The 134777-nt window shown below is 37.8% G+C and overlaps 6 protein-coding genes across 13 annotated transcripts in view; 1 reads left to right on the forward strand and 5 right to left on the reverse strand.

Moving 5' to 3' along the window:
• LOC108677020 overlaps positions 1–13459 on the forward strand; it is a 14494-nt gene extending 1035 nt beyond the window's left edge. For both annotated transcript variants that reach the window (XM_018165170.2, XM_018165169.2), the window contains exons 2-6: positions 6808–6975; positions 10463–10693; positions 11181–11290; positions 11445–11590; positions 11854–13459. In XM_018165170.2, the coding sequence (XP_018020659.1) occupies positions 6925–6975; positions 10463–10693; positions 11181–11290; positions 11445–11590; positions 11854–12749 (1434 nt within the window). In that variant the 5' untranslated portion in view covers positions 6808–6924 and the 3' untranslated portion in view covers positions 12750–13459. The remainder of the gene's footprint in view (positions 1–6807; positions 6976–10462; positions 10694–11180; positions 11291–11444; positions 11591–11853) is intronic.
• Positions 13460–16715: 3256 nt separating this feature from the next.
• Positions 16716–20620, reverse strand: LOC108677024. Its single transcript, XM_018165173.2, has 6 exons — positions 20460–20620; positions 18761–19989; positions 18403–18567; positions 17814–18017; positions 17418–17549; positions 16716–16893 (listed from the first exon to the last, which is right to left on the reverse strand). The coding sequence occupies exons 1-6, from the start codon at positions 20512–20514 to the stop codon at positions 16750–16752; spliced, it is 1929 nt and encodes a 642-aa protein (XP_018020662.1). The 5' UTR covers positions 20515–20620; the 3' UTR covers positions 16716–16749.
• A 1014-nt stretch (positions 20621–21634) lies between these two features.
• Positions 21635–25510, reverse strand: LOC108677022 (high mobility group protein I). Its single transcript, XM_018165171.2, has 3 exons — positions 25374–25510; positions 23099–23346; positions 21635–22500 (listed from the first exon to the last, which is right to left on the reverse strand). Exons 1-3 carry the CDS (start codon positions 25394–25396, stop codon positions 22370–22372), a joined length of 402 nt encoding a protein of 133 aa, XP_018020660.1. The 5' UTR covers positions 25397–25510; the 3' UTR covers positions 21635–22369.
• A 13048-nt stretch (positions 25511–38558) lies between these two features.
• LOC108677016 (HEAT repeat-containing protein 3) lies at positions 38559–66396 on the reverse strand. The gene is made up of 12 exons (XM_018165164.2): positions 66088–66396; positions 45172–45374; positions 44673–44861; positions 44294–44465; positions 43851–43980; positions 43149–43616; positions 42769–42878; positions 41572–41699; positions 41132–41280; positions 40227–40336; positions 39748–39926; positions 38559–38859 (listed from the first exon to the last, which is right to left on the reverse strand). The coding sequence occupies exons 1-12, from the start codon at positions 66202–66204 to the stop codon at positions 38559–38561; spliced, it is 2256 nt and encodes a 751-aa protein (XP_018020653.1). The 5' UTR covers positions 66205–66396.
• A 217-nt stretch (positions 66397–66613) lies between these two features.
• On the reverse strand, positions 66614–121632 carry LOC108677017 (spectrin beta chain). Of its 7 annotated transcripts, none has more exons than XR_001931219.2 (19): positions 120860–121632; positions 100161–100325; positions 96577–96728; positions 91145–95871; positions 90270–90474; positions 89378–89565; positions 88748–88934; positions 88300–88544; positions 87735–87958; positions 87238–87329; positions 85968–86072; positions 81887–82029; positions 81427–81485; positions 79417–79545; positions 77101–77268; positions 72625–72715; positions 71786–71965; positions 68690–71404; positions 66614–67269 (listed from the first exon to the last, which is right to left on the reverse strand). XR_001931219.2 is itself a non-coding variant. In XM_018165167.2 (18 exons), the coding sequence occupies exons 2-18, from the start codon at positions 100285–100287 to the stop codon at positions 71209–71211; spliced, it is 7218 nt and encodes a 2405-aa protein (XP_018020656.1). In that variant the 5' UTR covers positions 100288–100325; positions 120860–121632; the 3' UTR covers positions 67592–71208. The 7 variants fall into 7 exon arrangements, 5 of the variants coding, with proteins under 5 accessions (XP_018020656.1, XP_047735799.1, XP_047735798.1 ...); XR_001931220.2 differs by having other exon boundaries at positions 66614–67272; XM_018165167.2 differs by lacking the exon at positions 66614–67269 and having other exon boundaries at positions 67592–71404.
• A 2773-nt stretch (positions 121633–124405) lies between these two features.
• Positions 124406–130638, reverse strand: LOC108677023 (mannosyl-oligosaccharide glucosidase-like). The gene is made up of 6 exons (XM_018165172.2): positions 130393–130638; positions 129844–130052; positions 128993–129150; positions 128390–128567; positions 127481–127629; positions 124406–126799 (listed from the first exon to the last, which is right to left on the reverse strand). Exons 1-6 carry the CDS (start codon positions 130445–130447, stop codon positions 125074–125076), a joined length of 2475 nt encoding a protein of 824 aa, XP_018020661.1. The 5' UTR covers positions 130448–130638; the 3' UTR covers positions 124406–125073.
• Between the last annotated feature and the right edge of the window lie 4139 nt (positions 130639–134777).

Here is a 134777-nt window from a genome sequence, read left to right on the forward strand (position 1 = left end):
GGTGGGCGTAAAAATATTTTGTGTGTGCCACTGATCATTTTTCCTGACATGTTCGATGTTTTCGAGGGCAATGTTCACTGTGGTGTTGGCTTGACAAGTTCGATATTCTCGAGGTCAATGTTCTCTATAGTCTTGGCTTGACAAGTTCGATGTTCTCGAAGTCAATGTTCTCTATATAGTCTTGGCTTGACAAGTTCGATGTTCTCGAGGTCAATGTTCTCTGTAGCCTTGGCTTGACAAGTTCGATGTTCTCGAGGTCAATGGTCTCTGTAGCCTTGGCTTGACAAGTTCGATGTTCTCGAGGTCAATTTTTTCTATAGTCTTGGCTTGACAAGTTTGATGTTCTCGAGGTCAATGTTTTCTATAGTCTTGGCTTGACAAGTTTGATGTTCTCGAGGTCAATGTTTTCTATAGTCTTGGCTTGACAAGTTCGATGTTCTCGAGGTCAATGTTCTCTATAGTCTTGTTCGATGAAGAGTTATGACATTTTTAGACAGTGTCAGATAGTCATTTCATGAGACAAAAAAAAATGTTCCAAAAAAGTCTTAATTAGCTGTAATAAAGTAAGTTATACCAATTCTTATTGTAACTAGCCAACTGAATGGTTCACATACAACGCATTTTCAGCAAAGTTATTTTCAAGCTTGATCATCAAAATGAGCATAACCACGAAAGACTAGCTTTATTTATTTATAGAAACAACATTCAAACCATGATTAGCCTTGAAACATGTTATTGAGGCATTATTAGTTCACAAAAATTGTCCTACAAAATTATTCAAAAAATCAAACGTAATTTACAGCAATCATTAATATTCAAAATTAATTAAGAACAATTATTACTTTTTTCGTCGTAACTGCTCTTGTTGTTGGCAAGGATCACTGCCCTCAGAGATTACTTCACTTCATTGACCTCTTCGGTGACCCAAGGCCGACTGGTTGTAAGGAGACCATGACCAGACAGCCAACGTCACCCATGCAAGCACGCACGTCTTTTACGCAACTGCGGTGAAGAACAACTTTGATAATTCACGCGTTAACACTCAGACAAATGAGTGAGACGAGTGTAGTCCAAATAATAATGCACTTTTTGCGCTGTGTAAATCACTCAGAGCCAGATTGTCCGTGGCAAAAGAGCCTATATCAAGTGCTACGTGCGGAACATGTGTCACTATTTGGATAACATAAGCCATTCATTTTTCTGGATGTTCAATTATCGTTGTTAATTATCACAAGTAAAATTTCGTCCGTTCACACCACTAGAGAACAAGAGTAGTTCTGGCCATATTGATATTACGACATCATTTCCTCTTCTAAATGAGGGTAAATGCGCATAATTGAAGTGAAAAATAAAGCACAATTTTGACAGTTTTAGTTTGGGTGTCGTTTTAACGATTGCTAAAAAACTTGAAAATCCGAATTTTTAAAAGCATTACAGTCAGACCAAAAGTAAGAAAACGATTGTCCACAAGCACTACCATATGAGAGCATAATAAATAAACATATCCCATATTAGAAATTAAAGTTTGATGAAAGTCACAAGCAAGTGACTTTTGACAAGGTTGCTTTTTGTATATAAATACATGTTCGCTAAGAAGAGTTTGCTCTCTACAGCCATCGAGGAAGGAAGCTTTGTCTTACTCTCCTTCTTCAACGCTCTTTTAATAATTATCGTTGTGAACTATATATATATTTTTTAAATGTACTCACATTAAAACGTGTGAAATAATCTAGAATAATTGTTTGAAAGAAAATTGTCACAAAGTTTTCCCCCTTCTCGGAATTAATTGCTGAAATTATCAGACCCGATCATGGCAATTTTTGACTTGATTTATTAATTTTACTACAAAATTTTTATTTTCATCCAAATTATTCGAATTAAAGTTATTCATAGAGTGCACACATTTACTCAGTCAAACATTGAAATCAGTTTTTGCAATTCAATATTTAATATGAGATTTTATAAACCGAAACAAACATTATTCAGTGATGCCTGATATCAGGCTGAACCATCATCAAATAAAATCATCGACAACCCAATTAATTCGTGCGCGAACTTCAGCTTAATGCTTGGTTGTTGTCATTGAGCAAATTATGAAATTGCTCAATATCAGGGAATGTAAATTTTTGTCTTTATCATTGTTAAGCATTACGTTCTACTGGATGCGCAGCAAACAAAACTGGCATGATAGCAATCGCAATCGCATCAAAGTTGCCTTTCCAAAAGTTGACTTTCTCATGCATAACTCACGTGCAAATTTCGTCGAAAATCATAACCGTGCTACGTTTTTGGAGTCAATTTTACAAGACTTCTCTTTAACTTCACTTCTTGTTTGTTTGTCTGTCTGCTACAAATTTTATAATCGATATTTAACACACTTCTACCTGTCCAATCGATCTGAAATTTTGCACACTCGCGTAAAGTTGGAGACAATGCATGAATCAATTTACAGAATAAATAATTTTATAAATTAAATTTTTTTTTCATTATTAAAAAATTAAAAAATAATTTCGTCTGCTACCAATCTTATAATCCATATATGACACAATTTAACCTATCCAATTAGTCTGAAATTTTGCATAATTGCATAAAGTCAGAGACAATGCATGAATCAATTGACAGAATAAACAATTTTGAAAATTTATAAAATTTTGATATCTTGAAAAATTGTTGAAAAATAATTTTCTTTCCAATATTTGAAAATAAAATTAGAAATTCATTGTGCATGTGTAATATCCAAGACACTGGATTGTTCAGAAGAGTTGTCTTTAAAAAGTAATTTTTAAACGCATATTATTTTATATTCTAAGGTATAATATATTTAAGTCTGCTATCACTTGATCGTGTTGAGAAGCAGAAATTGCTTGTGTTCAGTTCAAGACTATAGTAATATGCCCAGTAATTTTTTATTTATTCTAGGGTATATTATATTTAAGTCTCCTATCGTTTGATCGCGTTAAATAGAAAACATCGCTTGTGTTCAGTTTAAGATTATAGTAATAAGCCCAATAACTTTTTTGTAGATTCTAAAGTATAATATGAATAAGTCTCCTAACGTTTGATCGTGTTCACAAGCAGAAATTGCTTGTGTTCTGTTGAAGAGTATAGTAATATGCCTAGTAATTTTTTGTTTATTCTAGGGTATATATTTAAATCTCCTATCGTTTGATCACGTTAACTAGAAAACATCCTTTGTGTTCAGTTTAAGATTATATCAATAAGCTCAGTAACTTTTTTTAAATTCTAAGGTATAATATATTTAAGTTTCCCATCGTTTGATCGTGTTGACAAGCAGAAATTGCTTGTGTTCAGTTGAAGACTATAGTAATATGCCCGGTAATTTTTAATTTATTGTAGAGAATAATATATTTAAGTCTCCTATTGTTTAATCGCGTCAACTAGAAGATATCGCTAGCGTTCAGTTTAAGATTATAGTAATAAGCTCAGTAACTTTTATAAATTCTAAGGTATAATATATTTAAGTTTCCCATCGTTTGATCGTGTTGACAAGCAGAAATTGCTCGTGTTCAGTAGAAGACTATAGTAATATGCCCAGTAATTTTTTATTTATTCTAGGGTATAATATATTTGTCTCCTATCGTTTGATCGCGTTAAGTAGAAGATATCGCTTGTGTTCAGTTTGAGATTATAGTAATAAGCTCAGTAACTTTTTTATATTGTAAGGTATAATATATTTAAGTCTCCTATCGTTAGATCGTGTTCACAATCAGAAATTGCTTGTGTTCAGTTGAAGACTATAGTAATATGCCCAGTCATTTTTTATTTATTCTAGGGTATAATATATTTAAGTCTCCTATCGTTTGATCGCGTTAACTAGAAGAAATCGTTTGTGTTCAGTTTAAGATTATAGTAATAAGCTCAGTAACTTTCTTACAAGACTCCTCTTTAACTTCACTTCTTGTTTGTTTGTCTGTCTGTCTGCTACAAATCTTATAATAGATATTTAACACACTTCTACCTGTCCAATCGATCTGAAATTTGGCACACTTGCGTAAAGTTGGAGACAATGCATGATTCAATTGACAGAATAAATAATTTTATAAATTAAAAAACAATTTTTTTCATTATTAAAAAATAATTTCGTCTCCTACAAATCTTATAATCCATATACGACACATTTTGACCTGTCCAATTGATCTGAAATTTTGCACAATTGCAAAGTCAGAGACAATGCATGAATCAATTGACAGAATAAATAGTTTTGAAAATTTACAAAATTTTGATATCTTAAAAATTTTTTGAAAAATAATTTTTCTTTTCAATATTTGAAAATAAAATTAGAAATTCATTGTACATGTGTAATATCCAAGACACTGGATTGTTCAGAAGTGTTGTCTTTAAAAAGTAATTTTTAAACGCATATTATTTAGAATACGTTTATAGAAGGCATTGCAAAATTTGGTGTACTGGGCAACATAGCCAATGCCTTGCCAATTTCTGAACAACTTTTTTTAGTAGCTCAGGAATGCATGTATAATTTCAAATATCAAACGAAAATTCAGGAAGAAAGTTGACAAATGTTTACTATAACAGTAAACAGTATATAGTTTACTATAACTATACTATATACTATAGTTTACTATAACTATACTATAACAAATGTTTACTATAACTTGCAAATGCATTAGATGATTCAGCCTATCAAGTTATTCATTAATGGTAATTATGCAATATTAATATGGTATTATATATTGTTATACTTTATGGTGCGTCTGAGGAAACGCTTCTGTATATATACTTTCAAAAATACAAAACACATTCTCTTCACATAATTACACTGCAATTTAGAGCTATTACCAGCATCGTTCCTCCGCAGATCTATTGTTTGAACTCTTAAATTGGATCATGATTTCTTGTGGAAGTAATGATGCGTGATCGAAATATTCCATTTGATTTACCCGGAACGTTTCGTTGGCGCACAACACAAGTGACATTATAATTACGCAAAAGTTCTGAAGCGCACGACTACAGTTTGGCAATATGGGGGAACTATATGAGAATATATTAAAGTTTTTCAATGTTTACCCGGAATTGTACTCTAAACAATCAACGATACATTTGCTTTTGTCGTGTATACGTAAGGTCATGCTAGCAAGGGTCGATAATAATATCAGGAAATAACACATGTGCAATTAAAAGGCGTGGACAATTACGCCGCAATGGCAATTAAAACATACAGGATAAGTGGCACCGCCCGCGTGATTTTAAGCACTTGAGTCCCTGCAGGTATAAGTTTATTACTGCAAATGATAGCTATAATTTAGCTCTGGCAATTGTAAACGTACTATTCGACGTCGTTTGCACTTCCTGTGCAAAATTGTACGTCCGGGCGGTTCACTTTACGTCAAATTATTGCAGAGACACCGGCCCAACCGTGACAAAAATCGGTTGGAAAGTCAATAAATTGACTAAAGTCATCAAATAGAAATTTGTAAATTTAATTAATTGAATAGACTTAAGTAAGAGTAAGTTTTTATGTTGTATTAAATTGAAATTAAAGTTCAATAATTATTTAATTCTTCTCTAAAAGTTAAAATGTACGTATCATTTCTGTGAGGTAGCCTGAGACTTGGTATCTTAAAATTTCGACACTCTATACAAATATAAAAATGTATATAATATTAAAAATAAGGCATTATAAAATAAGGCATTATTCCCACTTTCGCGTGAGAGTTCACAAAGAGTGATAGCATTGAGCGTGAGGCGAGCGCACTCTACTCAAGATTTATGTGGCGACCACGATAATTTTGCGGCAATTACGGAACATTGAAGGCCGAATGAGACGGTGGTCTATTCCTTGACTTTATTCGACCTCAGCGACATGTTTAAGCAATGCGCTGGGAATCACAGTCTAGTGAAAACAAACAATGTAAAAAATCGCAGGACGTTCTCAACTATGAGCATTTCAGTCGCACAAAATTTTTCAACGAACTGTAAACACAGATTTGATTCCCGGTTAATTAAAGAGCCTGCAAATAATTATTTAAAATACAATTCAAGATAATAACTGTCATTACAACATAATGCTTCTTAAATTTGTGTCCATTCACTTAAGAAATCATGGTTTGACGTTTTGAAAATTTAACCTCTCATTTTGGTCTAAAAGTTATGGCTGCCATAATCACAGGAGTCAAGCATGCTTGACCTCTATGCATTGCCACGCGTGGGGGTGGTTGTAGCTCGAGGCTTACTGGCTACGTCATTACTTAATAAGAAGTTAACAGCCATTACAACTTTCTTATCTAAACAAGACCGCGAAATGCTTGCTCAAACCCGCGCCATTGCGAACAAGCTTCATGCTCAGATTATATGTATACACACGAACTGAAACGCCTTTGTATATATAAGATTGATCTAGTTATAGTTTAGTGAAAAAATAATTGTTAGTGGGAGGTATTCATCAGCCATATTAGAACATCGAACTTAATATAAAAAGATATCATAATAATTTTTAGTTGTAGGATTGGTATTTTTGGGCGTTTAAGTCCCTTGATTTCATGCAAATCTTCTTCGTTCAAGTGCGGCAATAAACTGCTGCACATTTTTCGCCCTTCTAAAGTCTGCTTGTAGTTTGCGCCTAAAATAGCTAATAATTAAAAAAACTACCGCAATTAAGAGAAACTTTTGAGTACGTTACTCATAGACAAAAAATTTAAGGGAAATTTTTTTTTTTTATTGCGGTTAATATAGATAGATATAGTTTTCAAAAGATTTAGTTTTCACGGTGACTGTATCTCTAATGAGTATCATATGCCATGTTTTAACATTTGAAATGTCATTTTTCAGAAACGAAACGACAATTTTACGAACGAATCACACGTCGCAACCTCTTCAACAGCGTCGTGAGACCATCCCATGAATTGGGCTCAACTTTTTGGATTCGACCCAAAGAGAAAATAAAATATGAAAGGCCTAAAACTTGCTTTAATTACGCTGCTGTCGACTTTCGCTGTGGTAAGTGATGTAATTTCGTAATGCATGATCAATTTTTTTAATCATTATTATATAACGGTTAACAACTTTAAGAAGTCGCAGCAGTCAAGAATGTACTTGTAAAAAATAATGCGAGTTTGAGTACTAATCAACGTGTTTCTCGGTATACGGCGAACCACAAAAGAGAGGACTTGAAAACATCTTTAACCGTAAATTTTCTGTAATTTTAATAATGAGTAATGTAAATATATTACATCATACATTTTTCCTATGTTGACTAAGTCAATCTGGCATACCTGCACTATAAAAATGATCGAGGCATTGTCCAAATAGCGATGCACTCTTCGCCCTTGTGAGGATAATCCTGACCAAGTTAGGCTCAGTAAAAGATCGGATTTTTGCTGCTTGCATGTAGTGCGTCATTATATTCGAGCAACATGACGAGGTAATTTTTCTGAGTGTGAGGACGTCTAGAGGTCGTCAGCATGCAAAAAAAAAGTTTGCAATCTTAATTGACATTCCTGCTCCAGTCTGAACAATTACTAGCGATAGTGGAACTTGCAGCACAAGATATATAGACACGCCGTACATGAAAAGGGATCCTCAACTCAGACAAACCGGGGTTTGTTTGGTCTTATTAAGTATCTGAGATTATTAAGTATCAAAGAGATATGTATATTATACTGTGCACATTCAAATCCAATGAACGGAAAAACTATTAATAAATCTTTCAAACTGATGTTATTGAACCTAATGGGCATAATTTTTGCCTAATTTTTATGATAGGAAAGCAAAATCTCAAAGCTGAACATTCGCTTTGATGAATATGCAAGTCAGCGATCGAAAGCCTCTCTAGAACGACTTCCTCCTTGTCGCTAAAGTTGCAAATCATGATTTTCAAAACTATCTCATGAGAATTTATGTTTAAATAGAGTTCGCTTAACAATATTTTCCAGAAGTTACAATTGTTGAATGAAAAAAACTATATTGTATTTGTTCATAATAAACTCAATTGCAAGGCCCTTTGTTCCTAGTTCATCCGTCACGTGCTCACTCGTCCACCATCTTCACTATTTTTTTCACTGGAACCTTTCACTTTCACTATCACGGTCCATCATAAACTGGATCCGTCTGCTCAGGAAAGTTCAGTGATCAAAGTTCATTGAATTTTTGTTGTATCAAAATATGAATTTAAAAAATTGGAAAATGAACTGTTAACAATATCATGGAAAATCAAAGTTATCGCTTTGATTAGCATTTAAATCGAGGAGGCATTGTAGCGAGAACTATGAACCCACGTTCCCGAGGTCGATGGGACATGAAATTATTTTGGCACGCATGTCAAGAAAGCTTTTTTCTTTTATACCCACTGAGGTCAGTGAAACCTGTTATCACAATGCAGAAAAAAAAACTCCGAGACCCCTGACAAATTCAAATGTATACATAGCGAATTAGTTCCTGTATTAAATTTTGCTCCTAGACAAAGCTTCTGATCCTTGTAGTGGCTGAGGTCAACGAACTATGGGGCTGTCATAACCAATATGACTAACAAACTCTGGCTGAGGTTAAGGTCATAATGTAAATGCCTGGGAGTCGAAAGTCAACGCGGACTTTTCGAGGTGGTCATATCCATCACGTTATTGCCTGAACTCAGTATTTAAAGTTTGTCTACCTCAGATGAACACGTTTCTTAGCATTCAATTACAAAAGGAATGATGTTATCTCTATTAGATCGAAAAATACATTCAAGCTATTCACTGAAACTCTAATCTTACAGTTCACTCCACGTCCTTCGTAACACACAACGTCTTGAAGCGCAACTTCTCTGAACACAGTCAAAGCTGCAATCAGTGAAATGAGTGAGAATTTTTCTAAATATAGACGCACTTTTCGCTCATGTGTGGGACACCCTGACCCAGTTTAGCCCAGCAAATTAAGGAGCGTAGCAGCGATACGTCCGCTAACAGTTCGAGTTGTGGACAAGAAAGTGTGTCACTATTTGGACAATATGACCGATTCGTTTTCTGAGTGTGGTCGGGATCATTGACCGTTAAAAATGATCAGGTTTAGCATCAAGTGCTCCCCGAAATGTGCAAGTCACTTGACCTGCATGCACTTTTACATCCTTCAGTTCAGAGGGTACAGCGATTGCACAATACACTGCAAGCTGCCATGCAGGCACGGGCGTGCGTGGTTAATATCACGTTGAATATCACGCATGTTACGAGCGTTACGAGTGACTATTATCATTATTATTATTATTTTATTGTTATTAGTATTATTATTATTATTATTATTATTATTATTATTATTATTATTATTATTATTATTATTATTATTATTATTATTATTATTACCGTGAGACTAGAGTTGTAGCGAGTTCTTGTGTCGTGCTCGAGCGTCATAGAACGAAACTATTACTAATATGTCAGGAAATGCCTTTTCACTCTCATATGTGGTGGTAGTTAAATTTTTTTTAGTGCAATGTGTTACTGGATCTTATTATTTTTATTTACTGACACTTGTATTTGATGACAATTTTATATCTCTGTACTGAATATTATGCGCAGCTCATTTAAAAGATCGACATCAATGGCTTTGAACCGAACTAACTGATCATTTGGCTTACTCGAATTCCACGTTGAACGTAAGTTAGATATAACAATAGAACTCGACTCCAACTTTTTATGGGCTGTGATGTAAAAACGTATGCAAGTTTTTCTTAAATTTGTCTCCTTGATACTGACTGTTGTTGAACGTGATGATGCAAAAGACATAATTACGGCTCGTTTAGTTTTTACAAGCAATTGTCTGGAGTTTCACTCGCTTAAATGTGCATTTCACACTCTCGGGCGAACGCGGAATGGATTATCAAGCTCAGATGCAAAGTAAATGCTTACAAAATTAATTTAAACAAAAAAACTCTGACAATTACTAATTATGGTTGAGATAAATGCCATGTAAATTTAAAGTTTAGTCAGTCAGAAAATTTGTACCTATCTTGGATCAGAATGCCGTACAAATCGAACCTATTCGACCGCAGATCGGTGCCTATATAGTTTATTATTATTATATTATTACTTATTAGCAGACAATGTGTCATACCACTCCTTATTTCATGGTTGAACATTCAATCTTATGGAAGATTAATTGAAACCAGAAAATGTATTTTAGTAACAAGTATTATCATTTAATATTCAAGTATTGTATATTATTCGTAGTATATTGAATGTCTTTTGGATATCTTCTTTTCGATCTCACAATACCAACGATTAAGGTACATTGTTCGACTAATTGAGAAAAAAAAACAATAAATTATCAAGAAAAGGCATTCTCTGCGTTTTAATCATATTTGCATAAAGGAACAACTTCGGTCCAATTATACTTATAATAATATTCTACTAAATACAAACCCACAGTCGCGACTGAGATGAGGTCGTGTTTTGCCTGATGACCTAAGCATTACGAAACCAAGTCGCTTGAACCGACCTTTCTAATCGACCCACAGGGATGGAGTCACGTCGCTCTCATGGAGCCGCCAGCAAGAAATGTTTTATGGCGGGCCGGCTACCCTAACTTACCTAAGCACGAAGACGACGATTATCTTTATTGTATTGAGAAGGAGGAGAAGAACTGCCCTCCATGCGGCGACACCATCGACTCCCCCCAACCGTATGCTCACCAGGCTGGGGGCAAGTGGGCGCTGGGTATCATCGGCCGCAACTATTCTGCTGGAGAGGTTAAAATTGATGATATATGATCTAAATATAGATGATGATGAGGTAGTATCAATTATATTTGTCCTTTATTTGCAGATATATTAACCGTCTTCAGTGTTTTTATACCAATATTTTGTACCCGACAGCCCGAGTTACCATCAAAGGGTAAATCATTTGTCTACAGAATCATTAATTGTTTCCAATTTTCTTCGTGAATAAAGTCCTGGTCACTAGATTTAAACTTATATCGGTAGAAGTGGGTTAAATTTATGAATTACCAAATAAAATTTGGTAATTCATAATCAATTTAAAAATTTATGAATTACCAAATAAATTTAGAAAATTTATTACTTACAAAATTTCGAATACGCACACAAATGCACTTCCCCGTGCGTTCACAATGGACAATTAATAAGTCGGGTGGAAACGGTAACGGGAAGAAGCTCGTAAGAATAAAACCTCAATGGTTATTCGATCAGAAGAAAAGTTCCCTCTAAAATTTTCCAGACTATTTCAGTAGGCGTGAACGTGACTAACAGTCATGGCGGCCACATGGTCTTCAAACTTTGCCCCAACAACGACGTCACAAAACCAGTTACTCAGGAGTGCCTTGACAGGTAAGGTTGATAATCAAGTTCAATTTTTTCAAATTAATTTTTCCGATGAAAATAAACCAAGGAACTGGAAAACTTGATAAAGTTGCGCGCAAAACAAAATCATTTAATTTTTATTTTCCAAGCTATAAAATAACTCGATTCTTCAATTCCTCAGATACCCTTTGTCCGCATCTGGGTATCCTGATGGTAAAGTACCAGTCACTTCCCCGTATCAGGAGACGCAAGAATTCAACCTCAAGATAAAGTTACCACAAGATGTCGTATGCTCTCAGTGTGTTCTGCAAATGACACAGTATACAGGTGGGAAATTTACATGAAATTTTTTAACTATTATCATAATTCTAATTATAAGTTCCACAAATGCATTGACACTAAAAATTGATAACGATGTGTGAATACATAATAACCCAGAGATTAAATTTGGCTGATCCAATAATTGAGCAGAACAATTATACGGAAAATTTTCGGAACAGTTCAAATGTTCGGAAATCGTTTACCATTGAAATTATCATAATTATCATCATCTTAATTATTTTTTAAACTTATGCACATTGTGTTTTCAGAGCAATTCAAGCCTGCAAAAGTCATGTTCCGCAACTGCGCCGACATCGGCATTATTGACCCGAGATCCGCGTCTTCACACGCCAGGCAAAACCGTTTTGCTAGCACATCCAAATCTTTAACGAACGGATTCACCCAGCAAGGATTTCTGGACCAGTCCGCTGGTTTTGGACTCGCCGGACAACAACAATTCCGAACAGCTCTTCAGGAACCGTCGTCCTTCCTTACAATCGCTGATCAGTTGTCGGCCTACGGAGGTTCGCCTCAGTTTGGCCAGCTGGCCTTTGATAATCATTCGCCCCAGGTTCAATCATCTTCTGTGCATTCCCAGACCCCGACATTTGCATACGAACCTGACTTCATGAATGGGCAGTTTGATTTCAAATCCGCACTTGAATTCAACAATCAACAGTCTCTTCAGCAAGTAGGAGACGGCAACAACAGGGAAAACTTCCAGCTGCCAAGTCGGCCTGAATTTGATATCATAAATTCAGGCAATCCGCAAGTTGCGGCTGCAAATAAGCAAGACCAAAAATTTAAAACTGCAAAATTTTTATCGGCCTCAGCTCCTCAACAATTCTCATCCCTTTCGCCACTTTCTCCTCAGGTGCCGTTCACGCGAACAATTCAAGGCACCGAAAATTTTTCCAAATTTCAAAATTCAAAACAAATCTCGCATCAGATTGGTGCACCATTCGTCCAACAAAAACCTCAAGCTGTAGAGATCTATGGTTTCGGTAATGTCGGGAAGAAACAGAAAAATAATGCGAAAAGGGACAGTGATGCTAATTTTGCACCATCAAGCTCAGACTCCCAATTCCGTAGCCGAAGTAAGGCTATGTTTCCGGAACAGGGATCACAACAAAGTCCTGGGTACATACTGGCTCATATTTACTAACCTCGATAGGTGTGTTCAGAATGCTTTGTTAGAGTTATATCAGAAGTAGCTAGGTGTGTTCGCTATATTAGTTATTTACTTGTTTAAGTGACATGCGAAACTTCTACTGCAGCGTATGAACCGGTGAAATTTATAAAAACCGGTGTATTATAAGCATTGGTGATATTTATTTTTCTGCTCTATGGCTGTTAAATTTCACAGGTTTGCATTAAATTTTCATTGATATGATACGACAGATCCATGGTTTGCTATAGCGGACCCATGTGAGAAATTGTTGGTTACCTCATTCCAAGAATAATTAGAGGAAAACGTCAGTCTTTTTTGTTTCTATCACAAATTTCTCTGCGCCTACGAATAATAATTTGAAGCTCAAGTTTAAGCAATCACACAGAGTTTAGTTCCTCTGCTCTGAGAGTTATGGTACATTAATAACTTAATAAGCTTGTTCGATTAAAATTATTACATAACTAGAATTATTTGTACCAGAATATAAAAAGACGAAGAGGCTACTTGGCTATCTTGATTTAAATAGTTTTCCTTTAGTCCGGGCTGAGAACTAAAACGCATCTTAATTCTTCTGAGGACATTAGCGAAATCAAATAACGACACAGGAGACAAATTTATTATAACCGTAATGTGATTTATAAAACAGATGGTTCACTGGACCATTCTTCCATATATACAGTACGCATAATGTACATTCCTGGACCGTGACTTGCCTCTAACCTAAATGTCGAACTTTGGGCTGAACAATTGCACTTACCAAATCACCTTTCTGTCTTAGCCGTCTGGAATTTCTCAAAAATATAATCAAATATAAAGTAATGATCAAATGAGAATGATTTCGATAAATTGAATGATTATGGAAAAGTACAACTTTGTGAATGAGTTTGAAAAATCTTATTATCATGAAAGATTAAACTTTGCAACTGCTTCTGAAAAATTAAATGAAAAGATTGAAAATTGCGAAACATTTTTAGTTGATTAGTTTTAGGTGAAATATATCTTTCTAATTCATATTTGAAAACTGACATTGTGCATGTTGCGTGGGTGTGCTTTTGCGGATAAAGTACAATTTGAACTAATAACTAAAATTGAGCCAATTAATAAAAATGAACAAATTAGTAAATTGAACCAATTATTAAAATTGAAGCGATTAATAAAATTGAAGCGATTAATAAAATTGAAGCGATTAATAAAATTGAACCAATTAATAAAATTAAAGCAATTAATAAAATTGAGCCCAATTAATAAAATTAAACCAATTGTTAAAATTGAACCATTAATATAAACTGGGCACATAATAAAAATTGAATCAATTAATCAAATAACTAGAAGCATTTTCATCAAACAGCGAACAAAATAGTAATGATTAGTAAATGAAAAACTAGAAAAAATCAACATTCTCGACTTCAACTGACAGTAAGGTACGAAACTCAAAATTCATCTTCTCTTAAAAAATTCACAAGAAATCACTAATTTTAAGTCTTCAAGAAACGAATCCAAATAAGAAGAATAATGCGAGAAAAAAAAAAAAAAAACAGAACAAACCCTATCATCAGATGCACTCTGTACCGACAAGCACTGAAAATGTGCGTCTAGCGAGAAGTTAGATTTGCCATACTATTGGTTTTTAACGAACTAAACTTATTATATACCGCCTGAATGTTACATGGTCGAGGTATGAAATGTTCATTTGTGCAAATTACCCCAGTATGAATTTAAAATGGTAGGCTATTGCGACTGAATTCCATAACATAAGCAGTATCGTGAAGCGCAATACATATATCTTGTCTTGTAAAGTTGTAAGTACATACATCTTGTAAGTACATACGTCTTGTAAGTACATCTATCTTGTACGGTTTTCCTCTTCGAAGATCACAAGCGAGGTTGGACCATAAGACACTGAAAATGTTACAAAGCCTTTTCTCGTCAATTCCAGTAAAAAGCACATAAAGATAGATGAAAATTTATATATTCGTTGCTACACGTGACGATTACCGTTTGAGGAAATATTTTAAGAGTATTTGTAGAAATCAATTGTGAGTTTATTGCATATTTCTGTTAGGCATGATTATAAATATCTTAGTTGCGTTTCAATGATAGAAATGAAGTCAGTGCAACAACAAAATATAATCCTTAACAATTAGATGTATTTCATAGATACACTTCATAGAAGAGCTGTTTCAAATTGACGACAGTAACTAGTATTTAAAAATATTGTTTAGTATTTATAGAAGTTAAAAGTTTGATTATTTGCGAAGAATTGTGATTAAATTTTCCTCGTATAAATACTTAGCAGAAGCTAGTAAAATCTTGGCGAATATTGCCGTAGTAACATTGAAGAAGTAATGTCAAGGGAGAATCTCTCTTAAGAACTGGAAAAACATTAATAAATACTCATCAACAATATAAAGTTAAATAGCAAGGATATAAGAACAGCATAAATTAAGTGTTTCATTCGTAATTACTGGCTAAAATTCCATATTAATAATGCATGTCAAATACTGTTATTTACTTTAAAATTGAAATACGTGTATGAAGCTGTAGTGCTTCAAAATACAATGTATAATTGGCTCGGTTCAACCGGCAACTACCATCACTGGGAGATCAAACACTAAAATGTGCATGGCGACAGCATTTAACAATCTCTAACAAACAAAACATTTAACAAAAATGTATTCCGAACTTATGATAAAATTATAATTTTATTCTGATACATTTTGAAAGGCAATGTCAGATATACATTTTTTAATTACCAATATATCCATTATATGGAATAAAAATTCTATTTCTTAGATAAATAATTACATAAATAACGGATTGCACGTATAATTTCAATAATTCATTAAATTCAAAATTAATTACCAATCTTATTTTATTATGTAAAGAGCTTTCACGATTTTCAACCGTCTAATTTTAATCACAAGCATTACAAGTTCAGCGTAAACGCAACCCATGAAAAATATGCTTCTGGAAACATGCTTTTTCATACGCACGATAACCTCCTTACAAACATACAATAGAATATCTAACGTCAGGTCAATCCAAAATAGCGTCAAAAAATGCACAAGCCACTCAACTTGACACAAAACTCGCAGCGATCTGAGCACTGAGATATCAAGAGACCAATTACTTAACTAATATCATCAATATTTTTAGCTCTTATCATCCATACAACGAATATTGTCAATTTTAATTATTATGTAAGTCTATCGAATAAAGAAATCTTGAAGTGGCGGAGATGAAGAATAAATGACAAGTATTGTGAGCAAATAGAATGTCACATAGCAGTAATACATTAATTAATAAGATTGAGATTTCAAATTAACAAATTTTTCCTAAACGCTTGTTGTTCTTCATTGGGACTTTGATTATCATAGTATAGTGAAGTACTGTGTATCATAGCATCGTATATTATGATGGGGTTGAGTTGAATATTTAAATAAATCCGAACTATCGCCGATTCTAGAGCGCAAATTTATCACACATGGCTGGGGTTCGGACCCGCATCTCAATTCTTAACTCGTTTCGCTCTTCACCACTTGGCCACCTTGCTGTAATTTCAATAAACGCAGCGTTAAGAAGTGAAAGTCGTGAATGAGGCAACATTCACTGTGCAGTTCTGGAGGAATAACATCAAAACACATTAAATGCTTTAAAATAGAAATAGAATACTCTGCATTTTCCCCCTCAATTAATGCCCCAATGTATAGATTGTATTTGTTGAAGACGAAGTGCGTTAAAAGAGATATCGCTGTACTACAACTCGATATGATGGTGAGCATTGGTCCCGTTACAATCGTAAGATTCAATGTTGAAACCGCCATTTGAAAAATTTATAGAATAAGCTATGATAACAACAATCAAATTATTTTTAAAACTGCAAGATTAGTCTTGAACATTGATCGAATTCAACGATTTAATAATATTTCAAAAAATTTCTCGGTAATATTACTAATTAAATTGTAAAATGGTAGTTTTGGTACCGCATGAAATATTACATTATTTTAAACATGTATAAAATGATTGCAGTACAAATGGTCTGCCAGATAATACGTTGTTGTCTGAGAGGAGCTGTTGCTGCTACAGCGTGCAAGCGGTTGCAGTGGTTGGTTCTGCAGCAAGTTCTGTTGGAAGTGATCTGCAAGACAAGAGGTCTCAATTACAACTTATTTGCGAAAAATGCTGTAACCAATTAACTGCAAAATAAAAACTGGTTAGCAAGTTATCTGTACAAGGTAATGCCAAATGTTGGTGAAGTTTATTCGGGAGTAAATGGATGCTAATAAAAAATGCCCGTTCAAACTCGAATTTCACATGGCAGATTGAACTCACATTTGATTCTCGTTTCAAATAATGAAAACAATATACTAAGTCTTATAAATTTAATTCATGCATGGCAATTTTGAAGATTATTACAATTTTCGAACCAATCCTTTCCTATTCTCCTACTAGGAATGAAATTTCAGGTCCAGGTAATATCCCGACACGATAAGTCAAATAATATACTATAACAATATCCCGGCACGGCAATAATACAAATAATATCCCGATACGGCCCAACAACCCCTGTATATTTGTAGCATCAGGCTTACAACGCACACACACAAACAAACTTAGGGAAAATATACAATATATTAATAGGGAATTATATAAGAAGCTCACCTCGAGTTTAGTTTTGTCTCCCATCATGATGAAGAAATCTTCGCACTCTGTAGCACAGCCGCGCTCGATGCTGAATTGGTGATGAGTTCGGTTCTGTGTCGCTCCATTCTCCACATACCATACTTGCACAGCCTTGAAATTAATAACATCATATAATATTATAACATTAATATATTATATCATCATGAGTTCGAAAATTAACTTGTAAAGTGGACTTATAAAATAATTGTATTTCTAATAAGGCTAATTTTGAAAGCCTATCAGAATCATATGTTCGGATAGGCCTTCAAAAACTTAGGGATCAAATATCGTATAAATAAATTAAATATCGTCGTCTAATTTTCAAAACAATTTCAATTCCACAGGAACAATAGGCCAAATATTCGCACGTCTCACCATGCAGAATCGTTCGCCTGACGCGCATTCTTGACTGAGTTCTTCCCAGTCGAAATCGTCGTCTGTTTCGTTGGTGAGGTGAAGGTTGTAGCAATGGTTCAGGTTGGTGGTTGATGAGCAAGTGATGCATCGCAACGTCTGGCGGTTGGTGGAACCTTCCACGTACAAACTTGTTCTTGTTTCTGCTAAACTGTAGTTGGTACCCTGCAAAAAACGGCAAAATGTTATCTCTTCATATCTTACTTTTACTCATATTTATACGAATAATATATTCTATAAAAGAGTATTAATACTCAAGTCTATCTCCGAGTCTAGCTTCTTCTTTTACTGTTTCATTCAAATAATAGCTTTGAGGGATATTTCAGAATTAGAGCCATCTGAAGTGTCAAAGAATCAAATACAGATGATGAATGAGCAAGCATCTAAAAAATATTTAGAGTAAACTGATATTTCGATAATTTTCAAAACAAATAAAAACATTTAAGTTCTATCCTGGTAAGGGCGCAAGAAAAAATTACAATTAACAATGTTAAAAAGTTGATACCTTAATTAATGTTAATTGGACACATTTCTAAAAAATCAATTTCACCTGTGATTTGTTAATTGTAAAATTTGGATCGTCAGGCAAACTTCTGTTCCGTGGCGCCTCTTCATCACCTTCCCTCAGATCCTCCGAGGGGACGTCAGATGAGGGAGGATCAAACTCGAGGGAATACGCCAGGCTGTCGTTAGAGTCTCGACTCCACATCTCCAACTTTTGGCCAAGTGAGTCAATTACAGATCATTAATGTGCAAGTATGCCAACAATGTTTCAAGTTGAGCTGATATTGCAACGATTCATTAAACAAATAAACACTTCTGGGTTTTAACCTGAAGGGGGTGAAAAATTATCTAATTTTAAATATATATAATACATTGATTTAACAATATTTTACTTTGAAATTTACCTGTGATTTGTCGATGGGGAAATATGGACGTTTTGGATCGCCAGGCAAACTTCTGTTCCGTGGCGCCTCTTGATCGCCTGCCTTCAGATCCTCCAAGGGGACGACGTCAGATGAAGGTGGATCGAACTCCACGGAGTGCGCCAGGCTGTCGTTAGAGCCTGGACTTAGACTCAACATTTCAGGCTTTTCCAGGAAGACTCCAGGATATCCTGCGAGACGCGGTGCTCCAATCAAGCGCCTTCTGGATATTTTGACGTCCTTGTCTGCAGACTTTTCATAAGGTCGACGACTTTTAGCTAAATTTTTAACGAGTGAATCAGATTCTGATCTTTCCACTAGTCCTATGTTGTTACTAGAATCCTTAATATCAACTCTAGTGCTACCAGCAACAAAAATTCCAAACCTATCACTACTGGAGTGCCTTTGCAGGCTCGTAAGGCTCTCGTGACGCTCTTTGTATCTTTTCCTTCTCAATTTAGACTTGCGTTCGATGCATTGCCCGTCAAGATCACTTGATCGAACGCCACGATTGAAGCGTGAAGATTTCTTAGAAGAAGGGTATCTTGCTAAGCTTTGTAACGTGGATCCCGCTTTTCGACCGCTGTGTAATATTTTTAAATTTATTGGAACATGTGTTGAATCATGAGGACTAACTGCCATCTTTAACGATGATGCTAAGTATTGTTTGGAATTATTAAATAAGTCGGTTTTTATAGAGGAGATTTCGTTCCAATCATAAGCTAAATTGTCAAGTTGTTTGTACCGGACATTTTTTCTTCGATCACTCAATATTTGGTCTTGAATGGAGCCCTTTCTCTGAGTTCGGCCTTGTTCTGAAAATGAATCTCGAAAATTACTTGAATTCGTATTGATTGATCGACGCGTTACGTCAAAAAATTGCTCACGTTTGTTATTTTGTGAATATTTACTGGATTCTGTATCTCCCCTTGAGCTCAGTCCTATCAGAATATTAAACTCAACAACATCGTTGTTTGAATTATTGCTTGTGTTTTGCTGATCAATAGTTTCTTTGATAAAATATGATGGACTGCAGTTGTTATCGTTTGCTCGTAAATTCTCATTTAAAGCTTCTTTAATCATCTGTTGGTCACCACTGTATGGTATGTGTTCATTGTCAGATCCATTCTCATTTTCATCAAATTCTTCATTGTAGACGAGGGAGCTGAGCAGCAGTAATTCCCTGTTCTTCTTCGCTTCTTCTCCATGACCTGCAAAGTGCAAAGTAATTACTATTTAATCGTCATGCTTTACATCAATAAGTCCATGTTTCCTGTGGTTTTTCTATTGGTTACACTTCATTCAGTTTCTAATAGTTATACTTCAGTTTTCATTTTGATAATATCAACTTGCAAGTTAGAGTTTCCTTCTGCAGAGCTACAAATACTGAAACGATGTACCTACTGCAATACTGAATATACTAGTAGTAAGTTGCAAGATAGCTAATATCAAAATTTAAAAATAAATACCAATGTGTATATATTAAAAATATAATTGAAATAAATAAGCACTTATCAAATTATTCAACTGCCACATTTATCTGAGGTCATTTCTGCTATAAAAGCAAACAATGAAAAGGAAGTGACAGCAGTCAATAACATTCTAATTACAAATTATATTTTCTTGTTTATTCAGATCCAAGCTACCCAGTATATATACATGAGTGACATAGCAGCCTTACCGTTATTAGTGAAGAGAAAAATGGTTGCTAATAAAAACTGAAGTATTCTGAGCATTTTAGGTCATACTGAGCAAGCCGGTTCTGGCCGGATCTTGTCGTAGTGCATTTCTTAATGTAAAAAATATACTATTCGAAATTCGTTGGGGAAGGGAAAGGGATCTGAAAAAAAATCACCATTATTGGTGGTTTACGATTATTGCTATGCAGTAAAAAAATTTTTAGCCTGTCGCCAAGGTATACTTTTTCGTGTACAAAATAAAGAATATATAAAAGAACACAATAAAGAAATTCTGAAGTCCTCAGGATCTTCACACACTCGCAAATTTATAACACTGAGCAATAATAACTGTTTCGACTCGAGATCAACGCAGTCTTATTTAAATTCCAAGTCCACACGATCTGCTGGTTCATGACAATTCCTCTTTTGTTTATACTAGATAGCGAAATTTGTCACGGGTTGTGTAAACAATGATAAGACATTTCTATTCTGCACTCGTACCGGATATAATGTGTAATTATTTACCAAAATATTAAGCTTATAAAGCTTACTGCGATATTTTACTGGAAAAAAACGTTTTATATTTACTGACATTTGCGTCAATTGCTAAATTTACAGCAACAATAAGCTGCATCAAGCTCGGCGCCCCTCTGGCAACAACTGTGCTGCAGCAGACTTATTCTGCTCAGTCCTGTATTGATCGAGAAATTTGTGGAAGAAAAGTGGACGGTTGACAAATACAAAAAAAAAAAAAAAAACATCGTTTCAGAAAAAAACTGACCATTATTCAACTAAGCAAATCAAATATTGGTTGCAATACCCAGGGACTTTCCAAGCGTCAACATTTACCGACTGATGCCACCTAATCGCTATATCAGATGCAAGAGATTAAAATTTGCATATACCATGGCTCACAGACCGAGATTTCACAGAGATTATTGACAATTTAACAAAACGAGGGCAAATTTTTATAGCTACTGAACAACCTAAAGTAGATTCTCGCATTCCAGGCTTACCTCGACGGGCTGTAAAAGTTGAGAGATGGTACTGCACAAAAGCGACTGGCCTAACTATTCATGAAACCCCTCCCTACTTCCATCTCGCTCTTGTATACAACTTGTGCAGGAAATTCAACTAAAAAAAAACACACACACACCGGAATAATAAAAGGCAGTTGTCATCGATGGAACATCATTTATTCAAAAATAATAGTTCCCGTTCGTTTGTAATCGAGTTACATAGTAACTCCGTCATTAACCGTTCAATAAACAAAAAATTTTACCCGTGACGAGATAGGACGATTTTTAGCCAGCAGTTACGCTGAAATATAAGAGTAGACAGCCGAAAGTTTATATGAAAGTATTTCATCTCAAATTTATCCAAAAATAAATTTAACAACATCGAGAAAGCAATAGTTTCTTCGTACTTCTGATTGACACCGTGGAAATGTGTAACAAGATCATTTAGCTAAAGCACCGAGGACTATACTAGAGGTCTAAATAAAACAAAAAAATTCTAGGAATAATCCATTCCTAAGGCTAGAACAGAACAACTAGCTCACGACGGTTTTAGATTTCTTCGACGTAGAAGGATGGAATGAAAAGAAGTATGATGATACCAAAAAAAATATGCACAATGGATGACAGATGATATGAAGGTGATGAGCCCATGAGATGATCAAGAAACGATGAGAAGTGATGCGAGGAATGAAGCTAGCCCCGATTTGGGTGGAAGAAATCAGTCGATGAAGAACAGGTCAGTTGCAGTGTTGCTAACAAGAGTGGTTAACGCAGTTAACTCTACTAGTGCTACTCACACAAACTAACCTAACAGTACAGCAGAGAAAGAACGAGACACTGAAACGGTAGCCACTTATTCGGATTAGTTAATTCCATGAATGAAGATGGATTAATTAGGCAGAAGCTTCTTCAGCTGCTACGGCTTCAGCTTCTTCTGCAACCTTCTTGGCTGGCGATGCTTCTTCACTCACTTTCGCCTTCTTCGCAGGAGAGCTCTCAACTGACTCCTCAGCGGGGCGTTTTTCTGTAGAAAAACCAATAAATTTTAGTAACAGTCATGGTTTTAACAAAAAATTTAAAACAATTTTTGTGGATAGTTAAAATATATCATTTATTTTTTTTACGGGTGCTCAACGAATGAAATCATTTGTTAAGTCAACGGGGAGTTATAAACTTCATAAAATAAAAGGTATAATAAATAGCAATGCAACCAACTAGTTGAGCACAATTTTATACTAACGCGATAAGCTACAAATCGAGATTATTTAACCCTCCAGTAGTCCACTTCCGGTATATGCCCTATGCCCTCTGTGCATAGGGTAGGAAATTGGGTCATTTTACCCGAAGATTACAGGAAAGTTAAGGAAGATAACACAACATAAATTAGTAATCAATTTGAGCACTCCTCAGTTGTGATGTATTGGTATAGGAGATACGAGTAATAGCACACGAAATTATCGAAAATAGGATTCACGATAATTCCTAGAAAAGCCTGTTCTTTCGAAATGTGCTTCATAAGGACAATTTAATACAAGCAAATTCATAAAGCAACTCTCAAACATTTTTCTTTCAAAATGCAAACTCGTAAATAACACAAAAACATTACTATCAATATCACTCACCAGCCTCGGTGTCGGCCTCAGCAGAATGACCATTGACATCATCCTCGGAATGTCCGTTGGTTTCAGCAGCCTCTCCGCCGTTAGACTCTTCTTTGCTGTCAGATTCCTCATTGCTGTTGGAGTTTTCAGTGCCGTTGGATTCTTCAGCAGCCTCCTTGACAGGCGATGCCTTGGTGGGAGAGTCCTTAGCGGCCGACTCCTTCACAGGAGACTCGGCAGCGGCGACCTCTTCAACGACGGGGGCAGCACTGTCAACAAAGAAAGGAAGGCGTCACTACTTTGATTGGTGCAGTCACAAGACACAAACCAAGTTTATCGATTTGAGGGACTTTTATTCAGAATGAAAATAATTTACAATGATTTCAAAAAAGTTCAATTCGATATAATCATTGGTATTGAGAACTGAAAAAAGGGTGAATGATAATTATTTGATTAATATACACGTACGTGAAAATACTTCGGTATATATCAACTTCTTAATTGTGAGATCTTGCAGACATATTAGCCGTTTGCCGCTGGTTCACTCAAGTAGCTAGCTATCTGATACATTCCAGCGACAAAGACGAATTGCACATAATAGAATTGAATACATAGTCAACAATTAGCCTGAAAAGTGGACCAAACTAAACAAATTGTACTTGTCGGCATTCGAATTCATACATTCAGACAAATTACTCTCAATCTATAATGTACATTTCTGTGCTTTCAAACCGTACCTAAAACCCTTGATCAAGCAATTCAATTCATGTCGCACTCTTTCCCACAAACGCCCTACCGAGAAATGAAAACATGAAAAGAAATGGGATGGCAAATAATAATTCACAAAGCTAAAATATGGCCTGTGAGAGGTTGTGACCATATAAGTTGATGAAAATCATAGGTTTCATAGCCCACGCCCCCAGTTTCAGCTAGAAAAACTGACGGTAGTTAGAAAATCATGCACTTCACTAACAATTAAATAGCGCTCACAATCTGATATTTATTTCCCCTCTTGAATTATGTTTTCTTACATGTATAGTTTGCCCTTTAATTAATTTTGGATACTTCAGTAATACAAGCCGTGGTCATTAGCGACGCAGAAGCTCAACTTTCAAAGTTTATGTTAACCAAGATCAGTTGACCACCGTCAAATACAGGACACGATGAACAATTTTTTTAGACCTCTACCCGATAGAAGTAATGTATAGCAAAATATATTTAATAGTATTGTAAAAAAATTCTCTAGCATCAAACTCGGCATAACTCCAGTTAGTCCAGTAACCACTACCATTGATCCTAATCAAATGAGTCAATACAGCACAATAGCGACTACAGCTTTAGTGACGCTGAATGACACAATATTGACCACCGTCCCCCATCCTACAGGTGCTGCTCTATGTTAGTCGTCTAACACAACAAATGCCGCAACGGTATTATTCGCAACCTCGACCAACATGAGCTACCTTCGTTTACTTGGAACTTTTATACTATGCACTATTAAGTATTGACTTGCGTGAAACTTTACTTTGAATATTGAAATAGATTCTAATACGATTAAATTTTTTATATCCGACGCATAATAAGTCGACGCTCAATTAATTTAAGCAGTTAATCTATAATCAAGAAATATAAGGGTAAGACCGAGAAAAGGTCAGTTCTTTATTCCTGGTAAGGAAAACGCAAGTGATGGAGGGGCGGGTGAGGGGTGACGAGTAATCGACTACCTGCGCGGGAGAGCGGGAGGCATGGGTGATATGGGGGTAAGGGGTCAGAGGGGGTAAGCGGATGCCGGGCAGAACTCGTGCATCTGGCACCAAGCAATCAAACCACTTACCTAGGTAATTCAATAACTCAACAATTTCAGAATTTGCACAATGCATTAAGCTCACGAATAAACCGTGAAGCATAAAAATGTACATGCGAGAAAAACTTGCTTTGAAAACGGATATAAGAAACTATTTGCAATAGGTATACTCCTGATTCCTGATATAAGACAACGTGGTACAAGAAACGTTAGGTATCTCTGATGTAACTGTTATGATCACAATTTTAGTGATCAATAGCTAATGGCACATATTTTTCTCGCACACAAAATATACCGCTCATACTTAACAAAGAATTCCATTCTATCCAAATGAACACGATTCTTGCACATGCACTCGGGAGTTCTAGAAGATTCCTGCCGCCACCGGCCAGCGCGTCACGCTGCATCATAAACTGAGTCATTGCAGACATTTCAACATTATTCATAACGATCAACTCTCGCATAATAGATACGGATCAACATTATACTTACACTTCAGCAACGCTATCAGCCATTATGGATATTTGTTTTGAGATCAACACTGAATAATTGAATATTATCACTCAGAGAGTCGCGGCAGCTAACCTCACACGAACACAATTCTCACGTAAAGAGACGGAGGCGGTTCGTACAGCCGCCCACAGGACTAAAATGTCCCTGAAATATATTTAGATACCCTAGACATTTTATCTCATGTCTGTTAAATGTTTATATATTCATCTATACATATTGTAATTTATACATGATGCCCTGCTACTGAAATCATTCCATATATGAATTAGACTCAACTATTCAGGCATGTCTCACAGAAAACAAAAAATAAATTGGTGTCATCTTGATGTTTTTATCGATATCTCTTGAATTGAAAAACTATAATCACAAGTTATTGTATTTCATCAACTCAGCACCGAAAAAAACTTTACATAATGGACTCTCCAGAAAGGTCAAAACGGACAAATGCAACATTTCTTTTGCAACTTACCCTGAATCCAAGCAATTTCCCGTTGTACATGCTTTTGGAGTGATGTGTCGGGTTCCCGCGCGTGGTAGCGTTCGCGCTGACAAAAGCGCATCGTCGTCATGGCAACTCAATTAAACTCCTCCTCCTGAAAACGCATGCCAAGTTGTTAGTCAAATGAAGAAATAATTCTCAATTTGAAATAATGAAAGGTGAAGTAGCTACATTTTCCAATAAAATATTATTATTCTCGAATTAATCGTGTTAATTGTGACTCATTTGATAGTAAGTTAACAGTTAGGCGTTCACAAAAAATGACGTGGCAACAAGAACGTCATTGCCCGCGCGAAAAGATTTCCAAGCGAGCGAGGGAGAGAGTTGGCGGCTGCAGTGGCGCTGTTCAGGGAGCTCTTATTCTAATGCTAAGAGAATGGAACTAGACGCTATCGATTTTCTGCCGTTTACTTTAGACTCTCAACGTGAATGAAATTAACTGTTTCATAAGGGACTTATACTCAGAGTGAGAACTAGAACATGTGATAAGCAACCTGTTGCATAGAATTAGGTATGGAATCTTGATGCCGGCATCCCGACTTGAACTAAACTTATCAAAGTTTTTTTCAAACTGCAAAGAAAAATCTATAAAGCTTCGAATAAAACAATATAATGGTCGATATATCATATGAATACTTCAATCTATCATTGCTGAATTGAACTGGATGCATTTTCCCAGAGACTGCAAATGAAACATTTATTTAAATTTGGATCTCATGTTTAAACAATTACGGCCACTTGCACAACTAATTGAAGTTGTCTAGCAAATTATAAATTTTCAATTTTTTATAATTTCACAGTCTGTGTGAAATGTGAAACCTTGTATTCCTCAAAATACAAGTGCATTTTTATGGTATTTGTTAATTCTCTCAGTCGAGCAGTATCTGGCATTACAATTTGTTGGGGGTTGGGGGAAATGAGGAAGGAAGCGTTGTAGACAAAACAGGTTCCGCGCTCGTCTTTCAGCATTATTCATTCCGTTAACGTCCTCGTTCCGTAGATGAATATGAAACTTCATATAGCTGCAAGTGATTTTATTATCCGGGTTAATCACGGATAAGAATATGCTGAGATAGAGCATGCTGGCACTTAACAATATGTTACTTGAACGGGCTTTAAAACGATTCTGCAAACGTTGAACGTTGTCAGGATATAGCCTATAGGGCAGCCTCTGCCAAAAGTTCTCGTCAAACCAACTAGTTGTCCAATGCGGGAAATTTGTTTTTTATCAATTAACGTTCGACTAATGTTTCTCACTGTTATAAAGGTCGAAAAAGAATCAATTCCGGGAAAGAGTCCAGCTTACGCACTTAAAACAAAACCGTGGTTAAACAGAAATAAAACGATATTTCAAAGACCTTAGACTGGGTGCAAAAAGAATTTAGAATGGACAACGTGATCAAATTAACTAATCCTTGCACGAACAAAACGGTCTGTAAACAAAAAAAAAACACTGTAGTTCCTTGTAAGTTTGAAAATAATTGTTGCCCTCTGCTCTTAGAATGAATATTTAATTCTTATCTCTAATTGCACGAAGTACGGTAACTTATCGCGTCGGGATATTTCCTGGACCTGAAATGTTATTCTTGCTAGAAGAATAATGGACATAGCAACACAATAAGAATTGGGCTGGATACAAAAATTCACAGTTAATTTTTTTCCATTCCTGTATATGAATTCAATATCGCTAAGAAATTAAAAAGTTTTCCTCATTTTTCATTGTGATTCAATTTTGTAGTAGTTCCTGATCCATGATACTTGTGAAATGAGAATTGAACATGCCTCTCTTTACATAGCAAATATTTTTTTTAATTGCTTCTCGGAACGACGGGAACTTCAACTCAACTAAGCATACGAAGTCTAAGCATTTACGCAAACGTAGTTCCTCAAAGTAGATAGCTGAAAGCCACTAGTAATGAAAATTGAAACTATAATACTGCAGTATTCCACCTAATCTCTTAAAACTGACTTCCGTTCACCTGCCGCGCATGAGGCATCAACACTGACGAATTTGACACCCGGGTATCGACCTGGAACTTCGACGACTCTTGCTAAACACCTGCCTGTTATCGCGTTCGGTTTTCCCTCTTCTCGGTTCTAATGTATGAATGATAATATTGCAATTTCTTAACCATTGATGAAGTACATGCTGTCTAAGTTTTGATGAGTTGATCGAACGGGAGAAATATAATGCGCCCAAAAAAAATCAAATTTAAGAGAATTTATTAAACAAATTTATGCCGTTTACATACATGAGCGCTGTGGACCTTCAAGGTTGCATCACGAGTATTTTCGTAGCAATAAAAACATGATTATGTTCATGTACTGGAACAATAATTCATTTAATGATTTAGCTGTGGTGGGATAACAGTCTCGACGCCAAGCGTAGCACTAGGAAAAGTTCTGCAGCTGGAGTTCACTGACCGACACCGTTCTTCTCCCTCGGCAAGCGACACGCCCGAGCTAAACATGGATCGGTCTTTGATCAGTTGTTGCAAGTACACGATTAGCAGCAATTCTTAACTTAAAAGTGGCGGTATGTGCACGCCTAAAATAATTTTTTGCCTTTATACTAATTGCCTTTAACTCTCATTGTCTGACCTTTAGTTACATACATGAGTTACACCGGTAACGACTGGTAACCATTTCCGTATAGTCATGGACAGGGTTAATGTACGCATGATTCTACTGATGAATGTAATTCGGTTGACACATCTAATATTTAGAATTCATCTCTATTCGAAGCGAAAATATGTCCCTCATGATAAATTCAAGCACATATTTTAACGTTCAAAAACTCGTTTCCAGCAAAATCCAGCGTTTCCATCAAAATCCATCGCCAAAACCTTGGAACTAGTAGTACTCTGTATTCTGTAAAATATTTTTCTGTCAATAGACCATTATTTATTTCTTCATTTGTACCTCCAAAGGTCAAATATAACATCAAATGTTAGATAATCGTTGGTGTGTGGGATCTTGCTAGTAAAATATGACGGCGGGATATAGAATCGGTTATGAATCTATTCTACATACAGTAGGTCCCGAAGGCGAAAGTAAGCCAGCAACTCAGTTCTTCGAAGAATACCGAAGTCAGCGAACCTTAAGTATCTGACTTAATTTAATGGCTAGTAGGTTCAGAGGCAAATTTTCATTTTAGTTTCATCGTTGGTAATACATAGAACGGACATTCTACAATAGGTTCCGGTTTTTGCTGCACCCTGGGCTCATGTATTCCATTCAGGTGATTCAGCCATCTCGCTGTATGGCAGTTGAGCTTCCGTTACGCGAGGCTCCTCCTATGGCGTCCGAAGCTCGGAATGAGTATACCACTCATCAGAACGATAAGGTTGATCAAATAGAATGCAGGAATAAATAGCCAAGTTGACTAAGTGAAAACGAATTATTTTGAAATATCGTACTTCAAATTAGAAGCGAGAGCTATTTAGAACACGACCTGGATGAAAAGTACGCTCGAAAATTAAATAATTAAAGTTTTGGTTCATTTGAATTTCAAAGTCTGATAACGTCGTACACTTGATTTCGGTAATTATTTTTTTCCGAATTAACGCGCTTATAAGCTTTATTCTGCTCAGAAGTGAAGCTTGAATATGCTTTCTCAAAACGAATCTATATGAATAATTTTCTGACTGTCCAACAGGAAAATTTTGCAAAAAATAACAAACATAGTTCTTTTAACAATGCGTGTCGTTCTGAATTAGAATTCTTGATTAGTTCCAATGCCGAATTGAGTATTGAATGAATACGAAAATTTGCACAGGATCAGGAATTAATTACTAATGATTTACAGATTCAGTATTGTGTCGAGATCAGCAATGAACTACCATATGTATAAGGTAACTCAATTCTGTATTCGGCATCTTCATACCGTTTTTGGATCAGTTCAATACATTAAGCTCGATTTTCTGGCAATTAGTGATCTTAGTGTAGGAGAGGCAATCGAGGGTGATCAAATCCGCGTTTTTAGAAGCCGGGTGTTAATATTGTCTTTAAAATACGTAAAAATATATCAAGAGTACATACACCGGAAAAATTCGATGCTGTAGCTAATTAGTCGTAAATTTTGTAGAGAATTTCACGTCTCGGACAAAATTTCACGTCTCGGACAAAAACGCGGCCTCTCTCACGGCCGGTCTCGCGGCCGGACTGCAAATTCAGTGAGCGTGGAATATCTCGCGAAATACTGAACGTAGCTCGATGAAACTTGGTACACATAATCATTAGAGCCTAACGGTGATGTTTAGCTCGTAACAATTTTTCGAATTTCGCCTTCATTCCTGAGTTATATGAATATACGGGGTGAAAATTGCAGTGAGCGTGACATTTCTTCTAAAGTACTGTACAGATTTGAATTAAATTTTGAATATAAATTTCTCAATACCCGACGGTGATGAACTTTAGAAGAAATGTCACGCTCACTGCAATTTTCACCACGTATATTCATATAACTCAGGAATGAAGGCGAATTTTGAAAAATTGTCACGAGCTAAACATCACCGTTAGGCTCTAATGATTATGTGTACCAAGTTTCATCAAGCTACGTTCTGTATTTTGCGAGATATTCCACGCTCACTGAATTTGGAATCACGGCCGCGAGACCGGCCGTGAGAGAGGCCGCGTTTTTGTCCGAGACGTGAGAATTTCAGCGCAAGCGAAGGCTTTGATCAGCTTAGTAAAAATATGGAATCAGGTCTACTCACTCCCGAGAAAGATCGCTGTATAGAAAAAAGAAAAAAATTGTTCTCTATTGTGCGAGACTATGCGTGACTGAGGATTGCAGTTATACTTCTTGGTGGTTGTAATAGAACTCAGGCAATACCCTTTTTTCAGCAACACGTGGCGAGGCTGCAGTTCAATGGCGCCTAGCATTTTCCCGCCAAGTTTTAAGTGGGAAAACAACTTTACCTCCCAGTTTAGCATGCCTGCATATCGGATCACTATTTGCATCTACTTGAAGAAGAGGTAAATTTTTATGCAGGATATCTAGTAAAACAAAGGTTTGTGAATCGTATATAAATATCCAGGTAATAATACAGATTGTGATTCATAGTCAACTACGTATACAGTGCTGCGTTTGAGTTCTCACCTTCAGAGGGCTTAGTTAGAAATTGTGCATTGCATATAATTCATTGGTATTAGACTGACAAAAATAATCCATAATTATGTTGCCCAGGCATTCAATGCCCTAAATTTCTATCATCCAGTGACGCAGTAGAGTTCCATTTGGTAAACGTCACTAATTAAATTAGTGAGACAGCTTATTTAGTGACGTTATTACCAAAGAACGTCACTAAATAAGACACTAATATTAATTAGTGCCTTATTATATATTATTAATTATAATATATATTAATAATATATATTATATAGTAATATATATAATAATTATACCTATAATATATAATTTCGGGATCTAATATAATATATTATTAATAAATTATATTAGTGCCCGAATCAGGCACTAATATTAATTAGTGACAGCTAATAGCGTCACTAATTAAAATTAGTGAGACGGCTTATTTCGAGCAATTTTTTGTTCACTACCCTAGTTGTAGGTGTTCATGTACGTTACTGAATCTAAATTTCACTACCCTGTAGGTGTTCATGTACTTTACTGAATCTAAATTTTATCATAAAAATAAAATTAAATTCCAACCTTTTTCTAATTTTGATTAAGAATTTATCTCAATTTTTAATATCGCACATTATTGTTGTGACCATATTTTCATGCATCAATATTTGTACCAAGCAAAAGAATGTATATAAAAAATATGGCTAAATCCAACGGTTCCTCGCAGTACCAATAAACGGTGGTGATAAATGTAGCAGCCTCAGTAAGTGTCTGGACACCACCAACTATCTAGTTTGTTGTGTAAAATGTTAAAGCTCGTAGAAGCTTCTGGCAATGGTTTTGAAATTAGCGCTAACCATTCATACCATTGCCAGACGACATAATTTTTCACATTCGCAAGTGACCTGGATCGTTTAGTTACAATTTACATCATAGTATAGACTTCGCATGCGTCGGTGTAGAAAATTCATTCCTGCATGTTCTGCAATCTGCACATCGAAAAAAAATGAGCCTCAAGGCTAAATTTTACGTGAAAATGTATATATTTTCCTTTCTTTCCAACCGAGAACACAGACTTTTCCGTCATCTGTCTTTAAACTTCACATGATTAGGTTTCAATAGTGCGTCTTAAAAGAGAACGATTTCAAGGCAAGCATATCTTGTAGTTGTGCATGATTAGCACACAGCAGACTTACATAATAAGTCCATTTTACCGGCGTGTTTCGATTAGGCTAAGGAACATGTAATTTGTTTTACAAGAGTTTGTGTTATTTGTACAGCTTTCATTCAGTTATCGACGTCTAACTTCGTCAGCTGGAGACGTGATTGCGAAAGATCGGGGAGAAGTTCACGCTACCTCGGCATACTAACCTATTTACGCGTATCATTTCAGAAGGCAAAGCGTTCTGAGCAAACATGTGACATATTTTTATCATCTATATTTATGATCGAGAAGTAAGCATCATTTAGAACCGTCGTCTGCTGTCACGTTTTCATGACGAAAGGGGAAGACAATGCTTATGTAACTAGAGTCAAACAATGGCCGATTGACTCTCTAATCAAGAGAAATAGTATCACGAGAAGAATCCTCATTATTGATTATAATTACTATCACGAATAATAAAGATATTTACAATCTTTAAATAAATTTAAGGACAAGATCAATTTATGACCTTATATATTGTGAAAACTTAATTTAAGTCAATTAGACATTAAGTCTATTACTTAATGAATCTTCTAATAAAACTAAATCAAATTTCTTAGAATAGGGTTTTAGAATAACGTAATACTAATAATATGAATGATATTCCTTCGATAAATCCTTCAACGCAAATGAGATTTCTTCAAATTAACTTTATATTATTGTTTGTTGTTTTAATGAATGGCACAATGAATGTAACATGAAGATTGACACTCTGTAAACTATCTCACAGACTGATTGGCCGAAAGGGCAGAATATTGCCCTTTTAAAAAACTGCGCTATTAACCTATGGAATGCCAACTTTCGATTTGTAATTTTGCAGCTGTGAATTAAGTTTCTTAACCCTACGCACAGCTTTATGGCGAGGGAGCGCTTGCGTCATGCTTGTTAACCGCGCCTTGGTAGCCTCGGTAAGTCGGTAAGTACACTCGCTGCTTTGCTTCTTTCTGGTGCATGTTGCAGTAAAATACGTAGAGCTTAGGAAAAATTTCAACGTTCAGCATAACCTGTGATGCAACGAAGCAGTTCTAACTAATTCATGCTACGCGCTAATTCATTGAAATTACTTCAGCCAATATCCGCTTTTGGCGTGCACGAACAAATTCGTGCTACATCTCAGCCGATATTAAACTTTGCATTGAAAATTTTTCGTACGGTATTTGCTTCTATGGTAAATAGTAATGAAAAGACGCTATTTTAATAAATTAATGCTATAAGCTGATTGTTTCGGCATTTCGCCTAGCAATATTTGTGGGATCATTAGTCTACGTAGTTATTATGGCTCATTTAATGGGATCAGCTCGAATGCAGCGCGGTTGGCATCTTGCCGAAAATGTAGTTTACCATCTGGGAAGATTCTCGTTTCCTTCAAGCAGATGGTTTGTTGGTTGCTGGTTCTATTTTTAAAAAGTGATGACACCTGTTAATTTTTTATATCCTGTGATCAATAAAACAAGAAAAAGTGAAGGAGGAAATCCCGAGAACGGGTCCACGTCACGTTTTTTTTTACGTGGTGAAATATATTTTTCATCAATATTTTTTTAACAATTGTGCTAAAACTGATAATGACATCTCTGCATATGAATTATAAAAAAATAGCCTTAAATGCGAGTTGTGCTGGTGAGTTACCAGTCAAGTCGTCGATATCTAGCTTGGCCGTGCCATTCCTGACCCTTAGCGCTTATTAAAGCAAAATTATATTAATTGTCTGCGCAACCACAACCGCATCGGACACACCACTTGAACTTTTGATCAAGATATCGATATGTCTTTGAAAACACGAAATTTTTGTCCTGACGTTTAAGTGTTTATGGACTATGGAGTAATGAAAGAAATTTGGAGTGCAACCCAGAACTTGTTTCGAAGCAAATTCAGTTATTAAGATCTACAAACTTTTTTCAGCAACGTGTTTATGATTAAAAATATTTGAATTTTTAAAAGGATCTCGAATAATATTAAAGTTGAACACCAGCACTAGGTTACGGCACTTTTATACACAAAATATTTTAAAGTAAACCACATGTTGCAAACTCTGCTGAAAACTCAGTAAAGTTAAATAATTTCATCGCCACGGACGGCCTCATTGGAAGCTTGTTTTTTTAAGGGCCTTGTAAATATTCTGTGCATTCAAATTTAATTTACAGCTTTAGGAAATCTGAAAAAAATATAACTCAGATGAATATGACGTTCGATGAAAACAGAATGAGAATGTTGCTTCTTTAAATGATGAACTGACTCCTGGCTAGAATTCAAAAGTATATTGAAAACGTTAGACAAATAAAATGTTACTGAACTATTGAGAACTGCATTAAATCGTTACGTGTAAATGTATTTAGGAAGCAAAATATGTTCTACGGTAACTGACCGCATGCGTAGCTAGCCCACACTAGCCCACATCTGCCATAGCAGACGACAAACAACTTGCTACGATTACTATTAGTAATTAATAATTATGTAATGCGAGTAACTTCCATGATGGTAACATGTTGGCGTGATTTTCCGAAGGCGAATTTTCGAATCATGCCGTGTTCCTGAGCACGTTCTTTACGCGCTATAAATTGAGCAAAAATTATGAAAATGTAGCTACAAATGCAAATGTGCTGCACCGGCCGCATCTTTTCTAGTATGGATATTTTCTAATGCACATCTGGAAATCATGCGATAACATCATTACACAAAAAAATCTATATTTATATCATATTCCAAATTACTGTAATGGCATACCTCAATTAAAAATTCAAATTGACGGCATTCCACTAGTTTTCATTAGTAGCATGTTTGCTAAGTTTTCAGTATGAGTTGCGATCATTTGATTTTGGTTGAAGCCAAATTGTGGGCACTCTTTTTCTGATGTTGGCACGACAGATGTTACTTTTATGAAGCATACCGAGCATCGGAGCACTTTTGCAAGTGTCAGCAATCAACTGCACTGCTTTAGCGAGAAACTATTTTTGAACACCGGTTTTACAATTATTTTTATAAATATCTTGTAAACACTTGTATAATTGGCTTCATATGTGATTTATTTCGAACACCTAGGTAACTATTAAATGGAAGAAGAAAAAAAAGCGTATCGACGTTTTTATTATTACTTTATTATTTCATTCTGAACATCTGTATGCTGAATTTTCTCTCTTGTCCATTCTATCTCAAAGCATTTGTAAAACTCGGCTCAATTTTTCACATTTTGATTGCTTGTATAAATAAAAAGACAATTAAAAAACTTATTTTAAATGCAAGTACGACGGACGGTAATGCTTGGTTGCCCTGGAAATTGAAAGTTCTCAATTTGGTAGATCCGTTTTCTGCTGTTGGTAACCGTCTGAATAAGGATCGATGAATATTGTTTCACGCAGTGGACAAAAAATGTAAGATATCGAAGAAAAGTGAATTTATCGAGGAATTATCGATTTGATAGACACCAAAGCTGCCGACACACTGCGTATACCGACCTCCCTCATAGATGGGGGTGCAGTGAGGGTAAATAAATAGGGAGCGTGGAGACAAGGAGGAGGTGAGGGAATTTTGGGGGATAGTTGGGAGCGGGAGTAGCTGGGGTCAGGCGCCTGGGTCTGGGGTGGTAGTGGGGGTGTGGCGTAGACGGAGTCACCTCAGGGGGGTGAGAAAGAAGTAGACAAAGAAACGATTGTAGTAGTTTTACAAATTTACGGTTTATTCTGGTACTACGACGTTGGTATTCAGGTGTTTAGCGGCATCTCGAAACTCGACGTACAAAATAAGTTTACCCACAGAATTGTTAATACACGTTAACAGGAGTTAAAATTATTTGCTTGAACATATAAGGTAGAGCGCAACTAAACCAATTGTCATAACATATATTATAAAGAAAGAAAAATGGCCCAAATCGTCTTCACATTAAATGTACCTTGTTAAATTTAGTATATTTTTTCTCGAGATCCGGTAGGTTGGCGAACGTTGTGACCTTGAACTGTATGTTGCACTGCATTACATATTCTACTTCAACCGGAAGATACTCTTAAAGATGGGCAAAAAAATTCTTTAGTAGCACCACAATTATCATGTAAATATCCGTGACAATTTTTTACGAACTTTTGTTCAGGATAATTTATTGGAACAGGGAAATATATGATTTTTGATAAAAAAAAGTTCTTTAAAAATGCCTAGAACGTTTATAAGTAGCCCGGGCAAGGCTTCATCTCTGATAATGATATAAATTAACAACATTTAATACATATTGTTAACTTTCATAAAGAAAAAAAAAACATAACTCAAGTATTATAAGTGGTATCATAATTATTAAAAGCCCAATTTGAAATACAATAATTGATCATTAACGCAAGTCGATAGCTGATGTTCACAAAAGCCTTTTTGTGTGCTGTGCAATCGGTATGCATCTGTAGCCAGTGTAGCGGAAGCAGGCTGCACCACGTGTTTTCGAGCTGAAGAACCTGATTTGAAAACACGTGGATGAAAAACAGGATGTCATGAACGTTTTAGAAGATAAGCTCATTGTTAGCGATAGTAAAATTCAGTACTATAAACAAAATTTATACAGTTAATATCTAGTGTGGGAACTTATAACGAGCCCAAATTCCAATAACAGCAAAATGACAAAATCAGTGGCAATAACACACGGTCTAGTCTCTTTTTATGTACAAACGATGCATGAAACGCTGCTTTGAATATATTTGATCACACAAAGTTGAATTATCTCTCATTTTCAGCCACTAAAAAAAATAGCAAACGTGTACAAGATGAAAACCAATAAATAATGGTTTGAGGGGGTGCATCATTAATAGAAATAATTTACGTTCTAATTTGTTTGCTGTTTTATTTGATCTATAAACGGTCACAGTATCTGTACATTCTCTATACTCCAGTTTTTTTTACGGTTGGGGTTAAGACTTGTGGCGACAAATGCGTCCACCAGCCTGTTCTCTGTCAGAACTATACTCCAGTGTCCAGTCAAATGATTGCACTTGTTTATTTCATCTAGATAGGTATCTTGTTTATTCCATCTAGTAACTGTAATTTTTCGTCGTCCCTTCAGCAAGTTGCATCGGTAACGCCATGGTTAAAAACTTAAATTATATACTAGTTCAACCTGTTTTGTTCGTCTCTTTTATAAACGATCTACCAGAAGTAGTGTCAAGCGTATGCTCCATGTATGCCGATGACACTAAAGTTTATAATACAGTTAAGGATGCGTCAAATAAAATGCAACTGCAAAATGATCTTGATAGTTTAGTTGATTGGGCTGATACGTGGCAGCTGCGTTTTAATGCTGACAAGTGTAAAGTACTTCACCTCGGCAAGAACAATGAACAGCAAGCTTACAGCATGAGAAAACACGGTTGCAACGAGAGGGTTATGATTGAGAAGTCTTGCGTGGAAAAAGATCTTGGAGTTTGTGTCGACAAGGAGCTAAAATTTTATAGGCATATTGAAACGCCAGTTAATACATCCAATAAACTGCTTGGGCTGATCAGACGCTCCTACGAGTACCTAAGGGGTTCGCATACATTTGCGCCAACTCGAAGAGCAATTGAGACGCGGAAGGAGTCGGGATCTAGAAGTGTTCCAAGAGCATCTGAAGGAATAGCGTGAAGCCACAAGCCACTCTCTCTCCTCGCCGCCGCAAGTAGACCGTCCTCGAATTATTCTGTTGGTACGTTTGTTGTACTCTGATCGAGCAGATTCCGAAGCAACAGCAGCAATGAATGTCTATCCATAGCAGCATCTGCTATATTTTCCTCAAAATCGATTTTTTCAGCACCTCGCTTATCTGGATACACGATCAAAAACTACACTTCGTCAAGCTTTCGTACCCGCGTAACGATTTTGATACATTACTCTTTGAGAAGCGACTTTCGTCAGCGGTGTATTTGTCAATCTTTTTTTCAATTCTCAATCACTATTTCAACTAATTTCATCGCTTCAAGAAATTATTCAAACGACCAGACAGTAATAAACACTACCAAATTATCTATGTGGAGTTATCAAGTAGATACGAACTAGAACCAACTGCAGACATGTTATTGCAGCTATACAACGATAATTTAAAGAAACTCGCACGATCTGGCAGGACGTACGTTTGGGAAAACGCGCATAGTTTACGTCGGTCATCCTCGTATCTCAAGGCTGCCCAATTTTGAGCTTTCTGACGCTGTTAAAGTATAAATATCAACTGAAGAAGCTAAAAATAAAAGCATAAAAATGCTAACGCCAAAGTGTGCGAAAAATGCTATCAACGAGAATTTCATGATAATTTCTCGAACGCTAATAACAACAGAGAGCAATTGCCTTATGAAATAAAATTAGATGACGACATTTTCAAGAATTAAACATCAATGAATTGAGTTACGTTTACTCATACTCCGAAATAGAAGCAGGTTATTTCCGTTTACTCTTCTGTTTATTTTTGGGTCCTCCAGGCCGAGGTTTGCTGGCATGTGGCTTAGAAGGATCAGCGTTAAGCACACGAGGTTCCTTGTACTTAATAAAGGCTGGTAAGTTGTCCTTTACAGTGATAAGCAACACTCGGTGCTCTGCTAGGTTCTTCTTGTTTTGTTTATAGCGAGCGTTGAAATAGTGCACGATGTTGCGCAGTCTCGTAACCAGATCGCATTGTGCGGCCAGGAAATCTGTGCGGTCATCAGAGTATAGGTCGATGATGACGTCCAAAGCCTCGGCACTTACAGGAAGATCTTTGTCAGTTGGCAAATAAAAAATATAATAATAATAATAATAATAATAATAATAATAATAATAATAATGACCTGAGAAATATATTATTCGAAATTGCTTGTTTCGTAGCATTACTGGACGACCGAGAAACTGACATTCCTTTTATCGTTACATCAGGCCAGTAGTAGATTCATTGGCATGCTTCAACAGCAGAGATAAAATATGCCTTTAAAAATTGCTTTTTAAAGACAACACTTCTAAAGAATACAGTGTCTCCGAAGTTACATATCTACAATGAATTTCTAATTTTATTTCCATATATTATTAGAAATTAATTTTCAAGTTTTTTTCAATATTAATATCTGAAAAAATTTAAAATTTCAAAATTATTAATTCTGTCAATTGATTCATGCATTGTCTCCGACTTTGCGCAAGTGTGCAAAATTTCAGATCGATTGGACAGGTAGAAGTGTGTTGAATATTGATTATAAGATTTGTAGAAGAAAAAATTATTATTTTTTCCATTTTTTTTAATTAAGAAAAAAAATCAAATTTTAAAATTATATATTCTGTCAATTGATTCATGCATTGTCTCCAACTTTATACAAGTGTGCCAAATTTCAGATCGATTGGACAGGTAGAAGTATGTTAAATATCAATTATAAGATTTGTAGACAAACAAACAAGAAGTGAAGATAAAGAGAAACAAACAAACAAGAAGTGAAGATAAAGAGAAGTGTTGTAACATGCGGATGTACCTTCTCGACTAATGCTCTCATCATACATCGTTGATGGTCAATTCCGAACTAGTCTCGGCATCCAAATGCAGGCTATTGTACTGATTTCTCTACTTTTCCACAATCACAATCAACGATCGGAAATATAAAATGTGCACTTGTCACAAACCTGCAGCAGGAACTCAGTGGCAGTGAGCAGGACACTTTTAGCAGGATCCCTCATGAGGTCCTGGGCGCTGCCCTGAGTCAGGAGGAGGCAGCCCAACACGCCCACCAACCGCGCCAGGTTACGCCGCACTCCCGCCTCACTGCTTGATAGTCCAACGCTGAACAGCACCTGCGTGTGTCAATACAGCATAACATCGAACCTCTAATTCATACTTATACTTGCAAAATCTAGAATCAAGGAAAAGCGTTGCATTATAGGTTGAAATCGCCAAACCTTCACCAATTTATAATGATTAGAATCAATCATTGGTAGAATGGGGATACATAATAAAACGCGGACAAAATATAAACTTCATCTCATACCTGGAAATTTTTTACACATCCACAGGTAGGAACTAAAAACTAAAGGATCGGCAAGTGAGTGCTGGGAAAAAGTTTATCTTTATTCTGAAAAAGTGTTGACTTTTACCTGCAATTCGCTGGCAGTGATGGCCGACAGATGGCTGGCGTGCTCGGGGCTGAATTTGGTAACGACGGCCCGCATGGCTCCAGTCGCGCCCTCCAATATACCGGCCTCAACTGAACATCAATGCAATGCGTGACGACAGATCATGGTGTCAAAAAAGAGATTTTTAAAAATCGAGCTCATTTTTAATTCCCTTATCTAGTTCAAAATTGTATTCAATATTTATTTGATAATGCTGGTATTTATGATAATTTGCTTGTTTAATAATAGGACTAAAAAGGATGGGTTTAAAAAAGTTTCTACTTTTTCACAATGAGAGACGTGTTGGCCGACAGATAGGTAAACAAGGCTGCACTTATTTTATTTATTTTTTTTCGTTTATAATCGCAATCCAATCTAGTATTTTTTTCAGCAAAGAGAATGTACGTCGCTGTCGACTATTAACAAGCATTCAATTAGTATCATGAAGGACATGAAAACAATCACTTGGAGAAACAATCACCTATGAAAACAATCACCTATCACTTATACTTTTAGTGGAGGCGATAACTCCATTAAACAAGGTAATTAAACTACTGTTCAAACTGAGTTACGTGACTTCATGACCAATGGCGATCTTTTACAGCAAACGCCCTCAGCTGCTGTGAAATGATTCTTATGTCAATACTTTATTGGGCGTCAAGTGTAAGTCTTGATGGCAGAAAATCAGTCCAGTATAACATTTCTACTAATGATAGTTGGCAATATTGATAGGATTATACATAAATTATTTGACATCCTTACGACGACCTTTTGTTTGTGGCTTGGGACTTGGATTGATCCACAGAAACTATAAAAGGCAAGAAAACCTGAAAAACCTCAACTTCCCAATATGTAACTGGATTTTTCAGTTCTCAGGTATTACTCACTTTTTTGCTGTTGCTGCTCAGCAAATGCCAGTCTCCCCAGCTCGGTCCAAGTTTCAAAGAGACTGGCTGGGCCTCCGAGCTGATCCATGTCCAGCAATTCCAGAACCGCCTGTAGGGTTGACAGACTTCTGACGCGAACTCCAGTTACTCTGAAAAAAGTGTGAAATTATAGACTTATCAGTAGACAATCTTATAGTAAGTTACTTCAGATTCCAGACTAGTTACTTCAGATTTCCTGATTCTTCAAATCAGGGTCGTAGCATTTGTGGCTGCCAGTTTTACATTTAAAATTATTCAGAAAGCATTGCTAATTTCCGCCAGATGAAAATTGTTATCACATCGAATGCCTTTCAAACGTGTACATCTATATGTTAAACGAAATTCTGCTTCCAATACGCAAACATTGACAACCCAAAACAAAAAATAAGGTAATCACTCACAGCGTTAGCAGCTGCTTCGCATATTTACTGTCTTCCACACTTTGTAGCTCAGGAGGAAGAGGCTGTAGTAGCGCCAAAATTCGTTTGAAAAGCTGATGCTTTTCCAGCAGAGGTTTCACGATTTTTTCCTGAAAAGTATTTCACAGGTGAAAATTAACATTATTTCGATGACGCTATAAACAAAATTTGGATTTGATCAATTAACTTGGAAGTAATCAATCTTGCTCACAAAACCAAAGTATTAGTTTGTTATCAAATCTTAGGTGTCACAACTTCAGATAGAAAATTTGACGCCCCTGATATGCAAATCAAGGTGAGATCTAATAATATGCGTTTAAAAATTACTTTTTCACTTCCAAAGAATCCAGTGTCTCCAATCTTACAAATGTACAATGAATTTCTCATTTAATTCTCAAATTAAAAAATTAGTTTTTAAATTTTTTTTAATATATAAATTTTTTAATATATAATTTTTTATAAATTATTCATTCTATTAATTTATTCATGCATTGCCTCTGACTTCACACAAGTGTGCAAAATTTCAGATCAATCAGACAGGTAAAAGTGTGTCAGATATCAGTTATAAGATTTGTAGCTGACAAAATTATTTTTTCAATTTTTTTTAATATTAAAAAATTTTTTTTTAATTTTTAAAATCTTTTATTTTGACATTTGATTCATGCATTGTCTCCAACTTTACACAAGTGTGCAAAATTTCAGATCTATTGGATAAGTAGAAGTGTATTAAATTTTGATTACAAGATTTGTAGCAGACAGACAGACAGACAGACAGACAAACAAGAAGTGAAGTTAAAGAGAAGTGTTGTAAAAAGAAGCAGCAACGGATACTTGATATTTTATTCAATATTGGAGAAATTGGAGCCTGTGGCTGACTGAAGGCATGATAATAAAGAGCAGTTGTTCGTTAAGGGTATAGTATGCCTAATTACGACCGTGACGAAATATTGCAGAAGTCGTCCCGTGATTGACAGAAATGTGAATATAGTCCAAAAAATATAACTCAGTACTCACTGCAGTGAGTGACAGAGCGCGTTTTCTCGCCGACGAAAACGTGAAGTCACGGACGGACGGACAGACGGACATGGCGAGCACAATAGTGCATTTTTTCCATAAATGAGAAAAATGCGCTAAAAAGCATCAAGCAAAGGAATTTTTTGGAGTAAAGATGTGCCTCACCTCTAAATCTGTTTCCTCGCATGGCTCCCAATCTTTCTCTTGGTCCATGTCTTCTTCAACGTCTTCTTCGAGGGTTGGCCTTCTTTTGTCAACTACTGAAGAATCTTTGTCTGTGAGTACAAAGAAAAGTATAAACGATGTCGGCATAATCCTAATAAGTGAATACATGAAAATATTCTCACGAGACATATTCACTCACTTCCATGAATGGAAAAATATCAGCGAATGCACAAATGCATGAGGTATTATAACCGTAAATAATAACCAATTTTGAATTAATTGTTAAGTTTTCTAGCTCGTAGATTGATGAAAAGTTCGTAAGTGACAATAAAATATTTTTACTGCTTCAATAAATAACCAATTTAGCAAGGTATAACAACCTGAACCACAACATAGGTTGTTGAGTAATTCTAATGCCAGTTGTTGAGCCTCAAGCCAATACTCCACGGCTTTCCAGCCTTTGCTGGACAAGCACCCATTATCTTGCTCGGCGTTTTTCTGTTCAAAATGCAACACAATTTCTTTGTCAGTTGCTTCGTTCTCATCTCCGTCAATCATTTCACTGCCATCAACATTTGTGGTGCCATTAGTATCTGAAGTCTCATGTTTCTCATTCAGTTGTGACGTGTTGGAATCTCCCATAATTGACCACTGGTTCAGGTCATCAGGTGATAGTATGGGACTGTGCGGCTCAGTAGTATTGTTTTCTTGTAGAGGAAGAGGCACAGCAGCCACATGTTGCACGAGGAGCTGGTGAGGGGATACTGAGAGAGCTCTTTCTACAAGGTTTGTTAGCAGCGTCGCAAACTCATCTAACGCTCCGCACGTGTCGAGATTCACCAAGATACCTGAGAAAAAAATAGGTTATAAGCTAGAGGGTTTGAAACTCAAGTAACTAAAATCAGTGATCTATGGCGATGGAAACAAGATTTTTAGCACGAGTATATTATGTTCACATGTTACAGTATACACTTGAGGATCAGATCATTTAGAAGGCATGATTTGCTAGCTTATGACCAAATTACAGGATCCAACTGCTCTTGATAAACTTCAAAATTATCCCTTTCATCGCAAATTCTTACCAGAAACAGTGAGTGCATTGAAGAGTCTGAATGCATTAGTAGCATCAATTTCTTTGGAAAATGATGAGGCATCTTCTTGTCTTATAACCTCCATCAGATGTTCTGTGTAACTTTCCAATTCATCACAAACCTGAAAATCATATTTTTTGTTAGACATTAGTAGGAAAAATGAGAGAAAGTGAATCAAGCAATAGTTTTTAGCAATACAGTATTTTAGTTCAATAACAAAAAAGACTGGGCAGTCAAATATTTTTTGAAGGCCTGTAAGCCAGATACTCGACCTTCACAGTTTGGTTTTATCTTTTTAAATTTGATTTGTATTATGACTTCAGCAGGCACAACTTGAAAAATTATTTGCCACAAACAATATTTGCCAACTAGTGAAATCAACTGCCATATTATAAAATTACAGGCCTACCATTTCAACAGGCAACAATACTTACAGGAGGGTTGTCTTCAGACAGGCACAGAAGTGCAAGGTTGACTGCAAGGCAACACGAGTCGGGAGTTTTGTGGGGCAGAGATTTTGTAAGGGAGGCACTGCTCAGCTGCACCAGGGATTGCAAGACACCAGGGCTCTCACTCACAACTGTTGTTGCTTCGGCACTCGCTTCACTAGTAGTTTTGATAGGTCAATGAACAACAGAAAAACAAAGTAATTTTAAATGAGTAGGTATCAAGTGAAACAATCAGGAAATCATACATAAAGAAAATAGTAGTGCATTTATACCTCCAGTTCTTAACTATTTTCACAGATCAAAGAAGCAAAGGGCCTAAATTCAAATTTTATCTATACCGGTATATACATATTCAGTTACTTACCAAAGGTTGTAGAATATGAATGCAATCTGTTCCAGGATGGAAAATATTTCAGCAACTTCAGATGCCTCATTAATAGTTGGACTCATGAGAGTTTCCAGGTAATTAGGCACCATTTGACAGAGTTTAGAAAGAACATCACTCTGAAGGAGCAGTTCTATGTGGGAAGAACTGCCACATGAACTCAAGTTCCTGAAAAATATTGAAGAACATAGAAAGTAATTTTGAAGGATCATTTAGCCAGAAACATTTGGTTTCTGGTGTAACCCATCAACTTATGAATCAGTTTTTCACTGATAAAATAGCATGATAAATCACAATTGTAATAATGATTACAAGCAACTAATTAATACCTATCACATAAAAATAGTGTAAGAAAAGTGATGAATCAAAGAACAGTTAACAGAGTGGTACACAAAATCATAATATTAATGAAAATGACAGCATATGTGCACAACATAGTCTAGTCTGAACTAAAAAATATGACTAAGTTTGCACAAACCTGAGAGCTCCAACAGCTGCCAAGCGGACATAAAGCTTCTGGTGAGGCAAATACCAAGAGAGTATCCGCAGTAATGCTCCACTTCCTCCCACATCATTGCCAGCAAACTCCAGAATGGTAGTTACAGCATCTAGACCATCCCCAGCAAGTGCTGCCAGAGATTGAAGTCCATGTAGATAGTCACACTCTTCAATGCAGTTCAGCTGAAAAAAAAAGTTCTATCAATTCCCAAATGCTGGGGCTCTACATCTGTTGCCCTATAATGAAAATGAGGAATTACTAGCCCTCCAGTCCACAGAACTGGCTGTAGGCTGTAGCACTACGCTAGTTGGGGTCAAGCAATGTGACTGTGCATTTGCTGGAATCCCACCATGCAGTGGCATGTAATATAACCAATTGAGCCATGACTTTAGCTTTCCTGTCATTCTTTGAGCCAAAAATTCTGCTAGATCAATTACCTCCTATCTAATTGGTAATAAAACAGTACAATTGGTCCAAAAGATTCCAAATGTAATAAAAATTTGTTACTTTGGAGCTGCAAGATTTCTTTGGAAAAACAGAGAGCAAGTAGGAAAATTCTAATCTAGTTTCCATATCATAGAACCTGTCAACCTGGTATGCAATACCGGTATATATCATTAAGGCCACCACAGTACCACTAGAGTTTTCAAATTATTTTTGGAGCAGCAAGATCCCATTAGGGTAAACACACCATATTCCAACACCTTAAGGACCTAGCAAGAAATAAATGGCTATAAATAGATCACCGAATGCGCAACTCCAGTGCTGATTGGTTTACGTCACTCTCAAAACACCACACTATGCGCCAGCAATGATGAAACGTCACAAACTGTTGCCATATTTATTTAAAAGCCTTTGGAATTCAAATCTACAAAATTGCTGAATTCTGACACATGTGTGACTAAATGCAGCATATTGTGAGACTAATTCCAACAGCGCTTCAAAATCACAATTCGTAATTCCGAAACCCTGTGTTGGAATTCTGATACCCTGTGTGAGCTGTATTGGAATATGACACAGCTCGGAACAAGCTGTGTGTGTCTAATTCCGAGCTGTGTCAGAATTAGTTTTTACTTGTCTAAAACCATCTCTTAAATCAATCATCTATTAATTTATTTACCACTTAAAATCAGCAATTACAAGTATACTTAAAGGATTCCTAATATATTCACAGACTTATTTAAAAGTCTCAAACCATAATATTCTTTCTACACCAACAGTTTATCATTATTTGGTAGAGCAAGGTCAACTATCAACTTTCACACATTTTTCGATGTTCTCACTGGGTGACGTGGACCTTCGCTCTGCAGATCTTAACATTTTCCCACCAGACCTAGTGTTCTGTGGAAATATTGCGCACAATAGTATGATGTCACCAGTGTGGAATTCTGTATAGGTAATATATTCTCATGTAAACATGAGAAGATGTAGCAAAAAAACTACCCTACCATGTTACACCACCTTCCACTGCAGTGAAAATTGATAAACTGAGCTCATTAGAAACTGCCGTGCTTCCGAAATCGCGCGTGGTTTGACATCCAATCCTGTGTTGGCAATGCCTCAATCAAGTTAACTATTCGTGTATCTGTAGGGTAGTGGACAAATTTTTGCAATTAATATGTTCTAAAATAAAAAAAAACATCCACATTTGCAAAAAATTCTCAGGATTGGACAATACCAAAAAGGTTTTCAATATCACACAAAATTATGAGATAAACTGTCACTCTTTCACTGCGTACGTTCACATCGTGCTTCTATGTTTACGTATGACAAGATGGTGTCCCACGCTTTTGTTGTGGTTGTGTCAAGTTTGATTTCACAATAAATAGACTTGATCCACATTCCATAATGAGATTTAAATGATTGAAAGTTTTTTTTTAATTATAAAAATCCATTTATATGTTCCAGATTTGAATTTTTTTCCATTTTTTTGCCCTATTATGTTTAATTTATCTTAATAAATTCACTTCAAATTCTGAATGATTTTGTCTGCCATTGCGAGTTTTTGAACATTTTGTGTCTTTTATAAAATGTTTGTTGTTTAAAAGGGGAAACTATTTCATTATATAAAACATAGAGCATGTACCATATAGTGCATTAATAATACAATTTAATTTAATAAAAATTAATTTTTAATTCAAAAATATAATCAGATTTTCAATTCAACATTTTTCTAATAGAATTTAATTCTACAGCATGTACCATCTAGTGTATTAAATGATAAAATTTAATTTAATAAAATTTAATTTTAATTACTTGTTTAATTGAATTTAACTCTACAGCTTCAACCGGTAAAAATGAGCGTCATAGGAATGAAAGTAAAACTGTCATTCATACATCTCAAATTGAGTGACAATGGATGGATTTGATAGGTATTTATTAATCCTGTTTATATATAAGAACGGAAATGATGCTTCTATTTCAGAATGATAATGGAAATGTTCCTACTATTTCAGAAACTTTTCTTGAATACAATTGCGAAAACTAAAGTTCTGTAATCAATGGAGTCCTTGAAATTACAAAATTGTTAAATTTAAAATTTTTAGCTATACGAGTGAGATCATCATTCGTCAATCATCATAGTAGCGGCAAGAAAAATTCGTTGTTTTTGATGTAAAAGAATGTTTTTAAATTAAAAGAAATGCAATACTTGATTTTTGGAAATATGATGCTAAAATTAATGATCCGTATTAGAATTCAATAGATGTTATGCTTTCAGAATTATTTTCAAAAAGTTTGTACCTATTTAGAATTTATAATTCTACAAATTGCATAACGCAATGCACAAATTCAAGACCACCTATGAGTATGAATTTAAGTCTCATTGTTGCCGGGAGGCTTTTGTGGCTTGTGTAGCACAGCCTATCTGTGCTTATTTATCCTTGTTATTTGCCTCCGGCCTTGCTTTTACCTCACCTCAATGTCTTTGTCCTCTTCTGTTTCAGTCTCTGTTACAGAGCGGTCTGACAGTCCTGACCACTCGTGCTTAGCCATGCTGGTTAGTGAATGTTCACCCTTGTATATATATATATGTTTTGTCTGTATTTTAATTAACTTGTGTTTTTGTAAATAAGGCATTGGTTCTTGATTGATTATGATTCTTTGATTCATTACATTAACTATTGCATTTTCTCATGATTCCTATTTTAAACAAATACCTAGTCAACTATACTTAATAGTCTGTCATTGCATTCTCAACCGTGTTTACCTTGCAAACCCTTTTGGTTCTTTGGTTTAACTGAACTTGTTTTGATTCCATTTAATTATGACTATATCCCTTGCTTGCTTTGTTAAGGTTAACTGATAAGTCCCTTGCCTTCACTTTACCCTGCAGTGCTTGATTACTAATTAATCATTTCAATCACAGCTTCTTAAATTATACATCCTTTGCTATTTTATTAATTTCATTTATTTTTACAGCTGGCACGGTAATGTCAAGTCCACATTAACCCGGCCTGTGCTCCTTCCCTTATTAGTGATTTTTGGATTTTATTTTTGCCTACCTCAAATCTTAATTTGTTCATTTGATATTGTTTCCTAATAAAATTTAAAACCTTAAAGCTTTCAAACCTTCAATTTAGACAAGAATTTGCGCTTCCACAAATATTTATTCATTCTCGTTGTCGTGGCCCTTCCGGTTATAAGAGGGGATAAATTGCAACTCGCGGTGCGCTGAGACTCACACGATAACATCATGACTGGAGAAGATTTTAAAATTTATTGAACTATCACGTAAGCGTGATATAAGCTTTTTGTCCTTTTGATGAACAAAGTTTATTTAGGTTCTATTGGGTGTAATGGGTAGAACAATGCGACATATTAGCGGCCAACAATCGGATGGTTATTTCCAACAATCGGTTGATGTTCGGCTCTTGATAATGCTGATTAACGGTGTACAAATATTGCCGTAGGTACATCGTCCAAGAGTTTCGATGCAAAGATTTTTATTTAAAGGATAATAAATTGATTTGCAATTGTTTAATCCCTCATATGGAAATAAATAAACATCATTCGATTTATTTCAACAGAGTTTCATAATAAACCAAGTCAAAGTAACAAAATAATTTGTTTGAATTTTCATTTGTTTGATCAGAAACAACATAATTAATCATTCTCTTGCACTAAATATACGAATGATTAGTCGGACTTGGTTACCGCCCGCAACAGGGTTGGTGATTTTTTTTTATTTTTTTAAAAAATCAGAAAAATAAAAAATCGATGATTTTTTTATTTATTTGATTTTATTTTATTTTTTTTTCAGCTTTTTTGTCTTTTTGGAGCATTATTTTTTATGTTGCAATTAGCCTACTAACAATAACAGCATATGGATCATAATGGATGGCTAAAAAGGGCACTTATTGCACTCAATAATGGCCAACAGGCCAAGGTGGTGTTTACCACTTTGGGATTTTTGGGTAAACAATTATTGATAAGTCTATTCATTAGCTTTGTAAAGTTTGTATGGAGCAAGATAATGAGCTAAATATTGACCATTTAACTGGCTTCAATATATAAAAACACTTCAGGAATGCAGATCCTCTAAACATTGAAGAGTCACACAACAGATAGGTAGCTGATAGGTACCACTCTACCCTCTATACACACCAACTAGTAGTGACTGTAGCTGATAGCACAGTGCACAGCACTATCAATAGATCTACTAGTTTTATGTCCTATAAATCTACCAGACTCTACCCTCTATACACACCGACTAGTAGTGACTGTAGCTGATAGCACAGTGCACAGCACTATCAATAGATCTACTAGTTTTATGTCCTATAAATCTACCAGACTCTACCCTCTATACACACCAACTAGTAGTGACTGTAGCTGATAGCACAGTGCACAGCACTATCAATAGATCTACTAGTTTTATGTCCTATAAATCTACCAGACTCTACCCTCTATACACACTGACTAGTAGTGAGTGAGTGAGTGACTGCACTGTTCCCATTTAATTCAGACCAATAAACCAATACTAAACATAAACTGAACGATAACCAAACAAACCTCATACGACTTGAAACAAGACTCAAGTTATGAGAAAATCTAACACTGTTTGAAATAAACATGTGCACAATTCAAATATTTTATATCCATTCGCTGCATTTAATTATTTTATATATAGTCTTTTAATTGTAATTGTTTTGTTTCTAGTTTTAAATTCGCATATTTAAAGATTGAAATTTAATATTTTAATTAGAATACTCGTATTAGGATGGAAAATCTTTCTAATTGCCTAAAAGGTCAATACAATCTCAACCTCTCAATATACAGGGTGGGGCAGAACCGATTGAGCAGTTTCGAGGTAAAATAAAAGAGTAATGGAGGTACATAAAGAAGAAAGTTTATTTTCCTTGAGGTTAGCATAATATACCATTTAGAAAACTTATGTTTTGAAAACAATATCTGGAAGGTGGGGGCTGTTAGCTGCAGCACACTGTTGGAGTCATTCTCAGAGGAGAAAGTAAGCATAACAGTGAATTCCGATCGCTATGCTGCAATGTTGCAAAATTTCTTGCAGCCCATGATGGAACACATTGTTGAAAATGAAGCATTGGGGGACATGTGGTTCCAGCAGGATGGGGCTACAGCTCACACAGCCCAAATGTCACTCAATGTTTTGAAACGCATGCTTCCTGGACATCTGGGGCCGGATTATCAAAACTTCGTAACTTTTTGTACTTACGACAAAAAAGTTCTGTGGTACGTAAATACACCCAAATTTTGGCATTATCAAAACTTTCGTACGCAAGTCTTAGCTAAAAGCCTAACTTTTTTTCCTGAGCAAATTTTTTACGCGCAAATGTTTTTATAATACCACCGCTAGTATTACGTTGTCATAGCAATGCCACTCGTAAGTCGATTTTGCGTACTTACGAAGTTTTGATAATACGGCCGCTGGTGTCTCTGAGGAGTGATTTACAGTGGCCGTGAGGTCACCTGATTTAGAGCATTTGCGATTTCTTTCTTTGGGGATATCTAAAAGAAAGGGGTTCTGTTGTCACCCTCACACCCTACCACAGCTAAGGGAACAGATTATTGCAGCAGAGGTTATGGCCATACCTTGCCATATGTGTGAATGTGCTGTAGGAAACTTCTGAGAATGACTCCAACAGTGTGATGCAGCTAACAATCCTCATCTTCCTGATATTTTTTTCAAAACATAAGTATTTTAAATGGTATGTTATGCTGATCTTGAGAAAAATAATCTTTCTTCTTTATGTACCTCCATTACTCTTTTATTTCGCCTCAAAACTGTTCAATCAGTTCTGCCCCACCCTGTATAAGCTAGCTAACACAATTAAATTGTATATTGTAATCAATATATAACAAATAGTCAAATAGTTAAAGACTACTTATAGCCTTATAAGAATTAGCTAAGCTGTTAGCTACATACAATGTCTTGCTCACTTGATGCCTCTGTACCAAAAACATTCAATTTATTGGAACCTAATACACACTAAAGTCAACAAGTTTATATACCAATTTATCATTCATAGTACATTTATACTAAACCATGAATAACAATACCTCAATATAAATTGAAGATTGCCATTCAATATATTTAAATATATGAAAAAATAAAAAAATAAAAAAATCAAAAAAATAAAAAAAATCATGATTTTTTATAAAAAAAATCAAGTGATTTAATCACTTGATTTAATCATTTTGATTTAATCATTGCCAACCCTGGTCCGCAATGATCTTCCCGCTCGATTATACACCGGGAGAGGGAAGTGGGAATGAAGCTAGGTATTTAATTCAGTTGCACGCTGGCCCACGTCATGGCCACGTGATATGTAGTTCTGCTCGTCTGAAATCTGAATGGCGTGTTTAGTGTGCGTGATGGAAAACTTAGCTTTGCAGCATAGTTATAATTATTAAATGAAGTTTAGTTCATTGTGGTCAACTTAAGGGGAGCGTCTCCCTAAAAATTTATCTCAGTAATTTACAGAGGGATCAATCTGAAATTTGGTAAACATATGTAAAACAGAATTCTAAGACATTTTTGTTCATGTAATTTTTTCGAAAAAAATTGAAAGAAAACGTGAAATTCTTAGAAAACGAAAAAAAAGGGGTACTTTAGAAAACCTATCTCCTCCTAGGATTTTCAAGCTACAACATCGAGACACATATCATTCAGACGACGTAGAGAGACAAGTTTAGTCTCGTTAGAAGCGTAATTTTCTAAGCTTTAAAATGAGTGTAAAAACCCAATAAGTGAAAATTTTCGATTTTTCGGGAGACACTCCCCTTAAGACAAATTTTCAACTAACTAATATTTTTATAAGTCTAATTTTAATTGTTGAGTGAAAGGTGCAGGCATACAACTTCCAAGTGATTAGGTACTTTATAGAAACTGAGCAAGTTAGCGTATGTGTTTTAAGCCTTTAAGAAGTTCATTTTTTGCCTCAAATAACGATGTTGGTCGAAAAAGTGGTCTTGGTGGATCTAAATAATATATGAACCTTTGAAATTAAAATTCCATCCTGCATGGAACTAAGACAAAGCTTAATATAAAGGAAAAAGTTGAGAAGTGTTGGAATTACCCATGATGTCAGAATATGATGCATTTACCCTAGATGAATTCCCACTTCATTGTTATCAAAAGTGTATGATTGAGCTGCATGATTCCAAATTGGTTGAAAATTTATCAATTGTCACTTTGAAGTTTGGAGCCTCATGATTTTAGTAATAAGTGGGGGAAATTTCAATTCTGTGCTGAACTACACTTGTTAATTCATGTCCACTTAAAAGTATTTTCCTAAAATCCCAGGTTAAAATGATTTCATTGGTGACTTCTAAAAATGAAGGAAAATAATAATAATTCTGAAATTTATCATATTATATTATTATAATAAAATTCAGATTTATTATAATGATAATAAATCTGAAATCAATGAAAATAATTATTTCATTGGTGACTTCTGAATAAAATCTATCATTTCAACTATTTTTACTAAAAGAATTTGGAAAAGCCAAAGCACCCTAAAAACAGATGAAGTTGTAAACAGGCTGAAATGGCAATCACAATTCACACCCACCCAGGCATTTCTATATTTTTCCCCAATTTTCTAGGTAGGGTAATGAAACATAATATAATGACAGAAGCAGTTATAAACATGGTGGCATTCTTTAGTATAAATAAAAGAACATGAGCTTTTGGGAAATTGGAGTGCTCTGTCATAATTGGAGAGTCAAGGTCACTACACCTTCTACCACAAATTCTACTCAACCACTGCTGGCTGCTGCATGCTGCGACCGGTTGGCGCCATAGTGGCAATCGTGAACACGTTTTTTTTGGGAGTAAACATACAATTTTTGAACGCAAATCAAGCCTATGCATTGTGGAACAAATTTATGAACGCCAATGTTAAACAATCAAAATAAAATTCATTAAACTCAGTTAACATAGAAAATTCTATAAAAAATATTTTTAGTTTTAACACACCTGACACCTCTGACACTCAAGACGGCACTTGGCAGTGCGTCTAGAAGCACATGCATCGACAACCACATGTGGCGCCAGTTGACATCGTACTGCTGGCAACTGTATACCGACTACATTACAAGCACAAGCATCAAGCTATATTTCATGTTCAGCGGGGACATTCAGTTTAGATTTAGTTTGCTCGTTCAGGAAAGAAATAACTCATTTGTTTGTCTATAGCGGAGACCAGAGATGTTCATGTGCTCATCCGGATTTCCCTTCCGGATTTTGCTTTTGATTTAATTCCTGATTTAGAGCAAACTATGCGTTGTGCGATTTTTTTGCAAATGATCCGACACTGTGTACAATTTATTAAAACAAACTTACAGAACAACGTTTCATAGCATGTTTTCCACGCAGAAGTTTATTAAATCAAACGTGATTTTTACCAAATTAAAAACGAAACTATTCTCACAATGCCCTTGAGTGAGCATGACTAGGTATTTCTGTTTCTGCTTTGGTTTTAATGAATGTGCTAAATGATAATTTTTTGCACTTCTTCCTGCATAATATCTTCAAATCTGAATCAATCTTGATATGTAGGTATCTATTTATTGCCAATGCGCTACTATAGGCGCTGGAAGACTTTATTTTTATTGGCATGCCAGATTTTTTTATTAAACTTGGCACATATAATTAGTTCAAATCAAAACCAATTATGACTTAATTAATTATGAAGATGTTTATTTACAATACACTGTTTCGAACATTGCAAGAATTTACTTTTTATTTTAATTTTGTGTCAGCTTCATTTTTGCATGTATTTATATATAACTCTTGGACACATTGACAGCCTGAGACGCAGCAGGACTACAAGTTTCAGTGAACCTTAAATATCTCCCAAATTAAAGAATGCATCTTGATGAAACTTTGCACACATGTCCAATAGGGCCTAATGGTGAAGTTTATAGCGTGATCATTTTTTTTGCTTTCGCCCTCTTTTTCTAGTCATATGGGAAAGCTTGTGCACAAGGATAAGATATTTATTAGGCTCACTGCAAATTTAGGACCAAATAACTCGCAAAAGAAAACAAAATTGAAAATTTGTTCACGGCCTGAACATCAGTGTTAGGTCTTATTGGACGCATGTGCAAATTTTCACCAAGCTGCATTGATAAATTTGAGATATTTTAGGCTCACTAAAACTTGGAGATGGGCCGTGAACCTGGCCATAAAAGTGTTTGAGATGTTATGGTTACATATATTGCCCTAATCGTTTGCAGTAGTGTATTTTGAAAATATAGCTTAATTGTGGAAAGGGTCAAGCTTGGTTTCTATTGTTACCGGGGGTTGTAAATACTATTTTTATAGCACAACCTTCCTGCGTTCATGATCTTTATTCTCATTTTTAATAATATATTGAGTGGACAGGTAGAGCATTCATTTTACTTTGTGTTAGTTAATATTGTTCTTTTCTTATTTTCTTTACAGTATTACAGAATTACAGTATAAACAGAATTCAACCAGCAAGTGCAATAGTCTGATCAAGTGCTCATTCAATTTATCTGCACCATNGTGTATAGAGGGTAGAGTCTGGTAGATTTATAGGACATAAAACTAGTAGATCTATTGATAGTGCTGTGCACTGTGCTATCAGCTACAGTCACTACTAGTCAGTGTGTATAGAGGGTAGAATCTGGTAGATTTATAGGACATAAAACCAGTAGATCTATTGATAGTGCTGTGCACTGTGCTATCAGCTACCTATCTATTATGTGACTTCAATGTTTAGAAGATCTGCATTCCTGCAGTGTTTTTGTATATTGAAGCCAGTTAAATGGTCAATATTTAGCTCATTACATTGCTCTATACAAACTTTACAAAGCTAATGAAAAGACTTATCAATAATTGTTTACCCAAAAATCCCTAAGCAGTAAACACCACCTTGGCCTGTTGGCCATTATTGGAGGCAATAAGTGCCCTTTTTAGCCATCCATTATGATCCATATACTGTTATTGTTAGTTAGCTAATTGCAACATAAAAAATAACACCTCAAAAAAGACAATAAAGCTGAAAAAATTAAAGAAAAAACAAATAAATAAAAAAAATCACCAACCCTGACTACTTTATTGTTTAGTATGATGACTAATACTATAATAATATGGAATTATGCTTAGGCACAGTCTCTCAAAGTGTTTCAGCAACATATTTTCCATTACTAATTATTTAGATTTATTTATTTGTGGTGCAGAAGAATATTGAATTGTTTGACATAAATATTGTTTGATATGTGACGTCACCGCAGGCTCTGCCAATCCCGCTAGATGTAAACAAAGCCTTGTACACATTGCATGGAAGTAATTTTGCGTTGCAATTGATGTTTATTTGTGAATAACATTTTCGATTGTGATATTGTAACATATTTCCGATTGTGAATAATTTTGAGTGTGATATTTATATATAAACATGGCATATATAAATATCAAAGTTCTAGCGTCATGAGTTACGAGGTAAAAGTGAAAGAAAGGACTGAACTCAGCCTCTCAGGAGCTAAAAACATGGCTGAGGCTCAACCGATGATCTACACTCAGGAAGATGTATGTAAACGGGGAAATTTCCCGCGCATAAATATAGTTTTTTTGAAGCCCTAGGTCAGCGCAGTTCGTGCAAAGCAATCTAATTATATTTTCTTTGTGCAGGCGTTCGCGCAAATCACGGTCATTGATTCCGTGCTGCACAGCACTTGGCGCAGGCCGCGGAGCCGTCCGACACAGTTCTGATTTAGACACAGTTTTCATCTGAATGGAATGGCAACATCATCTGTAGATTTCAAGTAATGCTGAACCAGCATTGCCAGATGGTATATTTCTATACCAGATTTCACAAATCTGGTATTTTCAGAAGGTGTCTGGTATTATATATTTATATATATGATAATATAATATAATATTTTAGATCTGGTATATATGCCTAAATCTGGTATATATGCCTTCTTCCAGTGTAGGCATGGATTATATTATTATTTATACCATAAAATGGGGTAACTTTGACCACTTTTTTTTCAAAATGATGCCATTTTTTACTAGATAAGTTAAACTTAAATTGAAACATGGAAAATACAGGTCTATACTCTGGCTTTACTCACCATAAATTGCTGGCTCCTGCCTCTCATAGTTTTGATGTAATTTAAAAAAAAAGTGATGGTCTTTGTTACCCCAGCTCATGCGGTTTCTTTGACCGGGTGGTAAAATCAATTTTATTTTTGGTAAAATAACTCCAAATAACTCAAGATTGTGGTGCATTGTAGTAGAACTCTTCTAGTTACATATGCAAAAGACAAATTTTAGGAAAGTGTCATAGTTTGCAAATGGGGGGCACCGCCCCCAAATGGGCGAAATGTGACCATCTAGTGGCAGCCGTGATGGGGTAACATAGACCAGTTTGGAAATTAAGTTAAAATTACCATATATAAAACTCTGTAGAGTCTGAAACATAAAGAAAAAAACATTAATAGGTGTATCAAACATAAAATATGTTATATAGGTACCTATGGTAATTTTAACTTAATTTCCAAGCCGGTCAATGTTACCCCGTCATGGCTGCCATTAGGTGGTCAAAGTTACCCCCATTGGGGGGCGGCACCCCCCATTTGCAAACTATGACACTTTTCTAAAATTTGTCTTTTGCATATGTAACTAGAAGAGTTCTACTACAATCCATCAAAACCTGGAGTTATTTTACCAAAAAATAAAAAAATTGGAGGGGGTACTCCGACAGGCTTTAAATAATAGCTCTTTTTTGTGGGTCACATTTTTAATTTTGTAACCTATTAGATATGCAAACTTTTTAAATTTTTCTATTGTGTTACGTAGCCTCAGTATTAGGCCTTTGATGGCTATTGACAAAATTTTTCTATGTCAAATCATTTTCTGAGTTTTGGGGGTTTTTGTTAAAAAATGAAAAGTGGTCAAAGTTACCCCGCCAGTCAAAGTAACCCCATTTTACGGTATAGATTGCCTTTGCCCTTCAGAGCGGCGCGATTAGAGCTTTCCCGCCATTTTTAGAACCACAAGTTTTCATGTCAACTGGAACTCAAACACCACAGCAGAGAGTATTTTATGCAGCTAATGAATTTTGCAAACTTTGCTGGAAGAGAGATTATTGAATTTTAGAAAAAAGGCGGGATAATTCAATGAAAGGTGGTGGCAGAACTGCAATCTTGATACTCTATTGCGATTTGTGCTATGATAACCTACGCAACAATTTTCATATGATAGTTATAATTTTTGCACATTCAAATTACACATGACATAACATAACGCACCCAGATTTGGAAACCATAATTGCTCAAACGAAGCAAAAATAAACGACAGACCATTGACTTATTTTGACTTATCTTGAAAATATATTCATATTTTGTATCACATGGTATAATTACGCTCTGTAATTATGCCCGATTAACCTAATTTGTGTAGTCCATCTACGCGCATTGTTATTAGGTATTGATCGTGTCAATTTTGCCGGCCGGGAGGATGTTGGGAATGTAGTCCCAACATTGGCATGCAGGATCGTACTGTTGACGTACAGGTTCATATCCTACTAGCCGCAAGCCCGCAACCAGTCCAGTCATTCATTAGATGGCACATCTAAAGCCATGTTACCTTCTTTAGTTCTGTAATTCATGACCAATTGAATTGTGATCTATGAATGAATATTCATTACTGTGCTGACTCAGTGACTCTTAGAACCTGAGTCCTGAGTTGACACGTTAGCAATCTAGTTAACTCATATCCAACCACAACACATGAACACAATGCGGATACACGTTTGTGTGTACTGTACTGAGTGTACGGTCAGTGTGATTATGTAATTTGAGTTGCCGCGCGTCCATATTTAAACTATTTTAGCTTTCTAAAAGCATGGCGCATTTTTTTACCGGCATAGTACAGCGCACCGCGCAGGTTTTTAAAATGACAATATAAATTTCCACGCACCTGGCACATCTTCCTGACCAAGTGACCATGGCCGATGATCATGTTAGTAAGTACCTATAGGGTAAACACGGTATATTCCGACACATTAAGGACGCATCGAGAAATGAAAAACTATAAAAAAAAACAGTATGCGTTACGTAAGTTCTGTTGCCTTCACATGACTCTCAAAACACTTCACTACGCGTCAGCAACGATGAAATTATACACATCTAGATGTGTATAAGAGACAGGTATAGGCATCGTCACCTGTCCATGTTCCTCTTTATTTGCTAATTCTTCACTATTCCATGTTCCTCTTATTGGCTAATTCTGAACTACTCATGTTCCTCTCTAGTCTCAAACTCTTACTACTCCATGGTTCTCTTTATTTTGCTAATTCTTTACTACTTCTTTTCATCCCAATTCGCAAGTTCTTAACCACTCATTTGACACAATCCTTGGCGTCCCTCATAAGCTGCTGATCCCATGTAATAAATTATGTATCATTGTTTCAACTCTATTTAATAAAACTCAGAAAACACCAACTTTAATTCCCCAGAAATTAAGTAGCTGCAATAGACAAATACAAGCTGATGACGAGTTCATCACACCCGCATAACAATAGTCAAAACTGCTACACTATTATATAAATTTATGCATATGAAACGAGCTAAAAATTAGCTATCGCGCTATTTAAAATCTAAATGAATGATGACAGCGCTTACAGAAAAGTATTGTCTTAGCTTTGTTCGTAGCTTTTTCATGATTGAAATGTCTAACTTATGCTTATTAGACCTCCTATGAAAATGCATTCCAAAAATTTGACCCAAAATTGTCAACGCTACTGGTCAGACTAATGTGCACTGACAAGCGCACATTAGTCTGGGATTTTCTAATATAAGGTATTACCAATCTCAGGAACACTGGGCGGGGATGCATGTTGCGCATATCGAAGGGTTTCTTAGACTTTTTGAATTCAGAAAGGAATTTGTAATTTTTTAAAGAACCATTAAGATACAGGCAAAAATAAAACAACCTACTTACCGTAAAATGGGGTTACTTTGACCGGCGGGGTAACTTTGACCACTTTTCGTTTATTCAACAAAACCCCCCAAAACTCAAAAACGATTTGACATAGACAAATTTTGTCAATGGCCATCAGAGGCCTAATACTGAGGCTACGTAACACAATAGAAAGATTTAAAAAGTTTACATATCTAATAGGTTAAAAAATTTAAAATGTGACCCACGAAAAAGAGCTACCGTATTATTTAAAGCCTGTCGGAGTACCCCCTACAATTTTTTTATTTTTTGGTAAAATAACTCCAGGTTTTGATGCATTGTAGTGGAACTCTTCTAGTTACATATGCAAAAGACAAATTTTAGAAAAGTGTCATAGTTGGCAAATGGGGGGCGCCGCCCCCCAATGGGGTAACTTTGACCACCTAATGGCAGCCGTGACAGGGTAACATTGACTGGCTTGGAAATTAAGTTAAAATTACCATAACTCAGCGCTCCATGGCTGATTGGTTGGGAAAGTCAAAAGAAGAATAGCACTCCAACCTTTCTTTAACACCTACAGATAATCCAAACCAAAAAATAAGCAAAGGACTTCCTATGGACTTAATTCATAAGAAATGGTCATGAACTGTATTAATTGCAGTAATAAAAAATAACCATTATAACTTATTAGCACTGTTAGTATCACTCTACTCATATGTACATGTTCAATCAATTATAGGAGATCCGAGAAAGCAATTAATATTCAACAGAAAGAAACTCCATAAGAGTGCCTTTGGCAACCATGCAATATGCTACCAACTATCTGCGGCTGGCAGCAAGCACTCCGATCCCAATGCACAATGCTTTGTAGGAGCATAGATAGAATTCTTTGTACATCAAAGAATCAAGATAAAATTATTTACAACTAAAAATTATACTATGAAGAGGTAATACCCAATCTGGGTATACTATGTAACGGTGCTAATTTTTATTAAATTAATACAAATTTCTATGCAATTTAAGGGTAGCATCTGGATTAAAAAAAATTGATAAATTTGGCTTCCCTATTTCTTTTTTCATTTGTAGCTACTGGAAAGTATCGTCTATCTGGAAAGTATCGTAGCAGCAAACCGCATATATGTGCATGCTCTTAATTTTCGCGTTAATGAATTTCATAAATATACAGAATGATCTATGCATAAGCGTAAGCTTTGAATAGGTTTTAGGCTAAAATTTATGCTCCTAGTCCAATGGACTTGAAACCAAGCTTTTGATTTCAAATAAAAAAATTACCAACGAATCATGCTTCTGGCAGCTTCTGTTGACACAGCTGATTGCAGCACATTTTTAATAAGGCAAAGTCCATTCAGTCCAATTTGCCAATACATATTTAATGTAGTCTTTGGTTGGTACAAAATTAACAAAATTACCTTGAATTATTGATTGCTAATTTCTTGCATTAGGTAAATGTTTATGATTAAAATTCATCATAGAAGTTGTATCTCCATAATTCCATGTTGAATTAAAATTACACACATAAGGTTCACATACAGATGCCAGCGCCAGCAGCGGCAATCAAATGAAATACTTTCAGGGTTGGCAATGATTAAATCATGTGATTAAATCACTCGATTTTTTATAAAAAAATCATGATTTTTATAAAAAATCGTGATTTTTTATTATTATTATTTTATTTTTTTTATATATTTAAATATATTGAGTGGCAGTCTCTAATTTATATTGAGGTATTGTTATTCATGGTTTAGTATAAATGTACTATGAATGACAAATTGGTATATAAACTTGTTGCCTTTAGTGTGTATTAGGTTCCAATTAATTGAATGTTTTCGGTACAGAGGCATCAAGTGTGCAATACATTGTACATAGCTAGAAGCTTAGCTAATTCTTATAAGCTATAAGTAGTCTTTAACTATTAAAATCACTTGTTTGCTTTAATCGCAAGTTAACCAGGAATTTAAAAGCAAAGAAAATACCACAAAAATTCACCATATTGGATAAGAGAAAATGTTTCGGAGTCCAGCTCCAACGTCAGTTCAAAACACAAAATTCTTTTCAGAAAAAGTTCAGTCCTAGAAACACAAATCAATTAGTAAAGTAAATGCACTAAAAATAAGTAGATAAGACATGAAAATAATGCTAGTAAACGTAAACGGCCTATCTATTTACTATATCAAGAGGAAAGGAGCTAAAAGCGGCATTCAGACTAGGCTTCTGTTTGAATATATACAGGGATTCTCAAATTCGTAGATCACTAACACCGGATGCGGAAGCTAGAATTTTGAAATCACTATCAGATACAGAGGTGTTGCACTGCTCGGCATGAACACGTACAGCAGAATGAGGTGGATGTGCAAGTAGGTTCCCTGTTCTATAACTCCTGCCCTTATGCTCAGCCAGCCTAGTATAGAAATTGCGTGCCGTCATACCGACGTACACTGATGCGCACAACTATATCTGTAAACTTGTGACTATCGCATAAAAACAGGTAGGGTATCCTTATACCTGAAAAACGAGCCGATTCTAAAATTGTTAACCAGCAACACATGAAGATTTACATCCGGAAGATATTAGGCAAATAAAACTTTTAATTCCTCTGACATAGTCTCAGATGCGGGTCCAAAGTAGGGAAAAGAACAGTTAACTTTCCTATTGTCACACTTGGGAACAACTGCAGTATATTGCTTGGACATAAACTTTTTAATTTGGGTGAGCACAGGTGTGATGGAAAGCCATTTTGTGAAAAGATATTGCGCATCAATTCAAATTCAGAGTGCATGGCTAGGAAAGTAGAACAAATGCATTAGCCGCGGTTTATCAATGTCTGGACCCCATTTGACTTGAAACGAAAGGAGCAAAAGCTAAAAAAGCTGGTGCTCAAGCCAGTAAATGTCTATTTCTAAAAACAGAAGTTTGGAAATGGCCATTAGATTTGGTAACTTTGCAATCAAGGAAAGACCCTTTTGATTTTTAAGCACCCCTCTCATATGGGCCTTTTCTTTGACTATCTTAATCTCCAACATAAGTCCATCAAATTCACCATGGAGCTGGAATCAGACAATAGCTTGTCTTTCCTTGATTGCAAAATTACCAAATCTAATGGCTGTTCCAAACTTCTGTTTTTAGAAAATCGACATTTACCAGCTTAAGCACCAGCTTTTTTAGCTTTTGCTCCTTTTGTTTCAAGTTAAATGGGGTCCAAACATTGATAAACCAAGCCTATCGCATTTGTTCTACTTTCCTAGCCATGCACTCTGAATTTGAATTGTTGCGCAATATCTTTTCACAAAATGGATTTCCATCACACCTGGTGCTCACCCAGTTTATGTCCAAGCAATATACTGCAGTTGTTCCCAAGTGTGACAATAGGAAAGTTGTTTACTGTTCTTTTCCCTACTTTGGACCCGCATCTGAGACTATGTCAAAGGAATTAAAAGTTTCATTTGCCAAATATCTTCCGGATGTAAATCTTCATGTGTTGCTGGTTAACAATTTTAGAATCGGCTCGTTTTTCAGGTATAAGGATACCCTACCTACCTGTCAGTATGACTATGACGGCACGCAATTTCTATACTAGGCTGGCTGAGCATAAGGGCAGGAGTTATAGAACAGGGAACCTACTTGCATATCCACCTCATTCTGCTGTACGTGTTCATGCCAAGCAGTGCAACACCTCTGTATCTGATAGTGATTTCAAAATTCTAGCTTCTGCATCCGGTGTTAGTGATCTACGAATTTTAGAATCCCTGTATATATTCAAACAGAAGCCTAGTTTGAATGCTGCTTTTAGCTCCTTTCCTCTTGAAATAGTAAATAGATAGGCTGTTTACGTTTACTAGCATTATTTTCATGTCTTATCTATTTATTTTTAGTGCATTTTACTTTACTAATTGATTTATTTGTGTTTCTAAGACTGAACTTTTTCTTAACATAATTTTGTGCTTTGAACTGACGATGGAGCTGGACTCCGAAACGTTTTCTCTTATAAAGATATGGTGAATTTTTGTGGTATTTTCTTTGCTTTTAAATTCCTAGTCTTAAACTATTTGACTATTTGTTATATATTGATTACAATATGCAATTTAAATGTGTTAGCTAGCTTATACAGGGTGGGGCAGAACTGATTGAACAGTTTTGGGGCAAAATAAAAGAGTAATGGAGGTACATAAAGAAATAAGTTTATTTTCCTCAAGATTAGCATAACATAGTATTTAAAATACTTACGTTTTGAAAACAATTTCAGGAAAATGGGGTTTGTTAGCAGCATCACACTGTTGGAGTTGTTCTTGGAAGTTTTCTACAGCACGTTCACACATATGGCAAGGTATGGCCATCACCTCTGCTGCAATAATCCAATCCCTTAGCTGTAGTAGGGTGTGAGGGCAACTTCTTAACACCCTTTCTTTTAGATGTCCCCAAAGAAAGAAATCACAAATGCTCAAATCAGGTGACCTTGCAAGGCCACTGCAAATCACCCCTAAGAGACACATGCATCCGGGAAACATGCGTTTCAAAACATGCGGGAAACATACGTTTCCTCCGGGAAACATGTGTTTCAAAACATTGAGTGACATTCGGGCTGTGTGAGCTGTAGCCCCATCCTGCTGGAACCACACATCTCCCAATGCTTCATTTTTAACAATGTTTTCCATCATAGGCTGCAAGAAATTTTGCAACATGCAGCAGAGCAATCGGAATTCACTATCACGGTTACTCCCTCCTCCGAGAACGACTCCAACAGTGTGTTGCAGCTAACAGCCCCATCTTCCAGATATTGTTTTTGAAACATAAGTTTTCTAAATGGTATGTTATGCTAACCTCTAGGAGAATAAACTTTCTTCTTTATGTATCTGCATTACTCTTTTATTTTACCTCAAAACTGCTCAATCAGTTCTCCCCCACCCTGTATATTGAGAGGTTGAGATTGTCTTGACCTTTTAGGCAATTAGAAAGATTTTCCACCCTAATAAAAGTTACGTAACCCCCATGTTAGTAAGTCGCGAAAAAAATCGGTTTTCCGATGCCGACCGCCAAAAATGGATTTCAGATTCGTAATCTACACCCCAAAAAACATATAATTAAAAAAAAAAAAACACCCTTTTTTTTGGATGTAGTTAATCTGCAATAATACCGAACGATCTGTGTGTGTCCAATTCAAGTTATGTCGGAATTAGTTTTCATGTGTCTAAATCCAACATCTCAACTTAATCATCTATTAATTTATTTACGACTTGAAATCAGCGAATACAAGTATACTTAAAGGATTCCTAATATATTCACAGACGTATTTAAAAGTCTCAAACCATAATATTCTTCCTATAAAAACAGTTCCTAACATTTTTTGATGATCTCACCACATGGCATGCATTGTCTCTTCTTGGATCTCAATATTTTCCCACTAGATGGCCAAGACCTAGTGTTTTTGCAGTATTTCGACACGCAAATGTACGACGTCACCATTTCAACCATCAATGAACGCATGGAACTAAAACAAAGCTTAATATAAAGGAAAAGCTGGAGAGGTGACGGAATTACGTACGATGTCGGAATATACCGCGTTTACCCTACCTCATTGATATCATTCTGGAACCAACATAATTAACTAAGGAATTTCCCAATTCAAATCTTTAATGATTTATTTATATCAATTTCGAAACTCCACATATTTCTAGAGGAAGTCCCGGACCCGGAGTTGCAATTTGTGAATATTTTTTACTGTTGTATATTATCAAGTATCGACATTCTTTTCCAACGATGGCATGAATCATAAAGCTTGAAAGAGAAACCAAGGAAGAAAGTCAGGGAAGCCTGGGCCCAAAAAGATGCCTTGGCAACCAATGAAAGTAAGTTATTGTCATTTTTTCAATCATTGATGGCATTTCGCAAGTGCAATCAAGCATAGTGGCAAACCAGAGATTTTTTAGAATCAGTTCATTTTTAATTTCCTCATTTACTCAAGATTTAAACCAATTTCTTAAGTATGAAAATGCTGGTATCCAGGATACTTTACTGCTCTACTTATAAGACTCAGAAATGAACTTGAGGGAGAGTCTAAAAAACTCTCTGCTTTGCCACTATGCAATCAAGGGAAGTCATTAAGCAGTTTTACAGTTCAATTCTTATTTTTTTATCAAAATCAATTTTGAAACTCCACTGGGCTCTAGGAGAGACCAAGCTGGGTTTAGACCGGGCTGAGTTTAGACTGCCGCAAGTTGCCAATTGCCAGAGTGCTCAACCAAAGGCAGAGTGCCATAAGTAGCCTAAGTAGGTACCTCCCTTCCTCAGGCTTCCTGCTTCCTAGAATTTCACTAGGTACTATGCCTTATAAAGCACAATTTGGACCATTTACTAGCCAAATAATACTAGCCTACTAGGCATTCAGAAATGACAAAGCAGACAATTTTGAACAACACCATTTCATTTGAAAAAGTACACATCTACTTAAAACAAATTTTTTTTTCACGCACCTTCTCATAAATTACTGCCAAGCCCTGTGGCTCTTTTTTAGTGGGTTTGGATGGCCTCCCACTATGTGGATTGAATCGATTACTCGTGAGCTTCGATTTTTCACGAAATTTACCCATTGTTTCAGGAAATTAAACAAAAAAACTATCAACTTGGACAATTCACAGCAGTCTCATCACGCATCACCCACTGCCATCTTCAATGAAAAGTAACAGTAACAGATGTTACGGCCGGGCACGCTCGCACGTTAAGCAGCTGATTCACAACTAAAACACAATACGATCATGACATTCACTCCGAATGGAAAACAATTTCGCTGTGTAATAATTTGTATGGGAATTCTGACTAAATTATTTACCTCGAAGAAAATAATTGTGAAAATGTAGCATAAATTTGCAAGCTATGTGGCAACAAAAATGGATAAAAACCGGAAATGAAAGAGATAAAAATTCTAAAATTTTCAAAATTCAACAAAATAAAATTATCATCGAAAAAAGGGAAACTGTGAGAGAAATAAAATTAAAGCCAACAGTTTTCAAATACTTTTATTTTGCAGGTTTATTCACTATAGAGGGCAATATATATCGCATAATTGTCGCATTGACCCAAAACGGCTCAAGACACTTTTAGAACCCGCTATAATAATTTTTGACGATTGTTCCACAATCCACTATTCCCCACGTTCCTAAATTAAGTCTCAAGTTCATTGGGCTGATATTCAGACATGAATATCAGCTAATTTGCAGTACAATTGTGCCCCGAATTCAAGAACAGTTTGGCCGGTAATGCAATTAAATTAACTAATTATTGCAATTATTATCATGAAAGAAAAGCAAAATGACCATAGGTGTTCTTCCATCTCTCTCCATCTAAAGGCGATTGATAGCATATAACATACAAGTGATACAACACGGTTTTATTTTCTGGTTAGCGTTAAATCTTTCAACGTGGAAAAAATGTGATAACTAAATTTTAACTTTCCACATCTCCCAAATAGTTTACGTTTACTGTCATTTAACTTCTAATTTTTATTAGCTACTTACAATCTAGATCTATTCGCACATCGCAGTACAATAAGATATTATCAATGGAGGAAAACAAAAACAAGAAATGTCTTGCATGCGACTTGTCATTTGATTTTGCTGATGGTGCAGAAGGACGCTGCTTGGACCTCGCTGTCGTGTCTGCTGAAGAAACGAAGCAAAGGCAAGAAATATTAGTTTAACCATTGTTATGAATAGCTCTACCATTGAAATGTTTGTCAATTTTATTTTGTTTGCCTAAGTTTCATTTCAACATGTTATTTTATGAAATACAACCGCAAGTTTTTCTCAGCACGATCCTCTAGTAATGGTCTGGCAGGGACCCATAATATTCGTTAACTGAATAATAGAACATGGCGAATCGCAAGGCGAAATTACATTGTTAGATGAATGGAGTGAGTGAACGCATAATACCAATGCAATGCAGTACTCTTCTGAGTGGGGTTAGTAGACAGGAAACACACGACAGCATCACCGCTTTATTCGAGAGTGACGAAAGTAGTGTAATGCAGCTAAAATATCCAATTCACAATAGGACTAAGACACGCAATTTATCTCGTTCCGTGCATTCGCGTCCTGAAATAATATCTTCATTTAAAATATATCTTAACCTAGGATATATCATTCTACTATTTCCAAATCATAAACAAGAACGCGATTGACTTTTATCCTGTACTTATTAACGATTCAAAAATGTAATCAACCAATTGGTGACGTGTTCTTCATCATAATTTTTGAAAACATTTTTAGAAAGTGTTAGTTTGCCTCTTTAAAACCCCGAGGTCTAAACAGAACAATAGATGTGAAAACAAATGCACAGAACGAGAACAATCGCCCCAGCTAAATCTAAAAAAAAAGCGTTTTCAGAAGCACGACACTTGCGGTCAGAGGCGAACGAAATAAATTTGATAAATAATTATGGTGCGGGTGGAAATAGAATATTTGGAAAACTCGCATCTAGGAAATAGGTTCGAAATTGTGAATGTGTTTTTCATGTAGTCTTGAAAGTCATACCTTTAGCCTTAAAAGTTCAGGAGAATTTTAGTAACACACATTAAAATAGAAATAGAACTCTGAAAATATTATTAAGGTTACATTGATGTTCGCGAAACTCAATAAAAAATTATTACTGCCCGTTGCGCATCATGAACACGCTATCAGGGAACCGATGAAAAATTTTCGGCCTTTGAAAAGTTCAGATATAAAAAGCAATGTCAAACTCCTACTCATTAACATCAAACTAATGATTCATTGTTAATACAATCAGCAAAGACAAAAAGATGTAAAGTTATTTCAATGAGACTAAATTTAATGGAATTCAAGAATGATTTGCCAGAGGTGTTAGTGGGAATATCAACTTGCAGGTGGCACCAAGAGACACTTCAACTGCCAGTTCATTTTTACTTTCCGTTCTGCTTTATAATTGCATTTAATGTATGTTAACGCCGGTTTCAATTATGCTTTAGTGGTCAAATTATAAAAATAGGACTCAAAAATGTAGGGCAACTAAAAAGTCTCTTGTTTTCCACTATGGATAAAGAAACTATAAACACATTCCTACCGTTAACGGTATACACGACGGGGCTGGAGAGACGTCTTAGTCGAAGCGTCGTCACTGCGGTTGCTTGTTATAAACATGTATGATGTCACATAAAATCGATTCAAGGTCAATACCCTACGATGCGAGAATTCTTTAATTATAAAATAAAGTAAATAATAATAATAGAGTGCACCCTTCAAAGATATTAATAGACTGATATCATTAACGCCTAACCAGAAGCCATGGACATTACTTAGGAAAGATTAAAGCTAAAGCGATTACCATAAACTCGGGAAAAACCTCTGAACTGTACAGAAATCCAATCTAGGTTATGAATGGTCAGGCTTTCTATCTATTGGGCTAATATTCTAGCAGTTCTCCAGCACACAAGTAACATCAAGACATGGACCGATTGTTGTTCGAACAGCTCCCTAAACTCAAAACTTGGCGCAGACAAAAGCATCCCGATGACGTCTAAAACGATACACCATCCTAATAATTCTGGTACGAAATCTAGTGGCGCCCACATCACACCTAGGAGCAATCAATGACTAAGTAGGCGCAAGTAAGGATCATTAATAATTATTTACTTGCTCGGAAACAATCTGAATTAGTTCCATACGGTCACATTTTAATTGCTCCAAAGCTAATGTCACTGAGATGGTATTATTACTTTTTAGGAGAAGCTTAAGATTTATTTTTTCGGTTCCTTTAAGAGAGACTAGGTCTTGCTTCCTCAATATCATTGCACAGACCCTACATCTCGTTTTCTTTAGTTTCCACACGCGATTTCAATAAATGTCTTAATAATGATGACGGCGAGAAAGGAGTGGAGCTTGTGTGTGGCAGTGATGGTAGTAGAACCATAAGTCAAACTCCCTCGACCACCGTCATTTGATTATGAATTAGGCGACCTATAATTGCAGCACAGAATAAAATGCATTTTTTGCTCTTTATCAAAACATGAAACTGGATGCCATACAAGAATATTAATGTGATAAGAATTGGAACCGAATAACCCTTAAATTAATTACAGATCGCATTGCAGCAATTACAATAATTTGAAAATAGGTCGATAAATTCAAAGGAGCTAAATGGATCAGCGGCAGGCAATCAGCTTATATACACCAAAAGGAATTATTTCGATGAAATACTGCTATAATTCAATGAATAATATACAAATTTCAAAAAAATTTAAAATATGACAAAAGCAAAAAACTATTGCAAAAAACGGAACAAGAATCTTAACAATACAAAGTATACAAAGTTAGGAATAAATTTCAATTCTCGACCATAACAAAAAATACCGCTCATTTTAAAGTAATTTCCACTCAGAAATGCATTACAAATTTTAGACAAGTTTATACTATGCACGAATACCATTGCAAATGAGGCTGGGCACTCACACCAAAAACAACATCGTTCCTAGTAGGTTTATAACTAACATTTTGCTCAGGTTATTAAGGCAGGGATATAAAATGAATCATCAACTGAACCGCTTAGCATGCAATCAAAATCATTAGATAAAATCTATGTTTCATGCGTCAATATATATACTGGAAATTGACGTAACGCATCTGTGAGATGTGAAAGACATAAAAAAATTTAATATTCTGGTTGAGCTTCCAAAAAATAAAATAACGGATTCAGAAGCAGGTAATAAATGCAAACATCTTTTAAATGTAGCAAATTTCAGCAGTGGCAGAAGATGGTTTCCTTGTTTAGTTCATACCACACTTCGGTTGCATAGATACATAGCGTGGCGACCTCCTATGGACGATAAAATCAAACTCATAATCAAAGACAATTCGTAATACCACGAAATTTCGAGTTAAAATATTACCGATTTGCGTCATTGATAAGAAATTTATTCCCAATTTGAATTTCAGGAAAATCTGAAGGCATAAAACGGTGAATCGTTCGGACACTAAAAACAAAAAAAACACTCAACATTCATACAGCCAATACTATCCCAGTAAAAAACAAACTAGAAAATAGTGATCTAAAACACCACTAAAATAATCGACAGGGAAGAATACAACCGGACAGAGAAAGGGAGGATAAAAGGTGACTGCGTAAATCGCAATGAATACAAAAGAATACAGTATTCCTTTCAATACATTCACAATGCCTGCTTCCTTCAGCCCGTCGAAAACGCTATTTACTGCTGGGCGCAGTGAACTGCTCTAGACCCGGAGAGAAACTAACGACCTTTTGGCTCCTGGTAACAATAATATATATGAGCCATATAGTTCACTGGCTTTGATATTTACCGAAGTTAGTTGAAAATGAACGACTTCCATTATAATGGAAACATTGAAGAATGATATCTATGAGAATGCTCACAAGGCCGACATAAGAGAATGATACATACGGTAGTGTAATAGCAGTTCTAACGAGCTTATATTTCTGTCAGCTCAAGGGGCAGTAGATCTTTACATCCAAAGCAGCGAGGAGCGAAGGTTGCGACTCTTATGCGATTACACAGAGTCGTCTCGTTACGGCTTCACAGCTCTGGACAGTAGCACCGGCATTCCTTCTTATTTCTTCTTGAGAGTAAAGAAGCCTCGCTTCTTAGGCTCGTCTTTCTTCTCAGCACCGGCGGGCAGAGTCTGGGATGACCGGCCAGCAGCGCCGCCATCACCACCAGCAGCAGCGGCCTGCATGCCGTCCGCCCAGCCGTGCAGTTCTTCCTCGTCGCGAGCTTGGAACAAATACTCGCCTCCGTTCGCCAGCCTGTAAAGCAGATCATACCGTCGTTAATGCTATAAACCGCCAATCACTGACGAGAACTCGGCCGCCACGTATACTTGATCAAGTTTTGATGGTAAGGCTCAAAGGTAAAGAGTGCTACTGTGTACTGTCAGTGTAAGCAAAAAGTCAACCATTCATCAACACTTAAATTAATCATCGTTAATATAGATCGTACTTAAAGGTGTGGTAACGAGAGTTACCACCATTAGAGCAGAAGCTGCGAGCCATTTTTTTGATAAGACTTCCAAGAAGTGGAAACATTCAAAGAAATTTATCAAAATGAAAAGTTAATTCCGACAGATCTTCCACAAGAAACCACTGAACGTGAAAACTACACAAAGAAAATCAGCAAGGAGGTCCTACTTGAGGCGGAAGACGTTCTTCTTCTTGGTGTAGTCATCAGCCACGGACGCCTGGGCGTTGAGGAGGTCAATGGGCGCCTCGCCTCTGAAGTATTGGTCGGGGGTTGCCTTGTAGGTCTTGCTGTCCTTGTAGAACGACAGCGTCGAGCCTCGCACCACAACGAACACCTTATCCCATGACCTGGGCAGGGTGATTACATTAGTGTTGGTGGCTCAGAGCTGGACATAATAGAACATTATTGGGGACCTAAGTTCAGTGCAATCGTCGTAGTGTTGACTCCAATTTCAACATCAGCTACTACGAGCCATACTCGTTCTACTGAGAACTTTGTTAATGCAGACAGGTTGAAGTTAGAAATTAGGATAAGACTACTGTCAGAAAAATAACAATTGTGGTCATCGTGAGCGGCACAATTTCTGATAATACACTAAGGACTAATTTCTTTAGTTCAGGTTAAATTCCTGCAAAAATAAAGCAGTGTCTATAAATGAAGTTACTTATATAATCGCCGGTAATGAAATATTATGAACTGTTGCTACACCTTTAAATTCTTTCGTCACAATTCGCAAAAAAATGTAGTCGCAGTTAGAGAATTCGTTTGATTCAAAGTGTTCACAAATTATACAAAACTTGAAAAATTGTATTTCTATTGCTGTGTTCGTGTAAGTTAGGAAAATAAAATAATTCCATTCTTATTGATTTAAGTGTTCATAAAATGAAGAAAATAAAATATGGCATTCCTTTTGATTCAGAGTGTTGGTAAAAGAGTTATTGCTTTTGATTCCAAGTATTAGTAATAGGAGAGGAGCATATGCCATAGCTGAACAGATGAGGTATACCTGTTAGACGCCTTCTTGGTGGTAGCTTCCCACTCGTGCTTGCGGACCAGCGAACCTTCCAGGATATCTTCTTCGCCCGGACTCATCCGCTCTGAGGGACAGGCAACGATCACTTTAGAGCACACATTATATATCGTAATATAAAGTGATATGATGATAAAAATACTTATTATATAGTCATAACATGAAGATGAACATAGTTATGGTATGAACATGAAAATTGCCATTCTTGAAGAGATGGCGACGTTAGACAAACGTTATTTCATATTTCCGTTTTTGGGGTTGAAGAAACTTTTTCTTAAGCCCTAAGGAGCGTTAGCAAAAAAAAAAAAATAAACTTCAAGGTGTAAGCATTAGTCGTGAAAAGAACTTCAATATTCTCCTGGAACTCAAATATCCCGCTTATAATGATTAGAAGCATTATTACCAAGCCAGCACCCAAAGAAAGAGAGGCGGAACGTGATATGTACCTGCGACATCTCATCTCAGTTTGGTTTGTAATGACATTAGTGGACTCACATTTTGGTTACGAAAGACAAAGTATATATACTCTTAGTTTGGTTTCGAATAACGTAACTATACTCTTATTTTGGTTATGTAAGATATAAACACAAACAAACCAAATTATATACGATCATATGCATGTTTATTAGACCAAGCATGTAGTTGCAAATGTACTTTTTCAGGTTCATTAGCCCCTTTCTGGCAAGGCTTAAAACCGATACATAATTTGTTCGAATGCTTCAATCGCATTCTGGTAGTCGCTATCCTTGCATTTAGCGACTTATTTCTTCGCAGCATTATCTATAGCTGATAACGATTTGATATTTGAGACTAATAAATACACTTTACATGCGATCAGACACAGACGAGACCTGAAAACTTGAACAGGACCGAGATTTCGCCCTGGATATAAAGCAAGCAAGAAAAGTATGAGTTGAAGTGTCACAGGGAATAATTCATGATTATCGATAAAGCAAAATAATTCTAAGAATTTTCTGCGAAATGAGAATAATTATATTTGATTTCATAAGAGAGTATTTAAAAGGAAATACTTTTGTAGAGAATTGAATAGAGGACAGTGAGATAGGAGGTGTAAAATCAAAGCTAGAATGCAATAAACTCTTAGCCATAAAGTAGAGCAGGTTACTAGGACGTCGCTTTTCAATATAGATAACGACTTCCGAGACTATAACTAGACATACACTAACTTTACGTTCGGACTAGGTTGTTATCTTATATAATATTGGAAAAATGAATAGGGCTTGTAGGGATTGTTAATCGGGAGGTACTCTTGGAACAGTCGAGGGAGGAAATGACAATCTACCGGATAAAATTATTAATGACACTTGAAACTTTCAAGTTAATTCATGTTTAAGGGAATCGTAATTATCGGGAATGTTGACAGAAAACGTGCGTGAGGCTACACCACATTTTTAAAGACAATTTGATCATGACTTTGCACTGTAGCACATGGGACATCAAGCCGGTAAGTATAAATAGAAACAAAGTAGTCCATGAAGGAAACTAAATTCGCCATTTAAAAAAAGGTAAATATGAACAGCGCTGTCATTGATAACTATAGCAGATAATAGATATGAAAATTGTAGTGAATTCTGATTATGCTAACTAAAAAAAAATATACCCCAAGCCACTTGTAATAAGCTACAGGCAGCATAAGGTTTTCAATAAGATCATTAATGGTGCAGGGTAATTGGGCTCGCTAAAAAGGCAAGATTGACGGAGTCGGACGTTCAAAAGAGCATTACGCAAATTAAAATACTTTTGGGGGTTACGGGACGTTTAAACTACTGTATCACTGGGGTAATATTTTTTATTGAATAATAAAGAAAACCGAGTACTGTGACTATACACAAAAAGTAATTAAATCATGTAGTTCTAATAATGATACACTTTCTAAACGTTGCACTGATTCGCCTTTTTAGCCAGCCAAAACGGATCAGGATGCCCCACACAAGGGCCAAAGTGCATGGCTCTTAGGACAAATTCTCACTCATTTTTCTGAGTGATATAGGTAGCAATAGACCTGATTTGGAGGGCGGGGGAGCGGGGGAGCCTGAGGTAGCAGTGCTACTAAGCGGGATAGAAGACGGCGCAGACTTGGGAGCTGTTGTTGTAATATTGTTATGAGGGAGTCGTGATGTTGTTGCAACGTTGTTATGAGGGAGTCGTGATGTTGTTGCAACGTTGTTATGAGGGAGTCGTGATGTTACCGCAACGTTGTTATGAGGGAGTCGTGATGTTACCGCAACGTTGTTATGAGGGAGTCGTGATGTTACCGCAACGTTGTTATGAGGGAGTCGTGATGTTACCGCAACGTTGTTATGAGGGAGTCGTGATGTTGTCGCAACGTTGTTATGAGGGAGTCGTGATGTTGTCGCAACGTTGTTATGAGGGAGTCGTGATGTTGTCGCAACATTGTTATGAGGGAGTCGTGATGTTGTTGCAACATTGTTATGAGGGAATCGTGATGTTGTTGCAACATTGTTATGAGGGAATCGTGATGTTGTTGCAACATTATTATGAGGGAATCATGATGTTGTTGCAACATTATTGTGAGGGAAACGTAATGTTCTCGCAACATTACGACAAGGGAGTCATAATTCAGCATAATATTTGCAACCGAAATTTCAAGGGAGCGCTTGACACCATTTGTTCATCGAAACACAAACAAGATACAGTCATGAATTCAATTGTTTACGTCGTTCGCGCGATTAACAGTCAAGTGAAATCGACCAATGGGATAATAATTTCAACAAAATATGTAAATAGGAGTGAAAATAGTACTTGAAAAAGGATGGAGGACAAATTCGTCCATTGCAACGAATGTAGGAATAAAGCAAGACAGAAGAATGACAGGTAAAAAGGACAGACACAGCGCGAAACATGTACAAGCAGGCAATAAACAATTATAATACATATATAAATTAATTAAGAACATCACGTGATACGTCGACAGGTTTCCGGCAGGCGGCAGCGGGGCAGAGAAGGTAGCCAGTTAAGACAAGCCGTAGCTGCTCCTATCTAACTACTAGAGCTGGCTTCGTGCCAGCCTTCATTGCTTGCTATTACGTCTCGATAGACTCTTCCCTATACCACCAGGCTTTTTGCCAGCCCCTGAGTTTTCAGTGATGTTGCTACCTCTCAATTGAGGTACTATTTTAACAGGCTTGTGTCAGTTTTCATTAGTTCCAAGTACGTCTCAATTGAGGATTTGAGGTCCTATTTTATTGGGCTTGTGTCAGTTTTTATTAGTTCCTATTACGTCTCAATTGAGGCCGTATTATAGCAGGCTTGGGTCAGCCTTTTTTGATTTGATTTCTGTCGGCATCAAAAAAATGAGGAGTTGCAAGATTTTCAAATTAGTCGATCGCCTAATTCACCTTACCTGCTTGCTGAAGAATTGATGGAATGCTGATCTAACAGACCAAGATTGAAGATGGCATCATTATAGCAGTTTAAGACATCTATGAACAAATCATCAACTACAAAAGGTAACATTATAATCACAACTGCCGGCAAACATCCAAGAAGATTGATATTAATACGGCATCGAGAGAAGCAAGTCTTGCAGTTCAGGTCAACAATCCAATCATGCACATTTCATTGGCAGCAACGTAAAGCCGGTACGAAGTAGCAGTGCACAAATCTACAATGGAACTCACAACCTTCAAAGTATGCTGGTCTATTGCTGGTCAGTCATCAATAGTTCGATGGTGACTTGCGAAATTAAATTGGTTAATTATCAGAGCCTTCCAAAACGACAGCTTACTAGGATAATTGTTTGTAACGATGGGAAACAAACACAATGACCTTCGAATTATCCTGTGTGTATAAGCTATCAATGAAAACAACTCAAAACATACAGTAACCAGCAGCCTGAGGAATCGAATCAGCGACTCCCATCAACCAACACCGATAAATACCATCCAGACGACCATACCGTCTGGTATAATAGGTAGGATACCACCTGGCTGTCTAACAGGGACGGTAGTCACGGTACTATCATAAATACAGGAGCTGCGAGTTCCTAATTCCTATAGCCTAACTCCTTGAAAGTCCACTGCCGGACTTTCAAGCTGAACCCACCAATGACATACGAGAAATCGGTCGCTACGTGCACTTATGAAGCCAAGTGTACCTAAGCGAGTATTGACAGCACGGCATCAGGAGTCCCCAGGTTCGATGCCCGGCTTGGGAGGATAAATTAAAGGCGCCGCAGGAGCGCGACCGTGGACGGGGCCGTCAACGCCTCCTTCACTCAGAAAAATGCATTGGTAATATTGTCTAAAAAGTGACACACTTTGCGCATAAAGCATCAATACGAGCTTATGCCAGACCTAACAGGGTCAGTACGACCCTAAGAAAGGCAACAAAGCTGCATCGCTAATTGGACAAAAAACGCGCCCATTTCTCTGAGTGCAGGATATTATTATTATTAATAATAAAGTATACCTGTAAGCCTGTCGTCATCCTCGGACGCGTTGCTGTGGAGGGACGCAACACTGGGTGAGGTCGTGGCCTTAGCTCCTTTCTTCCAGCGGAAGGAGCGGAAGGGGGACTTGGAGCGCGAGCGTTGGACCTTAGCACCCCTTGGGGTGGTACTGCTCTTACCAGGTGATGCTGGAGTGGCAACATGACTTGGTTAATGCTACCAGGGGCTGGTTATAGCTACCAGGGGGCTGGTTATAGCAACCAAAGCCAAGGATAGAGGATAGCAGTCGAGTGAGGGAATAAGTGGTTATACCTCCCAGAAAAATGACGCTTGTAAAACTCTGATTTCGAGTCGATTTGAGCGATTTCGTCGATCAGCGACTCGATCGTCTAAGCGATTTCGTCGATTGAACATTTAATTAACGTAATTTCAATGTCAGATTTCCGGTGGGTATAGTAAAAAAAAGGCAAGGAGAAGACAACAGTCGAGTGAAAGAGCGAAATAATAAAGGAGCGGTAGTACAGGCTTTCTCGTGTTCAAGTCCACCTCTTAGTTTTATTTAAACTGAAACATTCATAATAATGCTTTTCGTCATGACATCCTGTGAAGCCGAGTTTTAAAGAGCCCTTATAAAAAAGTAAATTAAGTCATGTATATAACCACAGAATAACCCGTTTTAAAGAGCTTAAAATTAAAAACGAAAAATTTAAGTGTTTTCAAACCATTGAAAAACCATTTTTATTGTTTTTACCTCCAAAAAATGTAATAAATTTTAGACGATTTTTTAACCATTGTAACCCAGTTTGGCAGTGTCGTATTTGATCAGTACTTAACACAAGCTTTTTGGAAACCAAACTCGGTGACTTGTATTCGATGTTCAGCCTGGAGTTAGAATCGCGTTAGCGTGAAATAGGATAGAGTGATGAGTGAAGTAATTCAAGGCAGAATAAATACAGCAGATGAAGCAGGAGAAGAAACTCTAGTAAATAAATATTTTATTGGAATTGAAAATTACAATAAAAATGAGGGAGAGATAAGCTCATAGGAAGCAAGAGAGAGCAGGAGGCAAGTTGAAAGGTATAACATAAAAAACGACATAGAACATTGAAATTAATATACCAACATAATTCACATAAATGTGTCACTATTCATTGTTTAGAATAAATCATAGTTGAAGAGAACCCGCTACGAAATAATCAGACGATGACACGAAACAAATTAATCATTGAACTATGAACAATAATTAAATGACGCAAAATCAGACATCAATAAATAAATCAGCTAAATACGGTTAATCACCACAGATAGACGAGAAAAAATATCCCGATTACCTAATCATGTACAGTAATGATATCCTAGGTTAGGGTCCTAGGATCATTATCCTAGGACCCTATCCGTGGCACAAATCGTCGTGGCATCGAGATGAAACTGCACGGCGAGTTAGACAGCAGGATATTGTGAACGAAAATAATAAGTTTAGTATTGGGAGCTGATGAGGCACTAGCCGCTGAAATTGTTAGCCATGGGTTATTTTTAACAAACAATAATGGAATTTATTCCAAGTATTCAACCCATAAAATAAAATAAAGCGAACAAAAAATTAAAAAAAAAATAAATGAGGATTGAGGTTAGTATAACGGCTTGAAGCGCAAAGTACGGGAAGGACGGTAGCTTGGAATAGATCTTCTGGTGAGAGTCTTGGCGATGAGGCTGCGCTATGCGAATAGACAGGTAAACGCTCTCTAAGCAGGCAAAATTACGAATTCAAATGCAAATAACTAACAAGAGATTAAAGTGCAGCAACTCTGTAGAACACATGCTTGTTAATGATGTAATAATCACTCACCTTCGTAATGGCTCCGAAAATCTGGCACTTAAAGTTGTCATGCAAGCATGCAGAGCTGACAGGCAAGCGACTTGCATTGCAGCTACAAGCAAAATGTTACCTAAGCAACAGTTTCTCAGAGTGCCGACCATGCCGAGAATGATAGATACAAAGCTTCGAGTTTCTTTAAAATCAGGTATGTCTATCGGAGCAAGAAAAACCAATACCTTGGTCCATGTTTTGTGAAGGTTCTTGTTATGAAGAGATCCAAGTTCTTTATGCATTAGAACCATAATGCTAATCGTACAAGCCTAGCGGCAAGCACTCATCTCGGGCTTATTCACATTTGTCATTTCATTTGTAATCGATTGCCGACCGGATATAAATTTTGCTTTTGAAAACGAAGCCATTAATAAACAAAATTACATTGTAATATCTAGTAACTTTGTACACAAAATGCATTTATAGTTGTGTACACATGTGCTGCTGTGGTCACGGCAGAAGAACTCACCGACGAGACGTGGTGCAGGTGACGCTGAAGGTGATGACGATACATCATTTTTACCACCACCACCACCAGGAGGTTTGGTAGGCGTGGTGGTGGTGGACGGCGCAGAAGATGGTGGTGCAGAACCATGCTCTACAATATAACAGTACGACATACATAGTATCATGCAAACTAGCATGCCTCACATACGGCCTGGTTGGAGCTAACATCTACCTCAGCGGTCCCCAAACTTTATCATTTTCGTGACAAAAACAAACAACAAGCGTGATCCACTTACAAAAATTTCGACGTTGATATTTGATTTTAATCAGTATATGTTGATAAGTTAACATTTTCCCTTCTATTATTTTAAACAGTGGATAAATTACCCTGTTAAGGAGGCAACTTATCACAGTTTTGGAACCGCTGATCTTAGTGTTCGGTGCAAAGGTTCGGGATGCAGACACAGTGCGTAGGCATCATAGTAAATTCCGTATACTACATGGTAACAAGTAACCAATAATTACGTTACCACGCAGTAACAAGTAAATAATTACGTTACCACATAGTAACAAGTCATTCAATTACTACACAGCCTGATACATGCACAAGTCACTACCCAGTCTAGGAAATGCTTGTATGAACTTTTCATTTATTCACGAAAATGTGAGACTTGATTACATTTAGGGGCGAGAAATTTGAGGCAAAAAATAGGAAAAAATGAACTCTGTTCATACCGCACCCCCAGTAATAGATTACGACATTGACTCAACAGTTAGATAACAAAAAATAGTAATCAAATACAAAACGACACATTAACAACCACAAAATAATTTGTTAATCATTAATAACAAAAGACACAACATCTAAAAATATAAATGAACTTACATCAAGATCAGGCATTTAGAAACCGTATGTAGTATCTAAAGAACAGCAGCAGCACGAACACAAAAATAAACTTGTCATCGACGAAACAAAAGAGAACAAAACAAATTATTCAACAGAACAGCGGACAAACATATGCCAACGCAGAAAAATTACGGTGATTTAGGATTCAAGTTCAGCAAAATCTCAAGCAAAGGTAGGAAAAAATCAAGAACTCGGAGATTTCTTACCGAAAACACCGTAGATATTGCACACGTTGACTGAACTTCCAGAGAAATGACTCCATTGATCGAAAACTATGCTTACGATTGTTGCATACGCTTGTGAATATTGGACAGCGACTAAAACCTACCGAATTAGAAATGCATGGATAATCCAATAAATCAGATCAAGAAGAACAAGACCAAGAGCATAAACCGTAATTTTTTCACAAGAAAAAGTTCATGAGAATAAACCATTAACAACCACAAGACGTTCCTCCCTTTTTACAACAACGGAAGATCAGAGCTAAGCAACCAGATAAGCTGCCTTAACCGACTGACATCTCTTAATTAATATAGGTTACTGTCACCATGAGCCTTTCAGTGACGAGATGCAGCAAGAGTCAGCCAAATAACTTCAAAGATTTTCGGACTTAAAGTGAAGAGGAAGCACATCCTGTCATCTCAACTCCAAAAACAGGCGATGGCGAAAGCAGAATCTTCGCCAGGAGAAACCGAAAATTCAAGTGTGGCAACGAAAACTGAGATTTCAATTTAGCCTGGGCGCTCAGAAACGCGACTATTCTCATACTTTCTTTGCAATGTCACATGCACATTAAGAAACTCCCAAGATCAGTCATTAAGATACGAAAAGTATTACTTGCCCAGAATTATTCAGAGATTTACGTTTAAATTAAATACGAATCCATTTCTAGTACGACCACGTTAGTTGTGTTGGTTAAGAACTTATCTCTTTAAACAATTTATTCTCGTGTACAATGAAGAACGTAATAATAGTGCCCGGAGTTCTACTTTCAAGATTACCTTCGACAACGTTTACTTAATGAGTTATAAAAAAGGAAATGTTACGTGTCTGTCTCCTCATTAAGACGGTAATGAGATACAGAATGAGGAATGCGTTAGCAGACAAAGAATTTAGTGCACTCACCTTCTTGAGTATCCGAATGTTTGTCTCCACTCGCGAATGAGTCGTCGCCACCTTCCCCTCTGAAATAATCGAATATTAGCCACACAAGTCTATCTTGGCTTATATAATACAAGACTTTGTTGTTTACATGACGTGACATGGCGAAATAAGCACCCCATGAAATATTTCACAACCTCGATGCTCTTAGAGAGCCCAATTGGTAGGCGCACAGAACTCCTTATATCATCATAAGGGCATTAGCAACGTGCATGTTTGTTCTTGCACGGAGCTGTTCTAAACTCGTTATAATATACGAGGGTAGTCATATTTAGAAGAAAAGTGACAACATATTACGGGTCTTTGGTGTCCATGGGCCTCTGGCATCAACGTGACCGTGCGCAAAGGTGTCCAAAACTCATCTCATTATAACATACAAGAGCACGTTTGTACTAAAAGATACGAGACAAAAATGTCATATTACCGATCGGTGGTGTCCATAGGACTCTGGCGCATCTGTTGCTGCTGCTGCTGCAGTTGCGCCTCCGCCTGCCGCGCCTCTTCCTCTCGTCTTAGGCGCTCGGCCTCAGCCTCCTCTTGCCGCCTCTTCAGTTCCTTGAGCTCGAACTGCAATAATTAAGACTTTTAGATATACATGCTTTATTATGAAACTTTAAACCTTTGTAAATTATTATTTTATTTTTGTGAGACTTTCACACAATAAAAGAAATCGGATCTCATTAAAAAAAAAATTCAGGTCGATAAAATAAATAAAAGGGGATAAAAAATTCAAAATGCAACAATGGCACGCAAGTCAGAAGCTTTTCAAAACAAAAAAAAAAAACTTGGGCAAAAAAATTAATACGTAACATGTTAGTTTGTCTAACACGGTTAGGTTATTGTAAAATTCAAAATTAGCCTTAAAAATAATAATAAATACAGATGAACACGAAGCAGCACTCAAGAATACACAAACACGGCCCGAGTGTTCAGGACGAAACGTAAAATTAGCAAGGGCTTACGAAAACAGAGAGTGGAGCGTTGACGTTGGTCCAAGCGAAGCGTTAATAGGTATATTAGTCATGTGAAGTATCTGTAGTCAAAAGGCTAATCTCTTTATCCAATATGGAAACTATAGTCAGCTGGAAAAACGCGCAAATGAAACGTAGGTTAGGTTAGTCGCGTGGAGGTTATTGCGTTAAATTGAGGTTATACAACGCATCGATTGATGTAACGCGTCAGGTAACACGGCATTGACATATTCACCTCGGAATCCACGACATCAGGTAAAGTAGCATGGGAGTGAGTAGGGTTCAGGGCATGCGGGTTGTTAAGGGTGAGATCCAAGACCGGATTTTTTATATAGGAATTTGCGGGAATTGTTGAGTGTATGGGCTTAGATGATTCCGTAGCCCGGGATGGATGAGAGCTCAGGGATGGAATGCAGGATTTATTTGAACTCTGAGCAGTTGAACTCGTCGGAAATTTATTTTCAGTATTTGAAGAGGATTTCTTGACGCATGCGAGATCATCTGTCGAAGCTTGCACAGAATTTCCATTGCCGACGTAAGGAATATCGATGGCTCCAATAATTGGGTAGTAACACATTATAGAATCAGACACATATACACCGCGGCAGTTGGGGTTGGGGTCCAGGGTGGAAAAACTATGCGGCCGTGATTTTGGTTTCCCTGATGAAAAATCGCATTCTTCATCAGCAGAAAGACAAGCCACGTCGTTCTCACTATCGTACTCTGAAATGGAGGTGATGTTGCCTTTATAATCATGGCGAGGGCGTGTGTTTGAATCTTTTTCACCAAGGATAGCTTTGCGACGCTCCAAACTCGAACTGTCCACTTTGTCCAGCGTCTCAACGCTCCAGAATTCAACAGATTTAGGAGGACTTGCTATGTGTTGCACGCCGCACTTCTCTCCTTCGACCTCGTAAATTGGAGGAAGCGTGAGGCTCTCGTCCCCATAGAACGAACTCCTTAAACTACGAATTCGGGCTCGAGTCTCAAAAATATTGAGGCTGTTGGAATGATCAAGTATACTTCGATGAAATTCCTCGTCTTCTTCATCAGGATATGAAAATTTGGGTTTCTTCTTCCTCAGAAAGTCTTCTTCCCGGAGTTGATCAAGATCGCCAAGATGCACAGCATGACTTTCATTGTCGGCCTGCAGGTCCATGAGTCTATAGTGAAGCTCTTCAGCAAAAGGTGATCGAAAATCAAGATTGTGGTGCCCGTTGACGGCATTACAAGGAGACGAGTTCGGTGCTGCACCAACGGTTCCCTCCCTGACAATATCAGGTACAATTAATTGGGAAACTTCGCCCGAGTTCCTAAACGTTAGATCAATACCGCCTACAATTGGTCGAAAGTGGAAGTCGTCGAAAAGTTTCTTAAAATCAACCTGTTCTTTACGCAACTCATCGTAAAAACGGTGACTGTTTTTGGCATCGGTCGGCATTAACGAGCTCGTGTTAAAGAACTGGCATTCAGCCTGTCCACTTCTAGAAGACAGAGAGGAGCGACCTGATGAACTGAGAAGAACTCCAACTGAATCGAAATTCACATCAGATGTTGAAAGAGGCAGAGCATTCGAGATCATAGAGGGATAACTGCGAGAACGTAGTGGAGCCAAAAAATGATCTACATCGTCTGCATTGTTTAATGAAGAAGTTGACAAGTTCTGAAGACATATGCGATGAAAACGTGAGAGGTTCCGTGGTAATTGCCACTTCAGTCGGGATTTTTTGTCGGGCTTCATACTTAAAGTGCCGAAGAGTTCTCGAGTTGCCAAATCGTGCTCAGAGAAGCCATCAGGAGCTGAGTCCAAGGAAGGATCAGACGCAGATACAAGTCTACCACTTTTTACCCCATTCACACGAGACAAGCAAGACGAATTGGCTGGTAAAAACTCTCCGCAGTCATACGGATAAAACTTACATAAAGAGTTACGACGTCCCCGCCATATTGACGTCAATTGAGATTTCGAAATTATTGGGCAAGACAAGGCAGCAGTGAGATAACTGGTGTGTCTGCAACGATTCTCCTCGACAGCGGAATGTTTCTTGTACAAATGATTGGACACAGTATTGGATTTTGACGAGCGGCAATCGGCAGTCAGCCGATGTTCATCAACTGAATAATCGTCTAGACGAGGACTTGAAGATGGGGAACTCTCAGCGGATGATGCAGTTTCCAATGCAAAAGAAGGAATTTTTTTAAATATATGAGGGTGTTTAGGCACATCCTGCCTGTCTCGCGTAACGGTCCATGAATCACCTATCGGCTGAGGTGTTTTTTCTTTAGTCTGGTTGGTCTCTACCGACGGGTTAGCTGTATTCTCGTTCAACTCCATCCGACTTCCTTCAATTATAATCCTTCCGTCTCCCCTATACCGACTATGCTCGTGTACAACGCAATCTTCAGGCGCCACTGGTGTTTCTTCGATGACATGCAGGGCAACAGCTTCACGGGGAGCGGTAGTTTTGGTACCGTCAGCGTCAGGCAAGTCCAACTGAAGGAGGTTCTCAATGGATTCGCTCGATATGAGATCCGGTCCTTGGTTGTAAGAATCATTCGAGTACAAAGACATCCTCCTTGTAGGATCTCGTAACTCGAACTACAGCCATGCAGTAGAAAATTGGTTACTACACAAACGTGAAATAAATTAAAATTTGTTACACAAACAAGAAATAAATTAGTCACCAAACATTCCATTCCAAGACACCCGGACTACACTTGCTCAGACAAGGAAGGATGTGGCAAAGATTAATAAAAAAAATAATAAGGAAGACCCCATGCCAAACAAAATAGAATTCACAGAACTTTGTGTAACAGTCCCGGATCAAAAAAATTATTTAGATGAAGAAATAAAAGAAAGATAGTGAATATAGAGGATTAGGCCAATAAATAGAAAAAATGTATAAACAACATAACAACCAAATAATTTAATATCCATGCACTAACTATCAAGCTTTATCGCCACGTCAATGTACATATGATACGAGGTTTCGAGGATTAGTCAAGTATTCAGGCTTTAAAGTTAAAAGAAAGTTATCACAAATGAGAGAAATAGTAATTGAACAAATCAAATTTGATTGCAAGTGAGATTTAGGTTCAGGCATCAGTTCGATAAGTAAAGTCTCACAACATCAAGTTTAGACATCAATTATGTCCCCAAACATCCGTAAAGCTTGCAAATGCAACACACAGTTTCGTTCTATATTCTTAATCTACACCACATCGCCAACAATCGAAGAATTTGTGTGAAATATACGATCAATGAACTAATATATGTAACTGTTAAGACGCTAATTCATACCACACATTCTGCAGTAAATAAGAACTGTGAACTAGAAATACTAGTTGAACTCACTGTGATTCACACCACGTCCCACACATTCTGTTATTTATTCCAATTACATCTGTGAACTAGAAATACTAGTTGAACTCACGGATATTTACAGCACATCTCGCATATTCTACAAGAAATAATATCTATGAAATATTACATAATATCTCAGAATTATATTATACTATGAAGTAAATACTGACGGTAGTGAGGCGTTCGAGGGCAGCAAAACGCTCCTCCTGTGAGCAGCAGGCCTTGTCAAAAGCTTCGTGCCGCTTGATCAGGTTTTCCACTTGGTCTATGGAAGCCTGGAACAAATACAATTTTATTAAGGAATTGTAAAGGAACTAAATAATTTATTTCTTACTTTTAATAACTATATTCAGGGAAAATATTTAGAGATATGATACTGGGAGAACAGATACAATTCTATTGTGAGAAGTATCAGGGAAGCAATGCACGTTTATTTAGGAAATAACACAAAGAAACTTAGATCCGTTCATTTATAGATGCCGTACAGACAAGCAAATGCGCGTTCATTACAACACTTTTCTTTAACTTCACTTCTTGTTTGTCTGTTTGTCTGTCTGTCTGCTACAAATCTTGTAATCGAAATTTAACACACTTCTACTTATCCTATCGATCTGAGATTTTGCACACTTGCGTAAAGTTGGAGACAATGCATGAATAATTTTAGGAATAAAAAAAATTTTTTTCTTCAATATAAAAATAACTGAAAAAATAATTTTGTCAGCTACAAATCTTATAATTGATACCTATTTGACAAACTTTTACCTGTCCAATTGATATGAAATTTTGCACACTTGTGTGAAGTTGGAGGCAATGCATGAATCAATTGACAGAATAAATAATTTTGAAAAAAAATTTATATATTAAAAAAATTGAAAAATTATTTTTTTTAATATTCGAAAATAAAATTAGAAATTCATTGTACATCTGTAACATTGGAAACACTGGATTCTTTAGAAGTGTTGTCTTTAAAAAGTAATTTTTAAAAGTATATTATTTATTTTGAGATAAATACATGGAAACATGGCACACTGCTCTAGAAAGATCATACAGGCAAGCAAATGCACAATTCTGGAAAACTGATTCTAATTGCTGAATTTTTCATGAAAAGATGAACCACTTAATTGTATACTGGATGAACTAAAAAATTTTATAGATTGATAAATTCTTCATCAAATTTCTAGCATTAGCGCTTAAATTTACGATTATTTAAAGAAAATGATTGGGATTAAAACATAATTAATTTATTTTAATCAATTTCTAAAACTTGTGCAAACACAAAAGCAATGCAAATCCATGATACAGAAATATACCTCATGACCAGCTATCGTCAAAGGGAGGCGTTTTGCTAACATTCACTTTCATTAATGATTAATGCAAAAATTCCTATCATTACAAGCCTTAGAAAAGTGTTAAAAAAATATAATATTAAGTATAACTTACCCCCAAGTCGGCAGAGTTGAGATAAGGTTCCTGAGCAAGGAGCCATTGCTCGGCAACTGAAGCATCTCGCGCAAACTGGTACACCTCCAGAACTGCTCAAAAACAACATTATTTGGACTTCCCAACATGAAACATGGGTTTGATCCTGAGGGTGAAGAAAAGATCCAAAGAATGATACTTGGAAATATGAATGAGCTGTAGGAAATATGAATCGACACGTTTAGCATTTCAAAGAAAAAATTACGCTGGAAGTAGCTTCATTTCAATAAAGAAGAGACAGTGGAGAAATTAGCACAGGACTCCAGAAAACACACAAAATGGCTACGAGAAATAACACTAAAATAAAGAAATATAAATGCGCAAATCTCTATAAAACCTTAAAAATTTCACTGCATATGTTCATGACAGCATCAGTATACCAATATCTGTTTGGGCTGATTAAATAATGAAAAATATTGATAAAAACAACGCTCTGTATGTGAAGGTGAGCAACTGACTGAGTTGCAGATGCTCCCATCGCTGCTCCCAGCGCTGCAGCATATTGTTGCGGCCGTTGCTGAGGGACATTAGCTTCTCTTTGATGGCGGGCGATGCATAATGGTTGCGAGAGAGCAGTTCTTTGCCCAGCAGTACACACGCCGAGAAGTTGTCCTCGCGGGCGTCAATTTCAGCCTTCAACGACTGGTGGTTGTTCATCAGCAACTCCACGCCGCTCACGTCCCTGGTAGAACATCAAACATAAATCTAAAAAAACTATTACTCCTAAAGATGACATCGAGGATTCGTAGGGCTTGCAGAAGCTTTGTGTACGTATTGACTAATGCCAATAGCGTTTGGCATTTTGACCTCGAGTTAACTCAGTAATAGGAAATCGAAGCATGAGGATGCGCAACTTATATAGTTATCATCATTCATTTAGCTATTTTAATTACTTAGCCTATTTGTCGGTGTTGGTCTGGCGAATGACATCTTCCAACTACAATATTAGAAAGCGTCCCTAGGAAGAAAAAGACAAAAGCAATGTATGATTCGAACGAATAGTAAGTTGTAAGAATCAATTACCTGGCCTTCTCGGTAGTGTTCATCTGACGAACGACATCGTCCATCCACAACATGAGCGTGCGCACGAGGCAGAAGAACTTGAAGAGGTCGCCAGTGTCGTTGAGTTTGACGCGCCTTTCTTCACACATTCCCTGCAGGCCGAGCCATGCCGACACGACCTCCGCTTCTCTGCTCGTGATCTCGCGCGCTTTGTCCCCTGCATACGCCGCCTGCAGTTTGCCGGAGTCCTCCTGGATTTGCTGCACCTGAGGTTTAAAGTAAAGCATGACGAGGTCGTTTAATTAATAATTCTTAATAGAAGCTTTATCTTAGTAGACAAGTCCTGCTTTCAGCGGCACTAATCTGCGTGTGAAGTAAATAGGGTAAAGCATAACGAGGTCTGTTGTGGTACATTTCTCACTGGAAGCTTCATCCGAGTACAAACATGCCTTCATTGCACTGCACTTACTTGCGTGTGAAGCATGACGAGGTCTTGCACGAAGTTCTGATGCTTGCGCTGCAGGGCGGAGACAGAACCAGCGTCACGTCCCAGCTCGTCGCTGATGCTGTTCTGCTTCTCGAGGATGCGCGACAAAACGTCCTTGCAGTCGTGGAAGAACTTGTGCAGTTCCCAGGAAGCAGACAGCATTTGGGTCCTGTGTGGGTAAATCAATTAAAAAAATGTCGTTATATTACTTTTGCATAAGAAAAAATAATATAAGAGATAACCTGTGCAGAGCAAAGGGAGCAGACAGCATTTAGGTGTGGATGTGATTACAATCAATTAATAAAATAACTCAATTCGTTACAGTATGTCATTGGTTAACAATGTATATTGAAATGCATTAATCATTGATTTATGAACATTGATTATTTATTGAGTATCTATAATGTCTAACGGATGACAACAAACGAGTCTCATAGGAAGGCTCAATAATATGAACAGACCGAGAGTCAATAAGTTCATGGAGATCCGATAGATGAAAATGTAAGAGTTTACAAGTAAGTCCGCATATCATCAACAGACAGTGTCTGAGTTCCAAAAAGATGAGATATATCAAAACAGGCGAGGCCTAAAGTCCTAATAACATGAACAGACCGAGTGTCAATGAGTTCGAGGAGGTCGGCCCAGGACTCGTTGAGGACGTCCTTCCAGTGGGCGATGGTGGCAGCGTCGCTGTGGCCGGCACTGATGAGCTGGTCGGCGATCTCGTTGACGGCAGCCACGCGCTCCACGCCCGTCGCCTCTGTCGCGCGGGCGAACTCTCGGAAACGCTCGCGAAGCATCTGAAGTGAGTAGAAATAGATTAATATGGGGATGTACATTAATGATGGGGAAATACATTTGCGATTGTGGGTCTTGAAGCCTAATAATATATTTCAATGACCGCAACTCGCTCCACGACTGTCTCTCGCAGGTGTGAGCGAACGTTCGCGCAACATCATCTGGGTATATTGTACAATAAATCTTAATCAATTATAATACGTATGGATTTAAATTGATGACGGGTTGATTAATGGAGGATATTGTAGTTAAAATATTTGCTTTCATTAGATCCACTATAGTCTTTCTCTGGGAGAAGCGATGACGCGGCAACGCGTCTATCATCAAGACGGCACTGGTTAAGATTTATCATGGTTGTTCACATCAGAAATCAACTTTGAGAACGCATTTTCCAGGGAAAACAGAATTTATGAAGATGTGCAGTGAAGTAATTTTAATTAAATTCGATAGAAATTGTCATTATGCATAATATGCCTCACTTCATTACCAACATTACCTGCCTCCAGAACGAGTTGAAGGACCAAGCTACCCACATTATAACCTAAGGACTTGGATAAACACATTATAACATAACGGCGTGGGCGAACTGAAAACATACCTAGTAACATAACGACTTGGGTGAGCAGATAGTAACATAACGACTTTGGTAAACACATCGTAACCTAACTTACCATGACGCGAGTGAAGGCATTGCACTCTAACTTACCATGACGTGATCATAATCTTGACCAAGTTCATGGGAGCCAGCGACGACTTCCCTCTCAGCGATCCATTGCTCCAGGTCGTCCACCTCGCGGTTGAGCATGAAGAGCTTGAGCGCTTCATCCAGACGACTGCGCCGCTCAACGGACAGGTCGCGCAGACCGGCATACAGTTTGTCGATCTGTGACTGCCGGATGCTGATCTGCTCACTGCAATGCATAGCAAAATGTAAATTAATGAGCATAAGTGCTGTGTTCTGTTCACTGCAATACATAGCAACAAGTTGAATTAATGAGCATAAATGCCACTGAAATACATAGCAACAAGATAAATTAATGAGCATAAATGCTGTTGTCTGTTCACTGCAATACATAGCAACAAGTAAATTACTGAGAATAAGTGCTATGTTCTGCTCACTGCAATACATAGCAACAAGTTAAATTACTGAACACCAATGATGTGCTCTATTCACTGCAATACACAGCAATGGTGTATAGCAATGAGCCCAAGTGCTGTGCCAATAATCTTTTTAATGATAAGAGAACGAATAATTCAGAGAAAACGGCATGTAGTAATACGAAATTCTAACAAGACTAGAAACTATTAATAACAGCATCTTTACTTGAAGGAACATAAAATATCGATCAATTCTTAGCTCTCATCCAGGCGAAAATAATGGTAGGGTAAGATTACCGTGCTAAAATGTGAAGATGTATAAGAATTTCATCTCAAGCATGACCATGTTAGTACGTGGAGTAATGAAAGCATTTCATTTTACTTCAGTGAGTGCTAACATAGGCAAAAAATAGGTATTTAATTATCAAATAGAAGAATTTACGAGGTAACCTACGAAGAAAGAAAAGCATTCCAATTCCGTACCTTTCAGGATGCCCCTCATTGATGAGATGACGCGCAGTTTCTCCAAGCTGTCGAATGGTCTCGGCGTAGTCGTCAACAGCAGCTTCGAGTCCCTGGTGCTTCTTCATGAGATTCTGTGCACTGATCTCATCTTTGCCGCGGTCCTCAACCATCATGTAAAGCTCCTGTTCGCTCATCCATACCTCCGCCTCGCCAGCATCAAACAGATATTGTTGAGCCTTCTCGGACACGAGAAGTTTCTGGCGTCGGTGGTCAATGGCTTCTTTGAGTGTAGCCCAGGCTTCTTGCAGTTCTCCAAGCAATCTTCTGAATTCATCAGAGTCAACATGACCTTCATCGATGAGTTTCTGACCGTTGGAACACACAAGGTCGATTCGAGGTTCGTGGTTATCGACTTCGGTGCTGAGAGATTGCAGCTTCTTGTTGAGGGTGTGTACAGTGAAGAGCGAGTTGCCATAGTCGGTGCTGGTCGCCAAAGGCATCTTTTCGGCAATCCATAGCTTCTCATCCTCGATATCGCGAGCAAACTGGAAAGCTTCCTTTTTCTTGGCAAGTTCTTTCTGTCGGTCCAACAGAGGACCTTTGAGTGATTCGAATTTTTGTTCAACTTTGGATTTCATCTGTTTAATTTCATCGGCCTTTTCTGGTGTCATCTGCTGCAGGTATTCAGCCTGTCCTTCTAGTTGTTCCACCTGCTTAGCCTTAACAGCCATCTGTGTCTCAATCATCTGTTGCCGCTGCATCAAAATATTAACTGAAGTAAGATCACCACCTGTATCTTTCTCAATTTGTTTCTCCAGATCTGACATCCAGGAGTCAATATCATCACAACTCTGTTCGTAGAGAACCTTTCTATTGGCATCAAAGAGCCTCTCACCCTTTTCTTTCGTAGTCGTTTCGAGAGCTTCGAAATGTTGGGAAAGTTCGTCGATCTTCGGTCCAATAAGCTCAGCCATCTCAGGCTTTTCTTTCAGAAGCTCAAGGCCAGCGTGCTGGACTCTCAATAATCTGTCCTTGTTGCTAGCAATTTCAGCTTCAAAGGCTTGGTGGCGGGTCCACTTGCTGTGGACCGTCTTAGCGGACCGATAACTTTCATCCTGAGCAATGATGTGTTTCTCCTGAACCCAATCGTTGAGCTCCTCACAATCCTGCAGGAATTGATGAACTTGCAACTGGTCACGGAGACGATCCATAAGCTGCATGGCATGCTCGCGATTAGCGGCTCGCCGCTCATCAATATTTTCAGCCTTCTTCTGGACTTTGTCGGCGGCAAAGTGGTTGTCTTTGACAAGCTTGTCTCCAAACTGACAAATGGCATTGAGCTTCTCGTCGTTTGCTTCCATTGTCGTGAGGAAAGCTTCGTGACGTTTGATGAGGTTCTCAGCCTGTTCAAGATTGGCAGGAGTTTCGTCTTTGCTGAGGTAATGTTCCTGTTGATTGAGAACAACCTCGCCTTGCTTGGCGTCACGATTGAACATCTGCAAGTTGAGGGAGTCTGAGAGGAGCAGTTGACGGTTCTCCCACATTTGATGAAGCTCAGCCCATCCATCCTTAAGAGCCTTGAGTCGCTCTCGCAAGAACATGTATTGAGCGTCGTCAGCAGGAGTGACATCTTCAGCAGTGATACGCTCACCATAAACCATCATCTTAGTGTAGTCATCTCGGTAGTTATCAATCTCTTCCTTGATGCTCTGGTGCTGGTTAAGTAGCTTCTCAGCCTCGGCGAGATTTGATGGAATGTCCTCAGAGGCTACGTCGGTCATGGTCTTGGTCAGCCATGCCTGGAAGTGGTCCAAGTCACGCAAGAAGCGGTGAAGATCACCAGCTTCCTCGAGCTTGGCATCGCGCTCCTTGAGGAGCTGAGTGAGCTGATCCCAGACCTCTCTGATCTGAGTGATGCGTTGGCGAATAAGTTCAGCCTCCTCGGGATGTTCTGAACTAATCTTGTCAGCTTCACGTTCAAGGGCATCAAGCTTGGCTTGGATAGCGGCAAGGTCGCGTTCCATGCCAGACAATCGTCTCTGCAGGGTCATGATGCCACTGAGATCAGTGCCAAGATCTGCAGTCTCAAGCAGGACGCGTTTCTTGTCCTCGATCCATAGCACTGTCTCGCGGCACTCAATGTGGAAGGTCTGCACACCATGAGCCGAGTTGAGCTCTTCTCTTTTGTTCTCAGCCTTGTCGCGCAGTGCCGCCCACTTTTGGTTGAGCTGATTCTGAGTCTGTATGATATCTTCCCTGTTCGGATGATCCACATGAAGCAGTTGACGAGCGAGTTGGTTTACGACCGCCACTCTGCCGGCATTTGCGTTCATTTCCTGGTCGAAGCCTTGGTATCTGTGCTTCATGACCTCGCAGTCCTCGATATCGCGTGCAGGAACCATAGTTTCTAACATGCGCTCCTTCTCGCCCACCCATTGCTCAACACCAGCAGCTTCGGTGGCAAGTTTATACAGCGATAGAGCATCGAGCAGACGCTGTTTCCGGTCTCTCGCCAGCTCGAGGAGTTCTTGGTAGCGGCGGTCAATGGAAGCGAGCCTGTCCACTACCACGGGACTAGATTGGTCATCGTCATGCAACTTAGCAGCCTGTTGGTGAAGAGCCTCAATGTTCATGGCATAGTCCTTGACTTCATCCGTGACGTTCTTATGTTTCTTCAGCAATGACTGGACTGTGGATTCATCACTACCAACGTCTTCGCTGCTGACTAGACGCAGTACGTCTAACATCCAGGTATCAACGTCGTCGGCTTCTGACAAGAATAGATGGAGAGCAACACCATCAGCAAGACGGTTCTGTCTGGCCTCTGATTTCTCACATAGATGTTTCCACATCGTCTGGATTTCTTCAATGCGTTCACGGATATTGCTGGACCCAAAGTGGCCCGATTTTATGAGAGCCTCGCCGCTATCAATAACAGCCTTCAGCTGCACCTCGTGCGATTTGAGTTCTTCATTGATGGTCTTCTGCTTGGTTTGCAGCATGTTGACCGTATTAAGATCGTGGCCAATATCGGGCGACGAAAGAATGTTCTCCTTCTCCTTGATGTAATTCTCTTCTTCAGCCATGTCCCAGTAGAACTGCCACAGCTGACGCGACTCTTCCAAACGAGCTCGACGTTCAACAGCGAGCTTGACGAGTTCAGCATACGCATCCTCGAGCTGCTGCACTCGTTCAAGAACCAGTTGAGGTTCACAAGCTCTATAGGGCGGTTCTTCGCCATCAGCAACGTCGCCTATGTCCAGGAAGCGCTGGCTGTGCTCCATCACTGTCTTCACACGTTCACCCAGAACATTGATGTCGGCTTCCAACAGCGAGTGTTTCTGAAGCAAGTCTTGCACACCCATCAGATGTTTGCCGTAGTCTTCGCTCAACAAGCGAGACTTCATTTCCTCCATGCTGTCCAAGATGTAGAGCATCTCTTGGAAGTTCTGCTGCAGTTGCAGAGAAAGTTCCAGTCGCATGCGACGCAGTCGCAGCAGTTCCAGAAGATAATTCCACAAACGCAGAACGTTGTCACGCCTTGCGTTGATGCGAGCGACATCATGGTAGTTCTCAGCCTCAAGTTCCTTGGCAACACCAACAACAGCTTGGACGCGTTCTTCATAAGCGAAGATGTCTGTCTCAATAGCCTCGTGTTTCTTGGCAGCAGCTTCGACAGCAGCCAAATCAAAACCGAAGTTGTCCTGTGATACAAGGCGTTGGTTTTCAGAGAGCCAGGTTTCTCTCATGCCAGCCTTGCGATCAAACCTGGCGGCAAGTTGCTCTAGTTTTTCCTGACGAATAAGTTCTTCCCTCAAAGCCAACTCACGGCCATGCTCGGCCTTCTCCAGCAACTCCCAGGCCTTGTTGATGTCACTGATGAGACGGCCTTCTTGAGGGAGGTACGGGCGCTGGTTGTTGGCACGCATGTGCGACTGCAGAGTGAAGAGAAGTATTTCCAAGTTGCCCTTCTCAACAAATTTAGGAGGCTTTTCGATTGTTCGGTAGGCGTTGAACTGACCCAACTGCTGTTGAACACCAACTAATGAGTTGATGAACTGGCGGTCGTTCAAAGACTCGATGGTCATTTCGATCCATTTCAGGAGCTCAGAAGTCAGAGTTTCGTATTCGTGGATCATGCGGTCATTCTCCATGGCAATACCAACAACCTTGCCGATACGCTTGCCTTGTACAGTCTCCTGCTTCATCTTGGAGAAGTAGTGATAGAAAGTAACGACGTACGTGATGATGGACTTTTCATCTGGAAGCTCCACGAAAACATCCTCAGCATCGAGAAGTTTGGTGATGCCTAGCTTAGACTCTGCCACATTGAAGGCGTTGTTGAGGTTACCCATGGCGTTTGAACGAGTCAGTTTCTCGTAATTGATGAGATCAGGCCGGTGTTTGTGAATGATAGCATTGAAAGCAAGACCATCTCTCCAGGACGTAGTAAAGTTCCTGATATTGACATTGTGGTAGCCAGCAGTCTTCATCTGACACCAGAGAAGCAGCGCGTCTTTCGCACTCTTGGTCTCCTTGTTCTCGCTCTCCTCAATGGTGATGTCCTGAATTTGGAAGCGTAAAATAATGGTCCAGATGAGACCAAGTGTGAGGCAGGCGTTGCCGTCCACGATGTCGTGGGATCCCATGTTCTCCAAGTGCACGCGCTGGTCCCGCAGGAACTGTAGCGCCTTGTCCACGTTCTCCAAACAGTGGATGCGCATGTTGCCTTTCGTGGGGCGAGGCTGCACGAAAATATACGTGTTAGTGTGGAAAATTATTCTATAAATTAAAATTAAATGCGCATGTCGCCTTTTGTGGGTCGAGGCTGCACAAAAATTAGAGAGGTTAGCACGGGAATCCCTTCATGAAATTGAAGTTCAATGCACACGTTTCCTTGCATAGGACGATTCTCGAGAAAAAAAGTAATTAAATGTAGTATTCTTTCATTTTCAAAGACCTGCATTGATTGCGATTGGAATAACCTGCGTAAGTTGAACATGTCTAATAAACCACACCAGAACAAACAAACAGATATTCATGGTTTACATTGAAACTGTCCAGCGAGCTCCACGAGACTCCTAGTCCACTGACCAAGTGAAACTATTAAGAATTTATCAATAAGCAGCCGACGGTTTCAGATTCAACATCATCTGATAAGTAGCGATTACAAGCTAAGCATGTCATAAATAAAGGCTGCGACTTCAAGCTCGTCTATCAGACAAGTTTCTGGGTAACCGAGTGGTTAAGCTCGTGAATATGGGAGCACCAAATTGGGGGTTCGAAACCTGCAAATATTTGAAAATTATAGTCGAAATCGGCGTGGTGGCCGGGTATTTAGGGTGGCTAGCAGACCAATACGGCTTCATCAAAGCTAATACCTACATCCCTATTTATTATTATATGTGAAGGAACTGACGAGAATTATTATTTCAACTGAAGGGACTGACCAGCCTCTCGCCGGAGAGTATCTCGAGGAGCTTGATGAGCTGCTTGCCGTCACGTAAGTCGATGTAGAGGTCGCCTATCCTCGAGTTCACTCTGATGAGGTGAGAGTTCACCCACTTCATGAAGGTCTTCTTCTGCACGCTCTCTCGCTCATCTGCCCACGCAACATATTTGTCTTATATTCACTTACATCATTTGCTTGCTTAAATAGTAATTTAATCAATAATTTGAGAGAAAAAAAAAGTATTAATATAGGTTCATCCAAATCCCATATTCTTTGCTTTTGAATTTTTTATTATATTTACATCAGTCGATGGCGTAAACTTGGCAAGATTTTGATACAATATCAAGAGAAAAAAACAGGCTACAGATTGAAGCAGAAGACTGACTTTTACCCTATTCACCCCGATGAACTAGCAATCTACAATTTGATAAATTACACAATGGGTAAGTAAACAAGATGCAAATTTAAATGTAAATTCGCATCTGTAATTATTCCAGGAATAAGCAGCAGGCAGCTGAACCCCAAAGATCACACTTATTGAACCAAGGAAATGAACGAAATCATGATAAATTTCTGCAAAGCCCTGAACCACACCTTTCAGCTCCTTAATTTGTCCTTCCAGAGACGCGGATTTACGGTTGGCAACAAGAACTTCTCTGCCAGAGGCTTTATTCGAACGCGTTCTCTTCAACCTGACCACATATTTACCGGCTTGCACTTCATCCCTTCCGTTGTCACTATCGCTTCTATCGAAATCAAGTTCCGTTTCAAAGCTAGCGTTGCCGCTGCACACGCCACTGCCGCTGCGAGCGCAAAATTTGTCAACAAATTCGTCATCTAAAATGAGGCTGTTACGGGAGGAGAGCCGTGAGCGTCCGTCGCAAGATGAATTAAAACTGCTTTTAGGAGTCAATTTAGCCCGGGTAAACGACCCAACAGACGACACACTGAGAGGCCGAGCGCGATCGATTTCGTCCTTGTCACGAGACCCACGACGTTGTCTCAGAAAACTGATATCCGCGTCGCCGTTCGAGGAAGTCAAACTACTTTTCGGACTTTTACCAGTCAAATTTGAACGGCTAGGAGAGTCTGATGCAGAATAATCACTTAAGTTTGTAGACATATTTCGAGTTTTGGAATTTGCCAACGACTTAGAACCACTTTCCTGTCTATCGGGACTCATCACACGATTTTCATCGGCATGAAAATGTCCGGCACTCTGATTATCAAAGCCTCGACTCGAATCAGCCGATGACATTCCATGCATTGAGTATGGTCGATCCTGACGACCTACTGGGCCACGCTCGTGAGCTCTGATGGCAGGAGCAAGAGCGTGATGCATGCCTCTGCGCTCATTGGTTCTTGGCGTCTTATTACGAAGCTGTACTGGCTCATCAACTTCCAGGGACGAGTTTTCGGTTTTGTACTTCTTCGGGTCAAGTTTGGTGTTTTTATCCCAGTGACCGATAGAGAAAGCAGGGCGAATATTTTCAACAGATGTTTCCTTAACACGCACAGATATTATTTTTGATTTGTTATGGTCGGGGAGCGGATTTTGTTCAAATGAAGTTTCAGATGATTTTAATGAAGGATTTGACCATTCCGCGGTTGTGGAATCAGTGCTAGGAGACCTTGCACTGCTTTTAGTAGACGTTAAAGGCAGCACAAAGTCTTCTTGTTCGGACGCAGTTTCATAATTATCAGTTTCCGTGAGGTCACAACTTCCTTCCATTGCAGCGATCGCGCGCTTGAGATTCTTCAAGTAATACAATGCACGAGGGACCCTAATATTCATCAACTCATGGCCTCGTTATACGGAGCTTTCGATCAACGAAGGAGCAATTTGATCATCACTGTAAGACTAATTGTCTCATCTCAGATTCGGGCGCAAGTTCATTATGAAGAGAACGAAACGCACCAAGATAACAACTAAATATGACCAAGGAAGAATCCACTGCAATACAATACAATTTTAAGTAAAAAAAAAACAATATGAAAGATTCTAACTCTCACAAAAATTGTTAACAATAATCAAATTATAGGTTGAAAAGATAGTGAAAACCCGTGGTTACAGCATGCATTTCTACGGAGCTTTTTTTATGACAGGTGTAGCTCCCGTATCATAGGTAAGAGAGCGGCGGGCACTACAGTGAGTGACATGAGAACTGATAAGGAATGAAACCTGGCAAAAGGAAGATTGACTGTACGAAATAAGCGTGACGGAAGTGTAAGAGGATTAATGAATGTGGCAACGGAGAAAATTAGCATGGTGACTTGTTTCATCCTGCTGAAACTCAACTACAATATTCTGAAGTTGAATGAATGCGAGTAAAGGAAATTAAATCTATGCAATTACACCTATAGGTAGGTACATTAAATCACTTCTTCACTTCTATACTTCATCTATAGAACTACACCTTCTATACATTCTAGGGTAAAATGATACAAAGAAGTGTATTAATTTCGGCAAGTGGGCACTCAGCATGTTATTGACGGCCAATAATAAAATTTTCGCTATCAACGATTATCGTGGCAATTTCTCCAACTTCTCCGTGAGATAATCTTACAAAAAAATCAGTTCTTCACCAGAATAAAACAATTCCAGTCCATTACGGCGGATTAAGCCGCTTCAATATCTACCTAATCCCTGAGATTTAACATTTCCGAACGTCTCAACAAATTCGCGTGACCCGTAAATTTCAGATCAACATTAATTCACATCAAATTAAAAAACAAGCATCAAAAGCAACACACGACCATCAAAACTATATCCTCAAGAGTAATTACTCTTCATATAGATAACATTGCAGAGACATGGAGCATAAATGTTGCGTATGAGCTGCCGACACCACCTAGTGTTGCACTGAAGGCAGACCAGGGGATATCCTTAGCAGATACCGCTACACACACACACTTACAGTGATAACGTTATCGTGCTCACTGATAACACTGATACGCACCTAAAACAAGTCAACAAATGCATCAAGCGACCGTGATCCTCTCCTAATTGCGTTAATATTTCCATATAGGAATTTCGTCTTCTCTAAATGGTATAGAGTCAATGATCGGTTCACAGAGTTAGAGAATGCCGGTTATGACTGAGAAGCAAGATTAACGATTTATGCAGGTGCATCCAGTATTCGTATACAAACAAAAAATATTGTGAGAAGATGGCATGTTTAGAAACCTCTGTGTGACAAAAAAGGTCCCCAAGTTGAAGTTTAGTTACCCTACAACAAGGTAGAATTTTAGGGAGTGACTAAGTGAGGAGAGGAGGTGATTTGTCGGATTAGAAGGAGAATACAAAGCAGAATGCATTGAAGAAACTAAGCAGTATTGAGCTACTGGGTCGCAACTTTTTTTTTAAGCAGAAACTGTAGAATGGCACCCTGCAATTGCTCCCTACTCTGTAAGAAAATGAACACTTTTCCGTGAAATACAAAAGCAAGATGCCGAAAAGATATATAGATACCTGCTAGCGCTTTGACCAGCTTTTCTGGAAGTTCAAGCATTGATACTTACTTGAAATTACAAAATTCAATACAATTAAAGGAAATAGAAGCCTATATGCCGAAGAGTTACCTGCCAGCGCCTTAATCCTGCTCCTCTCGAAGAGTCTGGAGGAAGAGTTGCCGCCATCGTACTCCTCAATGAGCTCGTCCTGCTTGAGCGGCTCCCAGCGCTCGCCTATACAAATGTCCGTGGTCATCTTGGCGGTGCCTCAGCCGCCTCTCGATAGATGCTCTTCTGTAAAAAAATACACAATTTAGTAACTCTGATCAACACTTCGATTTTATGGTTACATTTATCGTCTCTGATGTTATTCGTACCTAAATACCCATGGTAAGTAATGAAAGTAAACAAAGAGTTTAGGCTGGCGAAAGTAGACAGTGTACACTTCACGTAACGTCTGCCAATTTTAGGAGGAAATAACACGCACTTGTAATGAAGCATTGTTGGCAGGATATTTGAGAGATAGGTCCGCACTTTAAAACGATGGCTGTAATTCAATATTAATCTTGCCAGGAAATAACCAGATTTCTCTGTTGTTTCCTCTTCGATTGCAGCAACAGCTAATGAAAGATGGATATTCGGCCCGCACATGGGTGCTTAAAATACGAGCAAGAGCAGCTCCCAGCGCGACTAATAGCAAAGCGATATCAATTACTTAAATTGTACATTTAGTTGTCCCATGCAATGTGTAAGGACTTCGTATAGACGCAGATTATTAAAAAAATGAGAGCCGATCAATTAAACCGAATTTGTATATAAAACACACACGGAGATCAGCGCCGCCACATGTAGCAGCTCGAGAATTTAACTAAATACATTAATTACAGACGAAGAATCGACCGCTAAAAGTACGCGCCGGCGCCCGTCCAACACAGTGGACTCGCAAATAAAACATCAAAGATAGTTTCCAGATTTGCGGAATAACTATCCTGCGTCTCCACAACGTAGAGCTTATAGAGAGCTCCTGGACAACAATTACAACATAAAGTCTTAAATCAACCGTAACACTCAGCAATAACACTCTGCAGTTGCACATAACTCACGGCAACATAACTTATGAGCAGCATTACTGGAGTGTTGGGTTGCATTATCCTTACAATACAAGCAAATATTAACGGCGTGTATATTTGTTTCTCTAATCATTCATTTCTGACCACACCCCAGTCTAGTCGAATAATTACAGTTCAGTAAAGTTTATTACTAACGCTTGAAATTCGATTTTATGGCAACACTAAAAACCAGCATTGTTTGTCAATGCAGACAAAATAAGAATTTCGTACAATTTTTTGTGACGAAAAAAGTGTCAGCCATCACACACTTCTAGTTGACAAAATATTAAGTACTATCGACGCAACACAGCATTGCTTCAAAATAAATGTAAAAGAAATCAACACAAAACTGAGACATTATAATAGAGCTCTATGAAAGGTGGTTCCAAAACTAAGGTACCCGTGCCACTAGCTAGTGGTATGCGAGGGCCTTTCTGTTGATGGGAGAATTCTTTCGGTTTACTGAACGATTTTTAGTTAGCTTTTACTCAACAAAAAAATGTTTATTGAATAACACATTAATGTCTGGCAACGATTTGACGCAGGGTTGGCAATGATTAAATCAAAATGATTAAATCATGTGATTAAATCACTTGATTTTTTTATAAAATAATCGTGATTTTTTTTATTTTTTCGATTTTTTGATTTTTTCATATATTTAAATATATTGAGTGGCAGTCTTTAATTTATATTGAGGTATTGTTATTCATGGTTTAGTATAAATGTACTACAAATGACAAATTGGTATATAAACTTGTTGCCTTTAGTGTAGACTCCAACAGTGTGTTGCAGCTAAAGGCCCTATCTTCCAGATATTGTTTTCAAAACATAAGTATTCTAAATGGTATGTTATGCTAACTTCTAGGAATATAATCTTTCTTCTTTATGTACCTCCATTACTCTTTTATTTTACCTAAAAACTGCTCAATCGGTTCTCCCCCACCCTGTATATTGAGAGGTAGTATTGTTTTTTTAGGCAATTAGAAAGATTTTCCACCCTAATACGAGTATTCTAATTAAAATATTTAATTTGTGCACATGTTTATGAATGTGCACATGTTGTGTTTTTATGAATGCAGTGAATGGATATAAAATATTTGAATTGTGCACATGTTTATTTCAAACAGTATTAGATTTTCTCATAAATTAAGTCTCGTTTCAAGTCGTATGAGGTTGGTTTGGTTATCGTTCAGTTTATGTTTAGTATTGGTTTATTGGTCTGAATTAAATGGGAACAGTGCAGTCAGTCACTCAGTCACTACTAGTCGGAGTGTATAGAGGGTAGAGTCTGGTAGATTTATAGGACATAAAACTAGTAGATCTATTGATAGTGCTTTGCACTGTGCTATCAGCTACCTATCTGTTATGTGACTCTTCAATGTTTAGAAGATCTGCATTCCTGAAGTGTTTTTGTATATTGAAGCCAGTTAAATGATCAATATTTAGCTCATTACCTTGTTCCATACAAACTTTACAAAGCTAATGAATAGACATAGTACCAATAATTGTTTACCCAAAAATTCCTAAGTGGTAAACACCACCTTGGCCTGTTGGCCATTATTGAAGGCAATAAGTTCCCTTTTTAGCCATCCATTATGATCCATATACTGTTATTGTTAATAGGCTAATTGCAACATAAAAAATAACACTTCAAAAAGACAAAAAGTTGGAAAAATCAAAAAAATAAAAAAAATCCTGAAAAAATAAAAAAAATCATTGATTTTTGATTTTTTTGATTTTTTTAAAAAAATAAAAAAAATCGCCAACCCTGATTTGACGCAATAATCACAAGCCATACACTTGGTATCAGTGGCCTACCATTAAATTCTGAGTTAATAAATTACGTAATTATTTCATTAGTTTCCTTAATTCGCCAGCTAACAAAGCATTGAAAAAAATAATAGTACCTATAATACACAAGGCTAATATGTATTATATATTAGTGTAAAGCGCGTCATGGATTACCAAGTGATATTTGTTAGAAAAAAGTTGTTAACTATCGAAATAAATATAATATTAAATCGGGACATACACAGCATTTAGAATTTCTGGTAATATTTAACTTGTTCCATCAGCCAAGCAAGAACACGCGTGCACTCAGAAAATGAATGGGTCATATTGTACAAATAGTGACGCTCTTTCTGCCTGTAGCACTGATACGTCCTTCTGTCGGAAAAATCTGGGTCAGTTGGCCCACACGAGGGCAAGAAGTGCATCGATATTTGGATAGAGTCTCTCAATTTTTTGTAAGTGTGAGGGCGCGATTCGGTCCGGGGCCGTCTGAGGGAAGATTCGGTCAGGTCGCTTCCAGGACCGGAACGCGAGGATGTAATCTAGTAAACGGGCCGGCGAGTATCATTATTTATGTGTTTTTATAATACTTATGATGATTATTGACCGGCCCTACGGATGTTTTTCCTTGGCTACAGCCGCAAATGACGCACTACCTGGCATTTCTTCAGAAAATCAAGGCACTCGTTCCTGATTGAGAATTGCATTATTCAACCCCAAAACCGGATAGAAAAGTAGAAACGTGGATTGAAAACCAAACAGCAGGAATACATCGTATCATTCCTGCAAAGGTTAGTGCTAGACAAAGCAAGACTAAACACGATAAAAACGCAACACACAGATGCGCATTCAGAGCGAAATCTTAGGTTTGTATCCGAAGACTCGAAGTGGATTTTTTCGAAGATTTGTCTGTGATTCAAATTAGTCAGCACGATCATGACACTAACGATGTGTAATATACATTATAATACAATAAGGAAAAAAAGGCTGCAGTGTGAATGATCAGCCTTGTTACCTGCTCTATCGGTTGGCCGTAATTTGTGAGGCCAGATCGTCAGGTAGACGCCGGAGAGAAAAGGTCCCGGACTCCCGGTGGTCGGTCTGTCTATAGAATCAGCCCTCGTGCGACGACCCAAGCGAGGGCCGAAAAAACATTACGAAACGGAGGGTAAACCACCAGGATTGTTAGGAACTATAGCCCAAGTTCTCGGATGAAATAGGAAGAAGTTCATCAACAAAATGTTAGGAAATTAGAGTCACTGCTCTTCAAATTGACAGTCCTTTAAGTTGAACCATCAGAATAGGTAGCTTCAACTTCACCTTCAAGGTAGAATGCGGTATAAATAACAGGAATAGAATAAGCGTTCACAGGGAATGCGGTATAAATAATAGGAATAGAATAAGCGTTCACAGGAACGGAAAGAACTCAGCAAGATGCGACTCAATCTTGAAGCTCAAACCCACAAAAAAAATCTGCACAGCCACAAGCAATGAAGGAGTTTTGGAAGGAATAAGCTCTTAAAATTGACCATATCTTGCAGAAAACGCGCTTTTCTCTAACTGCTTCAAATTTCTGGATAATGAACGATTCAAGCTATCACGTGACGTTTGTAGGAGCATGGCTGGCAGCGGACTCATATCGGACTGTAAGTGAGAGCGAGGAGGCTGGGAGGCGCCAACGAAATACCACAGCGTCTTTATTTCCTGATGTTGCAATTAATGCAATCTAGAGCAACCGATGAAAGAATAAACAAGAATCAAGAGGGAAATAGAAAACAAAGCGTAAAGCACAGGAGTATAATTGAATGCTGTTTGTGAGCTTTAGTTCAACAATGGATTGTATGTAGGTGGTGTGGGTGAAGGACGACGATGGTGACGCCGCCGGATCAATAAAGGGGGAGCCACACAAGGGGGAGGGCGAGAGGGGTCGCCGCCCCCCTCAATGGAGGGAAGCAGCATAGGGCGACCAGGGGGAGGGAGGGGGTCACCGCCCCCCCCCCTCAATGGTCATGCACCAAACTGGCAGTAGAAGCCACTCAGAAAAATGAGTGACACTTGTACAAATAGCGATGCATTTCATGCCTTTGTGTGGGTCATGATCACCCAGTATCAGTGCTACGTCCACTCACTGCTCCTACTGAGGGCAAGTAAGTGTCAGTATTTGGACAATATGACCCATTCGTTTTTTCTTAATTATACGAGCTATCTAACACAACTAATGCACCATCAAATTTTCATGAACACGCGGCGCATTAATTTATTTATTCCTCCATGAACATATTTAAATCAATTTAAGTTTATTAAAACATATATTACTTTCATTTCACATTTCAGCAATTAATTTCTTCTTCCATGAACATACTTCATCAATAACGGAAAAATTTCGCATCATAACACGGAACAAAAGCGAGCATCGTCCCAAAACTTATCGTCAGAACAGCTCGTCAATGATTCATTCGATGAATGACTAAATCCTAGCAACAACATCAAGCAGACACAATTTCGTTTGATTGAAATTTAAAATTCACTGCAAGTCACAGACATATGGGAATATACCAAAATGGGCTTAATTTTAGTACCATTAGTGGGAACATACAAAATGTTTAACGTTTCATTTTGCCTTCAATGAAGATTATTTCTTGTAATAAACACGGTGCCAAATGCGAATCAGTTCAAGATATTAACAGACAAAAAACTTAAGATTATATGTATTATTCATATATAACATCATTATTAGATTTCAGCATTTCACATTTCAGAAATTCTATGATATTGTTAGATTGTTAGGCTATGACCACCAATGAACTTAATATAAGGTTCTGTGAAAACCGCGTCAAAAACTCAGCACTAATGTAGAGACGCCATAAAGAAGTATTCTTTGAAATAAATAAGAAATAGTTAAGAAATACTATTATTTCTGCAAGAAATATTCTTATTTCTGCAAGAAATATTCTTATTTCTGCAAGAAATATTCTTATTTCTGCAAGAAATATTCTTATTTCTGCAAGAAATATTCTTATTTCCGCAATAAATACTCTTATTTCCGCAATAAATACTCTTATTTCCACAAGAAATACTCTTATTTCCGCAAGAAATACTCTTATTTCCGCAAGAAATATTGTAAGCCCAAGGCAGGCACAGCCCCGATATCCGCCCCTGACTGTAGCAGCTCTGCGCTCGCCGAGCAGCGGCAGAATATTTATTGCCGTGAGCAAGCAACGAGCTACACGCACGCACCCCTGGCGCCTGCGTCGGGGTTGTTTAGGCGCAGCGCTTCACATATACCAGGGGAAATTAATCCTATTAGAGTAATTCATCTATTGTCAGGAACAAACTGGGGTAAATAAAGCCCCTTGGGGGTAATTTATCCATTGTCAGGAACAAACTGGGGTAAATAAAGCCCCTTGGGGGTAATTTATCCATTGTCAGGAACAAACTGGGATAATTAAAGCCACTTGGGTTAATTTGTCCATTTTCAGGAACAAACTGTGGTATATAAACCCCTCGGGGTAATTTATCCATTTTCAGGTGCAAGCAAACTGGGGGCAAATAAAGCCACTTGGTGTGATTTATCCATTTTTAGGAATAAACTTGGGAAAATTAGGCCTTTTAGGATATTAAAAACTAAGCCTCTTGGGAAAACTTGTGTCTACATGCAATTTATTAACTTTTCAGGAATTTATTAACTTTTGCGCTCGGAAATTTATCCGTTTTAGAGTATATGATAAATTAATGTATATTTAACCATCTATGTCAATTTATCAATGTTTGACAGCATTTGAATAGAGGGTTACATGCTTATTATGACGCATTTAATTGGGCTACGAGGGAAAACTTCAAGAGCCAACAGCCTCACAGACAAAATTGTGTTCTACGAAAATTCAAATGATTAAAGTAAATAATAATACATCTTACAGGAGACATCGATGGGCTCACCAAAGCGATTTTGCTCATTTTATTCGTTAACATCGGCGCTCGAGAGAAATATTAAAAAATTAGTATTGAATTAAAAAAAGTGATGCGACGAATTAACCCAATCATCATTAGTTGGCTGACGCTTCGATATCGTTCGGAAAGAGGGTGTAGTTATCTTTATAAATCTAGAAGGGATCTAGAAATTTGTTCACAAGTAAATAAATGTTTTGTATGCTAACGGAAAGTTTTTATTAGGTTGCCTTCAGAAACGAATATCACAGAAAACGATTAATGTGTCCGTTGACAAGTGGATTGAATGTGACCAAAACTTTTCACTGACCACACTCGTAAAATTCAAGCCTCAAAAACGATGTTTCTGAAACAAACGACGAACTGTTAGGAAAATGAATGTGTCATATTTTCGGTCTAACAACGAATACCAGTGAAGCGCATCGTGAGATGATAGCAGATCTGCAGCCAACGTACATTCAAAGAAACTAGTGAGACAATGTCCAAATAGCGATGCAAATTTTATCCTTATGTGGGTCATCCTGGTCCAGTTGGGCCCAGAAAAAGGGCGTAATAGACTGACTATATGGCTCGCTGATTTTTTAGTTATTAGTTAGTTATGTCAGACTGAGACAAGATTTAGTTATACGTACGTCAGACAGCGCCTTTATAGTATTTACTCCAGACATTCCTTTCATTCCAAGAATGTTAACTGTTCAACAGTTTATAACAGGACAAATAGTATCCCGATTATACCAACATTATAACGAAATTCCAATATTGCAATGTTTGTCATACGATGAATTCTCGTACAGTAAACGCAAAGAAAAATGCGTATAATTTCTACAGTAGATTTGGACCAGCATTACTTGAAATGCTCCTATCGTCATATTTCAAGTATATTGCTAAGTTAAAAGGTAACGTGGAAAGAAGAGTTAATGTTGGACTACAAACTGTAAATCAAACTTGTTCCGTTGGCTACATCTGAACTACACAGTATAGACACTATCCTAATCACACACAAGAAATGTAATCTTGAATACAATCTGCCTTCAATCAAATGAGTGGACAGCAGCTGATAAACAATGGGAAGGAACTGAAAAATATCAAACATAAAATTATGCGAAAAAATACCCATTTAAAATATTTACCACACATTTGGATACAATAATTAATGGAAGGTGGAATTAAACTAAGTAGAGGGTTGCGTGAGAGGAGAGGGTAGCTTCTTTGATGAGAGTCCTACACTTATACGAATGAATGGGTCATATTGTCCAAATAGCGACGCACTTTCTTATCCACAGTATTATATATACAGAGAGCGAACGTAGCACTGCTACACCTTTTTGCTGAGCAGAAATGAGTCAGGATGACCACACACAAGGAGAAAGATTGCATTGCTATTTGGACAAAGTCTCACTCATTTCTATGAGCGCCGTGCTCAGGCGACGAACACGCACTAAACTTTACTTCTAACGCAGCGCAACGCAACGCAAAACTGTCAGATGCTGGGAGTGCGATTAAAACTCTACAATATTTAAATATCAGTTCCTGCCCATAAAAATATAGTGCGCACGTAATTGTAGCGTCTGGCGTTTTACAGACGGAGAAAATTACGAAGAATTCAACACATATTTGAAGGAAATGAAGATTTGGCCGTATTATTTATGTCTTTGGACCTTACAACGTTCTTTGGTATTGCTTAAAGTTGAACGAAAATAATAGGTACATAATAAGATGTAACAGATTTGCGAGAATATACGACATAATCCGTTGATTTACAGAGTTGTGAAGAGGATTTTGAGGTAACAAATAATTTAGAGCGTTTATGCATGCCTCATTATCAATGGACGTGTAACATGTGCACCAACAAGAGTTAGTGAATTAAACAAAAGCACTGAATGAATTCATGAATGCCATTTTGAATCAATATAAAAATCGATTAACTATCACTTAGATAGCTGAGCAGATTCCGAATTCAAATTTTGCATCGGTATAAAAACACGTACCGTATACGACGGTAACACACGCGATAAGGCCGGTATAATTTATCTTGCTACGAAATCTTGCAACGTAAAATGCTCCAAACTCCTGCTCCACGAATCTCCAAGTAAATATAGGTACCTACTATTGTACTAATAAAAGGTAAGGTACTGTTGTACCTGTTATCAGAGAGTTAGAGGGACTAAACTCTAAAAAGTTTTAACAAAAATGACATTCTTTTCAGCCAAACTTGTCAAAATCGAGGCCTGTGCCCCAAATAGATGCGAAATAAATATCTATATATGTACATCAAGTTGTGTGGCTTAAGAAGCTTCACATGAACGATAACTCGAAACCAGGCGCAAACGACAGCAACACAAGGAGCCTCAGAGCGAGAGAAGAGCTTCCTGCCCGAGCATGCCGGCCTCCCCTCTCATCTGTGAGGGCTTCAACGAGGGTCTCGTGAGTAGTTCTCATCCCTCACTCGTGAGGCAATCAAGGAATTCATGCAAAAATATATAATCGAGAGCGAACAAATGATTAATGAAACGAATTTCTTTAATTTATAAGAGGCTTTAGATTTAACACGAGTTACAGACAAACTAGACTTGGTGTGGACTCACGTCCGAAACGTATACTATGGATACCAAGGATATAGAATCAAAAATTCACTAAAATTATCTGTGCAAGGATAAAATATCAATTAGAAGCAACAATGCACAATAAAGCATAAAAATGTCACATTTTCATTGTTTACAACACGATAAAAAATTACGATATCAAAATGTCAGGCGTTTCCTTTATTTTGTCAGTACAGTAAAAACAGCGACACGGGAGTCAAAACCAATAAATTGAACTGAATAAAAATATTAGCAAATTTTTCAGAATGCTTTCCCACATGCAGACTCAACGACTCTCCCATTCATCGCGGTCACAGACAAACCCTGGCAATGGCTTTTAAGTGGCGTCACTGTAGAGCTGCGACTGGTCGTAACACGTACGACAAAAGAACACAACAAGTCAACAACATAAGCTCATGTGCATACAGGGTAATCCTGGTCACAGGTGTAAACGCAGACAACACGCTAGTCTACCTAGTGTATTGTGCAGACAACACGCTAATCTACCTAGTGTATTGTGCAGACAACACGCTGGTCTACCTAGTGTATTGTGCAGACAACACGCTGGTCTACCTAGTGTATTGTGCAGACAACGCGTTAGTCTACCTAGTGTATTGTGCAGACAACACGCTAGTCTACCTAGTGTATTGTGCAGACAACACGCTAGTCTACCTAGTGTATTGTGCAGACAACACGCTAGTCTACCTAGTGTATTGTGCAGACAACACGCTAGTCTACCTAGTGTATTGTGCAGCTGTCTCTTATACACATCTAGATGTGTATAAGAGACAGGTATAGTGCACAGCAGTACTGCAGTATAGTGCACAGCAGTACTGCAGTACAGTACACAGCAGTACTGCAGTACAGTGCACAGCAGTACTGCAGTACAGCAACACGTCACAAAGATGTGCTAAGCATTACCAAGTATAGCAGACATGCGGCAAGAGAAAGCCGGCAGGGAAGCGCTGCGCCAGTCAAGGCTACGTTGCATCAACCACCACGCGCTGTGCAGTCAAAACCAACCAATAAATAAATAGACTCTAGCCTTCTGATGTAGCGGCTAATAACAAATTTAAAGAAGCTTTAATTTTTGTACAGTTTCGTTCGCTGCATTCACTCAAGTGAATGAAGAAATAAGGAAAAATCTCGTAGCACCTAAAAAAAATGAAAATCAAGAATTATAACATAAGGAATTGTAATAACTTTTTCTTTTGAACCAACTCAGAAACCAAAAAAACGCTGATCTGGTTTTAATATTTAATCTTTATTATTTCACGACTGGCTAGACGGGAATACGAACAATGTCATTGTCGACATTCTCGACACATCTTGGTAGACGCTCCAAATATTTAAAATAACATTTTTTTCAGATGCGATAAGGTGAACAAGAAGTGATCAATCATGGATAATGTAGACGAACTTCTTATGTCCAGTTATTTAGGAACTTAATCAAAGGAAAGTCAGTGATTTCCTCGTAAGGTAACAGTACCTCCATTAATCCAAGGCTACACGGGCTGAGTACTCTGAGTTTCCCAAGCGAAATCAGAGAAGAAAAATCTTCTCGAAACAAGGGAGCCCCTCTTGTGCTGCCTCGTCACGTGTTCGTTGCTATGTCGTTCCGTACAACTAACATGGCTTGACCCACCACGCAAATGACGTTGAAACAACGTTACATTAACGTTGATCCAACCAAACAACGTTAATTCAACATAAGATGTCTGATGGGGAGGTCGCAGCTAGAATGGTTGTGGCCGCCGGCGCCAGACGCGTTATCGGCGCAGGCAAATGAAGCTCGCTGCGTCGTTAATTGGCTTGGAAAGTCATTAACAAACAGATTAAGGACAACAATAGTTCTAAAGAAACAAACCTAAAACATTCAACAGCCAAGTCAAAGGAAAACGCTCGGTTATGTGTTGCGTATTTCGTCGACATTTTTTTGTGGAGAGTTATAATATCTTTAAATAAGAAACACTGAAACAACGAATTCTACAAATTGGATTTTTACGAATAATCAAAAGCATTTAAAATCACTTCACTTATTCAACATTTTTGAGAAGTCGTTGGAACTTAAGCGAAAAATTGCCGTAAAACATTCTTAGCGGCATTTCAGGTGTTAGCCAGCAAGTGCATGACAATAATCGCCGTATGGCTTTTTTTCAATTCAACACAAAAATCACGTTTTACATCTAAAAAAAAACGATGAAAGTTTATTTTCACAGGACGGCTGGCCAGAAGAACGCCGGTCTGACCGTTTATTGACGGTTATTTCGAATAGTGTACGTTGATTCAGTTGCCGAACTTGCTTAGATCAAGTGAGAGATGAAGAGAAAAATATGGAACACAAAACGAATGATCAAGGCTCTTAACATAAATTATATACTCAGACGGAGTTACACTAGAACCAGTTGACAGTATTACGCCACAAGCAGTTGACAGTGTGACGTGATGACATCAATATATACTTGACGGGATCTGAGAAGACCGGTCACGTTGAGGCCAGTCGACGACGGCGAGGTTGGCAACAGCAAGGACATCAAGACGATCGAGTATATATTTATAACACACATTTACTATTATTTATACTTAAGAAGTCTGCTAGGCAGTACGGGTACTGAACACTCCCTGGCAACAACTACGGACAATCGTCAGGGAGTACACGACCAAAACACTCAGAAATGAATGGGTCATGATGTCCAAATAGTGACACCTTTCTGCAAGTTGCATTGATACGCCTTTTTGCCGGGCCAAACTCTGTCATAAGTTTGCTTAAATAGTAAGTTCACGAAGAATTTAATCTGTGATTTCAAACTCTTGTTCGAGAACTATTCGTATAAAGCGAGACTGAAACGTGTGAGTTGGGGCGCTACCTCTGAGGCGCGTCGACAGAAGGAAGGAGGCGTCCACAAGGCCTTTAAATTAGTTCAATGAGCGGCAATAAGCCTGCGTGCTCTGCCAGATGCGGCCATAGAAGTAACGTATGAAGCTCTTACTGTGAAGCTCTATGATATCAAAATTGATAAATACGGAAAAACTATAGTTGATGACAAATAAGATGTAAGCAAAAAAAAAAAAAATAGGTTCTCTCACGTTGATAAGGCTAAAGATCCTCTGCAAAGAGCATTCTTCACATCGTATTATTATATAGTTACAGTGTGAATGGCACAAGAAAGATTGTGAAATTTATTTCAGAATTAAAATCGTTAGAAAAATGAAGGAAATGCCAGCAAAATCAGATTGAAATAACGAAATTTACAAAGGATATAGATCAGCCTATATATCCTGTGAAAAGGGACAATTTTACATTCATCATCCCCAATGTGTGACCCTGAATGGCACGTCATATGGTAAAATGTATGCGTCATACGAGAAATTGGAGATATATTAGTAGGTTTGACCGTTTGAACGCCGTACGGAGAGGAAGGTGCGTGATACATTAAAAGCTAAAACAAAATATGACAAATTTTTCACGAGCTTGGTCTCGATTAAAATAAAAGGCCGCATCGATATGATGTACACGCGATAACTCTGAATAAAGTGCGATAATAATCAATACTCGAAAATCAATAAAAATTTTAATGATAAAATGCAATAAAAAATTTGTTTGAGGAGTAGCACAATACGAAAGATGGTTTCCAGACCGATGGAAGCGCTGCCTATGGAAAAACTTTCTTGAATGTTGGACGGAGGGAGGGAGAGAGGGAGGGAGGGATGGAGGGAGTATTAGAGAGAACAAACTCGTTTTCAACAGCAAGAAGCCTCAAACGATGAGTAATGCAAGCCCGACCCAGACACTCACTACCTTAACAGGTTTAGCTTACCGACCGGCGAGAGCTATGCCGGCCGGTAACTATGAAGAACTGTCCTCTATAACATTTTTGTCGGTTGTTAGATCAACGATGCTTTTCCGCAAAGTCAGACTGCAATATATAAATTTAATTACTATTAAGTCTCGCAACATAGAAGCTTGAAAGCGTGAAACTATAAGCCAGAACATGAGGCAGAAACATGCAACGCATTGGCTGCAGTTCAAACATGTCATTTGCTGCCTAGCTGCTGCCTATCGTCACGTGCCACGGTGTGTATGATGAATATGATGATAATGAACGCCATAATATCCTAAGAGAAACTTAATTCATCACACGTCATAAACAAGCTTGGTCCATACTATCAAAACTAGCTAAAGTACACGTAGCGTCCTACACGCACGTAGCGGCCGGTTTCTCGTCTGTAATTGGTGCCGGGTTCAGTTGGCTTAATTCTAGGGTACAGCTTCTCGGCTCCACCTGATGTTCATGTAAATTGTAAATGCAAAACGAGCATCGACGCCATAGTAAAGAACAAAAACTAACATCCACGCCATTTATAAAAAATAATAAACGCATGTAAATATCAAAAGAACAAATGACGCCCTTATGAACAAATCCAATCGAACATTAAACATTGGTAATCAAACAAAAACCAACATCGGCGCTCATGTTAACGAACAAACTACATTTTCATGACCTTCGGAGTGTCACATGCAGCCGGCGGTGATGCAGCACTTGTACATGCATGATATCAGCCGTTGGGTTATAGCAGTCTGCGTTTATTACCGCAGGTGAAATCCGCACGTAGCGCGATGAAGGCGAGTCATGTGTTAGCAAATTCAAACATTTATAACTTATAACAAAATGCTTTTTAGTTATTAAAAAAATTATTTGCGTTCTCCATCAGAATTTCCCGTCCATGATGCACACTCGATCCAATATTTTTCCACACAGCATCAACTGCACATCTGGAGGCATAACCTAATTGCCCGGAAGGAATCCTCGGGGTGCAGCTAGCAAGCTGGCAGGGGGGCAGGTTTTTACTCGCAGTCAAGCGACTCGCGCAGCCTGGCAAATCTCTCGTGTGGCTCGCAGCCAGCGAGTGGCGATCACGACCAACCATTGCGTTATAACGAGAACACAGTACAGAAACTTATCATCACAACGCCGACATATTCAACGATAAATAACGCACATTTCATCGACTCCATTATAAGACCAAGCTCAGAATTATCATCAAAATCGTAACGTATCGGACAAAAATTGAAAAATACGAGTAATAACATGTAATATTGACATTCATATTATTTTTCACTAACTCATAAAAACGAGAGACGAATAAGATTGGTTATAGATTTTGGAAACATTGTATCCAGGCACACAAGCGGGATTGGGACAATAGCTAACAGACAAAAGTCACTCTATGTCCTTTATTATTTATTTACGTGTGTATGAACAGTTCTGATTATTACCGTTTAGTATGTAGTGCTCAGTAAACACACGGAACCGTTCAAGGTTCACGAGAGCAGCAGAGAGCCAATGTATGAGCGCCAGATGGACCAGACGAGAAGAAGCGCACGCGCGTCGGCACGTGCTGCCGAGTCGCTTTACTGAGTCGCTACCGAAAACGTCAGTCGGCATAGGGATATTCGAAAAAAATTGTTTTTAATGTCTTTTTTGAAAATTATTGCAGGAAAAATTTCCTTCTCGAAAATAATATGGAAAAACCTATACAGATGACAAAAGCCGACTCGAGCATCGAACAACAATTCAATTAACTTAATTAAATATTTTTAGAAAGCACATAAATTGACCAGCCAATGCGACAAACTCCCGACTAATGACGCCTTCAGCCGCACACATTAGGCAGCCCCTCCTTCCTTAGACCCCTCGTTTGTTGCAGGATATGAGCAAAGTTTAAACCTAATGAGGGTAGCCTGAAACCCTACGGAGAACAGGCAAAAATCTTTCTTCGTCGGATTTCCTACGCTAAAAAAGTACCTATTCCGATATTCAAAGTTCAAAAAAGAATGAATAGAAGAAGCGCTGCCCATCTTCATCACCTTTTTTGCGCGCCATCATACACGATCAATAAATCGAAATCTAGAACACGGACAGCGGAATGAGACAGAATAACGCGGAATGAATGTATTTAGTTATAGCGCTAACAATGCTGCATAAATTAACAAACTTTTTACCACACTATACGTTCTCAGATCTGTGTCAGGGTTGTGAATCGAAACGAATAAACCTGTCATCATTTCAGCTGCCAGATCTCGGTACAGGCTCCAGAATGTTTACAACTTCCACATCTTGGGAAACCCGGTGTCAGAAAATACACAAAACTGTAAATAAAACACGGCTATTCTCGAACTTAAACTCAGTCCGACTGACTGAGTCAGACTTGGCTGAGTCTCTTTCTAGTATTGCCGGCTTAGGAACGGTTATTTATTATTTCACAATCACTTCACATTGTATGGCAAGTGCTTCTTTCCAGTATAGTTAATGAATTGAAACTGATGATTAAATCCAGTTTGAAAAATTAGCAGAACATTGCATGGTGGTAGCTTGGCAGAACATTGCTTGGTGGTGTCTTAGCAGAACATTGCATGGTGGTAGCTCAGCAGAACATTGCTTGGTGGTGTCTTAGCAGAACATTGCATGGTGGTAGCTCAGCAGAACATTGCTTGGTGGTGTCTTAGCAGAACATTGCATGGTGGTAGCTCAGCAGAACATTGCTTGGTGGTGTCTTAGCAGAACATTGCATGGTGGTAGCTTAGCAGAACATTGCATGGTGGTAGCTTAGCAGAACATTGCATGGTGGTAGCTTAGCAGAACATTGCACGGTGGTAGCTTAGCAGAACATTGCACGGTGGTAGCTTAGCAGAACATTGCACGGTGGTAGCTTAGCAGAACATTGCACGACGGCAGATTAGCAGAAAATTCATTAAAATCATCACATCGACCACAAAAAATTCGACTTCTACTGTTCTACATATATGTAAACTAACGCGGTTCTTCTTGATCTTGTTTTTGTACCGCGATCGCTCAAGTGAAAATTTCAAATAATATCACCTCACACAATCCTCATAACCTCACAATCAAAGGTAATCATGTAACTCCTTCATGAGGCCATAGTAACTTCTGAAAATTTTCGCACGTCAACTTCCGATGACGACTGTAGTCGCGACAAAATGGAGGAAAAAAGAAGTCAAAACAATATGACAGAGCAGGAATTCAAGACAATATGGTGCAGAAATAACAATTTTAACATGATGGAACTAGTAAGAACTCAAGACAATTAGACATGGAACAAGAATTCGAGACAATATGACGGAGCAGGAACAATTTCAAAATAGCAGAACAAGTCATAACAATATGACAGAATAAAAGGTAGTGACAATTTTGAAAAGATGGAACAAGAATTCAAAATGATATAACGGAACGAAAACATAATACAATAACGGAGCAAGACAGCAATACTATTAGACATGGAGCAAGAAGCCAATCCAGAGGAACAAATTTACACTAGAATTTAAAACAATATGACGGAACAAAAATTCCAGTGTTATGGATCAAGGAAGCAATACAATATGACAAAGAAAGAAATCAATGTTATAGCATAGTGATGTCGACGCTGAAGAATAAGCCTGATGTGGCCTGTCGCTGATTCTTTTACTTGTCGTGACTTGTTCACATGAGATCTAAAAACAGGTCTCTGACCGAATTTTTTTTCAAAACTGAAGATAGTTTGAAATAGCTACCAGACCTCCACCGGGTTAGATATGGTGCTAGGCATTTCAAGTCTGTACATATATTTTTCCATAGCTTCATCTAGTCTGTTCTTGAACGCGTTCATACTCGGAGCGCCAACGATGTCATCAGGAAGGCTGTTCCACATGTCGGTGATTCGAAGCGAGAAGAAATGTTGTCGCGTGGGTGAATTGCAACGAAATGTTTTTTAGTTTATAGCTGTGGCCCCTGGGCTTGGTTCTTGTCTTGGATTCTAGTAATCCTTCCAGAACATGTATAAGCCATGAGTATACTTGTATACTTCAATGAGGTCACCAAGCAGACGTCGATAACAGAGGCTTGGAAGCTTCATAATCTTTAATCTTTCTTCATAAGACTTGCCCTTCAAGCCTGGAATTATCCCTGTTGCACGTCTTTGAATACGCTCTACGAAATTTTTGTCATTTTCAAGTTTTGGTGACCACACAGTGTTTCCAAACACACGGCGTATAGGTTCGGGTGCATCGGGTGCAAACAACTACTTCATCGCTTCTGCATCTAGGAACTCGTCAGAGCCTCTCAACAGTCCAAGAAGTTTATTGGATTAATTACCGTAGCTTGCGTTTCAATATGCCTAAAAAATTTCAGCTCCTTGTAGACATAAACTCTCAAATCTTTTTGCACGCGAGACTTTTCAATCAATACTCTCTCAATATGACGGGCAAGAAGTCAGCACAATTAGAACTGAAGCAAGAAGTCAGCACAATTAGAACTGAAGCAAGAAGTCAGCACAATTAGAACTGAAGCAAGAAGTCAATGCATGGGAATGAACGCGCAGTCACGCAGGCAGGCAGCGCGGCAGTAGCGCGCCGCACAACAGGTCGCGCGCGCTTCCGGTGCTGGTGGCAGACCTGGGAGTCGGGCGAGCGTGGGTGGGTGGCGCGTCGGAGCACACCATCGGTAAATGGTCTAAGTATAGTCTGGTATAGTAATGGTAACGTTCGGATCAAGTACGGTATAGAATAGTATAGTATATAAAGTTCAGTATAGTAATAGCATAGTAAGGGACGATTATGGTTTAGTACAACACAGTACGAGAATGATATAGTATAGTATTAGTAGTGTCGGCGCTGAAGAATATACCAAGTTCGGCCTGTAGCCGATTCTCACAATTTTCGTGATTTTTTCAAAGGATATTCGAAAACTTGCTTTTTGACCAGATTTCTAAAAACTGACGTTCAATTGAGTGGTTACTAGATTTTTATCAGGTACATGGGGTGATGAGGGCTTCAAGTCTGAATATGTATAGCTGCATAACTTTGTCTGGTCTGTTCTTGAACGCGTTCATACTACGTCAACAATGACACTCAGGGAGGCTTTACCCGCTTTACACGTGTCGGCGACTCGATGCGAGAAGAAGCGCGTGGCTGAGTTGTGTCGACATTGATAGTAATATACATGTATTGATGTATACTACATGTATACATTGTCATTGATAGTAATATACATGTATCAGAGAGGTAAAAAAGTGCTATGTGGTGATGAAGAGTTATGTAGTGATGGAGCGAAATACATTGACTAAAAATGGTGATAAAGATTACTGAAGCGATATTTTAAGTGGCGAAGAGCCTGATTCTGACGTTTTACTGCGTTTATTAGAGAACATTATTAACCCTCTACTGCCTGACATGAGTAACCGGAGCAATATTGTCACACAAGCCTACCCAAAAAGGATACGTTCTAGTGAGCGTAAAATGACTTGCACTGATGGTTGCGCCACGTACGACAATTTTAAAATGTTCTCTGTTGCGTACAAACGTCCTCAGGTTGCTACACTCAATAGTGTACGTATAATTCAAGTTGGAAGTTATTTTCTCGGAGAGTGACATACGGCGGTAGAGGGTTAACGTTACCATGACATCTTGCCCGTCATAGAAGAGTGGCTTGAGCCGAGCAATGAGAAGTTATATACTATATATAATAAAGCGTAATGTGTCTATAATATGACAGAAATATAATCGTAAAACTGCTGCACTAAAATGAGCCAACGATAGAAATCAGCGGGAAGGATAGTACGATCTTTAGATATACAATAATCTGAGCAAATAAATGTTGTTGAAATGTTCGACAAGGTTGATCAAAAATCTATATGCTCATTATGCTGAGATGAAACTTCTATCACAGCACAAATATATAGTTGGTGTATAATCATGAAGTTGAAATAAGCATAATGGTCCAGAAACACAACAACTTACCCCCCTATACCGAGTTGCTCGAAAGATAGCTTCGCGTTATTCTTATCCTCAATAAATATTTGGTTATGTAGATAAGATACCGCGCCACTGACAAAAGGAGTTATGTCCGAGATAATAAGCTAATGCTAGAAGAGGTTAGGTAATAGGTACCAGGCAATGAGTACGGACGAAATGTGTAAAACATATTAGCATCACTCAAGTCGGACGTCAAGCAGCCAGGTAAATTCAATTTAAATATTTGAATAGAGCATTAAAAAATCTGAACTCAGAACACTGGCAAGTGTACTTCAGTCTAAAGATAGCATATACATAACTAATAGATTCACCAAACTGATATACTACGTTTGCTGGCTGGACTTCTTATTCGAAAAAAATGTAAGAAATTAAAAACAATGAATTTCGCTCAACGCAAGACGATTCGAACGGCTTTAAGAGGCAAGAAATTATGTTCACTTGAATAATTGAATTTAACTAACGAGCTTCCTACAGATCAAAAGTGGCTTTTAGGTTCGAAGAGCAAGATTTATTTTAGACATCAGCGCAAGAATGTCAGTTGTCACCGGAGCGGCAAAAAATCTCCGAATATAAGGATTAGGGATCACATGCACGGATTGCTGACATCAGGTATCGGGAGTTGCGTGGTGCAGCATTAGATTAGGTGTCAGTCGGTACCTACGCCTTAGTGCATGACATTCAGTCTAGAACTTGCGTAATTGTCTAATTGAGTGTATCTGATCAGGTCAGTTCAGGGTAGTAGTTCAACATTTGAAGCAGATAACGGCTGAGGTAATTATTATTTTATGAACTATTCAGCGATATGGTGACCTCCATTGTGTCAGAACAATTAATAACGAAAATTGTTCATATAACATTACAAGACATTCTATTAGATCAGGGCTGGAGACTGATGTTAGCGATCATTTAATTATCTCCTTTTCAGCATGAAAGGTATTTTGTATACTATAGCTATATACAGTACATTCACTACATTGAGATTATTCAAGCCGCAACACACACGAAGAAAGTTTCAGTCTTTCAGACGAAATTATGACAGACTTGTCACTAACTGACTTACCGCAGGCAGTAAACAAATTAGGCCTAATAAAAGAATGACGTGATCAGCAGGGAAAACAAGCACGTAAAATAGTCAATTAAGTCATTTAAAGAGAGTTGACGCTAGAGCATCATAACTAAAAATAGTCGGAACAGCAGCGGCGTCGGGCGGTGGGAGTGGCTCCTCGTAGTCAGTGTGAGTTGCTCATGGCAGAAATGTCTTGAGACCATGATTCTACGTCCGCTTTCAATTTTCAAAGCGATGGAGGAACTTTCCTACGTTATTCTACAAGATAACGTAATTAATAAAATGTTAATAATTGAAAATAACAAACCTGACTGTGGTTATAACACGACGTAATCAGCCACCTATTTACTGACCCCAAGAAGTTTCTGTATAGTTGGCAACTCTAGTCTAGTCCATGAGTCGGCTCACCGAAACTGGGAGTGTCAAGCCAACTCTTTGACAGACAAGGAATAAAACGACATTTGTAATGGCATTCGTACTAGTAATGAACACAGATAACAATACACTGTGTAGCATTATGAACTTACTTTAAAAATTCGAATCACCGATGAACAGGAAGTAAAATAACTTCCCAGAATCCAAAATATTGCATCGACAGCACGAATCACTGGCACACACACCTCACTCGACACCGTTTAGTTCAACACTGTCCTCTGCCACCCCTTTGAGTGTGTTGTTCCTGCTCGACCGCACAACTACCTATAGCACCGCACGCACAAACTAGTTCCCGGTTGATGAACTTCCCTCATCAGGCATGAAGAAAAGTAAATGTATTATTTCATGATATCCTCGCTGTAATTTTAATGATTTTAAATAACTTTATTCGAATTCTAAGGGTCTTCAAGCATTTGTACATACACAATTTTAAGAAAATAAATGTAAAGTGTACGACAGTTTATCTGCGGTATTTTCCGACGGAAAATTTTACTTTGATGATAAAAACCTGTTTTTTACTAATACATGATTTGAACTCGATAAGACTCGGGCCGGGAGCAATCTATCATTCATTTACAGGTGCATCTGAAGGCACTTAACTGGCTACATTCAATTACCATTGGGCAAAAGGGAAAAGTAAATTCAAGAATAGGCAGTTGAGATTTTATAGAATAGAATAGAATTGTCGGCCCTGAAGAATTAGGCCCATTGACTGTTGCCCATTCCTGGTACTTTCCTGACTTGATTCCACAAGGGATCCGGCCTTCTGAACCCGATATTTCCTTAACTAACGATTGTTTGAAATAGCTGCTGGACTTATTGCCTGGAGCTTATATTCAGTCATAAAATGGGGAGCGCAGCCGTGCACCACCAATTTTGTGCACCAATAAGCCCTGAATCGAACGCCTTGGATCTCTCCGGACCTACACCAATCAGCCGTGCACCACTCGGCTTTGTCCTCTTCCGGCCTTGACCACCACCTGCCGTGCACCACCAGGCCGCGGATCGAATATGACTTCCGGGCATCGTTAAATTACGTAATTTTACGTTCACTGCATCTGAGGTTAGGTTTCAGGTAACATAGTTCTGTTCCAAAATTTATCGTCCTCCGACAAGTGGCCGTTCGACCGAGGGCTGATTCGATCCACGGCCTAGATAAAGACGGCTTGAAGTGTTGAAGGCTACGTTCCGGAAGGCAGGAATCACGATGCCCATTACATCCAGGGCAGTGGTGGTCTTCGGCAGGCGACCCCATGAAATGCCTAGCAACTTTCGGACCTGCATAGCTTCGTCAAGTCTGTTCTTGAAGGCGTTCATACTCGAAGTCAACGATGCTGTCAGGAAGGCTGTTCCACATGTTCCATATAGTTTTTAAACTATAACAAACTTCGCAAAAAAAGTGCATTACTAGGAGCCGACCTATTGTCATAACTCATAGATAATAACCGGTCATGAGTCATCATCCGGCAAATAGACATATCAATGAAATAATGGAGCAATGTTCAATTCGGGTTCAATTAAAATGGTTCATGACACTCCATTCAGCATAAATGAGCTCACCACGTTTCGCTGAAAAAATTATGTCCTTGTAAAATTTTCTTTTTACAAAAGACTTGCAAATTTTTTTATACAAAATAAAGTGCTCGTTCAATATCAGTAGGAAGGAAAACACACATCCAGAAAATTTTTATTTACAAACACTCGAGTACTAAAAATAATCATAATGTGCAAGGGTACCATAGCGCACAGGTCTCCACAGTCACGCAAGCAAGAAATTCACAAGGAAGTCGAGCGATTACCGATTACATCGTTGACGCTCCGAGTATAATCGAGTTCAAGAACAGACTAGACAAGGCTATGGAAATATAGATATTCAGACGTGAAATGTCTAGCACCATATCAAACCCGGTGGAAGTCTAGTAGCTATTTCAAGCTATCGTCAGCCTTGAAAAATTCCGGTCAAATGAATGCTTTTGGACTTGTGAACATTGAACATGTCACGAAAAGTACAAGAATCGGCGACAGGCCACACCAGGCTTACTCTTCATCGCCGACATCGCTCTGTTATGTTAAGATTTACATTCGGCAACAGGCACAAAAAATTAGTGATAGTCCATTAAAAAAAGTTCTTCTCTTCTTCTAACATCACATAAATCAACAAGTATGAATGAGATAGGAATGAGTATGTATGAGATAGGTGCTGGATACTTGGTGGAATAATAAAGCCTCATGGCGGCAAACCTTAATAACAGAATACATTGCATAACAATACGTGTACCAGGGGCCACGGCTTTAAACTAAAATAACTGCGTTCTAACACTTCCATGAGACAATTCTTCTCGCTTCGAGTCACCGACATGTGGAACAGCCTCCCTGATAGCATCGTTGACGCTCCGAGTATAAACGCCTTCAAGAACAGACTAGACGAAGCTATGCAGGAGCATATGTTCAGTCTTGAAATGCCTAGCAAATTACGGACCAGGCAATAAGTCCAGCAGCTATCTCAATCAATCGTCAGCTATGGAAAGATCGGGTTCCAAAGGCCGGATCCCTTGTGAATCAAGTCACGAAAAGTTCAAGAATCGACAACAGGCCATGGGACTATTTCTTCAGTGCCGACACTTCTATTATATTATAACAAATCAGAAATAAATAAGAGGATAGAGCGAGAAACTGACTCATAAAATAAAGGTCCTGTTGTATTGAATGGAATATTATTGCTCATCTGGGCATTCATTTACAACTGCAAACACAGGCCTAAGCTACATTAAAAATGTCTGAAGGGCCCGGACTAGCTGAACAAATTAAAAAAAAAAAACTTGAAGCAACCTATCATAGAAAATAACAATATTTCGGTACGTTCATGTTCCCAGCACAGATAGTCTATTGATATTATCATGAATATCATCTCCTGGAAGTGTGAACAATTTCACGATATTAATAATAACCTAAAATAATAGGAATCGTGTAAATGAAAACGGTGTTAACACGGAAACAATATAAAATTGTTACATTGTATGATAGTCACCGGAATTTTCAGATAGCGACCATACAAATCAACACTACTTTATTTTAAATAAAAGTGCAAGATTCACATATTTATTTGCAATAAATGAAGCACTACACCATTTTGCATACAAAATAATAACAAATACATTGCGTTGGAATTCCAAACCCACACGCTGAAAAATTATTAAATCAAGTGAAAAATACGGCACTCGTATATCATAATAAAATAATATTGCACTGCAGTTCCAAAAGCCCACACACACAAAAATGTGGCGATCAAGATCGAAGTCCGAGAACTAGACACGCCGAAAAAGTAGGAGAGGAGCTCATGAAGATTTCATGACGAGGTCACAGCAAACAAGAACTACTGCAAGTAATCTCGATATTTGACATTACGGCGAGCAGAAGAGAAAGATTTTTGTTGATTAGAGGCTATATTTATGTGAGATTATGACCGATTAAAAGTCTGATTAATATGAGATTACAGCTGTTCATAGGTTACATTAATAAGAGATTAGGGCTGATTCGAGGATAGGTATATCAACATTTGATAGCGGCTGACTATCAACATGAGATTGGAGCCGACTGAAGTTTAGGTTAATATGAGATAATATTATTGAGTTAATAAACTCACAAGGCGAAAGAATCAGTGAAAATTTGGAATTACTATAACAGCGCATATTTATGGAATTAAGAGAAATTCTCCATTTTACATGTTTTACATCAATGATAAAAATGAATAACGGTCCATACCAAGATTATGGAAACAACTAATTTTTAGTGTAAGTACACAAACAAGGCCCTTTAAGCAGGCAAGATAAAAATACATCAGATGAAAAAATGAGGTCCTGAACAAAGGCGCTTAGGAGGTCACAACCCAAGCGTTAGAATAGTATACCTATATCGGGAGCACCTGTCTGACGAGTGCAATGTAACTGAAAATAAATCAAAATGCAATAAGGTTGTAAGATTGTCACTGGCAACAGTTTTCGCTCTCGTTCGCGGATCCTCAGTTCACTAGATTATATATTTTCACGATCATGTAAAAAAAAGTACAAGAAAGTAAAAATCGATTCAATTTACGTTAGATAAATCCTTGACCACATGTACGAAGATTCGAGGTCATACACAATTTCATAACGTTTCAGAAATTAATAAAATGAATGAAACATCACATTATACGACTTCATCACAGATGAAAGTTGTCTTAGAAGAATATCAAATGCCCCCATGAAGTTATTAATCGTTTCCATAGGAAACTATAAACCGTAATAAAAATTAACTCAGGGAATGTGGTCTAATAATTCTCAGCCATGATCAATACAACGAGCGCAGACCATCCAGTAAAAGGTCTGCATCCCTGCCCTTTCCCGGTCTGGTCATTATACTGTTCCCAAATGTATCCTGAACGTTTATATTCCTTAATAATATTTTTGATAAGGTTTTGTCTGAGCGTCTTGTATATCTCCAGGGCGAGGTCGCTGTACGGCCCGGGGGTGTTGGCGTAGTAATACAAGGCGCGGATGCACAAGTAGTTCATGTTGACCCAAATTGGGCCCCGCCAGTACGGAGGGTCGTGCTCAGTGTTGCGCTTCATGTACAGGGGAGACTTCCGGGCTAGAGAACGCAGTCCATAATTTGTCCAGAGTAAGTCTGGTCGTTTGAGATCCTCAAGAACTTTACCGAGCTTCAATGAATATGGCTCTAAGATCTGTAGGAAGAGCGGGAAGAAACTCACATAGCCCGGCGAGTCCACGAATCTTAACTTCGGAGTGGAGTAAGTAACCCTCTGCATCTCAGTGCCCGGATTTTTTCTCTGCAAACTCACATCAAAAGTATGCAGGCCGTAATCCATGTAGCCTTCTTCAGCAGACGACCAGTGTAAACGGTCAAGCAGGTCATTGTCTCTCAGATAATCGTAAGTCTCCTGATATCTAGCAGGATCTTTCTCTATCATGGTGGCAATATCGGCCATGAGCCCAGACGCCATCGTCATCCAGCAGCGGAGATCCAAGTGTCTTTCGTCTACACTGGGATGCGACGCGCGCGGGTAATCGTCCAAGCCTGAAGTCAAGGTTTTAGGGTTGAGTTCTCTTTTGTTGCTCGCGTCTCTGCCTCTCCACCGGTACGATCCCGGCACTGGTCCGCTTTGGGTGGTGTTGAACCACGAGTACCACAGGCGTAGTCGAGGCCATAGTAGCTTAAGACTATCATAGTCATCATCACTGAGGCCTTCCTTGAATACGTTCATCATGGAGTGCAAGGTGAGCAACAACGTAGGAGGGTTTGCGTTTTCGCTGCGTTGAACAACAAATTCTTCAGGAACGCGAGCACGAGCTTCTGACCCGAGGATCTGTTCCCGGGGAATCCATCCGTCCCAATTCATGAGGTCCATCCAGTGAGCGACGATATCCAGCGATATTTCTTTGTCCCATTTGGAAATTAGTAAATTATGGAAGCCTTCGTCCCATAAGAAGCCGCGAGGAAAGAAACTTCTAGAAGGCACGCCTGTGTACAGCGGGGCTTTCCAGTAAGGCACAGGCTCATTATTGGTACGTCCCTGCACTCGAGACGCCCCATAGAAATACCCGATGCCGCCGATCATGTTACTCATGGCGGCTTTAGCAAATGCTATCTCATCCTCGGTGAACCCCTTCTCCTTCAGAGGGAATTTATGATCAAATTGAGCATCGAATTCCTCAGAATACTTCTTTAAATCCCGCGAGAAGACATCGCCCATAAGCATATTGGGTCTTTGTGAAAAGCTGTCACTTTCGAAGACAACCTCGATTTGGAAAGGGAGTTCTGCCGTCACTTGAAAGGCAACATAGTTAGCGTTATGCGATGAACTGTCAGCAGGGAAATGTTCCCCAGGAAATCCAATGTATTTCTCTTTCGTCCCGGGCGACTGGATGGGTCGTAGGCTCCTAAAGACCGTCTCCTTGAGCAAATCTAAGCCAAGGTGCCGCGTGCTGAGGTAACTCGTATGTCGTACCACTCCTGAGGAGTTCAGCAGATGAAGCCTAGAAAACAAGAAAAAGAAACTAGAAAAAAATGAAAATAGCCAAGAAAAGAAGAAAAAACTAATTTAATGATAATTAATTCTCATCGGATGGACATGAGAGTCATGCGTGATACTGAAAACTTTGCTATAGAATAACGATAATGATTAAACAAATTCTTTCATAATTAATAATATACGATACGCTGGCAACGTGAAATTAAAAATTGCTTATTTTACTAACTGGTCACATAGTCATTGTGAGCCTAACTTGCAATTTAGAGGCAGAGATGAAGTAATAGACTTAAGAAGACCATCAAGCTTTAAAGTACAATTTGGCGTAAAATAGATAAATAATTGTCACAATACAATGGAAAGGAAAAAAACATGCTTAACAGAACAATATATCAATTAAAATACGGTATCTACAGAACGAGGACTTGATAAGACAAATTATTCTAGTCATTAGAAAATTATTAGATATGGCGGGATGGCTTATAGGAATGTAATGCTTAGACTATCAATGTCCTGAAGCCTTGAATGTAGCTCACTAATACCAAATTATTATACGACGGACAAGTGACAGGTTAAACATAACACTTATATTAATAATGACCAGAAGGTACCCTAATCCTCAGCAGAGCAAATTATTAAATGATAACAGAGCTACTCATTTCAAGTAAACGCTTGTATTACTAATGACCTGAAGGTTCCTAATGCTTCAGCAGAGCCCATGAGAGCACCGGGGCCCTGGGTGGACCCCACAAGAGGCTGGATGCTGCCGCTGGGGTCGTCAGGGTCCAGGGCCACGTAGTAAAGCAGGGAGGCAAGCTGCCCAATGCCTGCATTGGTCTGAAAATATTGGTAAAATTATTATATTTGCCATGCTGTACAGGTCAAAGCAATAGTTTAAATTAAGAATTTAATTCAACAAATTGTGAATTTATTTCAAAGATTCTCATGAGCGCATCATGTGTACAGCAAAGCCGGCTGCCCAGAGCAAACACTGGTCAATTTTTCTACTGACGGGAATGTTAAAAAACCAGCCTCATGCACAAATCATCAATAAAATTTTCTGGAGCAATGAAAAAGTTAACAATTACCAAATAGTAAATGTAAGTAAGAACTTCAGTTATTAAGTTGCATTATGCTCGCAAATCTCACATTTAAGCTGTCATTAGTCCAAATGTCTTAAAATGTTATTGCTCCAAAAGAGAAACACAAGTTAGCGCAAATTAGAAGAGAGGAATAAAAAATAATGGAGATAATAATAATAAACATCGGAAACCCGCACTGACAAACCTCATGTAAATTACAGGGCACACTGCATACGTATTAACAATAGCTCATTATAAGCCCAGTAAATAATATATTGCTTTGATTCTCGATGCAACCTCTCTTTATATAAATAAGTCTGATTATTAGAGAAACAAGGGCCCATGAAGATATTAATCTGATTTAATGAACATAAATCTCCAATTGTCATGGATATAATTGGCATATTATTTATTTATGGACAAGCAGTGATTCTGGCAATCCAGTATATTCAGTATGGTACCAATACAATGGGCTTGGTATGCACGAATCCTCAACATAGGTACGTGGTATATACCTTTGGGTGAGCAGTTATTCTAGCAGTCCAGTCGCCGCCATGTTTCCCCCCGAGCCTCTTCACGAAGTCTGTGGTGATTGTCATTCCCTTGTCCTGGATTACCTGTGACCCAAAATATCGGCCATCATGGCGCTGCCACCCGTAGGATGAGAGTTCATCGGCCTGGTCACACCAGTGCCTGAAAAATTCCAGTATTATACCAGAGCCTCCCCAAATTTTTCACATGTATTATCTTATTAATCAGGCTACATTAGGCACTGACAACATTTCAGAGGCCTTACTTCCAAAACTTGCTCACATACACATAGCAGCTAATTTTTTTCTATTACTACTGGTGGGTTGGTTTTGCTTGAGAAACTGCCAGTCATAGGAAGATGAAGTTTGAATTCATAACAAATTATGAATTCATTATGTTATGAATGAATTCATAACATAACCCCAGACATGCTGCAATCAGTGTAAATAAATGTAATTACAACAGATAACATAATTAACAACTGTCCAAAAATCAATTGGTACATAAGCACAGGGATTAATTAACCCTTAATTTGGGGACTGATGCATTTGATAGGATAGAGTTTCTAATGCACACAATTTGCTCACCTGACAGCAAGCATTTTCTGTTGGAAATGTCCTGGCAAGAACCACATGAGTCCCGTCACTGGTGAGGTCGGGTGCCTAACACGAGTTCCAAAATAAACTCCAGGACGATATGTTCCCCAGTACCTATCAGGTACATCCAAGCCTGTTTTTGTAACCACCTATGAAATGCAGTGAAACAAGGCATATGAAAACCATCATCAACAATCTTTTAGTAAAAAATAAAAAATTTTTACTCAATCAATAATTAGACCTTCAAAAAGACCATAAAAATTTGAAGAAAAAAAATACAAAATGTCCTTGTGCATGCCTATATAAGCTAAAGAGCTTCACAGGCACACAATTATCAACATACATTAAAATTAAATAGCTATTTGAAAATCAATCATCATCAATGATGTTGAAAAAATTAACTTCACAATGACTGTTTTTTCTTTTAACTTTTAGGCTATGAGTAATCTTGAATCAAAAGTCCAGGAGAGCAAATTTGATCAACCCTGCTAGGAAGCTTAGAGTGCTATGAAACATACGAATAAAGATAATAACTTACTTTCAATACAGTAAAAAACACATTTATAACTTACTTAGCCTTGAAATAATGACAGAAGCCATGACAGAGTTAGCTAGGATTCAGGCATCAAAATGTCCCACTTAACCACACCAGATAAGACTTCATTAAAAAATTAAAATCTCAGGATGATATAAAATATTTTTTTAGTATTGTTAAAAAAAAATTCATTCACTTGCAGCAGAAAAAGAAGTGATTAATGAGCCGCAAGATATACAATATATGAACAAACAATATAATATAAAATTCAAGTCCAGATATACCATACCTACAAGTTAAAACTAACCTTTGGAGCAGATAAAGGAGTATTGACTCGAGTCTCTAAATATCCAAGGTATAGGAAATATGCCACGCCAAGTATGACGCTGCTTGCTAGGGTCATGCAGAGTGAAGTGCTAAGCCAACTTTGTTTCTTGTTGTCCAGGGCTTCGTTGTCACTGTCATCCAGAGGATAATATTGCTGGGGCTTGTGTCTGGGCTTGTTTGTGGCTCTGCCTGTCAAATGAACATATTTTAAAGTAAGTTTAGATACATCAAAATAAAGTTGATTTTAAATTCAATTAGGAAATAAACGAATTGTTACACTAATGCATATATATATATACTCATCAACATTAAAAACTTTGCTTTTGCACTAGAAAATTTTTTAATCAAATCATATAATAACAATAAAGGCTTCTTAGTATAAATTTGTTATTAATTTTTTGAGAAGAGAATATACTACAAGCTTAGTCAATTTCGAGTACATGAATAGTTTAAATTCTTAATGAATGGCTCAATCATCTCAATTTTTAAATTGCCCAAAACACAGATCTTTACATTTAAATTAACTCACCCAGAGGAATTTCCTGGCTAGAAGATCCATTATGCGGCTTCCTTTGACGAGCCATAATTACAAAATATAGTCAAAATTAGTCTGGCAGAGTTAGGCCCTGCTTCTTCTATCACCCAGTTGAGCTTAGCTGTATCAAATTTTTATTCAATACATTTAATTCTGTACATTCATTATTTTTGAATTTGAATTTATCAGAAAAAACCTGGAATCTTAGAGTTAAAAGAATGTCAAGAATATGGAAATTAAAAAATCTTACCAAAGACTTGATGAGAAAGACTGGAAAAAATACTTTTCTCTGAAATATTGTTGCTTCAAAGTCTCCAGTATCATTTCAGATCTCCAGTATCAAGTCATTTCAGTAGGCATGAAATCTTACAGCTTCTTGGCTAGTGGCTACAAATACCAAAGTCAAGAATTATGGAATAAAATATGTCATTCTATGAAGTTCTGAACTTGGGCAGTTCAGGACCACTGCTTCCACACTTCTGTCAACACTCAACAGTCTTCAAAATGGCATGCACAATGGCAATATCCTTAGTATTTGTTTGGGATGCAGCAGTCCCAGGCCACGATGGATAGCCGCCTCTGATTATTGTCCATCCGCCCTCATTTGGGCCACCTGATGCACGATGCTGTTGCTTGCTTCTTGCCGCTGGTAGTGTTGCAGGAGAGGTCGATCTGGGATTGTGTCCAGGAACACGTCCAGAATGGTCCAGTTGTCTCTTGAAGGTCTCCAGGGTGAACTCCCTCTCTCTTAGATCCCTTGGTAGGGCGTTGAACAGCCTTGGCCCTGCCACGGAAAGTGATCTTTCCCACAGGGATTGAAATTTGACTGCGGATCTGTTACGTAGTGGGGGGATCTTGCACAGTCTCCCCTTTCTCTTGTTGTGATATGTCTTAATCCTGAAAGCCTTGCTCTCAAAGTTTGGCACCATTCCGGTTATCATTTTCCATGCGTACAGAATGACATACCTCTCCCGTCTCCTCTGCAGTGAGTACAGACCCAGGCACCTCAACCTCTCCCAGTAGTTCAACTCTTCCATCCTTCTGATCCCGGAAGTGAAGGTTCATTGGACTCCTTCCAGTTGCCATATTGCGCCTAGTGTGAATGGAGTCCAGAGCTGGCAGCAGTATTCAAGGATAGGCATGGACTTCCAGTTCAAAAAATCAATTAATAACTGGCAAATAAATTCAGTGCTCTAAGAATCCAGCCATGGCTTTTATAGAAAAAATGGAAAATCCTACTTTTTCCTTACATATCATATCATTTTGGTGGATATCAAATTTCATGACTGTAAAGCCAGCCAAAAAATATATCTACCTTTTGAGTTGCTACTAGAGCTGCTCAGCTATCCTGCCCTTTTTTCTAACTTAAAGATTCACACTATACAAGTTACCTCCAACTTAATTGTTAACAAAATTGCACAAACAGCAAACGGGTTGCAGGATGCATTTAAAATTTTGCCCTCTGTAGCCACAAAATTTCAGTAATAAGCCATGGTCAGGAAGGTGCAGCATGTACGCCGGAGGTTTGTTTTGGGATGTGCGCCAGTATGCCAGGGAAGAAAGTTGCCAATATGCTTGCTAAAAACGGAAGTGTAACCCTCGCCAATGCTGCATGATCGACACAGGCACATGTACTTTACGACTGATGCCTGGCGATTGTCACAAACACACGTGCTTTACGATCTATATAGCCGATGCCCAATGATCAACATTGATGTGCGCTCTTTGCGATCAAAGTGGCCGATGCCTAATGATCGACACAAGCGCACGCGATTTACGATCGGTTTAGCCGATGCCCAATGATCAATACAGAAGCGCGCGAGTTATACTGTGCTATGTTATGTGTTATATTATGTTGCTATACTGTGCTATCTTATGATGTATTATGTTATGTTGATATACTTTGCTATGTTATATGTGTTATGCTGTTAGACTCTCATCTTATGATGTGTTATGTTATTTTGTTATACTGTGCTATGTTATGATTCGTTATAATTTTTGTTATGCGTGTTGTATTGCTTCGTGTTGTGACATGATGTATTATTATGTTTTATGTGTTATGGTATGCTATGATGTGTTAGAATGTGTTGTGCTATGTTATGATGCCATAATTTTTCTGTTGTGTTATGTAGTGTGATGATGTATTGGGTTTTGTTATATTGTGTTACAATGTGCTGTGTTATTTTATGTTATTTTGTGTTGTGTAATATTATCATATATGGTGTTATAATGGGCTACAATGTGTTGTGTTATGATCTATTATAATGTCATGCAATATTTTGTTCTGTTATTTGCGTTATGTGTTGTATAATGTATAACATAACATTACACACTGTAATACAGCATAACAACCAGACCTCACACAATAAACTCAACATTATGATGCAACAAAATACATAATAATTCATCAACATGCATTTGAATGATTTTGAACAGATTTGAACTCATTAAAACACACTAGGATGCATTAGAACACATTAGAGCATGTTAAAACTCAAAACACACTACGTTGCATTACGTATAATGCAACAGAAACCATGAGAATGCATTAGGACACAATAAAAACTATTAGAATGCATTATAACACATTATAACGCACTAGATCGCTTTAGAAGCCACTAGATAGCATTAGAAGGCACTAGATCACATTAAAAGGCACTAGATTGCATTAGAAGGCACTAGATTGCATTACAAGGCACTAGATAGCATTAGAAGGCACTAGATAGCATTAGAAGGCACTAGATAGCATTAGAAGGCACTAGATCGCATTAGAAGGCACTAGATAGCATTAGAAGGCACTAGATCGCATTAGAAGGCACTAGATTGCACTAGAAGGCACTAGATCGCATTAGAAGGCACTAGATCACATTAGAAGGCACTAGATCACATTAGAAGGCACAAGATCGTAATAGAACGCACTAGATTGTAATAGAACGCACTAGATTACATTAGAAGGCCCTAAATCACCTTAAAACGCATTAGTATACACTAAAATGCTCAAAACCAGATGAGGACGTACGTCGGGACATGCCAGATCACCCAGATGCGGATGTACGCCATGACAAGCCAGATGCGGATGTACAGTACGTCGGGACAAGCCAGATGCAGACGTACGGTACATCGGGACAAGCCAGATCACCCAGATGCAGACGTACATCGAGACAAGCCAGATGCAGACGTATGCCGGGCATGTGCGCCAATAACGTTATTTTAGTTCTTTGTCTGCCGCGTTGAACGTTGTACGCCAGTAGAAGGGCTTGGAGCCTCGTTTACACCGGATTAATCCGCAGAAAACAGCACCATCCTGGGTATGGGTAATAAGTAGGTTGCATATTTTGTTTTAATTTGAAACATTGCAGCTTGTAACTTTTGTTGTAAATATATCATTCCACAAAATTTAGAATTTGTGTGAATCAGAATTGCACTCCCACTAAGGCACTAAAATATCATGCCAAGTCCTAAGTCACTCCCAACTTCCCAAGTGATCATGATTGGATTGTAATTCCTGACCATGCATGACAGACTCTTGCAGCTTGCCCATATTACATAGTGGTAAACCAGTAATTTTTTAGAATCAGTTCATTTTTAATATTTAATTTTCTCAAGAATTAAAGTTAAACCAATATCTTGTGTATGATGTATGAATGTATTATGTATGATGATTCTATCATTCTGGTATAGTGGTATTCAAGATACTTTGCTGGTCTATTGATAGGACTTAGACTTGAACTTGAAGGAGAGTCTAAAAAAACTCTCTGCTTTGCCACTATCAGCATTCGGCACTATGCAGTGGCAGCTGTATGTCAGAAACAAACTTTTCTTTGAGTGACCTCATAAAGTGATAAACCTGCAAAGGTATATATAATCAACCCAAGCAAACCGTACAGTGAATCCCAGATTAAAGTCATGCAAGGACAAGTGTGAACTCGAGATGCCTATAATTACCATGTCCAGTTTGGCAGTTTCCACAGCAGAGTGAAGTTAGTGAACATACCCTGACGGGCGACGGCAGACGCCCGGCCAGACCATGCGTGTCTCTGAGACTCTGACTCCCAGGTGACAGTCTGAGGTGCAGACTCAGGTTCACTCAGCGCAGTCACTGCCATGGTTGAAGTAATATATGTATGTATTAAAATTCAACCATGGTCACTGCGCCCTGCGGTGTGCGTATCAGCGTGTGAGGTCTCTACTCTTTCTTTCTAATTTATTCTTATAGGAGCACTGGAAGCTAGTCCATAAAGCCCCTTGCCTAAACTGGGTTTAATTGGTACCTAACAGTCTAACAGCTCTGAAAGTTAAAATCTGAAACAAAGAGAGAACACACACACATGGAAAAAGAAAAAAACAAGAAAAAAAACTAAAAATAACAGAAAAAAATA

The sequence above is a fragment of the Hyalella azteca genome, unplaced genomic scaffold (assembly GCF_000764305.2).
Source record: "Hyalella azteca isolate HAZT.00-mixed unplaced genomic scaffold, Hazt_2.0.2 contig3946, whole genome shotgun sequence".
Lineage (NCBI taxonomy): Eukaryota > Metazoa > Arthropoda > Malacostraca > Amphipoda > Hyalellidae > Hyalella > Hyalella azteca.

What these genes read in the sequence shown, in the direction of transcription:
- LOC108677024 (XM_018165173.2), bottom strand. Translation starts at nt 20,514, where the DNA reads ATGCTCAGAATACTTCAGTTTTTATTAGCAACCATTTTTCTCTTCACT. An exon ending in TCCCCATCGACAAATCACAG is followed by an intron (nt 18,568 to 18,760) that starts GTAAATTTCAAA and finishes CTTGGCCAAAAG; the next exon opens with TTGGAGATGTGGAGTCGAGA. An exon ending in TTACAATTAACAAATCACAG is followed by an intron (nt 18,018 to 18,402) that starts GTGAAATTGATT and finishes CGTTTTTTGCAG; the next exon opens with GGTACCAACTACAGTTTAGC.
- LOC108677022 (XM_018165171.2), bottom strand. Translation starts at nt 25,396, where the DNA reads ATGGCTGATAGCGTTGCTGAAGT. An exon ending in GCTGATAGCGTTGCTGAAGT is followed by an intron (nt 23,347 to 25,373) that starts GTAAGTATAATG and finishes CTTTGTTGACAG; the next exon opens with TGCTGCCCCCGTCGTTGAAG. An exon ending in TGAGGCCGACACCGAGGCTG is followed by an intron (nt 22,501 to 23,098) that starts GTGAGTGATATT and finishes GTTTTTCTACAG; the next exon opens with AAAAACGCCCCGCTGAGGAG.
- LOC108677016 (XM_018165164.2), bottom strand. Translation starts at nt 66,204, where the DNA reads ATGGGTAAATTTCGTGAAAAATCGAAGCTCACGAGTAATCGATTCAAT. An exon ending in TTCATATTCTACAACCTTTG is followed by an intron (nt 44,466 to 44,672) that starts GTAAGTAACTGA and finishes CAAAACTACTAG; the next exon opens with TGAAGCGAGTGCCGAAGCAA. An exon ending in CAATGCACTCACTGTTTCTG is followed by an intron (nt 43,617 to 43,850) that starts GTAAGAATTTGC and finishes TTTTTTTCTCAG; the next exon opens with GTATCTTGGTGAATCTCGAC.
- LOC108677017 (XM_018165167.2), bottom strand. Translation starts at nt 100,287, where the DNA reads ATGACCACGGACATTTGTATAGGCGAGCGCTGGGAGCCGCTCAAGCAG. An exon ending in CAGGATTAAGGCGCTGGCAG is followed by an intron (nt 96,729 to 100,160) that starts GTAACTCTTCGG and finishes TTGCGTGGGCAG; the next exon opens with ATGAGCGAGAGAGCGTGCAG. An exon ending in ACCAAGAAGGCGTCTAACAG is followed by an intron (nt 71,966 to 72,624) that starts GTATACCTCATC and finishes CACCCTGCCCAG; the next exon opens with GTCATGGGATAAGGTGTTCG.
- LOC108677023 (XM_018165172.2), bottom strand. Translation starts at nt 130,447, where the DNA reads ATGGCTCGTCAAAGGAAGCCGCATAATGGATCTTCTAGCCAGGAAATT. An exon ending in CTCCTTTATCTGCTCCAAAG is followed by an intron (nt 129,151 to 129,843) that starts GTTAGTTTTAAC and finishes TGCATTTCATAG; the next exon opens with GTGGTTACAAAAACAGGCTT. An exon ending in CAGAAAATGCTTGCTGTCAG is followed by an intron (nt 128,568 to 128,992) that starts GTGAGCAAATTG and finishes GGAATTTTTCAG; the next exon opens with GCACTGGTGTGACCAGGCCG.